Source organism: Passer domesticus, chromosome 3 (assembly GCF_036417665.1).
Source record: "Passer domesticus isolate bPasDom1 chromosome 3, bPasDom1.hap1, whole genome shotgun sequence".
Lineage (NCBI taxonomy): Eukaryota > Metazoa > Chordata > Aves > Passeriformes > Passeridae > Passer > Passer domesticus.
The window spans coordinates 85,908,993-86,051,382 of NC_087476.1; the positions used below are offsets into that span (position 1 = coordinate 85,908,993).

Genomic DNA, 142,390 nt, shown 5'->3' on the forward strand with positions numbered 1-142,390 from the left:
TTGTAAATCAGAACTCCCCACAACTGAACGAGCATAGGGATACACAATTATTTGTGTCTCAGAATTCCTGCAGTAGGTGGATGCCCTTGGTTACCTCCACAGGCTGCGCTGCCCATGTGCACTTGGTCAGGATGTTCTCTGAGTTGATAGAGGGGAAGAGGTGAAACCCAGTGACAGTTCTTGATGGCTCATTTCAAACATGTCACTCAGTAACTCTGTCATATTTACCTGGAATTCTCTCCAGAAAGTGTTTTCTTACCAAGATTCTTTCTTTCAGCAGGAGACAGAAGAGATTGTGGAAACTGCAGGGAGATTTTGTATCTGCCTTGCCAGTAGAAAGGCTTTTCCATTAATAGTTACAGCATGGAGGTTATTAAAGCTGTGTTGCCGAAAGCAAATGGTTTGAATTTTAATGTGTGGCTTTGAGTTCAACATTTTCCCCTTTCTCTGTTCATTAATTTCCTCTTATATTCCTAAGCATATACCGTGTATTACAGTACTTTTCACAGGAATTCATGTAGTCCGATGTTAAGTTTTATGTGGATTCTTTTTCCAGTCAATTTATTAATACTTAAAAGTTTCTGCAGTTTGAAATACAGGAGCAAGAAAGTCCTTAGTCAGGCTGACTAAATCTAGTGATACATGGTTTAAATTTAACAAACCTGACAAGAATGACTTCTCTTTCTTGGTCCACTCTTGATTAGAATAATCCTATTCTGATTTTTCTGCAAATGCTTTCTGCCACAGTGGTCTACCTGTGAAGTTTGCACAAACTTAATCTTAGGTTTCTGTGATTGTGATGACCCCCGAGGTATTAGAAAGTCTCCTTTTTCCCAACCCCACAACCGAAGAAGAAGTTGAGATTCGTCGGTTCTGCTTTTCAAGGTTGTTTCTTTTTTCTTACCTTTAAATTCTTTCTCTGACCTGCTGAGATCTGTTATGCAGGTCTGGTTGTGGCACACACTGCCTGCCTTTGGGGTGGTGTTAACATTTTATACTAAGAATTACATGTACTTTACTTACAATAATTTTCCAATACCTATCACCTATGTTAGACAGTCTGTCTCTACTCTAAACCAATCAGAAGTGTCACCATCACAGCAGAAGATGGAGGGCAAGAAGGAGAAGAAGGATAGGACATGCCCAGATTCCTCCATCTTGCCTCTTGAACCCCCATTCTAAAACCCCAAAATTCTACTTTTTCACCCTGTGACAAATTAACTATCATTCTACTCAAACTCTTGTGGCTTGTAAATCTTCAAAGATGGTAATTTTTTCCATGAGCTAAAATCAAAGGCACAGGTGTTTTTGACTCCGTGCCAAGGTCTCTGAGCCCCTTGCCAGGGTCTTGAATCACAGAGGGCAGCCAGAGGAATGTCCTGGGTCCTGACAACTTCGTACCATACCTAACATACCACACACTGATTGCTGTATACCTGTATGAAAACCATGGTTTTCTGCTGTTTTTATCCAAAAAGGCTGCATCTGGGCATGCAAAAGCTCCTTTGTGGGTACAGAAAAATGTAACCTTTGGAAAAAGCTGATGGGCTGATACTATGCAATGTAGTCTGAATTGTATTGATAAAATTTGTATCATTTGAACAAAATAAAATAGCTAACTTTACAAATCATCAAGGGTTTTAAATACTGGTGATAATCCCTTTAGACACCACCAGTAACTATTAAAAGAAGCAGAAAAAATAGCAATATGCTAGCTTTGTTGCTTGAGTAGTGATTGCATTCCTTTTAATGCATCCTTAAAGTAAATTAATCAATCATATTAAAATTTTTTAAAAAAGGAAAGAAAAAACTTTAACTTCTTAAGGAATTAAGTGGTTGCAATTCAAACTATCCCAAACCAGAGATACAGACTCCAACTGTGAACTATGGAAACAAGAAAGCTTTAATTTTGAGCATAAAACCAAGTTAATTTGTGAGGTTGCACCAAACACAGTTCTGTACCATTCAGCTTGCAATATGGTCTACCACCTTACAAAGAAAACCTGTAGCCCCTTTTAATTGATCTCCTCAGACTGGCTTGATTCAGCTAATATATTATTCACTTAAAATAATCCTAGCATGGGTGGCAGATTTTGATAGACTAGTTAGTGTATGCAACAGCTATACACTGAGTTTGGTAAGAACCAAGTCTGGGAGATACATCACCTGTATCCTGTTTGCCAGCCTGTCAAACCAAACAAGACAAAAATAGTAAAGGTCCATGTTTTATTCCACAGATTCACAACTTCATGACTGAGCTCTCCAGACAAACGGTTCACATCAACCTCAGTTTTGTCATTAAATGTGGCTACAGGAAGACTAATTTGGTGGTCTTTGTGAGTACCACAACTCCTGTATTTGTGGCTGTCTCCATTTTTAATACTCATATTTTCCTGTGTGGAGATTTCTTGTCACACTCGTGATTTTTTCTAGACATCCACAGCTAAAGCTCCTGTTTCCTGCTGCAGTCCTGATCTGCAGATGCTGCTTGTGTCCCATCATTCAGATGTTGTTTGCACAGGGCACTGCTGTTATGGTTTTACAGTGGACTGTCATGATTTATCCCTGCTTGGCAGCTGAGCACCACACAGCCACTTACTCATTTCCTAGCCCTGGGGGCGAGAATCAGAAAGGTAAAAACACTGGTGGGTTGAGATAAAAGCAGTTTAACTAAATTAAACCAAACCAAACAAAAACCAAACCAAACAAACAAAAAAAACCCAACCACAAACAAGAGGGAGAAAAAAACTTCGAAACCCAAGAAAAACAACAAACTGATGCCCAGCCAGTTTCTGAGCCCCTGCCAACCTCCATCCCCATGGTTTGACAGCTGAGCATAGCATCATATGCTGTGGGAAATCCCTCTGGTCACTGGGGGTCAGTTGCCCCACTGTGTCCCCCCACAGCCTCCTGTGCACCCCCAGCCCACTGGGGCATGCTGGCAGGGCAGATTGCAGAGGAGAGAAGCCCTTGGTTCACATTTCCAGCTGTCTAAGGCCTCACTATCCACCTCATGGCCCTTTCCCCACAGCCATGAGCAGGCAACTGATGGACACAGCTTTGGCCAGCAGTGGCTCTGTCTTGGGGCTGGCTGAAAAGGGCTCTGGCCAACATGAAGGCAGCTGCTGCTCACAGAAGCTGCCCCTGCAACCTTCCCACAACAAATCCTTGCCATGGAAACCCAGCCCAGGACACCAGAGAAACCCCACAGATGTTGAGAGTTTTTTGCAGGACAATGGACATGTACAACATATGCACAATCCACCCTTCAGAGAAACTGAGTAAAGCCACTATGCCCTTGAAGGACATGAAAGAAGAACACACTCAGAAGCAGACAGTTCAGGATGCAAAGGCAGACAAGAAAACTGCAGCGAAACACTTGAAGAAGAAAGACTACGTAAAATTAACTGAAAAATTAAAATGCATATGTAAAAGGATTTAACCAATCATGTATTACCTTGAGGTGTGAACAATAGAAAACAGTATAAATATAACTTGCTTTTTGTAATAAATTGGCTGCACTTGATCATATTGATCATGGCATGATGTCCCATTAATGATCCTCCACACACAGAGATGTACACAGCATCTTCTTCCCAAAGGGCAGATGCCCTAGAGAGGCTGCCAGGCCAGGGACAGAGCAGCTGCTAGGACACATGGTAAGAAACCGTCTGTGTTTGTCAGTGCTGCTGCTCCATGGCCTTGACAATGTCTTCAATGGAGGGATAGCTGCTCTCCTGGTCACAGAGCATGCATGGACTCCTGAATGCCCCCCCTGTCAGTAATTACAGAGATGTTTCACATGAAATGATGTAGAAGGTGTAACTTGTGACACACTTTCCATTTTAAAGCTGCAGTGCTGGTCCTAGGTGCACACTGCGCTAGGCAGCTGTGTGGAAAAACAGCATGAAAACACAAGCTCTGCTGCCCCTTTGTGGCCATCACTCCAGCAGGGTCCGGTGGGAATTGTTGATACATTCAAGAAGGCTCTGTTGGTGCTGTTATGCAGGTTTTGACAATGGGGAGAAGGTACTGACTAAGCGATGCTGGCAGAAACTGGGGAAGCACGGCAAGCAGATGAGAGGGTCCAGGTGTCACAAAGGACAAGGTCCCTGATCTTGAGATTTGAGAGCAACTCAACAAAGCAAGGGCAGCCTTACATTCCAGGGGCCATAAACACGGACATTGCAAACGAGTCCTTCTTTGAAAAAGCCAGACAGGAAGATTGGAAGCATGAAACAAAATTATTAAAGACCACCACATAGCTCTGAGAGACAGATGGGACTCCTGGAGACAGCAGCAGATGCATGTCTGGTTCAGACAGGGAAGACTGAGCCTGCTGTGCTAGTGAGGCTTCAGCCAGAATATCAGAGAAGTTATCCCCAAAAACCCCCTTGACATAGACCTTGGCAAGTACTGGGATTTTGCACAGCCATAAGAAATTCTGCCTAATTACTTTATTTTTTTCTTAACAAGCATTTGGAAAGCCCGTCTCCTCACTTCCTGCCTCGGGACTTAACATGCTTCATTGTAGCTACTACTTCCATAGGCACCCAATTCATGGATCTTCTTTATTTAAGTCTTCCTTTAAGCAAGGATTAAGTATTCTCTATAATAAAGTTGCATTAAATTGCAGAAAGTAGCAATCAAGACAGAGCCTCTTTCTTGCTACTGTATGTAAAATTTTAAATAATGAAACAAAACATGATATTTGAAGATGGTTTATTTTAAATGGTATTCTGAAATTCGTGGCTATATATAAATTTTCCAACTATGAAGGTTAAGGTTGCATGGTGACTGTCTTCACAAAGACTGCTCGGTCAGTGATCTGAGAGCTGATTCCATTGAAGTGGGATTACTCAGAGTACAGGATGGCTTCTGGACGCTTGTAATCCATGAAGGCACCAACACCAAAGGAGGGAGGCCTTCCTACATAAAAAGCTAATCAAGCGTACCCTGGGTTGCTATGGGACCTTTGCTGAATTTGAGAGCATCACCAGCAGGGAAAAGTCTGAGACAAGCCAAGGGTCACTGTGGAAAGGCCTTTACACTGCACTCACAACTTGGAGATAGACTGGAAAAGCCCCTGCAGTGTGTACCTTACTCACTGTGCTTTATTCCTCCCTCAGCTGGGCCAGTGACAGGGAAAAAACAGAAAAAGGGAAAAAAAAAAGCAGCTTATGCTAATATGGTAATTTAAGAGTGATCTTTAGAGACAGAAACTTTTTAGTGGCAAGTCATAGGCATGAATAGGATTTATGTTAATGCTGAAACTTCAGTTTAGATACCAGACACAGGGTGGGATGAAATGTTTTACCCCACAGCCAACAGACAGAAAGCCTTCACCTTTTGGAATTCCCATGGAAGACAGATGAGCTACTGCCTCTTCTCATGTTCCCCAATACTAAAGGCAGATATATCAGTTTGTTTTACACACAGACAATTAAAAACGCATTTTAGTAATGTTTCCCATTAAAACTTAACCCACAGCACAGTACTGAAATCAGTGCAACAAAATGACAGGAAGGAGTATTTACAAGCATATTGTACTGTACCAAATTTGCAAGACAAGAAAATTCTGAAGTGCAAAGTTGTCTCTATTCTACACAGACAGAGGGATCCATTTTCCTGCTTGTTGTATGAATGACTATCATTGTTACAGACACACCACGGCTCCATGCTGAGCATCCAAGTGCCCAAACACCATCCCTAGGCTGACAGGCAAAACTCCTCTACCAAATCCAGTGAGAGGCAGACATTAGCATCCAAGGGCCAGGTTTAGTCCCTCAGCTGCTGTACATGTGTCACATGCTGGATAGAGAGTAACTACTGAAAACTGAGGAACACGAAACATGGAGGAAGTGTATTTAAATACACAGAGGAAGGTATTTAAATAGAAATCCTACAAAGAGCTTAATGGTTTGGTTTACAGTAGATTAAAGACAACCACTGCTTTTCTTAAAACACAAAACAGAGGGCACAGCACTCCGTATTTTATTCAGCTGCAGTTCTGTCCTGCTTCAGATGGGGCACAAATTTTTAAAGATTATTTACACCAACATGATTTGCAGGCTTAGCCATGACAGCTTCTAAAACCAGAGAGAGGCCACAAAACCAGGCTCTTGCAGCATTAGAATATTAAAAAGTCACAACTCAAAAAACCTCACTCTTAAAAATTACTACAGGGAGCTATAAGAGAAGGAACATGGCTGCTGGGTTTCCAGATTCACTGAAACTCCCAGTTCATTCACTCATATTCTTAAGCATACTGGACAGTTAATCTATATCCTATTTACAGTAATTCCTGCTACTACCCAAGAAAACCAGAAGAGAAAACTGCTCATTGCCTCACAGCTCTCTCTCCTTTGCAAACTTAACAGTCTCCAGCTTATTTTTTGGCAAAACCATCCAATGTTTACCACAGGTTTTCAGCTACAAGTAAATAAAGTTTGTCTTGAAAAGCAATGCATGTTAAGTGAATTAATTTGTTCCATTATTCTATTTTTAAACTACTACATCATATTTACTGAAACAGCTATGGCACAAGAGGTTATACAGCTAGGCTTAAGTAATGCCATCATCTGACACAATTCACTTGGTTATGCCCCAAACTATTTACAGTGAACTTGATTCATACAAACAGCTCAGCTTGAGAAAGTGTCCAAAGAATTCCAAGTCCATAAAATAATCTTTCCTTCCAAGATGTTTGGGAATGACTTAGTCATGATTTGTTAATTTGATTTTAAGATGTTCCTCTACAGGAACCCACCCATGGGTAAAAGCTGTATTGGAAATGAGTCGCAGGACCTACAAGTACATTAGCAAATGAGGGTAAGTCTGTGCCACAGTTTGTAGCAGATAGAAGGGAAAATGAGGGGATGAGGGAAAATGGGGTCTAGTCTGAACAGAAAGAAAACTAATTCAGTTGAGATGTGTATATATTGACAAAGAATTCTGAAAAACAATGAGCAGCTAAAAAAATTGTGATTATGAAACTGAGTTAACTGTATCTTGATCCTTAAAGGGGGCAGGCTGAGAAAATGTTGATGACTACAGCTAGAATACATTTTTAGAATTAAAATCTCCACAGTCTACTCTGGCAAAACCTAAGCTGGTATTTTAACAATGCAAGAAGTCTAATGAGTCAGCTGATCAAGTTAGGAACAGATTTGAGTAACTCTTCATGAAACGTACACCAGGTCCCTGTGCAGCACCAGAAGAAATGGAGCCATTTCAGGTATGTATTCTTCTTGATACTCATTATCCTCTACGCTCCTGCAGAAGAGACACTTCTTCCAAAGAAATTCAGCTCACTTTACACTTAGTTTTATGCGCAGATCTGACAGGAAGAAAAATCCATCATGGGAAGCAAGGAGGTCTGCATTTGATCAACCCATAATCGCCAGCATTAAAAGTCTCTTTGCCTTTTGCATCAACAAATTTTGTAATTTGGTCCAGTATCTCAGGAAGAGTCTTGAGTTCCCTATTAACCTCCTTGGCAGCTTTTGTTTCACAGGCCTTCAAGGAGTTACACACCTGCTCTCTAAGCTAAGTGTCTCCAAGCCCCATTAAGGATTTTAGAAGCACTGAATCACAGCACAGTGTAAGGTGAACAAAGAGTACAAAATGAGGAATGTGTTTACAGTTTACATCGCAGGAAGTACATCTGCCATCATGTTCGCTGGAAGGCTGCTCAGTTTCTTTCTCAGGCCAAGAGAAGTGTAGCAACTGGTACCCAGGGATTGCAAGGCTCTCAAGTCAACACATGCATCATATGCCTTTGCATTTGCAACAAATCAGAAAGATGTTTTTGTTTTCCAGGGCGTTTTGCAGTGCTCAGCACTAAAGAATGCTGTCACATTTTCCACAGCAGGCAGAAATAGAATGGATTTTGTAGAACTTGCTGCTTCTTTCTTAGCCTTGACTGGGCTTGGTTTCTCACAAGTTTTCTTCAGAAAGACCTGATTTTAGTGCAATACTGCAAAACCTGAGAAGCAGCACTGTTTACACATAGGGCATAAAGAAAATCTAGAGCTTGGCTTCCCAGCTATGCTATCAGCTCTTCAACTTGTCTTTCCCTCCTGTTTTCCTGACAGCTTATTATAGACACCACCCATCTGGAAACACAGCAACTTCCAAATACGTTACCTTAGCATGACAGCTTCAGGAATTCCAGTGCAGGGGATTTGAACTGTCTGCAGCCTTCAAACTTAACAAAGCTTTGAAGATTCAAAAACTCTGAACGAATTGCACAGGGATGCTTTCCTTTAAAGCACTTCCATATTGCTTGCTGCATCATTTTCAGATACACTTTGATACTAAGGGATTTGGATTAAAGCACAAAGCTAAGGTACCTTATTACAAATTCTGATATAAAAACCCTCATCTATAGAGGAAAGAACAGAGACTAATAGTTTCAGAACATAAATTGTACTCCTGTTATGCAGAACTTGAAGTTTGCCAAGTTCTGTGCAAGTCCTGTGACATATCATAGGACTGTTACAAACCAAACCCAGATTTTCTTCCCTCACTACAAATAGGTGAATTCGAACACAACAGGGTTCTAAGCCTGAACGACAAAACTTGAATAAATATAACTGTTCATGCAAACTTCTGTTTGCAGAATTGGACATGATACAGCATATAAGGTAATGGAAAAACCCTCAAGCATTACAACCATTATACTTCCTTTGCTATTTGTGGGTAAAACTAAACCCACAAAAAGCAACTCCCTAGAGGCACAATAAGAACATTTAAGCCCACTCATTCTATGATATCCCATTGAAACCAAAAGTAAGTCAGATATAAATAATCTCCAAGAAATCCACCACAATCTAAAGCAAGATAGACACATATTAACAAAGATAAACTAAATTAGCCTTGTAAATGAAAAGAGGAGAATCAAAAAAGGAGATCAGAACAAAAGCCCCAGAGTCCTGTGAATAGAATTTCAAAGCAAATTCAAAGCACTTATGGCATTTAAGAAATCTGGCATCCACTGTCTTTTTGAGGCTTTATATTTGGTTCCTTCAGAGGTTTTACTTCTTCATCTGGTTTTGGTTTATCCTGCAAACAAGAATAAAAAAAAAACCAACTAACATTACATGTTATAATCTAAGTCCCCCCTTTTTTTCAAGGCTGAAAACTTTGAGTAAGCCCCAAGAAAGAGGGAAAAGACAACTGTTCTCTAAAGATGTTTCAGCATCTTTAAATGAATCCCTTTCTAAAAAATAATCTTTCTCTAGCACGCTGTAATGTTACAGGACTTGGTAAAAAATAAACTGATGTTCTAGATGCTGGCAGTGGGGCAGAGGTTAATTGACTTGCCCCTGGCACAACAGAAGGATGAGTTTAGGTGCTAGCCTTGTGTCTGCTTCCTGCACTGAGCTGGGGATTGTTATGGAAGAGTCAAACTAACTCTGTATGATACACAGAATAAAGCCAGAGGGAAAGAACAGCACATGGGATTATCTTACAGCATCCTCCTTTGGCCTCTTGGTGAGATCAAATGCTGCAACTGTTTCAGGAGTCCAATGTGCATTCAAAACAGGAAACTCAAAAGGAACAGGCTCTACTAAGCCATAGTTTGCTTTCAATTCCAGCTGGGGAGCTTCTGCTGGCACCTTCTGGAAATAGCTGGAACAAAATACAGAAACGTATTTAAAATATAGTGCACCATCGCTGCAAGTCTTGTTTACATTCTAAACAAAACAATCTAGGTTTTCACAGTGGCAAGCACTGCTGCTCTCTTCCATTTCATTAAGGCACTGCCTAACATGCATTCTGCCAGCAAGGTTCACAAGAAGAAAAGCAACTCCTTCCTAGTATTGTTATTTGTTCCCTAATTATGTGGCGGGCTTTCTCCTACTTAATAACCATTATTCCCAGTGCTTCAATGAGAAGAGCATCTTTTGTCCAAAAAAAGCTTTCAAAATACAAATGAGGATTTAAAGTACTTTCCAAAGATGAAGAGGACAGTTCTTTTCCTAAACAGTCCTAATGTGCCATAGTGGATGATGGTAACACAGCAGCCCCCCAACAGGGCAAAGCCTGATTCAGGTGTCCCTCCGCCCTTGGCAGGGCAGCAGGAACTCACACACTGACACACTCTGTGACACCTCCCGTGCTGCACAGAGCTCTCCCAAAACAGTCACTGCTTTCTCTTTCCAAGTTTTGTTCTAGAGGGACAAGGATGTGCTGAAATCTCCCTTTTTGGAAGGACATTAATGAACAGAAAGCCCTATTCACAATATTAACTATACTTGGATTGGTAAAGCTCCTAGCACTCTAAGCATGATCTTCACTGAAAGCAGCCCGGTGTTTTGACTTCCCTGCTTGCAAAGCAGAATCACCTACTGGTCTTCTCTACTTCCGCCTCTGTCCTCTTTTGCCTACTAGATCCAAGGAGACAGGAAGAGAGCATTAGAGCAACACAGCAACTTCTGCAGATTTTGTCCTGTGCAAAAGGAAAAGTAACCAGGTGGCTGAGGAATGAGGGAAGAAAATTGCTCAACCTCTCCAGATGTCAGTCCAGCCCCCCCTGCTGAACTGGAACAGGACACCGAGTGGGACAGCACTGACCCACTGCAAATCTGCCCAGAGAAAATTATAAAATTGCAAATTTATCTGTAAGTTACATGCCATGCCCCAAAGGAATATAACAACTGGAGAGTAAAATTTACCATCCCATCCTGAAATAAAGGCAAATGATGTAGCACTTCATGCAGAGTGCTGTACCAACCATGAATTACTTACATAAATCCATTCTCTCTCTGGCATTTTTCTAATGTGTTCTTAATCAAACTTCCTAATTTCCTAAAGAAAAGATGTCCAGAAGGTTTGGCAGTAGTCCCAGGCCCTTTGGTTTCTCCATATTCTTTGCACAATGTTTCAGCCTTGGCAAAAACTTTGCAAGAAAAAAAAAGGAAATAAAAATTATTTATGTGACCATCCTAAATCATGGTTCTGCTCCACAGTGCTTCATTCTTAGAAGACACCAGAATCCTTAGAAGACACCAGTCAGGCCTCTTCTTGGAAACAAAACCAAACCAGTTCAAAGACAGCCAAGATTTACTGCATCCAACAAGTGACTAGTAACAGGAAAAGACAGCTTTTTGGGTGGGAAGATGCAGAAAAGCATTCTTATATGTGGGGCAAAATGCAACAATAAGCCCAAGAACTGTGCCACATGGTAGGGAAAAACAGAGGCTATGAAGGTGTCCACACACAGCTGATGACCCACACCAAACAACAATAACTGATATGGAGTGGGAGAAAAAGCACTCTTCTCTGAACAGCCGAACAGTATTTGTTTTACTCCCAGAAATCCAACTTAGTTTGTTCTTAATAAATTTCTGATTTATTTTAAAAACTAATATTAAAGTTTCCACTTGGAAGATTTGAGCATTTTTATACATTGAAGTAAAGTTAGGCAGTGCAAGCCAATGGGGTACAAATAGCTTTGAAGAGAGAAGACTGGGAAGAAGACCTTGAACTACTGCAAACTTGCCTGAATATACCTTTCAAATGAATAGAACAGTTACTGAAATCTCTTTAAAAATAAACATGCAAGATCTAGATTTACTATTTAACCTCCAAAGCAGAAATGGCTGTACTACTCTTACATACAGACCAGAAAACAGGATGACCAGACCACTGGTTTTTATACTGTATATTACAGGCAGCTCAAAGTCAGTCTTTAAGCCAGGCTAAGAAGATTAAAATTTTCTGCAGAAATGTTATGAAAGACAGTATTTGGTAAGACCAAAAAAGAAAAAAAATACACCATCTATATTCAAAGGTGTGATGGATTTCCATCAGGTGACAGGTAAAATCTTTATGGGAGAGCAAATTAACACAGTACAGCAAAACAGAACAGGCATGGCATCATCAGACTCGGTACTCCAGTCTCAACCACACTTACATTTTTCTGATTCCTGCAGAGATCTGATCGCTTCCCCACATTTATCACTCACCAGCAAAGTCTGGCCATGGTAACAGTATGCCTGATGGAAGAGGACAAAATCATTACCAACATCCCTGGGCACTTCCTGCACCAATCCCCTTCTCCTCCCTACAGCAGTTGCAGCTCTTTAAAGCTGCCATTCCCTGCAGGTAGTTGACAGCTGAGGAATCCAAGTCAAAGCAGCATTCACTGAGCCATTAATGCAGTTCCACATGAACTCTGTGAACCAGAACCATGAACACTTAGTACGAACTGAGCTGTCTCAGCTCTAGCCAAGAGTAACTGAGCTGCACAAAGCTGTTTGACCTGAAGCACTGGCACACAGGCCAGTCCAAGCTCTCACTGTAGCAGTGTGCAGCATCAAGCCCCAGCACAGAAAGAGAATGAACCCCAGGCAAGTTTACAAAGCTAAGACCAAAAACTAAAACTACCTGAACACTCAAAAAATTAATCTGCGACAAACATCACTGAATCTAGAAGAGATGAGGTGTTCTGAGATATTTTGTCATAGTCCAATAACTTTTCCACCACCAAAAAGTCCCATTCCTTCATACCTGTGCTTGAAGGTGGTATTGTATTCCAGTGAGAAGTGAATTGCCTATTATCTATTAACTAGTAAACACAACAGGTAAAGGAACAATCCCATCAACTAATGCCCACCTTGCCCCCCTTCCTTCAGTGTCTGTTCTCACAGTACAAATCTATCTAAATCTATTACTGCCCAGTAGTAGAAATCACTCAAATTTAAAAAAAGAAGTACCACAACTCTGAGCCTCCCTCACCTCTCAAACCTGCTAAGGCAAGCAGATTTTAGCTACAGATTCAGCCTAAGAGAAAGATAATTATGTAAACTGCTTAGCTTGGGCCTTTTGTACAGTATAAAAAAAACAGATTACAGGCTGTGGCAGGCTACAAGACACAGCAAATTGAGCAGCTGAAGATCTCAAGGGAACTGCAGTACTTGCTAGGAGATCCATCAGGCAAATAGGGACAACTCTTGGAATGGTACCTTTTGGTACTTGATGCCGTTTCATTCAGGGCCTTCATAAAGATGCTCAGCTCTGAACTCTGCCTAGGATCAGACTGTGATGTAGATAACAGAGAGCACCATTATGCTCAACCTGAATGGCTTCAGTTAAAGATCTGTGATCACAACAAATCCACACTGCTGCAATTTCATTTGGCTCCCTAAAAACTGTTCAAATGTCACTGACACTGCACAATTCCTCTTCACAGTATGCAAAGAAAGTCAACGCAATACTTAGCCCCCATTCCCTATGCAGCCCTTGGCAGACAGACAACAAGCTGTCACCGCTGCCACCCAAAGTACTTACGTAGGCCATATAGAAACAGCTCTTCAAGTTTAAGTACTTCCTCCATTTACCTGCATAGGTTGGATCCAAACTGGATAATGTTTGATCTGTGAACACATATGTAAAGTTATTCTTAAGACATTTCTATAAAGAAAAACCCCAAACACATTAAAAGACCAGAATTCTTAAACTTAGCACTAGATCCTAACTCTAAAGTATCCAGAAACAAGGGACAAAAATTCCTCCATAAAAATACCAAAGATATGCAGCTATCATGCAGTTGTCCCTAGAATCCCTGAAACTGCTGTCCACTAAGTCTGGATGGCTAATTCTCTGAGTATGTTTAGGCAGCATTTCAAAGTTGTTCCTAGCTTTAAGTTCCAGTAATGACTCCCATACTTCTGCACTCCTCCCACTTGCCTCAGTAAGCCCAGAGACCATCTTACTCATCTGGAAGGTGGTACATAATGAACCCACTCCACTCTTCAAGCTCTGCATCATGATCTGCTTCCCAAAGGCAGCTGGAACACGCTCCACTGACATCAGGCCATTTGTCTGCTGCTAGTCTGTTTTCCTTCACTAATGTTTCCTACTATCAGCTACAAAACAAGATTCCCACAAAACCAAAAGGCCTTATCATAATACATGCTGATAACTGAAGTCTTAAATGTGCTAAATAGAAGCTAAATACACACTTCATATCCACCGAGAACAGCATTAATATTGCAATTTATGGGTAGGTGAAGTAGCTCTGCTGGCAAGAGAGCATAAATCAAGGATATAAATCACTAAGGATATAAAACAAGACACTCACCAGCTTTTTGGTAGAAGTTGGCTGTTTCATAAGCAAGAGCAGCTATTAGGCCTGGATTGTGTTTCAGCTCAATAGCCCGAGCAATTGTGACTGAAAAATAGTTCCACACCATGGTTAAGTTTAATTGAAATGTCCTATCACATCAAATCAGCAGAGGCATTTAGGGTTTTAAAACCCCTGCATGAACAGAAAATAGATGTTGTGCAGTCAAGCAAACAGCAGAATAAAGACAGATTGTTTCTTGGATAGAATGATTCCAATTTAATAGAAAAACTGAAGGAATATTAGCCTTAAGATTAGCTAATAAACAGAAGCTGCACATATTTTAAAGTAAAGGAACTAGGAATGCCTATTAGGCAAGCAAGGTGGTGAAAGGGTTGCATGAAAGGAAGAAATAGGAAAAAGGAGTAATGCCACACACAAGTTCTTCCAAAGTAAAAGACATTCTATATTACAATTTTAATATCAGACTGATTTTTGGCATTTTCCTTTTATAATTGTAACATAATTTTCTTTAAAAACAACCTGCCCCATTATGCCACAGTACTTCAGGAGAATAAAAAACCCATGGTCTTGCTGCCAAGCAGAATTCATGAGAGAGCAATGATGCACAAAGAGTCATTTCCCACACCCAACCACTGTATGTTTGAAGATACCTTCTTGAGCTTCAGCTTGACACTGTATGATGTAGGAGTCTATAAGTCGAGCTTCTAAATCTCTTCCCTTTTCCACGGGTGTAATCAATTTTGGAATGTGACTTTCCTAAATACAAAGCAAGTCTCAGAATTAGTTTAGGCCCAGTAACAGTGCAAAACAAGTGCCTCATTCCTAAATGGATGGGACACACTGAGTGAAGGTCCCAAGACAGCACATGTAGCACATGATATAGGCAGACAAACCACTCTTCCAGTGCCACTGGGAACGAGTTGCAGGGATTGAGTGATACCACAACATATCAATACCTTTCTGTTTCCTGCATCATTCAGGTGCTCTCAGGTATGTGTGTATAGCAAAGGCCTCTCTAAGACAAGAAGTCAAGTATTGGGAGATACCTTGAAGAACAGACAGCAAAGAAAGTCCTTCTACCTTCAGGTGTTTAAAAATCCCAGCTGCTATCTTCAGGCTGCGGTGAACACCTTTTGCTTCATCTTCTGTTATACTGAGAAAATAGAATGAATTGGTAAAATTATAGTTAGAAAGGGACTCTAAGTGTCATTTAGTGCCACCTCTTGCTTTGGGGCACCACATTTGGCAACAGCAGATCAGGTCAGTTATAGCTTTGTCTAGATGAATCTTAAATCCTTCAAGAATCAAGAGTCCATTAATTCCCTAAGTGACCTGTCCCACGCCTGTGCTACCCTCAGAGTAAAGGAGCTTCTTACAGTGTCCAATCATGAAATAATCACATAGAACTTGCTTGAAAGAAATGTAAGATCCTGTGATGACTCTCAAGTAAAAGGCAACCTCAGTGTTAGAAGCCAAGGATTTAGAGGTCTGTAGGGTTAAACGTCAGCAGAGCTCTGATGTTAAGAATCTCACTTTTCTACATGGACATTTAGAGGTAGACTGATGAAGGGTTTATTGACAACTGACACTTTCTCTGTATCACAGTCATGTAGTACTACTGCACTTGGTTAACAGAAGCAAGAAGGGATTGAAGTGCTTGTGTGTAAAGACCAACTGCCTCCTGGAACTCCTCTGCCTGAGCTGGACATTTCCTATAGCAGGCAACCCTCAGAACCTGCTTAAATCTTCGGTGGAGTATTGCTGCAGCAGAATTGTTAAGAAAAGAAAATCACTTACTCTTCTTTTCCAGCAAGTCTTGATGCATATTTTGTGTACCATAGAGCTACATTAAATCCCATGGAAATCAGTTCAAATACTGCATCCTGCTGGGCACTAAAGAAAGACAGACAAAAACCCCTGAAAAACTTAATGTGTTTGGTTTTGTTCTCACATCTCTCTCTGACAGTTCACGTAGCAAAAGTCAACACTTCTCTCCATAAAACATTTTTCATTTAAGATGTCAACAATTTCCAATTCCAAACCTCCTTCTTTGCTGAACTGCCTAAGGGAGACAGGAATTTTTTTACTTATTCCCTTTAAGAACACATAATTAGAATCTACCACATTCAGATGCCCACCCTTCCCTTTTGGGAACTTTTATTTTAAAACTGTAACTTGAGATTTGTTTAGCTGTGGCTGACATTTTTCCATCTCTTTTCTTTTTTTTTTCAATTGCACATTTTGTGGAAAGCCTTGCCCTGGAATGTCCACTTTAAAGTTGTACTGCTAAGTTAATAAGTCAGAATCTGTTACAACTCTCTCAAATTAATGTTACTGTAATTATTTATGTAACTGCAGACAAACAGCATGTGCAAATGGCAGGAAATTTCAAAAGCTAAAAACAGAGTCTTTCAAAAGACTGAACTTGCAATCACAAGCTCAGTTTAGCTTAGGAACTAGCAAACCTTTTAAAAAGAAAAACGTGGGAGTGGGAAGAGTAATGTTGGCACACGTAAAAGTGTGCATGACCGTGAGAAAATTAGAATAAAGTCCTAATCAACAGATTTTCTTCCATGGGGAATTAAAGCTTTGAGGAGGTCAAGCACTTCTAGCTAAAGCTTGACAAATTTGTAGGCATTATTATACAACTGGATTAACTCCAGTAGCAAGAGACAAGTGAATAATTCAGAAGGTTACAGATCTGTATTCCTCCTGGAAACAGAAGATTTGTTTGTTTGAACCAAGAGGACATGTACACGGAGCTTCAGATGACAAGAACAAAATCAGATCTTTAGCAACACTAGAATCTCCAAACACACAAAAGTTCCTGGTCAGGCAATAGTGCCAAATTAAGTTTTAAACTGCAGTGACCTTTGTTACCATGCTCAATTCACCAATACCCTCAAGGCTCTTCTTCATACTTCTCTAGCTAACTGCAGGTTCAGTTTGTAGATCAACTGAGACCCAATGGATCCTTCTATCATTATTGTGCATTCTCGCAGTTTATCATAAAGGCCAGTAGGCACACTTCAGAACACCTAACACAGTACAGCAGTTACCAAAAACACAGCAACCCTTTTTAGAAACTACTTTGTGTTCAAGACTTTGCTGCATTTCTGTTTCCCTTCAGGCCTGTGCATGTGTGTAACAGAGCAGCAGAGAGCAGCTGCATACCCTGCACCCAGAAAAGCACACGCACCTCGGGACTTGTCCTTGTAATGTGTCAGTCCACTTGAAATTCTGAATATATCTCAATTTACATTCTTGGGAAGAGTCATCCAGTGAAAGGATAAAACCTACGGAATAATAAAACAGGCAATCTCAAAGTAGGAAACAGAAATGAGTAATGAAGGAGATTGATCAACATGAATATAGATATAGGAATGTTTCTTGCTGAACCCCTCAAAACCCCATGTCACTTCCTGGGGTTTTTATTCCTCAGAAACTTGAGAACAAAATGTGGAAAAAACCAACTGGCTACTTGAGGAAACTGCTTGCCCAGCATGTTACCAACTCAATTCTGAGAATCTTGACTGCTCAAGGAAAACCTGGCGGATGTCTGCATGTCCCATACGGTGACAAGTTGGGAGTAGGACTTGTCCAGGTTGTTCAAGGTGAGCAAGTGGCTGTCTCTGCCACCATAGTGGCAACCAGGAAATTCCAGAAAAAGCTGCCTGGTCAACAGGGAGAAGGAAACGGGCTTCTAAGTATGGGCTCACCTAGTCATCACCTATCTCCAAGGCTACAGGAAATTGGCTCTTTAAGTCCTGTAGCCCAGAAAACAGCAGTTAGTGGGATGAAGCTCACGCTATGGGATGTTCAAATCCTAGCATATGCAGGCCCAGGAATGTTTTAGTGAGGCTGAAGAGGGGCCTTGGTCTGATCAGGTCTTACAGACTTTAAGAGGTCAAGAGCTTGCCATAGCAGCTACTGGGGCTATACCTGTCAGTGTGTCACATGTTTATAAAATCAGAAAATACCTGTTCCTTTCACATGCAGAACATTTTAGCGGCCAAGCATGATAATTTCCTGAAGAAAGTATCCAAATCTTGGCTGTTGGATGCGACATTAGCCTACACTCTTCCAGGAGCTCATTAAACCAATGTTTACTTCCCACAGACCGAAAGATCCCACTTTCCATGAATCAGCTGATTCCTGAAAACTCAGTCTTAAGAAACCTGGCCGAGCACTTGACTGCTAAGAGAGAGCTACCCAAATATTGGCAGAAGGAAGGTTTCAAAGGAATGTGTCAGCACAGCTGAACCATCTACTGAAAATGCAGACACCATGCTAATGAGCACCTACATATATACACATACCTAAGATAAGCAGCAGTAAAAGGTAAACTTGCAACAAGTCTATGGTCTAGTATTAGACAAACCAGTAGTTTACTCTGAATACTAAATGAAATAAACTAATTAATAGACTCAATGTATACTTAGGGAGCAACTCACCACTACCTAAAAGACAAATACACATTTTCTCCTCCAACAGGAAGCAGAATGAGGTTAAAGGCAGGAGCAAGGCTGCCAACACGTAGTACTGGCAGGGTCACAAAGGACACTGAAACTTGGAGAAAAGGCCTGCTGAGCAGCCAGCACTGGTATCAAGCACAGAACCCATGAAGATACTCTCCTTCCTAAGAAGTGCAAAGCTTCTTTACAGGAGATCAGCACAATTAACATTCTGAGAAGTGCCATTAAAATTGTACCGATACTTCTCTTGATGAATTAGTAATAGTGCTAATAAATCTCCCTACCTTGCAGAAGAGAGAAGTACAAGTCAGCTGCATTCTTCATAATTTCTGGATTACAACTTGAATCTGTAAACAGCTCCAATAGCCGTGTTCGAGACAACCGCAAGTCACTAAATGAAAGGAGAAAAAAAAAGAAAAAAATCCCCCTAAGAAATCCTATTAAAAACGTACTAATACAGAAAAATCTTCCTTTCTCCTCTGGATACATACGACTGGACACGCAGCAGTGGATAATCAGTACTCGATCTACTGTTCCAACACTAGCGAAAATAACTGTGCCTTTATCTACCAAGAGGTTGGGTGTACAGAGAGGAAGGGGAAGCAACAAGCAGGAACATTCTTCAACATTAGAATGGGATGATGACATGAAGAGATAAGAACAGATCTGCAAAATAGGCTGAGGTCCCTTTTCGTTACATTCCCATCCACAACAGAACAGTCAGACCCTATCCACTTATGAAAATTAAGCAATCTTCTGCAGAGGAATGCACAGTCATCAGAAAGACAATGAAGTGTTTAGTCTTTTGCCTCTCCATTTTTATAATTGACCTTACTGTGCATTCAGAGACTGGAGAATTCCTTCTCTGTAAGCAAATGTTCAGTATTAGCAGTGTCTTACTGCCTCTTTGCCTACACATCTCTAGTCATCTTCAGCTCAAAAACCGAAGAGCAACCCTTACTTTTAAGGATGTCCCCCAAACTGTAAGAGGCAGAGTGAAGCCAGTCCCAAGTACACTTACTTGCAAACCTTTGTTGCCGCTGGAGTGGTGGTTACCCCATAATAATTAAATGAAACGGGAGCTGTAGCCTTCAGAGGGTTGCGATGGAACCAGTGGGTCATTTTCTTCCTGCAGTGTTGTCTATGCCAAATCTAAGGAGTGGAAAGGAAAGAACAGCTGCAGGAACAGGTGCAACTGAGGTGCTGCCCATGTCCTGGTCCTCTGCTTGCAAAAAGATATTCCAAATGTAAACAAGTTATTTGAAATTTTTTTTTCCCCATTTGAAATGCCAAGCTTCCATATGCCTTGTGCTCATCATCCATGTGCTTTGTGTGAGAATTACACTCTCTTGAAATACAAATGCTTTCTGAGGCAACTATTTTAAGTTAGGCAAAAAGTTACCACCTACTTTGCTCTATGTGAGCACACACATTGCTAGGAAAAAAACCTCCACATTTGTTACCTCCTGCATAAGGATGAGCATACCTGTAAATTACATGAGAAATATCTCAGGATCACAGAATCAATTGGGTTGGAAAGACCCTAAGATTATTGAGCCCAACCTTTGTGAGAATACTACCATGTCAACTAGACCATGGCACTGAGTGACATGTCCAGCCCTTCCTTAAACACCTCTAGGGATGGAGGTGGGTGACTCCACCACCTCCCTGGGCAGCCCCTTCCAATGTTTAATAACCTCTCCTGTGAAGAAATCCTTCCTAATGCAAAACCAGAATTTCCCTTGGCACAGCCTGAGGCCACTTCATCTCATCCTGTCACTTGATACCTGGAAGAAGAGGCTGATCCCCAACTTGCCACCACCTCCTTTCAGGGAGTTGTAGGGAGTGATAAGGTAATCCCCGAGCCTCCTTCCTCCTTTCCAGGCTAAATCTCAATTCACTGAGAGCACTATACTGTGTCTGGTCCATCTGTGAATAGCTTGTATTTGGGAGCCTTTGGTATACATGAACCTGCAACCATAAACCCCGACTGAAAACGTGGATCTATTTAACCACAAACCCTGACTGAAAATGTAGATCTATTTACACAGGTGTATCAGACCTGGAATGTTGGGAGGGCAGAGATAAACCCCAGTCTCTCTCTTCTTTTGCTTCAATTTCAGCAGCCAAATATAACACAAGCATCGCAGTGAGTTTTACAACAGCAGTGCGGGGTGATGGAACATACTGGGCACATCCTGAACATGGGAGGGCCCTACTGGATAAAAGGTCACTATGAGACAGAAAAACTGAGAAGCAAGTGGTGTACTCTCCATTTCAAAGGTTTTCCAGACCTCACGGGACAAAGCCCCGAGCCCCTAGTGTGACCTCGGAGCTGTCTCTGCTCTGAGCAGGACGCTGGACCAGAAGCCCCCCACAGGGCCTCCATCATCCCGTGGTCCTTTTGGAATCACTTCAGTTCATCCCTATAAAAACACTCTGCAGCTTTGCTGAGAACAAAACAAACAAAACCAAAACAGACCCAAGGTCTGCCAGCACTGATTCTCCGGCACTACCCAGATCCCTCACACCGAGCAGGGGATTCGTTCATCGCGTCGGCACCTATCACACCGTGCTTACCGAGCCGGCACCTCTCGGGGCTTGTCCGTCAGGCTAGCGGCTGTCGCGCCGTGACCACCCACCTGCGCAGCGCTGCTGTCCCCGCGGTGTCGCAGCCCGGCCCGGAACGGTCCGGGGGATCCGCCCGCGGGATCTCGAGGCCGCGGGACTCCGGCCCGGCCCGGCTGCTCCCGGCGGTGGGTCACGCGCCCGCCGCCGCAGGCTGCGCCAGCCGAGAGCCGATGGCACCACCCCATCGCTGCCGATCGCATCGACCCCGCCACTCGCCCTCCTCCCCACCGGAGTCCCCGGGCCGCCGCCAACAACAGCCCCGCGGCCGTAGCGCGTCCCCCCGGGACAGCGGCCGCCGGCACGGCCGAGGCCCACAGTCCTCCCGCGGGAAAGACCCCCGAACGTCACCAACACCGGCAGGAACGGGCACGCCAGCAAACCAGCAACGGCACTTGCCCTCCCGAGGGGCGAGACCGCCTGCGGTGCTGCAGGGGGGGGGGGGCCGCCGGGACTTACCTGGGCACGGCCGGGAACGGAGGGAGGAGCGGAGCGACCCCGCCCGGGCCCCGCCCATGCGCACGTGACCGCCGCCATGACAGGTACCGGGGCGGAAGTGGCGCCCTCGCCTCGGTAGCGATGGCGCGCGCGGGTGCGGTCAGCGCCGCCTCCCCGGCTGGGCGGTGCAGGCGGGCGGGAGGCGCCGCCGCGCTCGGTGTCCCGGGGTTGGGCCGTGCCGGGCGGGGCCGTGCCGTGCCGTGCCGTGCCGTGCCCAGCCGAGTGGCTGTCTGGCGCGGTGGGTGCCCCGGCGCGGGGTGAGCATGGTGCCCTAGCGCTGGGGCTATGTCGGAGGCGGCCCGCAGCCTCCTGCAGCGCTGGGACGCCAGCTTCAGGAAGGGTACCGATTTCGACTCCTGGGGGCAGCTCGTGGAGGCGATCGACGAGTACCAGATGTGAGTGCGGGCCCGGCACGGCTCCGGAGTTCTGGGCGAGGCGCCGGGGTGAGGGACCGGCCCCGGCTGGGGCGGGGCAGGGCACGGCAGGGGGGCCCCGCAGGGCCCAGGCCGCGGCCCCCTCGCCCATGGGGCCCCGCTGGCTGCTCCGGCCCTTCCCCAAGATGCTGGGCCAGGGGCCGAGGAGTCCCCTCGTGGGGTGCCCCGCCGGGGTGCGAGGCGGGAGCCGGCTGTCCTGCTCTCTTGGGAGGGTGGCAGCGGCCGCCGTGGAGCTTGGAGCAACTTGGCATTGTGGAAGGTGTATCCCTGCCCATGGCAGTGGATGGAACAAGGTGTTCTTTAATGTCCCTTTCACCCAAACCAGGCCGTGATTTTGAGAGTGTGGGTTGCCAGAATGGTTGGTTGGTGGAGCCCCCGACGCACCACTGGACTGGGATGCCCTATCCTATCACCCTGTTGCCCTGGCACCATGCTTGTGGCAGCGGAGCAACCTGGCAAGTGGGCTGCCTAAGTATCAGCCTTAACCAAAAAACCCCACACAACCCATCAGAATGAAAAGGTGTCCAGCACATGTTGTGTCCCTGAGGGTATCAGGGTGGGAGAGTGGGGAACCTGGCAGCCCCAGTCAAGTTGGCTGGCACAGTGTGTGACCTCACCATCCATGAATCCTTTGGCAGCAGAGGAGTATTAGCTACAGGGCATTGATGATGGACTCCTTGGAAACACACCTGGTACCTTTAGTCAGATGTTCTTCCCTACTACTCCATTTGCCATGACAATGAAAGTTATTTCTTTGTGATTGCAGTATTTCAGGCGAGGCTTCTCATGGTGAATTTTCTGGAAGTTGACAAGAGGGTTCACACTTGTTTGCCAAGAGAAAGTCAGCTGAAGAGATGCTCCCTGAGGGATCTTTTAACAGCTTTCAGGACTGGTCAAGTTGGGTTCTAACCACGCTGGCTGCCAGTTCAGTTGTCATTCAGAGAAACTGGTCTGCTGGCCCCTTACCGGGTGGTCAGGAGAGGCTGTAATCTCATAATTTCATTCACTCACCAGGAAGGATAAAGTGTTACTTGTCACTGCAAGTTCAGTGATAGGCAGTTTGCTGATGACCTTTAGAGTAGGGCAGGCTGTTACTCTACAAAACTTGGCAGAGAGATGAAAAGAAGTTCTCTTCCAGATCTGTATCTCGGCAGAAAAAAAAAAATCATCAAGAAGTAAAATAAGATATTTTTACTAACTGCCCTTATGTGGATGTCTACAAGGAGTCCAGTACAATCCTAATTCTTTAAACTGTCTAAGCAGTCTGAGCAGTGAGTTTCATATAATGATATTTCTTTGGAATGAAAAGTCTTTGGGCTCTCCTTCTGAGCTCTCTTCATTGAGAAGTCAGGTGAGTAAACATTTGCAGACAGTTCAGTTTGAGAATTGAAGTGCCACTTCTGTTGCCTTCCTCACTCTGTTGCTTGTGTTGGACAAGAGCTGAGGTGATCTCCACACCCTGGGTCTGTTCTGACCTGGGAGCAGTGTGGTGTCATTGTAAGGAAGCTCCTCTTGGGTGGAAGCTGCTCTTATCAGTGAGTTTCTACTAAATACTTGTCAGTAGATGAGCTCTGTGGTCTGAGGAGTCAGTAGAAAGGACAGAGAAAATCAGGGGATTACAGGGAGATATTTTCTAGGGAGGAGCAAAACCTTTATCCTGTATCTTTAGCAGGTAAATAAATAAATTAATAACAATATCAAGCTGTAGGATACAAGTTGCAAAGAAGCAGCACAGGAAAAGATGCTGAGCTGTAATTGTGGAGAGACATTGCAGGATGGGTTTATAGTGTTGCCTTCTCAAAGGCACCCTGAGATGGGATGAAGAGGTGTGGTGCTGCTCTTGTCCAGGTGCTGTGAACACCAGCACAGTCTGTGCTGATCCACACAAGCATCTTGGAGAGAAGCTGCTTACACAGAGCTTGCTGATGCTGAGAAAGCTTGGATTTGGGAAAAATAGGAGTCTTGATGGCTGCTGATGTAAAAGCACAATTATGTACCTCTTGTGTCTATCTGTTCAGGTCTTCATGTTGCCCCTAGAAGTACAAGAAGCGTACTTGGTACAAAGACTAGCCCTCAGTCATTCGGGAATTCATGCAGGAATCCTTCGAGCTGTCAGCAGTGGCTTCCCTGTTAAATGTCCCCATCATCGAACTTGGTCTCATCTAACTTTGAACGAGCTTCAAGGGGAATGCCAGATGCATTTATTTGGCTTAGGGTGGATATTTTTTGTCTTAGTGACAAATGGAAAGAGTGTTGTGTTAGTGATGGTTGCAGAAATGTTAATGCTGTGATGCTGCCTGTTGTGGGTGGCATATTGCTGCTATGGTAATCTGTTTTCTTAAATCATTATAATGCTCTTTCTCTGTGTCCCATGTATCATAGGGCAGGGCAGTAGGTAAGGAGTGTACTTTTGAGTTCAAGTATGTTTATGCTTTTTGTCTTTTCTCAGCCCCAGTCTTTCTCCAATTTTGAAGTGGGACAATACTACCAAGTTGTGCAGTTACCTTATCCTGTTTGGTTGTGTTTTTCCTGGTAAGAGTTAAAAGCTACAGTGGCCTCAATCAATATGGGCATTTTTGAGAGCTGATTTTGAGGAAAAGTAAAGAAATTGAATTCTGATTTTTGTTCCTGTGGCTTTGACAACAATCTGTTCTGCTGGATGTATCTTGGTGTATATATTTTATAAGCGCCTCCTAAAGTTGTGCCAATACCCACAGCAGTGGCAGAGAGAAGCAGAGTCCCTTTCACAGTGCAAAATGGTGAGGTTCCAGGAAGTAGCCTATTGTGATGTCCCTGGGTTTCCCCTCCACCCCTGTCCTCCCTCTCCCTCTGCTTGTAAAAAACATTATCTACAGGGAATGGCAACAAGTGCCCAGAGGTTTTGCTTGTTTAATGTTCTCCTTCCTCCTGGGACAGAAACTTTACTCTACCCATAGCTTCCATCCAGCTTCTTTTCGCTCTCTCAAGCTGTTTGCTTACTGTTACTTTTCAAACCCCTTGGTATTCCTGCCTTGGTGATGACAAGGCATGAGGTTTGTGCTCCGCCTGTAATGCTGACAGGCACAAATGTGAGCGGATCCACCCCTAGGCCAAGCCGCCCTGTGCCTGGCTTCCAGTGCTGGGAGAGCATGTGCCATGGCTCAGGGTGCCCTCACCTGAGCTCCCTGGCATCTCCCTTGCCTCAGCCTCTCCCGGGAAATGTGTGTGGGATTGCACCACAGTGGGTCTTCACAGGGGCTGTGGTTTGTTATTATAAAAGAAAGGAATTGTGAGAGGAAAAAAGTCAGTGCTTGTAAAAGGGGCTGTTTGCTATAGTGACCCTCTTACCTGTTCTCCTTTCATAATGCATTAGTCTTTCTTGCCTAATGTAGTTGCATACTTTGTCCACCTTCTGGAGTTTTTTCTTAAGTATGAACTATCATGGCTATAGAAAACTTTGTTTCAAAAGACAAAAAACAAAGCAAAAACACAACAGCAAAACCAACCCAAACCTCTTGGAGCAGCAGTCTGTGAACCTTTTGGCTGACACATTTTCTGGAGCTGAGGTGTGTGTGTTTGTGTTGTGTTCCCACTTTGCAATTTTCTTTTCCCCCATCCAGATTAGCCAGGCACCTCCAGAAAGAGGCACAGTCTCAGCACAACAACTCGGAATTCACAGAAGATCAAAAGGTGAGTACTGCTGTTTGCTCAGACAAGAAGCTTGACTCATAGATGTTGATGTGTGTTATGTTTTTTATCTTGCAGGTCAGAGCCTTATGAGACCTTTTTTCCTCCCTCAATGTACACAAACAGCAACAGAGCCCAGCGTGGCTAAAACGATTGCTGTTGTTAGATGTGAGGGATGCTCTGCTGTGCTATTGAATGTCAGGCATGCTGGCCAGTGTCTTTCATAACCTGGATGTTTCTTTTTTTTTGGATTAATGTTTGATAACTTGCTTATTCAACATTGGCACAATTTATGCCATGAGTTCTGAATACAAAACATCTTGAACTACAGACATTGAGGGTGTGTGAGGGGGATGAAAGCTTAACATGTAACACAATTTATGCCGTGAGTTCTGAATACAAAACATCTTGAACTACAGACATTGAGGGTGTGTGAGGGGGATGAAAGCTTAACATGTAACACAATTTATGCCGTGAGTTCTGAATACAAAACATCTTGAACTACAGACATTGAGGGTGTGTGAGGGGGATGAAAGCTTAAAATGTAACACCTGACAGGGAAGGGTCCTGGGAGAATACACCCTAGCCACCTCTTAGAGTGTTATTTGTTTATAAACTTTCAAAATATTGAAATTACTTTACTCCTTCCTCTCTCCCCTCAGTTGAAAAGGTTGTTTCTTCTCTCAGCAACATACTACAGCAGTTCTGTGATGGGATTTAAGTGGACTCATGCACTCAAGCATTAACTGCAAAATAAAATCTTTTGAGATATGAGGCCCTACTAAATTTCCTTGTCTTCTAAAAGGCATGTTTTTCTTAGGAATAAAAAACTAGAGACATGTATTTCCAGATTTTCATGTCATAAAATCACTTCTTTTAGCAATGCTGTTACCTGAAAGTTGACATTTGCTAGCTCAGAGTCTCACCAATGGTAATAGGATGCAAGAGCAATGGGAGCTGTGCTTAGGAATGTAAGTCCTGAAAACAGGTGCTGGCTACAGAAATTCAAGATGAACTTGATGTGTATAAAGAAACTCAAAGAAATGCACCTTTACAAAGACTCTGAGAGAGTTTTGTAGCTGTTTCCTCTTTGTGTACCAATATGAAAAGCAAAGCATCTTCTGCTTACCTTCTGCAAAGATGATAAAGCTCATGATTGTATTAAACGGAGCCATAATTTTGGAGAAGAATTTGGTCCACTTTTCCTGATTTGTAAGCCATGAGAGCCTTGTTAATGTTGGACAGCTGTTTAGTCCTTGAATGCTTATGTTCTCCCTCCCTTGCTGGTAGCTTTCTCCATCATTTTCAGCTAGAGTAATCTTTACTGTGTGTTTCCCCTCTGTGGAGACTTTTGAAAATGTAATTAGTTCATGAAGGCGAAGCTATTAATCTCACTTCTGGAGACATCATCTCCTGTGAGTATGGGAACCAGAACCACACAGGGCTTTACCTCCAGATGTTCCCTGAGTCTTATGAAAAGGACCTTGGACCAGATTGTGGAAATGAATGAGGTCAGCCATGAGAGAAGGCCTGGGGGGCTCAGGAAGTGGAGATAACTGACCTCAGATGTTTCATGTACAAGTGCTGTCATGTCTTGCTTCAACAGTCTTCTGAAAAGAAAAAAGTAATGGGTGGTGGTTTTACATCCTAGCAGAGTGATACCCATTTCTAAAGCTGAAATAATTTATAAAAGAGGATGGCATTTTTATCACTTGCTGGTTTTTGCCAGTCATTATGTTGCTGATGCACTGAATCTTTGAGTGTTTATCAAATAGCAGTGCCTGTTTCATTAGCCACTTGCATAAACCAATTCCCCAACATTTTGTTGAAAGAGCACTTTATCTCCTCTGCCATGAGGAATGCTAGTGACAAAAAAAAAAGTAAAATCTTGCTATTGCTTAAAAAAGGACTTAAAACTCTGCACAGCAAAATCTCTGTTATAAAAGCTCCTTGCTGTGCTTGTGTTCCCATTTCTGCAGGAGCTCATCCAGTGTATCATCTAGTCGGTATGACTAATTACTATCATCACTATTATCATTCACATGGCATGTAGCTGGAGGGCTTGGTGCATACTGGGTTTGTAAGTGGTTTGATTAAATAGAAATGTATCTTATTTCCCCTTGCCCTTCTAAAAATCAGCTACAAATCAATAACTTTTGCTCAACTGTTCTCCTGCCAGTGCACCTACCAGCATGCTCTTTCCTCCTGGTTCCCAAAAACCTCTTAATCTGTTTCCCTAATATCTTGACTTTCTGAGGCTCTGTATGTTACACAAGGGCCACTTTTTGTTGTTGTTGTTTTGTCTGGGTTTTTTTGGTTTTTTTTTTTTTTTTTTTTTTTGTGTGTGTTTTTTTTTTTTTTTGTTTATCTGTAGAAGAATCTGTAAGTCTGTAACCTTCTGCATTTGCTCATCTGATGTCACTGGCCAAGGCTATGTGCAGAATTTTGTAGATTCGAAGGCCATGAAGGTGATTATGATTTCCATTTGCTTGATCTACCCTTATTGCAGGTTTTTTTTGTAGATTTTCAGTCAGCTGTTTTCCAGAGGACCCTACATACTGCTGAGAATTGTGAGGCTGTCATTTCTTACTTGACCTACCCTGTGGTGAAGGTGGATTTCAGCAGTGATTCCTCTGTAGCAAGGGGACGCTACATTCTGTGTTCAAAGACTAGGTTCAAATCCTCATCCCTATCTGTCTGTATGAACTTTTACCATATTTGGGTTTATTTCATGAATCACAGGTGGTGTTACAGTGCAGATATGGCCACATGAAAATTGGTGGTGTGTTACTTGCTAATGTAATCATACAATCTGTTAATCTAAGAACACTTGACAGATACCAGTTTCTTTCCTGGTCATACTGTGAGGCAGTTATAATTTATCTTCTAATGCATGTATTGTTTATGGTAAGAATTGAGGCTTTTAAATAGTCATATCTCCCATTTTTTCTCCTAAAGAATCACTTTTGAAACACTATATGCTACTTGCCTTGATAGAGCACACTATCTATTTTGTTGTTCACTCCTGTATTTTCAAATTGTGATGGGTTGTCATCTTACAACTATTACAGGACATAATTCTGTATTTTTCATTCTCTGTCTTGAGTAATTGACAGTGCTGTACTCTTCATTAGTGATTGTGAATGTTATTGAAGAATTTCTCTGCAGACCCTGTAGACAGCAAATCATTGTGTTTAGTCTCCTTTCAACAGCTATAAAGAGGCTGTGCAACAGTTTTATCACTGAGAGGCAGCATGTGTGGAATGAAGAGTTACAGCTCCTGGTGAATTTACCTCAGTCTTAACATTTTGAATACTGCTGTTCACTGTTTTACCTCCATTCTTTAAAAATCCCATCTTCATTCATGAGCAACTACTGTGTTTTGTGATGGGAATTGTTCCAGTTAGGTTTGGCTGTGGCTTTCAGTTTGCCTCCAGCTACAGTTACTCTCACCCAGTTCTCTGTGCAATAAATGTGACCTTTAAAGCCCTCTTCCAACCACAGTTGTTGCTTCTTGTGTAACTGTTTTTGTGCTAGGCTGAGTTTTCATCAGTGTTCGAAAATCTTGCTTTTGAAGCATGATAACTTGCTGAAATATGAGCACTGTTGAACAGTCTCAGTATGATTCATTAAACTGCTGGTTTTCTAACAGCCTAAACTCTGGTTAAAGCCAAGCTCTGCTCTGGCTCTGTGTTTGTGCAAACATCTTTGCCTGCATTACAGTTAGCACAGTCCTTACTCACGCAACTCCTCTGAAGAAACCTTGACTATGAGATCAACTGACTTTTCCCCATTCTAATCACAAGTTTATGTAAAATGGAATCTAAACTATTTTAAACTAGCTAAGTTAATTATGGCTTCAGTCTTTCTAATGAGATGCAGAATGTTTTCCCTGCTGCAAAAAGGAGCCTTTGCAGCAGGGATAGTTGCAGCTGAAAATGATAGCAGTGTTTAGCTGCATGTTTAACTTTTGGGTTGGGTGTGGTCCCTTAAAAAATAGTTATGAATAATGCCTGCTGGGAGCTTGCCATATTTCAATAGATTCCATATAAAACCTATTCTTTACTATTTTAAGACTCCCAAACTCTCTGAAGTTAATCTGTTTCTAGAGCCATTTTTGCCCTTCAGCTCCTAGGAGCCAGAGGACACACATTTTGTGTTACTCTTTGTTCTGTGAGGGGTTCCTAGTTTGGGCAGTTTTCAGAACACACAGTTATAAATCTGCAGAATAGGGAGTCGTGGAGTTGTTGAATTTATTGGTGAGTTGACACAGGAGATAGGGGTTGAGCAGTGCTTTTGAGATCTCCTTTATGGTGTGGGCTTAAAGAGAGACCAGGAGGGGCAGAGGCAGGTGAAAATCTGTTTGCATGTTCTGGTTCTGTGATGGGGCATAGAGTCTGTGTGCTGTGTGCTGGTACCCTGCAAACTTATAGCCCTCTTTCTGTTGTGCAAGTGGAGGAATTTTGATCTTACGCAGAATGGGCATGTTCTTTGCTCAGCAGTCAACACCCTAACCATTGGAACAGCTGGACTTTTGCAAATGCTGGAGCTGTAGTCAAACCTCAGAGATTCCCCTCCACTAGGGAACCTGTGGATTCCTTTCTTTTACACATTATTTCACACCTTTCTCTTTAAGAATCTACCTTTGCAGAAATAGTTTTCCAGATGTTCACAAATAGAAAAAGGAATTCCTTTTGTTATACTGCAGCTGATTAGATGGCTGTAGTGTGTTCTCATTCTAGGGACTGAGAATCTGCTTCTGCAGTACTACTTGGTGTCCTCCCACCCAGCCTGGCAGTACATGTAAACAAATCCACAACGCCCACATATGCAGTGTAGGTCTGAAAGTCTCAAAGTGGACTCAGGACTCTGTATGCTCTTTTCTATCTCCAAATACCTGTATTTTTTCAAGCTTTGCTGGAGATGCAGTCATGGGTCTCTGTTGTATTAGCAGAATTTATTTTGGGGAGGAGGGAGGTTGTTGACTGAACAATGTGTCCTGTGTTAATAGGCATCACTCGCTGCTTTTTGGGAAGGTGCTCAGAAGAACTAAAGTTTTTGAAAGACTGCCATACAATGGACAGTAATAAAAAATTATGAAGATATAAAGTCTGGCCTAGTGCCATATTGTAACAATGTCAAGGGGAGATGCCAGCTGGGAAGAAATGGCTTCAAGAACTTTGATGAGCCTGTGGTGGCAGACAAAAGTCAGATATCTGAGGCTTTTGCACACTCCAGCTGTTGGCTCTGCCCTTGATATACCTTGATATACCCTTGAGGTATTGATGTGTGACTGACTTACGATTCAGCTTCTGAACTCTTTCAACTTGCAGTGTGGCCTAAGGTGAACTGAAACTGCAGTCACTTAGTTGAAATTACTGGGGGCCTAGGAGCAGATTGAGAAGGATTTGTGACACCACTTTGCGGGACAGCCAGAACAGGTGATGGGAGAGGCATCTTCGAAAACAAGCGTAGTTTTTATCTGCTGTCACCAACCTCTTGGAGTCCAAAAAATATAACCCACCTTTTGGATTTGACTGTCACTGCATAGATTGCCAGGTGCCCATACTCTTGAAGTTCTTTGATGCTAGAATTGTGCTCTTGAAAATCTTTTCCTTGCCTTGCATCCAGTTTGTGGAGAAGCTGTTTTTATACTGCCTGATTTAAAAAGAGAGAATGAGTTACAAGTGTGTATTTCAACTTTAATCTTCCTTCTGGGGGGAAATTTAATTTGAAAGTAAACCTCTTTATAGCTTCATTGTTGCTGGTTTTCTTGCCCTATAAACGTTTCACAGAGTATTTTGAGTTTATATCTGGCACTTATTACTGCACATTGTCTGAGTTTTTCTTCACAAAAATAACAAACTTGTGATGGTCAGGAAAAATACAGTTGTATCCTCTTTGTGTCACTAATGGAAGTCTTAACTCCTCATTTCCACTGGTAGTAACAGAAACAAATGTGTCATGTTGGAGCATCTTACTTTGTGAGACATAAAAGCTTAAAACTGTCTTCAAAGCAAGACTCCTTGCAATGAGCTATTCTGAAGCCCTTCCCTCTCTTCTGCAGTTTTAAATGAAAATGAGAAATTACTTCACAGTTCTGCTCACAGATATTTTAGATTGCTGACAAGTTTGAATTCAGGCATATATTCCATTATTCACTCACAGTTTAAATCTCTTAAAATCACAAAAATAGAGAGTTAGAAAAATAGTCCACCTTTAGGCTTCCTCTCCCACCAAAACCCACAGGAGTGGGCTGTGTTTTTTTAAGGGCTGAGATACTGGGCAGCTCTAATGTCTGATGTGGGTGGACTTGGTCTGCTGAGGTTGGGAGCTGTAGGCCTGGCTCCTAAAAGGGCAAATCAGCACAAACCACTCAGGTTCTCAGGAGGTAATAGGCTGCTTGGCTTGGATTTTTTTTTTTTCAGTCTCCTGTCACCTGAGAGCAGTTGAGTTTATAAACAGTTTATGATGTGGTAAGCATTATTACAGTTTCTACAGAGTGAACCCCCATCTGTGTTGTTGGGCTGTGGAAGGGGAGTTAAGTGGCAGATGTATTTCACCTATTGTGCTTTCAGTAAATCCTGCTTGTCTATAAAAAAAAGCTTCTGATGCTCAGTGGTCTGGTACTGAACAGTAGACCTGAAACCTTTTCAAAAAAAAGGCAGCTGTTTGTGTTTACATTCTTTAAAAGTGTCAATCTGGACAAATACAGTTTCAGTACTAAATTATTTTTTTTCCATTTCAGAAAACCATAGCTAAAATTGCAACATGCTTGGAACTGAGGAGTGCAGCTTTACAGGTATAGCTCTTTTTCCTGACTTCATACTTTAGCAGCAAATAAAAGCTGTAGAGCTTTTTAAAACTTGTTTACTGTCTTCAGAAATACCCAAACTTCTGAAAATGAAGTGAACACTTGGAATTTCCAGGCCGTCATCGTGATGGCCCAGGTGACTGCCTTAAGAAAGGCTGCAAGTACTTATGTGAGCATGTGTTGGTGCTTGTACAGGAATTTAACTCCACATTTTGTGTCTTTGGTCTCTGCCTCATTTTCATCCTTCTGAACTGTTTTGTTTCTCTTCCTAACCTGTGTGCGAGGTTAAAAAGATCACCAGAATGACTCTTAGACTTACTCAGCTGCTTCATAATAGACCAGAAAGAAGAATGTGTGTGTATGTAAAATAAAAGTTACTTTTTAGCTGTCATGAAAACTGGCAGTGCTCTAGGAAAATGTGGGAAAACAATAATTTGTAAACTACTCTTTGGGCTTCCTTTCTGGATTGAAAGTAGATGTCATGGGAGTGGATATAGTTTTTTTCTCAATACATGCTTATCCCCAAAACAAAAACAAGTGAGAAAAATTTCCAAAAGACCACGGATGGGGAAGGGATAAATCAACGGCTGGGTTAGTGGATTACCTCTTTGCCAAGAAAGAGTGATGACAGGCAAATTTTGCATCAAGTTACTCCCAACAGCACTGCCAAGTACTTCATTTTGCTGGACAGGGTGCTGCCTGCAGTTGTCTGAAAGGCTGGGATACAGCATGCTGGACTCATGAGATGGGGGCTGACTAGTCTTGAGGCTGTGTAGAATTTGCAGAATTATTTGGTTACCTCCACCTGTCATTCTATTTTGATCTAACCTGGGGTGTTTGAAGAATGTTTCATTTGCTTAGAGTCACTGTGACTTTGAGGAGGACCTGCATGTTCCACTATGGAACAGCTTTGTGGGTCAGGTCACACCTGGGAGCAGCAGCAGAAGCTGCAGACATGTCATAACCTGCCAAGCCGGAGAGGTGATGTTACACAAGAACACTCTTCCTTGGTGTTGATTCCCCAGCAGTAAGTCAAGGGATTTTATAAGGTTGTGAAAGGGTACAAGAACTTCTTGCCCATTTCACTTTGGGGAGGTTATGATTTCTTAGCAGAGCTTAAAGCAGTGAGTGTGCTCACCTTTTGCCACTCTCCTAACACTAAGGATATAGCTGCTTTAGTATCCTTACACAGTCTTGCAGAAGGTCCCTATTCAGTCTTGGACAAAATCAAGAAAAAAAAATCTAATTGGACCTTAAATGTTGAAAACAATGGGCAATCTTAAGGGACGCCAAGGGTGCAATGACATAATAGGTAAGACCTGACCATCCAATCAGAAGAGAATGTCCAGTGTCAGTCCTCTTATTTCCACTTCTTTTTATGCCAGCTCTGCCACTTGTCTCACAATAAACTAATCTTACCAAACTGTTGGTGAGCTACCTCAGAATAAAAAATTAGGAACTTCTCTGTTGAATTAATAAGTCAGATAGGTTTACTGAGAATTGTACATGTATGTGCCACAGACAGAGGAGGAAACCATCATCAGAGCTGGAGAAAAGAAAGATGGGAATTCCTCTTCTATTTTCAGTGAGTTCTTAACTGAGTTTTGTCAAGCTCATCCTGTGAACTGTAATTTCTGCCAGTGTCACAATGTTGGATGCGTGTCTTGAAATGTGAATGTTCCTGTGTGCAGTAAGGAAGAATTTACAATGAGTTGCTTTAAAAATATTTATATTTCATTAGAGCTTGGAATATTGGACAAGTTAGTTCTTAATAACTGAGAAGTGACATAGTCTCTGCCTCACCTCTGAGCCTGCCTTTTGTTGGGGAGATTTTCTGGGGGGATGTAGCTTTGTAGTAACTTGGTGTGCTTGAGCAAAGGAAGCACCTTGCATGCTTATTCTGAGATGAGGGAGGTGCATATGAAGATCTGACTCTTTCTTTGTCCTGTCCTAGTCCACCCAGTCACAGGATGAGTTTAAGCTTGAGGATCTGAAGAAGTTGGAACCAAGTAAGTGGTATCTTTGTATTTTGAGTGCCATTTATCATGACAGCAGCAGGAATACTGATTAACCACACTGCGGTTCAACAGTGATGCTGGGTTTAGGTGCTTATTCCAAGTGTCTGTTACCACACAGAGAAAATCTGATGTGTATTAAGGAATGTAATGTGAGTAATTTAAAAGTACTGTAACACAAATGTTTCAGATAATAGATTAATCTTAATTTTCAAATAAGCAATTTGGGCACTGCTAATTTTTGCACAAAATAGTATTTTAAGCTATCAGTAGTACATTGTATAATTTACCTGCGCATTTCTTATTTGAACTGTATTTCACCACTTTGTGGTCTTCCTTCTTGCAGCATGAAATTTATTTTTTTCTTCTGAAAGTATTTAACTTGTGCTTATGGTAGCCAATCACCTATCACCTCCCACTGTAATGCTACCAGACCAGCGAAGGTGAGAGTCAAAATGAGGATGTGAGTCAGTCTTTTGAAGAGTTTTGTGTGATGTTTTTTTCCAGCTGATGTTGGGTCAGGTCTTGGTATGTCAATCCAGAAATAACTTTTTCATATAGGAAGTATCTATTTATCTGCTTAATTTTCCTTCCTGTAACAGTGGCTACTTTTTTCTCAAAGCATCCTTATGATTAGAGCTTCCACATCTAAGCAATATTATCCTGAATGTTAATGTTTCTGCAATTCTCAGGGAACAGGAAATGTGGAAGAGCTTCTTTCATGCTGACTGAAGTTGGTTTTATTTTGCTTATAACACAATTGTTTCATTAAGCAGCATGTTGGGGATAAATATGATAGGCAGGCAAGTGTTTCCCCTTCATAAGTAGGCTGAGCTTCTCTGCACAGGATCCTACAGGGGACCTTGTTAAGAGGTGGAGCATTCAGCTAAGCTTCCTAATATCTCTACCAAAACATAGAGTCCAAATGCTTTTGAACTGTTCCTTGAAAGTGCAAAGTGAAGGTGTGTTATGAAACTGCTGGGTCTTATGGGTGAAGACCATAACTCAGGAAAGGATTTAACTGTGTTGGAATATTTGGTCTTCCTCACTCTACATGTTGCATGTCTGGCCTCTGAATTCTGGCTTGGGATTTTTCTGTAGATTTTGCTGCTCGCTGTTTACAAAGTATTTAAAATGTTGTAATCATTGAATGACTGTGGATTTTAGACTCCATTGTGCAAATGGCCTGTGAATGACTGAGTGATGGAAGAGAGACAGGAATCTTGTCCAAAATTTCAATTATGGTGCAACAGTCCTGTTGCTTATCTTGCCCTCCATCACAGAATTGGTTTTTTGCTGTCAAAAAAACTGCTTAGCAGTGTGAAGTGAACTCAGCCCACACCTTATACAACAAGCAACTATATTAAAACTGAGGAAGAGTGTGTGGCCATCAGTTTTCAAATACACTGAGTTATTTTCCTTGGAGGAGAACAGGTGCTTCTACAACAACAATTGAAAATTGATGTTCCTAATGCTGCTGTCTTGGATAGTTCTGGCCTCTTTCTTTCTGAATTGTGCCTTTGTTTTGTGGTTTTTAAGTATGTCTTGAATAGAGTAAATCTTAATCAGGCCAATACCAGCCATTTCATAAAATGCACTGTGAAGTGTTTTAATTTGCATGTTGTCAGTTTTCTTTTGCATCCCACCAGAAGAAGCTAAAAAAATCTGGGCTGGCAATGTAAATAAGTGATTCCTTTGTTAGGTCAAGCCATTCAATTAGGGTGGAACAAAAACAGCTATTCATACAAAACAGCTATTCACACAATTTGGCTTGTTTTAATTACTTTTGTGCCTGAAGCTGTCAGAATGATTTTGGTGTTGTTATAACAACCAGGACCTTAGATTTCCTTTTTTCTTTTCCCTTAATCTTGTGCTGTTGAGTTGTAACTTTTTCTATTCGAGCTTGCATTTCATGCAGATTGGAAAGTGAAGCAGTTGGCTACTTCTGTTTGTTTATAGAATTTGTCACTGAATAGTTTGTTGTGGAATAATGCTACAGGTGGTTCCATACATACAAATAGCTCTTTTGAGTCTGTGCTGTGTGAAGTCATTGTTAACACACGGGATTTCAAATCCATTTCTTTGTGGAAGCTTATACCAGTGTTAGAATGCACAGTATAAATGGGTGGGCTGGGGCATCCCTTGTGCCTGAGTGATAAGACAAGTGGTTACTGGGTTGTACTGCGGAGCATGGTGTCTGAATTATTTTATGTTGTTTATTAAAAAAAAAAAAAAGTATAGGTATCAGAAAAAATCAATGTCACAGAAAATCTAAATGGACAGTAGTCTTTACCAGGTTAATATGTCCTGATCTTCTGGCTTATGTTGATAATTTCTTTTGAAAACTTTCAAGAAAGAGCCAACTGCTGATAAAATCAGACTATGAGGATGGTGAAGGGCCTGGAAGGATAGCCTTATGAGTAGTAGTTGACGTCACTTCATCTGTTCAGGCTGGAGTAGACTGCTGTTAAAACTTCCTCATGAGGGGCAGGCACTGATCTGTGCTCTGTGATCACAGTGACAGGACCTGAGGGAATGGCCTGAAGTTGTCAGGGGAGGTTTAGGTTGGAGATCAGGAAAAGGTGCTGTACCCAGAGGATGGTTGGGCACTGGAAGAGGATCCCTAGGGAAGTGGTCACAACACCCACCTGACAGAGTTTAAGAACTGTTGGGACAATGCTTTCAGGCTCGTGGTGTGATCCCTGGGGTGTTCTGTGCAGAGCCAGGAGCTGGACTGTGATGATCCTTGAGGGTCCGTTCCAACTCAGGAGATTCTATGATTCTATGCAAGTCAAAGTGAGACTGTCCAAAGTCACGAAAGAAAAGACAACTTCTGTGCAAGAGCCTGCCGAACACTATTTTAAAAAGATTTCTGTTGGAAATGCAGCACAGATGGAGGCCATGATGCTGTGATCCATTAGTTGAACTTGTGGAGAATTTTCTGGGAATCACGTTCTCAAGCAGCAACATTACAGAGGGGAAGGGCTTTTTTTCCCAGAGGTAATTGTGGTTTTGAAAATGAAACAGAGATCCAAAAAAGCCCAAACCAGTCTTTTAAAGCTTGGATGTTTTACACAGCATTACAAGGGAGATTGCTGTTTATATTAACCTAATTTGTTTTCCTGTGATCTGGTATTTTTATTTGAATCAACTGAAGCTCATACTTTTGGCAGATGCAAAGAGGATTTTCCTTTTCCTCCAAGTTTTATTGCTTAGCTTTTTCTCTGTGGCTTTGAATAAGTATTTCACCAGGCTGAGTGCGGTGGGCCTGTTGCTTATCCTGTTGATCTTTAAAGGAGCACTTAAATTGCTGTGTTACAACTTTGCAAAATTATTTGCCATTGGTGGTGAGACAAGAATTGAAAGCTGTTTAAAAACTTGAGCCACAGCTTTGTACAGCAAAAGGCAAGAGGCTCTGCTTCTGAACTGAATATTCAGCACCACATTTGTTCCTGGCAAGACAGGGGTGCTCAGCCTCGGGCAGCAGCAGCAGGATTTTAGGTGCTCTAGAACTGTTTGCCTCTTGCCTGGGCTCATGTCAGTAGAGCTCTTTGGGCCCTCTAGTGATGACTGAAATTAATTAGGAGGAGGGTTTTTTTGCTTGTAAGGGGACCTGATTAGTAGAAGAGAGGAGTCTAGCACTTGTGAACCTTTGGAAAGTGGGAAGAGAGCTACTGTGACGCCTGTCTCTTCTGTTTAATGTGCCTATGATCTGTAAGAGATCTCACTTCACTGAGGTTTTTCCTCCTTGGGTAGTTTCACTTTCTGTTTCTGATATGATGTATCTCTCTGAGAGCTGGGGAATTCTGAGAGTAATAAAAATCGCCTTCTTCTTCTGAACCTCAGCAGCACTGAGAGATGACTGACTGCTGTTGATCAGCTGCTTTTCTGGTAGGAAGTGGCTGTGATTCTTCAGATTCATGTTGAGATCTACATTACTGGTCACTCAGAGCAGAAGTCTTTGGAGAGAGAGACATGGTGTCAGTTTTTTCTCTCATCAAAGCTCTGAATGAAGGCACTTTAAACCTTTCTCTGTATTTATGTATTGTGACTGGCTGGGATCAGACAGTGGTTAACCTCTCATGTTGTAGCACAAAAATCAGAAAAAAATCAGTATGAGTAAAGACTGGAAAGACTTTTTGGTTTCTTTATAGTTTCCCAGTGGAATAATTTATTCTTAGAGCATTCAGATGGTGTCTAGTAAGCTAATGCAGGAGTCCAGGCTGGCTGATGGGAATGTGAAGGCAGACAGGAAAGCTCTCCTGCACTGGCTGAGTTGTAGTGTGCTCAGAGGGGCCTGGCAATGGCATTTAAGATAACTGGTATTTAACTACCTCTTGGTATTTGTGTAATCTGAATGTTGTTTGAAAAGAGTTTTGTTTTCATTCAGAAGTCTTAAGGGGAGAATTCCTCTGCTCTGAGAGTGCTTATGGTGAAGTGAAGCTCTCTGAGGGGAGTCAGGGGTTTTTAGCTCTACTCCCCCTACCAGTCTGGGATATTCATTGTCTGGTGGGAGAGTGCCTCTCCCTGCAGGTGTCCTCTTGTAAATTTTTAGGCCCTTTAACCATGATGAAATGCTTATTTCTTTCACATGTCTTTGGAAATTTCTCTTTCACTGGTAGTTGTGTTTGGAAATGGCAGCTAAAGTTGGAATTAATAAAGTGTGAGCAAATTTCCAATATAAACAGCAAAGCCATTCTGCATGAAATTCTGAAAGTATAGACGAAGTCTCTGGGGCTTGGTTCCCAGATGTACTTTATCTCTCCTGAATTTCACCAATCTGCCCAGACATATCAGGGCAGATAAAAAGAAAACACAAACAAAGGCATCACCACCACCAAACAAAACCCCCAAAACACATGACTGAAGAAGTAGAAAATCTCACCAAACCTTTGTGCTAGCAGCGCACTTGGTCTCCCATGGTGGCCGCCTGAATGTGCACCCACATGTGTCAGCTCAGGTAATCTCAGTCTGTTTGGAGCTGGTGCCAGTAATGCCACCACCCTGCTCTCAACAGCCACCAAAGATTGCTACCCTCACCCTAGGGGCTGTAGCTTTTTCTCATTAAGATTTTGGTTATTGCCAAATTTATCTTACCTGTCTGTGTGGTGTGTTAGTAGTAATCTTGTACTGCAGTTGCAGTTCACCTGTTTGAATGTTAGAGTGATATAGCTTTGATCATAGTTGTGCTGGTGCTTAAAATATAAGAGAAGAGGGGTGTTTTTTGTATGATCTTATTATTTTAAGATTATTAGCATTATTATTGTTATTATTATTATTTGTGTGTGAAGATGCTCTCAGAATGGACATAGCTGTGCAAAGTAGTAGTGCTGATTTATGAGTATGGATTTTTATTTTTTCTCTTCTCTGCAGTCTTAAAGAATATCCTCACTTACAATAAGGAGTTCCCCTTTGATGTTCAGCCTGTCCCACTCAGGTAAGAGAGAACTTCTTGCGCATCACTTCATGTAAAGATATGTACTTGAAAGGGAGTACAGTCTGGGCCTGGTGTGTCTCTGAAACACATTTCTAGAGCCATCTGCTTGCCAGACTGCTTTGTGTAAATGGAGTAATAAAAGAACTTTCAAACTCTGTTTGTCTAGGTACCACTAAAAATCAAGACTATACTTTTGGTGAAATCAGTACTTGTTGTGTCCCTACATCTCTCTGTAGTTTCCAGTGTCATCTCCTGGCTTTAGGCTCTGTGCTTTCTATTGGTCTGAGCTCCTGCAATCTCTGTCAAAGTCTGTAGGTAGTGGTAGAAGTTAAGTATGAAATGACATTAAAGAGTGTTGTCCATGCTCAGGTGCTGGCTTGTGAATTGGCAGATGGGTGATGAGTGAGTGTTGGTCTCATTTCTTCTTTCTTGTGTTTTACAGGAAGATTTTAGCACCTGGAGAAGAGGAACACTTGGAGTTTGAGGAGGATGATGAGGAAGGAGGAGCTGGAGCAGGGACTCCAAACTCTTTTCCTGCTAGAGTTCCAGGTAGGGGCACTAGCCTTGCCATGCCAGCCTCTGTAGCATCTCTGAGCTCTGGCTTTAAAAAGCTCCTTTTTCCACCTCTGATTTGAAAAGTTTGGGTGGGAAGCTACAGGCTCATGTAAACAAATCCTAAATGCTGTACTGGAAAACCACAAGGGTGGCCAGTGAATTTTTTTTCCAGCAAACAATATCTTACTGTGAAACAGTTATATAGAGAACCTGTGAAGGTGGTACCATCTACTTCAAATAATTAGCCTTTAATTCTGACTCAGACGTGATATTTTCATCCTGGTGCGCTTTAACTATGTGAAGCATTTCAAATGTGTTCAAATATAGACTGTGGCAATGTTTCTCCTGCAAGGAGCAGCACATCTTTCTAGAGATGTGAGAAGTTGTTGCTGCTTATTATTGTGTTGCATTGTTTGGTGAGACAGTGGCTTAGAGTGAAGGCAGGCTGTGAGAGAAGAAAGAGGGGAGTTTTGATTTTCATAGCTGAAGTCCTTGTCCATGTGAAAGCACTTTGTAGAACTGGATATACCAACAGATTCTAGAGAAGGTCTTCATGTAGTTTCAGGTTTTGTTAATTTAAATGTTGTAACAAAGGTTCTTTAGTGTTCCTGGTTCCTTTAGCTCCTGGTGTAATTTCTTTGCAGAAAAAACAAGTTTCTAGTTTCAGAGCTGTCTGGCAAACTTTGTATTTCAGGAATGAGATAAGTAAGGAAACCAGTACTGGAATAATGGTTAAAAGAGCTGGGGTGTTGCATTACTTATGCCTGGAGAAAACAAATGATACTCAGTTGTGATCCCAAGCACAGTGCTGAAATGTCCCCTGAAGGCTAACCTGATGTGGACATGCACAGTCTACAGCTGTTCATGCCAAGCTCCCAAAAAGGCTGTCTCGGTCCTTGTTATTCACCATGATAAATCATTTTATGGAGATGCCTTCTGACTGTCCCGAGTACAGCAGGAAGACTCAAACAAAAGCATTTTGCAGCTCTGGGGTGAGCCATATGAGTAAAGTGAACTTTCCCTATCTGAAACTGACAGAGTTGTGTTGCACTCTTTGCTTTGATGTGCCTTTAATCCATAGTGTGGACTGTACTGTCTAACTTACCATGGTCTTGTCTTCTCCATGCATGGCTTCATCGTTATCACGTTGCCCCATTCATCTAACCCAGGAGCCAACAAAGGTATGAGAACCTTTTAGTATGTACAGTAATTTCTGTGCTCACGTTCACGTAGCTGTGGTCTTCTTCATCCAGCTCTTAGTGCCAATCCTCACAAGACAATTTTTGGTAACAATCACACTACTGGGCCCCTATCTGTTGGTCTTCATTTGCCTTCAGTAAGTAGAAAAGGAAAGGTCATGTTTGTTGATTCAAACAGTTTTCTAGAGGTCCTGCTGTACTAATGAAGAGGTTCTGGGTTGTGGTGTAGCTAAGGGTGTAGCTGGATTTTATTTACTGGAATACACATTTTATGGGAAATCTTACACAAAGAGTATTTGTGTAATTAGACTTCTGTGCTGTGTGGAGCAATGAACTGACCAATGGCTTGCTGCCTCTAACAGCAAAGGTTTCCTACCTTTCTCCTGGTTATATATGACTTTATTCCAGTGCTGTGCTCTTCTATGAGGCATTTCCCTTTGTGAGCCCAGAAGGAGACTTAGCACTTTTTTCCCCTTTCTCTGAACTGGGATTTGGGAGTGGAGAGCCTGAATGCCTATGTCTTGGTGGCAGTGGGCGGCTGGGCTGGCTCACTGTCTGTCCCTGAAACCTACTTGGAGGAGGACACTTTTCATTTGCAGATGCTCCCATCCCTCTCTGGCAGAGATGCTCTGTGGTTGTGTCTGGTGTGGCTGCAGCTTTCTCCTGAAAGGCCTCAATGTGAGCCTTCTCAGGGGTCTAGGCCATGGTGGCTGACAGAGGGGGGGTGCCCAGCCCAGGAAAGCTGTACTATGGAGAGGGCACTGTCACCTACTCTGGCCGCAGAGGGTCCAGCACATGCCTGCCGGGGGCTGTGGCACATGTGAGGCAGGTTACAGTCAGCTGCTCTAGTCCACTGCTGACTTGGCTGTTCCTCTTGCTAGGGCAGGAAGGAAACAGTGTTCCTTGGATGCTCTCTGTCCTACTGTTCTCTTGTCTCCTGGAAGACTTTGGCCCTTCTGTCCCTTGCAACTCTGCAATTTCACACATTCTGGAAAGCATTCTTCAAGAACAGAATAATTTCTCTTAAGCCAGAATTTTTATAATAAACACCAGGCTGAGGCATCTTTCAGGTGATTTTTCTGTCAAGTGGGTGGAGTGATGGACAGGAAAGCTGAAGGCTGCAGTTATTCCTGGCTCTTGGGGGCCATGCTGCTTTTAGAAGACAACTGACCTATGATGGAGCAAAGGTTTGTGCCAAAGAGAAGACCGGCTTGCTTCTGCCTTCACTTAGATTGAAATAAGAACTCTATATTTGAACATCTCTTCAGGAAAGAAACAGAAAGATTAACTAGAGCATGAGCTGCTTTGCAAACATGAGGGCTCTCTACTAAGTTTGCTCTCTAACATTTCTCCCACTGCAGTCAGAAGCCTGTCCCATTGCTCAGAACACTGGGCTGAGCTCTGCTGTGCTGTGTTGAGAGGTGTGGACCCAGTGCTTTGGAGGCCCTGAGTCACCTCAAGACAGAAAATACAGAAACACACAGCATCTGAGATAGAAATTCAAGTCTTGCACGTGATTCTGAGAAGGGGATTGGATGCAGGAATGCTCATGAAATCTTGCTGAAGCTGAGCCTGTAGTTCTCAGAGCAGAATGCGAGGTCCCTCTTGCAAAGCCAGTCTCTCATAAGATGAAATCTTTGTGGTTCCACAGCTCCTCAAACAGATGACAGGAGAAAATTGTGTCAAGAAAACACCCATATTGGACCTGTGAAAGAAAATTATTACATTGTTTAGATCTCAAGCCTTAGGATAACTTCTTTTTTTTTGTTAGAAAACCAAAACTGTAACTCAAACTTGCTTATGAACCTGAGTATTTTCTATCCTGGTGCTTTTCTATCCTGGGCAGAGGGGCTTGAAGTGTGCCAGTTTTTGCTAAATTCAGCATGAAGTAACTTACTCCATGTTTGAAGACAGAATAGCATGACTTTTAGTGAGTTTGAGCAGTCTGGACAGCTGCACTGTCTTCTTCAGCACTGTGAGGATTCATTTATACTGACCACCAAGTTTTGATGCTAAAAGTTCTTAATGCAGAGCTGGGGAGTCCTTCCTTTAGGTAGACGGGAACTTGGGGGATGCAAACACTTACTTCCCCCCGCCACTTAAGTAGAGGCCAGTAGCACTTATGTTCTGTGTGATTTGCAATAATGCCATTTTTCTCCTTAATCTCGCACTCTAAATGTTCAATGTGGAGCCAAGTCATGTTCAGTGGGGTTGGACTCCTGATTAAGTGTCTAAACCTCCTGCAACTGCAGATTGAATCCAACCTCCCAAATTTAATCCTCAAAAATGCTATCAAGTGAATTCCATGAAGTGTTATTCTGCTTGAAGGCAAGAAATAATGCTTTAAACAGTCCTCCCCTCTATTTTTATGGCATTAGTTTTTTATCAGTTCATTTAACTTGAGGCAGCCCTGAGTTTTTTCTGGGGGACTTTGAAATCTATCAAAGGATGTTGTGTGTCTGTGCACAGACATTCCCATAGTGGTGTGTATTACTGGGATAGGTATCTTTGGAGTTTCAACCCCCTAAGAACAGCATCTTCCATGAGAGAAGATGGGAGAAGTGAGACCTCTGCTGTGAGATGACACCCAGGGTTAATAATATGCTTTACTCTTTCCAGGTACTTTATTGCCCAGGTTGCCATCTGAACCCGGGATGACATTACTCACCATCAACGTAGAGAAAATTGGTCTGAAAGATGCTGGGCAGTGCATTGATCCTTACATCACAGTCAGTGTAAAGGGTAATGATTTCTGTTCTGCCTCCTCAGTGCTGCTTTGGAGAGAGTGCATTTTCTGAAAGCTCTATTGACTTTTCAGCCTGCTGGGAAAAACATTTGTTGGCACTTCTGTTGTTGATGTAGGGCTTCTGCTTTAATCAAGGGCAGAAAAATCCTGTATTTGACAGCTACTGGGAGGTATCTGCAGGATACACTTCTCTCTGTGCACTCAGGGGTGGCTTGTCCATGCTGATTTACCCTACTTCTCCATCACAGCTTCTACAGCTGACTCCTAAGTACAGATCTACTTGGACTGTGTGTACTCCCCATGCTTATTGGTCTCTGGGCTTTCTGGAGGTGGGGAACCACAGCCCACTGACTCTATTCTTGCCCTCTCATTGAACTAATTTTGTAGTAATACAAATATAATCTTACCAGGGCTTGAGGTTTAGAGGGATGGGTATGAAGCTGAGAAGCAAAGCTTGCAAGTGAAATAAAATAAAAAATGTGTTAGCCTGGCTAGTGAAATGCTTCAGCCAAAGCCTGATGGGCTGAAAGGCTTCATAAATCTGGAAGAACCTCTCTCTGTCAGTCCAGGATAGGCAACATGAGGATTTCTCTGTTTCAGATGGTAACATAATTGGTATCTTTTGAGGCTAAGATTTTTGATATTCACATTCTTTCTAATGGGAGTATCTCTGTCCCCCATTTTGCACTTAGCAGGAAGCCTCTGTAGTCAAACCTGCTTGTGCTTGCCTTGTGTTCTGCTTTACTTCAGGTTCTCTTTACAATCTTTAAACGTAGGCAGGTGATTTTTTTTTTGTTTATCATGTAAAAATTGTAGCTGATCCTCTTGTTATTTTTAGTTGTGATAATGACCTTGTATGTGTCCTCTTGAGATGTGCTATTGGATACTAAATGTAGGATGAAACACTTGTTAGATGTATGATCAGTGCTTCTTCCACCAGACATCCTCTGGCAGGAGGAAGGTTCACAATATCAAATATCCCTTGGATACTTACCAGGGCTTGTGAAGCAAACATTCCTTGTTCCTTGCCACTGAAGTGTTTGTCTCATTGTACATTGCTAAAACTGCTCCTGTAGCTCGCATTTCCCTTCTGGAGCTAAAGGAGACACTCTATTGCTGGGCTTGCTTTCCCAGCAAGTCTCTGTTAACATAATGCTCCCTGTTTCCAAACTAATTTATTTATAAATGGTTGCTGCCAAGTAATGAGGTAGAAAATAGGATCAAACAGTGAGAGTGTGGGCAGGGTATAGCTGAGTCTGCTAATGTTGTCTTTTGATACTTTTATTTTCCAAAATTTTTGGTCAGGCAAAGTAAATCAGAGGACTCATTTTTCCACTGTTAGGAGTCTGAAGACACTTAGTAGCTGATTTCCTTGGTTTTAAACCAAGCTGCTCTTCTGCAGGTTTGGAGAGAGGTTTGTTCCTGATGCAGCACTGGCAATCCCAGCCCATGTCATGGATGAAGAGAATCACTGGTGCTCCAGGGCCTTAGCCTGAGCATCAAGCACAACATGTGCACTCCATATCTGTAATCTTGGCCGCATTGTTAGCAACTTCCTCTGCCAGAGGGAAAAGGATTGGGAATGAGAGGAAGGACAGGACAAACATACCCCTGGAAACAGCAGAACCTTAGTGAGAAACTATATTGGCTGTGCCAGAGCAGCAAAACATGGGGCTGGTGCTGAGAGCTGGAGTCCAGCCCACAGTCCTACAAATGCCTCTGTGGAAAACCCAAGAGGAATAATGTTTGTTGTGTCTAGGGACAAAGGCGGGCACACACAGGATGTATGAGCTGTCCCAGCTGTGCCCTGCAGACCCTGTGTGGAGGGCTGTCTTTGGTGTGTATCCCACTTGGGCTGGAGCTCTTCTGGAGTCCTGTGTGCACAGGGAATGGAATCTCTTGCTGACAGCAGAAAGAAAATGCACTCTTAAAAATAAAAAGAGGGATAACTACAATTTTTAATGTGAAATATTGCTGGAACTTTAGCTGTTTTCGTGTTGTACTCAGAAAGAAAATTAACTGATTGTGAAGGGGTATGATTGCTCCTTTTTTAGATTTTGTGGAAACATCCAGGTGTGGATTAACTTTTTGTGGCAGGATTAGGAGAGATTTATAAAACTCTTAAAGCTGAACCTTGAAGTCTGAGAAGCTTCTGCCATTCTCATGCTGTTTCTTTCCTGCAGATTTGAATGGGATAGATCTGACTCCTGTGCAGGATACTCCTGTGGCTTTGAGGAAGGAGGACACATACATCCATTTTAATGTGGACATTGAGATTCAGAAACACATTGAAAGACTAACAAAAGGTATGTGGTACCATGTCGGCAATGGAGAGAGATGGAGAAGACCGATTCGGTGATCAGAATCTGATTTTATTGTGGGATACAAATGCTTATATACTATTTCAGGGAGACTGGTAAGGTGTACTATAATTATTAGGGTAAAATCACATGCACAAACTTATGCATATAACATCTCCTGCTTGCAGAGTTTAATGGGATTTTCTTTTTCTGGTAAACATGTTTGATTTAATCATCTTGCAATCTAGGTCTAGTTTTCAAAGTTCTGTTTGCTTTTGCCAAGGCATCCTGTTATCAAATCTCTTATGTTAACCAGGTCCAAAGTCCATTATCTGTCTTGTGTCCCCCAACATTACAACAGTACCAGACACCCTAAACAGGGCCCAGGAGCTTTGGCAGCACAGACACTCGGCTGCTCCTGACCTGCTGCTGCAGGGCTCGAGATCCAGACAAGGATAAAAATAGACCTTTTCATCCTGTCCCTTTCAAACTGGTCATTAGGATGGCTTGCAGGCAAGGGAGAAATGAAAAGAGATAAAAACAGAGCATTCTGCTCTGCTACACAGGTATTGAGTTGCTTTATCACCTGCTTAGTCATTGGTACCTGGATATGAGCAATGGAGTGAAGAGTTTGAATTGTGGAGTGTGATGAGCATTGTAAGAACATGGTGTAGCCTTTGAGTAAATAACAGAAGTGTGGGAGATAATTCCCTTCAATTTAAGTAGAGCAACTTAATGGCAGGTAAGTTTTCAGATAACTCTTAGCCATAATTGCTAACTTTTCTATTAATTTTCCCTCCAGGTGCAGCTATTTTCTTTGAATTCAAACACTACAAGCCTAAGAAAAGGTTTACTAGCACCAAGTGCTTTGCTTTCATGGAGATGGATGAAATTAAACCTGGGGCAATTGTTATAGAACTGTAAGTAACTCACAGTTATGGATGACAATGACAGAGGAAATGAACCAGCCTTCAGTTACAATGTGTGACTTGTTGTATTAAGGAAAGTTTCATGGATTCATTAGATTTGCTTCCATAAGGAATATTTTATTTTCAATAAAGAGGGGAAGATAGAATGCTTTTAGGCAAGTAAGATGGTTAAGGCCTCTTCTCAGAAACTAGACCAGTTTCCAAATAAAGTACTGCCATTTGTAATTTAATTTTGTATGAATTTAATGAAAGTCTGTAGGGGAGATTTTAATTTGGAGCTTAGCCTGACTGTCAGATCGGCTACATTTAAAAAAATAATCAACTCCAGTCTTTTGGTACAAAACTTCTGCAAAGGAAAACTGATTTGAGGCATGAGATACCAATTTGCAATTAACTTTGTGAACATTTCAAAGCAGTATTGAGTGGTTATGGTGCGCATCCTCTCCTTGTTGAGTGGCTGAAGGTCTGAGGGAATGGGGTTTGTTTTTTTTATTCAAGAAGAAGGTGAATCTTGCAATTCTTGGAAGAGTGCTTAGTCTGTGGCAGCTGGAGTACTCCTGAAGTACTGCGTTACTGATACTGGGTCTCTCCTACAATCCAGAGTATTATGTTGGGAATCTCCTTACAAAAATATTACATTCACTTAGATATTGAAATCTTTCTTCTGTAAAAATAATAATCCAGAGAAAATACTGTTTCTTCCTGTAAGCCTACTCATTACTGTCGCTTACAGCAAGCCTTGTCAGATGTATTTAAAAGGTGAGGGTAATAAGATTTTACAGGATGAGTTTTCTAGTTTGCTTTCATCTTGCTGCACAGCCATTAGTGCTTGGATTAATGCAGTTTCTTGTGGTTACAGGTACAAAAAACCCACTGACTTTAAAAGGAAGAAATTGCAACTGTTGACCAAGAAACCACTTTACCTTCACCTCCATCAAACATTGCACAAGGAATGACCCCAGTTATGAGACCTCTGTGAACTGAACTACAAGTCCTGGTAGCTGTGTAGTAGCCTTAGGCTCTGAAGGGTGGGAAGATGACTCTGTTCATGCCAGTAGGTCACACAAGACCATCATCCACTGCACAGCACTACTTCAGGGGCAGGGACAAGCCCACCATCCAAGTGCAAGATTTTTTTCAGTAGCTTCCAGATACAGGTTTTTCCAAGAGCCCTGATATAGGTTGACTGCTTTTCCTAAATTTGCTGTTCGTCACTTTTTACCTTTAACAGTTCTCCGTTTGCCTCAAGCTCCCCCTGAGAATGGAGAGTGCCCCTTTGCCAAACCTGCAGCAATAAAAATGTGGCAGGCCTACTAACTGTTTACACTGCTGTGCTATTGTAGTTCCTCTCATCTGCATTTCAGAGTCCTCTGGAGTGGGCAGGGTGACAGAAGACTGGGAGAAGGACAAGGTGGCTTGAGGTACTGCAAGTGCTTTGAAATGAGGGAGCGGAGAATGCGGATCAGATGGGTGGGCACGAGTTCCTGTGGTCAGGTCAGGAGGAGGACAACTGCAGATGAGAACACTGAACTATGATTGAACAGCCTTGCCTGAGTTTTGAATGCATGTTATAATCTTTTCAGTCACTGTTACTCCCTAATAGAGCTATTCTTTTCTGTATCTTGTCACAGAGTGATTTGCAAAGGTGAGTGGGGGATAAAGAGGCCTTCTCCAGGGCTTTGTCCTGGTGGCAGTGGCTGTGTTGCCATTGCAGTGACAGCAGGACAGGCCCTCAGTGTCAATTTTCCAGAGCTTTATATAAAATAGGTCTGGCTAGCAGGCTGACCCACCTTTTACATGAAACTGCTGTTCTTATGGAAACTGATTGTATGCAGTTCTCTGCATATTTTGTGCAAGTCTGGAAATTTACTCAAAGAATTACCTTTTAATGTAAGTAGATAGGATTAACATTTATTTTCTGTATTTTTTATTTGGTGCATAATAAGCTGCAGGACATTGGCTTATTATGACACACTTGCATTCACCTTTTGACCTGAAAAAGGGAAAGAAGTAGAACCCAGTCAAATCTTTCATATATTTGTGTGGATATTTAATATGATACTTTATGGTTTGATAAACTTCTTGTATATCTAACTAGTGCCTGAATTATCTGCTATGCTAACTAAAGACCCAGCTCCCAAAATAGTATCAATTGTTTTAAACAGCCTGGATGCAGGTGAATCATCCATTCCTCTTTTCTGTCACCTCACCCCAAGATGTTACATCATGTGTTAAGGGAAGGGATGTTACTTTTCCTCATGCTGTTTGTCTGTCTCTATTTAGCTGTTGGGCATTTTTGGCTTTACCATATTGATTAGGATAAAAAGCTGGTTTTGAATGTCCTAATCTTCTTGCCTTTCTTCTGATATAACTAGGAATGACATTATTTAGGTGTTACAACAAAAGTCAGCAACACTTTGCCAAATTCCACTGCTGGTTGGAGGGGTAAAAGGGCAGTTGAATTGTCCCGTTTATGGATCTTTACAATATCCCACTGGTTTTAAAGCTGATGGATGATCATCAAGCTATCCCTGTGAGTTATGGAAACTCCTCTGAATGCAGCATTCTGGACACCAGACTAAAGAAGAACACCTACACTGCTAAAAGCCAAATACAAATCATCCTCTGAACTCTGCAAAAGGACGAAGCAAAGCATTAGTCTGTGGTTGCAAGTAATCTGAGCTTGGCCCATTTACCTGTCAGTGATCCCTGGCTAGCTCATGACTTGTTCTGACATAGGAATTGCAGGATCTAAAAGGTGGAAGGGCTGATTCTGGAATTCAGTCCAGCTGCCATCCAGGGTAAGCACTGCAGTTGCGTGTGTGTGTCCAAGGTGAATGCTGAAACTTGACTTTTAATCGTGGATATTCATCAATGTGTGTATCATCAGCCACCCTGCAAACTGAGATACTGTCCCTTGAAGTACAAATCTTTGCTTCTCCTGCTTACCTGGACCCTTCCCCAGCTTGTAGATGTCTGTATTAATGCCAATTATATGAAATGTCAACTTTGAAGTATTTTTGTTAAATACAGAAGTAGAACTTTGTATTTAACTGATTGTGAATTAATGTCTGTTGAGTGTGAAATACATTTTTAAAGTTGCTTCTATCCCTTGTCTTTTTTTCTGTGAACTGTCCCAGTGCCAGGACTGCTGCTGCACACACCACAGGCTTTGGGATTGTTTTATGCTTCAGTGATGTTCCAGCTTGTGTTTCACCTGAAATCTAAAACTTTACACTTGTACTGTAAGAATGTGACACCAAGATGGCAATTTTAATGGCTGCTTCTACTCTGGCAGTAAAGCTGTAATGGCCTCCCAGTAGGATTGTTAATATTCTGCATTGTTTTCTTTTTTTACTCCCTCAGGCTGCCTTTTGGACAGTGCACTTGTGAGAAACCTTACTCACCGAGACAGCCTGCAATTCCAAATGCTTGCACTAACACTTGAACTGCCAGTGTAGGGTGTGCTTTGAAAGTTGTTCAGTGGTGGTAGCTGCAGTAGATGTTTACCTACCTCCACTCTGCTTTACAGAAAGCTACTTTGCTTTCTGATGGAACTAAAAAAGGCTCTCCAAATCCAGCCTTCCTTTTAAAGAAGCTGAATTGCTCTTAACCCTGAAGATGAAAATCGGTTCTCAAACTTCACTTCATGCTGAGAGGTGCTCTTGAAAGCAGAAAGCAATTAGGGAAGTTCTAAGTTTCTCTAGTGGAGAGGCACTGTAGAAACACAGGTCAACTCCACAACCTCATTAAGGTTTCCAACTCTGGAAGCTGTATCCCTCATAGTCCTCATTACACGAAGCAAGTCCATATTCCGTCACAGTAAATCAGTGTGAGGCTAACATGGTCGTTACCCTGCAGCAGCATTAATCTGGCCTTGATTCAATTCTTGTTCTCAGAACTATAGCATTCTCTGTCACATTACTGAACCAATATACTTTCTGAACAAAACATGGCACTAAAACAAAGCGTCTGGGGTTTAGCAAAAGGAATTTTGCTTTTTATTATAACTTTCCTTTGAATACAGTGTCATTTGTGCTTCTGATCTCTGACCAGACATAATTTTTAAAAAACCCCAGAACGTCAGAGTCCTCATGTAAACCCCTGGTCTACAGTAACTGCAGCTCAATGATGTGATGGAGAAGGCAGGTTGGATAGCATTTTACTTAAAAATTATTTCCACAGGAAATGATTTGATATACATTTTTAACGAAATTAGTTCATTCGCCAACTGCTTACAAAGGCTACATTGAATTAAAACTCTCCTAACAGGTACTTCCTTCCTATTGCACTTTTAGAATAGGTTCAAGTCCATCACAGAAAGGTTCTTGCAACCCAAGTGGATGGATGAATTTGTGATCATAAATGCACATAAGACACCTGTAGCAACTGGATAAAAATTAATCCTGCAAAAGCTGAGATATACTGAAATGAGACCAGTGTCTTCAAATCAAGAGCCATTTCCTAGAGTTGTGCACACAGGAGCCGGGTCCGTAGGGCTGGCTGGGCGCTGCAGGTAGGGATCCTGCTCTGGGGATGTGCGTAGTCCTTGGGGCCAGCTGGTCTCAGTCCCTGGGCACCGGTGGAGGCAAGTCTCTGTTGGGAGAAGGAGCATAGTCCCTGGAAGCCTGCAGGGGTAGCCGGGGGTCTGGAGGATAATCCCTGGGGCCAGGAGGGGCAAGGGGGCGGAAGGGAAGATGCCCATGTGTGTAGCCTCTGGGATCAGGGGGAGGAGGGAGTGGGCCAGGAGGCAAACGTGGACTAGGTAAGAAATCTCTTCCAGCTGGAGGTAGCAAGGGAGGACCACAACCTAGGAGGAAAGGAAATCATGGAGTTAAATGAAATCTTGCTTTAATGTAAACAGAGAAGCACCTGATTAGTTCCTCAGTCATTTTCTGGAGTAGCTCTGGAATGGATCACTACCGCATGCAGGACTTCAAAGCCCATAAATTATTCTAGGGACTTTTGGCTGTATTTTAGAGTAAACAAGGAAAAATAGCTTGGCATTAAGGAGGCTTGAAAAAACTCAACCAGTCCAAGCTTACTGAGCCAGCTAAAGCCCATGAAACACAAGGAAGCCATGTGCTTAGGAAAAGCAGCTCTGGGTCCTGCAGTCAGGCTCCAGGAAGTGAAGTGTCAGCACAGGGCACTGCAGCCATACCTGGGTGCCCAGGGAGAGGCCGAGGCCCGAAGTGCCCCCGCAGAGGAGGAGGTGGCGGTCCTGGCGGTCCGTAGCGAATGGGTGGTGGTGGCGGAGGCCCCATCACTGGGGAGTTCATCAGAGGTGTCCCAGGGAAAGGAGAGGGGCCTTTGGCACCAGCGTTACCCTGGGCAAGATGAGGTAACACTTCAGTGAGTTACTGCAGCACTGACACTGCTGAACAATCCAACCACTCACCCAGAGGCAAGCAGGTACAAGGGGAAGAGGAAAGAAAGAAAAATGACCCAAATACACTCCAAACCACATTAACCAGGCAGAAAACAGGGACAGCTACTACACCATCATCATCCCAGAACACTGCTAGTACTACTCAAGAATGAGTAGTTTAGAGAGACAAGTTTGTTTAGATGAAGCTGTACTAAAAAAAGGTCAAGCCCTGTTGAGGTGTCCTTGGTGGACACTCCTTTGTTAAAGGACCTGGTACTTTGAATTATACATGGAATTGTGCTTAAACACCACAAGTAAGTCAGCTACTTAGGATTATTGTTGTAGTCACTCCAAAGTGTTTGCCTACAGTCCTTAACAAGAAACATCTTATTGCCTCAATCCCACAAAAACCAGAGAGCAACTGCTCATCATTAGAGAAGCCCTTTGAGACAGAGGGACCAGCCCTTGGTTAGTTCCACAGAGCAGTTGTTATTCAGCAGTTCAGAACACCAAGCCTGTAACTCCTCTCCGTTAAAGTAGCATCACCATGTCCAGCCTTGGAATACTCACTGCAGCTGGTTCCATGGAGGAAGGTGAATCTGTAGTTACACTGGGGGCTTCAGACTCTTTGGGAGAGGGTTGCTTTTGTTGTTTTTTTGAACAGCAAATAGGGATAGTGACAGGATACAGACAAGACAGAACATGATACAGTTAAAGAAGCAGGAGGAAGTACAGTGAATCATGTATTTAAAAGGCTTCCTGAAGGCTGGGGTGTTCTCAACTCACCACTCCATCAATTCCTGTGGAAGGGGAGGAGGTTCTTGGCTCACTTCTGATTAGGGATGCCATAGCAGGCCCAATATCTAAAAAGAGAGCCATGAATAAGTGTCCTACCATGCCAAGGGTAGGGAAGGTGGGCTTGAAATTGCCTTTTTGTTGCAGACCACACAACTTACCAGGAACAGACATCCTTCCAGGCAGATCTGGAGGCCTTCGTGGGGAAGGGAGGCCATCCACCATTGCACCTTAATGGAAATGAGAACCAGAGTCCCTAAACAATACAAGCCTGAGCTATTTCTATTAATAAAACCCTACCACCAACCACTCATTACTGTATTAATAAAACAGCTATCAATATCAACATTCCTAGAACCAATATCTGACCTTAGAGTTCCTGGTTTGTAGCCTAAGAGGCAGTTGTCAAAAAAGGGGAGTTTCACTGCTTACCAAATTCACCCCGTGCACCTTCCCTTCGAGGAGCAGAGAGGGGCCGGGCAGGGACATCATTCATCTGTGTGGGGGATGGATTTCCCCCACTCACAGGTGATGGGCCAGAAGAGCCATCTCTGCTTAAGGGCCCTGTGCCAATGAAATAAAACCACTTGATTTACTTTTCTACAATTTAGCACAGCCCTGTGTTTTTATGATGCATTGACTCCAAAGATTTTGGGAGAACCAGCAGCATTTACCTCGTCGCGGTGGGATCTGGTGGTCAGGCCTGCCTGGAGTTGGCTTTACAATGACTGGTCTTTGAAGCATGATGATTTTTTGGTTTACCTCTATTAATCTGATTTTGGAAAATAAAGGTCTCTTATTATTATTCAAACAACACATGTGAGTTGTATCTATTATAATGTAACAAGGCAAACTGCATTGTAAAATGTTACAGCTTTCTCCAAGAAATGTTATTTTAGCCATCAAAATACTTTAACAGTAGTTAAAATTAGTAATTTAAAAATGCACTACACATTCTGAGCTTCTCCCTCAGGCAACTCCCAGCATGTTCAAAGAGCAATAGAGAGGGTCTGTTCTGTACTTACTTCTGTCTCAGGTTGGCTGCTTCTCTTTTCTCTTCAGCCAGAGCTCTCTCAGCAGAGCGGGCAATGAGCTGGTAGGGAAAATTTCGTCAACTTCATTAATGGCACCAATGTGACATCAAATATAAACTGTTGGCATCAGAAAAGAACAAACACTCTTACCCAGTTGTCATGTGCCTTTTTCTCATGAGCAGCAATCTGAGAAGGAAAGAAGCCATTTAGTTTTTATCCAACTACCAGTATTTCCAATAACTCACCACAGAGCACTAGAATAATGCAGAAAAAGATGACACAACAGCCAGCAAGCAAGAAGTTTACCTGGTTTTTGTAAGATCGCTCTGTTTTTTGCAATTCTTCTTCCATATCTTGGATCCTTTGCCTGTACAAAACGAAAGAGAGGGGAAAGGAAAGACGTTTGAATAAATTTTCCTCAATAGCTGAAATAAATAGAAAATCATCATCTTCAGAAATTCAAGTTACTTGTAAACTTTCACTTCCTCGATGGCCAGCATGGCTTTTTCATCTGCAGCACACAATTTCTGCTCCTTCTCCTGACGCTCGTACTCTTCCTGGGTTAGTTTTCTGCATAGGGGAAAAAAAATGCACCATATAATCCAGCATTTTCCATCTATTACAACTCAAAATCAATGTATTTCCCTGCCAATGACGGCAATATCAAAATCTACAATAATGTGTGAAATCACAGAGACAAAAAAAGAGATTTTTTACAAAGAGAGACAGAAATCCTGTCTCTTGAAACCAACAGACAAACCCTTTGTGTATAAAACCTTAAAATTACAGAGTTGACTAGAAAGATTCTGACAGATCTTCAGAAGCTGACAAAACTATCAATTGCAGACAGTTCATCCCTTCTGATCCTGTAGTTTTCCTAGCAATGCCACAGACTGCAATCCAGATTTACAAAGGTACAAACAAGGAAATCCACTGGACTGACACCAACCTCGAGAAACGAAGAAATGGATGTGTGGTGAGAAGGGGCAAATTTAGGGCCCAGGTGACAAACGCATTCAATAGTTATTAACCATGTGGGAAGCTTTTTCCAAGTTTTCTCCATACCAATTCACTGCACAATCAATTTCCAGAGTATTTTTATAACCTCATGGTTCTTTTTTTTTTTATTTTTGATATTTTTCTAGAAGTATTTAAGAGGTCTATAGTGTATTCCTAACTTACAAGAGCTATCCCACAAAATTGGAAACATTTAACTAATAGCGAGTTAACTATTGCTAATAGCCAGTTCAACATAATCCATTTCATTGGACAAAAGTCAAAGCAGTTTTCCAGAAAAAAAATTTGCAAGTTCTTCATCCTCATTAAGAAGTACTAACAGACAGTGTAACAGTCTCATGTATGTTTTGGAAGGAACAGAAATTCTTCATAGAGGTCAAGATGAAGTTTTCCCTGAAAGGTGGGTTACCTTCCACCTTTCTATTCTAAGTTTATTACACATGGATCCATGGAAGTTGCAAGGTCAGGCAGTTTCATTACAGCCTCATTTCCAACTATGTGCTTCCCCCAACCAACACACTTAAACCATAGGAACTTCAACTGCTTCTCCATCATAATTTCAGCTTTTCTACAGAATTTAGCTGAGAATGTCCCTGAATCCTATTCTCAATTTTTACCCACAAAACTGAGATGGTATTACAGACATTTCAGTAAGTAAATAAATTAATGAGGAATGAAGACATACAGAGCAGAGCCTCACCACTGGCAATTCATTCCTCTCAACTGCCATCACCAATTCAGCCTTCATTTAGCCCATTGAGAATGCAAGAAGCTCACAAGGCTGAAATACTAAAGTTTCTACATTATGAGAATTAGACTCACTGAAAAGAAATCAGAGTAACACAAAGAAATCTTAATGGTCCCTATGTTCTCCTTGACACTTCTGCATGATGTAACAGAACAACCACAGAATTTGCAGACCAAGCCACCCATCCACCCTCTCCAGATGTTTAAAAGTAGAAGGCAATATAGTGTGTGCACTATATTGCACAGTCTAAAAAGAATTTTTAGAATTTCTGGAATGGTTGCAAAAGTGAAGAAAGGATACCAGCTTCAACTGTATTGAAAAGGTTGCCATCACTCATTCCAACCACAACTTCCAAGTTCTTTGATTCTTCTGAGCAAAAAGCATTTGGGCAGTGCCCATGATACAACAGACAGAGTAAGGAAAGGCTTACTTCTGGAGTGCCATCTCCTTCTGCTGGTACAGTTCACCAAGTATCTCCACTTTCTGCTGAAGAGTTTTGCATTCATTTTCCAGTTGAGTTTTGGCTGACTGCAGTGAACAGGAATCATGTTCCAATGTTTTTATCTTCTCTGTTGGAGAAGCAGTTGCAGTAAGAACCATGATGGCTACTTACATACTCTGTTTCTTTTTAAGCCACCAACAGCACTTCATCGTAAGCAGTTATTTTGCTAAACCTACCTTCCAGCTCATGTCTTGCTGTTACTTCATCATTCAGTTTGCATTGCAGAAGATTTCTGTCTTCTTCAACTATGGACAACATTGTTTTGACCTGAAAAAAGGAGCAGGGAGTTTATGATTGTAGGAATAGCAGCAATGTGACTGCAATAATTAGATACTTGTGCAACATACCCTGGAGACATCCATCATCTGCTTAATCTGAGTCCTCATCTTCTCACTTTCAATATCTAAAAGAGGAAAATATCTTTGTTTTCCCTGTTTTTTAATCATGAGCAAGTATGTGGACCACTGTTAAAAGTAACACTCCCTACACGTTAATCCCTACATACTTACATGGTCAAAAGAAAAAAAATAACAAAAACATCAAGAAGTGGGAATTTCCAGCCCACACATACTTTAAGTAGAAAAAAAGGGAAAAAAAAAAGGAACCAAAAAGGATTTCAAAACCAAAGATGCAGCAAATACATGTGCAACATCACAAATGACAAATTGTCTGAATAGCTTTGAAAACATCTATTTTGGTCTTTCAGACTTAAAAAATGTGATTATCTAAATTATTTATCTGGAGGCAAGCAGAAAGCTCATTAAAAATTCATCTCCAAGATAAATGTACCAGAACAACAAAGTTGAGACTCTCAGCTTTAGGAATGCTCTTAATTACCAACCTTTATACACAGTCTTTACAACTGTATCACAACACTCATGGATTACCTAAAAGTTAACCTAAAAGCAATTATTGACCTTGTAGCCAGTTCCTCCCTTCAGTTAGGGACATTTTGTTTTTGAGGATTCAAGCTGGTATCTCTATATGCATGGATTCCTCTTGTTCCCTCTCTAACATGCCATGAGCAGAGCACCATGTGATCCTCAGGTGGGATAACTGTACCTGGCAACTCTCCATTGGCCAGATCATCCTCTGGGCTCCACTCAGGCCCTCTGTCATCCTTCTTGCCCTCTGAATCCATGTCCAGATGCTTCAACTGCATAATGCAATTGGTTAAAACCTAGTAAAGAAATCAAAGGTTCAATTGCCCTGCATTTTTGTGAGGTATGACAGAGTATTTTATGATGCATAATATTGAAAGCAAGCTGATTACAGAGAACTTACTTCAATTTCATTTTCTTTGTAGGCAAGTGTCTCTTCTATGTCCTTCTGAGATTTCTGATACAGTTGAATCTGCTCATGGAGCTCAGAATGCCTCTCACTCCAACCTTCAGCTTCTTTTAGCAGCTGTATGAAGTACCAAGGCAAGATGATTATTTGCTGTATTTTTAGTGCATGGTGTATGTAATTAAAGTCTACTTTACCACCAGCTCTGGTGATAAAGGGTAAACCCATGGTGATCAGTTACCACAGATAAAGGGTAAACTTCAGTTATCAGGCTCATTGCTGTTCCACTGGCAGAACTGGATGCTGGCAATCTTTCTGTAGTTCATTATTAGGTGGCTTTACAAATTTGACATTTTCTCAGCTAACATCCCAACACCAAAATGCTCACACACCTCAAAATATGAGGAAATTAATTGCAGTCCAGAGGTAACCAAAACACATGCCTTAAAAAGTCACATACTTCACATATAAAGAAAGAAAACAGATATTTACAATTATTTGGAAAAAAAAACGTCTTGACATTCCAGGGCTAAAACTCCTCCCCGTTACCTTTGCTTTCTGAAATACTTTCCGGCAATTCTTCACAGTTACCTCCCTGAGCCCGGATCCCAAGTGGCAATATCTCCATCATGCCTTGACTATCACCTCAGCACAGACTTTCTGTGACTTTGCTAACAAAAACTGCATCAGGTGAACTGGCAAAGCCTTCATAAGAGAGATATGGCTCAGCTGCACAAACAGCCTGTGCAAGCAGGCACAAAGTATTTGAATTTCATCGTGGTAATAGAAAACATGGAATTCTGCCATGTTAAGAAAACAGAGACATGCTGAAGCTACACTCAAAAAAACCAGGAATAAAAGCCAGATATTTTGTTTAAAAGACAAGGTTGCCTGGCCTGGGCATAACTTACCTGCTCCTTGCTCTTTTTCAGTCTAGCATTCTCTTCCTGCACATGATGAAGCTCAGATTTCACCTTTTCTTCACTCAGTTTCGCTTCATTAAGGGCTATCTGCACCTACACACAAAACAAAAAGGAACAAGAAAACAAAGTCAAACTACAGTGGAGCAACAGCTACAAAAAACTGGTTAAATGGAAAAGAAAAAGGTACATATGCACAAACAACCTGCAACCTGCCAAGCCAGCATTTTCTATTCCATAGATAAGAATTTTCCTGGTACAAAAACTTGTGACTGTTGAGGGGGTGTAAATAATTCTTTACCTCTGAAAGCTCTGCAGAATGCATAGTGATAGCTTCCTCAAGCTTCTCCAAGGACTTCTGGGTTTCAGAGAGCTAAGAAAAAGATGAGCAGTGACTTAAGTGTTATCCTGGCATAAACCTCAGCCTGAAGTAATTATTTAACCTGTGTCTTCTGGAAGCATAAAAGCAAAGTCAAAACACAAACAAACTTCTATTTCAAGCATCCATTTGCTGGCAGCAACATAGCACTACCTTATCAACAAGGTAAGGAATAGAAACACTCAGCATATTCAAATCAACTTCTACCCCTGACTCCACCTGTCTGTGGCCAGGAAGTTCCCTGTACACCTGTGCAGCCCACAACGAGAGGAACTGCTATCATTAGCAGCAACCTTTGACCAAAACAAGGCTAAAGACCTTGTTGATACAGAAAATCGGGCTTTAAAATGAAGAAAGAGAAAACAAGTATCTCTGGACAACAAGAAAGAGGGGCAGTTCAGAGATCTTCACACTTACTGTAGAACTAAATGCCGCTCTGAGTACAAGAAAATGTCTCTTCCCAAACTGAAGCCTTCAGCTTATATTGCCAAGGAACTTCCTGGCTCCAGCTAGGAAGTATCAGACTAGCCCATGACTTGAATGCACCTGTTTGTATGTGAAAGCACATAACCACACAAGCCTATCAAGGTCTTAAAAAAAACAAAAAAAACAAAAACACCACTACAGAACCCCAAACAAAATAAATCAACAGACTAATCCTTTGATCATGGGATAAACCTAAAATTTCATTTAATCTCTCTTTTTTGAGGTAGATCACCTTGTTTGTTCTACCTCTATCTAACCCATCAGGTCATGACTAGCTTTTAGGACATGTCAGACTAATGACAATGTAAGACACAAGTGTAATTGTTCTAACCTTTTTCTGTTTCTTCTCATTCTTTTTTCTCTCTGTTTCAAGCATGGTGTGCAGATTTTTCACTTTGTTATCCAGCTGCTGATTTGCTTCTTCCAATTCTTTTACAGTGCCCTTAAAAAAAAAAAAGGTGCAAAAGGCCAACCTAAAGCAAACTATTTTTATTTGTATTGCTACTTTTAGTACAGAGACAGTTAACTTTCTCTTACCTTAAGTCCTGCAGTTTCATCTGAGAGAATGTCTTTTTGTTCTTGGGTCACTTTCACAGATTCCTTTGCTTCTTTTATCTAAACACAGAAACAACCACACAGAACTGAGGAAATTGTCAACATAATATACAGTATTAATAGAAAACAAAAATATGTTAGCTATTGTATTGACTATGTAATTAAAGCAATAATAGAAAATTAAGAAACAAAGGACAACTTAGAGCAGTACCTTTTGATCATATTCTGACAACTTTTCTAGGATTTCTGTTTTTTCTTGCAGAAGGTTTTTAATCTTTTCAGCAAGTTGTTTTTCAGTCACTAGGAGGAAAAAGAAAGCTTACAGTAACTATACTTCATACACTGGGGAAAAAAACCAGCTATCATTGCTACCACTTCAAGGACCACTTTCAAGTAATGACTAAAGCATAAATCAGGAGAGTATTAATTCCTTGGCAGTCAACCCTTTCTGCATTTCCAGCTTTCACTTGAAGTTAGAAGTGAAAACAAGACAGTAAAGCTGACACAAAGCTCCTGCATCCACTTCACAGAAGCTGCTCCCAGAACCCAGAGCAGAGGTGCTGGCTACACACACCTCAGGTGTGTTCAGAGGAAGAGTTGACAGTGAGGATCTCAGTGCAGTCTCAGACACTCAGGGAGATGCCACACCTTCCCTAACAACCACCTTTCTGCTCTATTGAAGCTGAATATTGAAGTTTCATCAGCGACAGCAAGAGGATAAAAGCTCTGAAAGATCTGCTGGGAACAGAACAGAGACAGACAGCTGGGAGACAGCACCAGTAGGTCTTAAGGAGCTGCTCTGCTTAGATCTCAACAAGGCTGGGACCAAGCAGCAGCCTTCAGGCATGCATTTGCTTCTTATCCTAAACAAGCCACCAACCTACCCTCAGGATTCAATGAAAACTATTAAAATACTTTTATTATTTTATTGCAAGTTATTTAAATAACACCCAATTGTTGTTTTTCAAGTCCTAAGCCGCCTTGGTCTGGATCTGACTGCCTCAAGCACTATTTGCCTCACAGCAAACTCTGCAGCACAACAAGGAGCACTGGCTGCTCAAATTGCATCCTACTGAGTGCAATGGCAACTGCTACTCCTCCTTTCCCTCCCACATGAGGGCTCCTGAGACAATGAATTCCAGGCCTTTCCCACTCTGGGAAAAGAGAGACAGCAAGTGGCTGCCAAGGCTGAAGATAGCTCTCAGCAGTTTAAGGGAAGCAGCAGTCCCTGCATTAGCTTGGGCTCCCAATTTTACTACTATCATTAAATGAAGATAATAGATTTTTATTCTTGGGACTCCAAATGTAATCTATGTTTTAAAGCATTTTTGTCACTGTTAGTATTCCTCTATTTTGGAGAAAGATTTGAAAAACAATGTGGCCTGTATCATACTTGAAGAATATCTATTTGTTCTGATCTTTAGTAGTTCCTATACAGCATCAAAGAGAAGAGTATTTGGGTGGTGGAATTAAATCCATGTTCCTTGATTTTTTAGGGAAGGCTGCTAAATAATTATTTTCTGCACCACCAGTAACAATGTTCTTCCTGCACTACAGAAATCACCTCAGAGATCTAAGATGGGCTTTTTTCAGCTCATTAATTCTGCGCTGTGCAGAAGGAAACTGCAGTATAACCACAATGAAACTAGAGAGAAATGACTGGTAAGTAAAATGTGAGGGAGGAAAAGACAGAGTTCCTATGAAGACAATTCTTTCAATTTGCATTTTTTATTCAATTATGAATTCCAGCAATCACCCTACTTTGATTTTTTTTTTCTATTCAGTACACTTTAATTTTATAAACCTGAAGCCAGAGAAAAACTCATGTAAAAAGTGATGTGCTGGACACAGGAATGCCTGCATATTTAGATCTACATCTAAGAGTGTCTCTTTGCAACTGCACAGCAACCAGTTTCAGGCTCCCCTCAATCCAAAAAACAAAAGGAAGCAGCTCCTGCTTTCTGAGAGAAACAGCAAGCAAAGGTAGACCCACTGCTGGTCAGAAAACAAAAACAAACTCTGCCCCATGAACCAGTGGTTCACATTTATGTTGAGCAAAGTGGATCTTTTCCTTGCCCTTTATTTCACAGGTGCAAGTTGCATTGTTTCTCCTGATTAAAGCATTATCAAAGACAAAATTTAAACCCTCAAATTCAACTAAGTATCAACTGGTCAAGCTTACACTGTAACCTTGGACTGAGCATTCTCCTTGAAAGGGAGTGAAAATGGATACTTGGTCCTCTGAAACAGTATAAATATTCAAAACTAATGCCTAAGCATCAACTACACTGAAAAGTAGAGAGAAACTTACCTTGATACATTCTACTCTTTACCTATAGAAAAGAACAAACAAATAAGAAGATTAGGCATAAAAAGTGCTAAGTGAAAAATGTTATTAATATTCCCTATGGAAAAGAGTGCCCACTTCCATGCAGGTTAAAGCAGCATATGGAAAACATATCTATCACTGCCAATGAGTGTTGAGTAACACTACAAACAAGCTTAAGCTGCTTTCTAATAAAAGCTCCCAGGCTAAAGCCCTGCCCCAAAGTCTTTAGTCACTCGCTAAAGGATCGTGGGTAACTGCCCACAGCTAATTTGAAGAAAATGAAGCCATTTGTGTGTTGTTTGTATCAAACCACAGCCACAAACTTGCAAGCAGGAAAAAAAACCCTTGCATCCCAGCTTTATGCCTTCTAAAGCAGTATGTTTACGTGACAGGTGGTTGTTTTGAAATTAACCCCATAAAAGATGACTTTCAGAAGCTTTTTTACCGTGTTATATTAATACTTGTTTTTGCATTTGAAACTGACCCAGTGTACTCAATACCAAAACTAAGCAAGGGAAAAAAATCTATCAATATTGTTACAGAAAAAAAATGTAGTTTTAGTTTATTTTTGTCAGACAAATATGAAGCATTCCACAAATTTCTAGAGCATATCATGACTAAACTGGACAGCTGAAAAATAAATTTGCCTATTTGATTCTCATCTCTCAGCTCCCAAGGAAAAGCACAGCTACAGTTGAGAACTGGTGATAGACTTTCTGTTGCACAGAAAATTATCCATGTAGGAATGAGGACAAATGGAAGAGGCTCTCCAATCACAATTAATATAATGTTTTTAGGTTTTTAAATGCAGTACCTGCAAGCAGATGGACAACATGAAGTGGGGAGGATTAACTGTTTGTTTTGGATATAGCCAGCAACACGTTTAAGCACATGGAAGACTTCTCATTTCAAAGATATGCTGACCTTTTCCTCAGCATTCTTTACTTACATCATACTCCTCTATGCTGCTTTTGAAATTACCTCTTACTAAGCAATCTTCAATTACCAGCTTATAGAAAATGCTTCTTAGTACTGCAACTTACTTTAGCTATTCAGCCCAACATTTAGCTCCCATTAATGCTCTAAACAGAGAAAGTAAAAACACAAAAGACTACATATTGCTTTGACTTCAGTAATGCTGAAACAGTTGAACCATACAAAGAACCGTTCAGTTAGTGAAACATCAGAGGCTTGCAAGCATGAAGTATACTCACTGAAAGGCAGGTTCTCCAGAAAAATATAGCAAGTGTGACAATTCCTACTAAGGCAGTTATAATAACAGGCTCCCATGGAAGTCCATGAAAATCAGGCCCAGGACGCATTTCCTCAGGCAGCGTGGCAACCAACTGCAAACCGACAGCAGTGACAGCTATGAGTGTGTTTTCATTAAACAGTGGGGTAAAACAAGCAGTCTGATAGGTGCCTTTATTCCCCTCATAAAACCAGAGAACATCTGGAGGTTTCTTGCAATTTTTCTGCAAACTGAAAACCGAAAATGAAGAAAACCACAGAGCAGCCTGGTGGTCATATTTCAGTGCAAAACTCCCGAGTGCACTCAGGAGGACACCTGACAGTGGCAGTCTGCTGGCAAAGAAGAGCCACACCAAAATGAGTACACACTGATGTACACAATTTGCATTACATAGCACTGTTACATAGCACAGTTATTTGACCTGTTTACAAATAAAGCTATAAGGATGGAAAACCATAGAAAAAAACCCCAGTTTTACATCTGGATGTCTGTACCAATCCAGTGCGAATGGCTCAGATCTTCTCCCAGCTGCTGCCCCTGTCAGAGGGTCGACATATGCCATAAGTCTCCTCTTCTACCTGGAGATCAGAGAGCACCTGGGGAAGGTGCAAATGCTTGGTACAGGTTGAAGGGGCTCATAGTGACATGGCACGGCGCTCAGGGAACAAACTGCGCGAGCCACACGGAAGCCGCTGCCTTCTCCTTTCCTTTCCTCCAACTTACCCTCTCTCTCCCTACCTTCTCCACAGCCGGCAGACGAAGGGGGACAGAAAGGAGGGCGCACACTTGCCCCTGCAGAGCCTGGCCGGGGGACGAGCTCTCCCCGCCATCCGGAAGAGACAGGCAGCGATCCCTGATGCCAGCGGGAGCCTCCCCCGGATTGCCCCACATTACGGGCCGGAGGCACGGAATGCCAGCCGCCCTCACGGCGGGGTACGCCGGGGTGACCCCCTCAGAGACCAGCCTCGCTTGGGGGAGGTGTGTCACTGCCCGGGTCGGGCCGCTGAAACTCCTCCGCCGCTCCTCACGGCCAGCCCTCCGCCCGCCGCCGTTTCCCTGCCCTAACCTGCAACAGCTTCCGCCGCCCCGAGGGCTCCTCCACCGGCCACCCACTGCCGCCCGCGGTATCCATGGCGGCTCGGGAGCGCCAGGCACACGTCAGCCCTTCCTCCCTCAGGGCCCGCCCGCCGCGCACCGCCCCTCGCGGCCTCCCCGCCCCCGCCCACGTCACACGGCGCGCGCCGCCGCCACTCACCCGCCGCAGCAGCTCCCGCGCCTCGCCCAGGGCCCCCCGCCAGGCGGCGCCCGCACCGGCACCTGTGGGGCGAGAGGGGAGCGGCGTCACCTCACGGGGCCACACGGCAGCCGCCTCGGCCACCGCGCTGAAGGACGGCCCCCGGTGCGCCGGGGCTCTGGGGAAAGAGGCAGCGAGCCCTTGGGAAGTGCGCTGATAGTCCACACCCAGCTACTCCAGCCGTGAATCAGAGCAGCACACACTCTTCAGTTCTTAACCGCGAATCCTTCCGATTAGTTCCCAGCAGTGTTCAGAGAATCAAAGAGTATTCTAACTAAGTTGGAAGGGACTGTAAAGTCCAACACCTGGCCCTACACAGGAGATCCCCAAGAATGACAGCATGTCAAACACTCCTGAACTCTGACAGTACTCTAAGTGTGGCAAAAGCTTTAAACCATCTCCAGCTCTGCCTTGGCCTGAATACTGGCCTCTCCTCTTGCTCCTTCTTCTGCCATATCTGAGCCAGCAGATTCCACAGCCACCCGCCCAGCCTGTTGTCACACCACGGAACAGCAGCTGTGACCAGCCATTCTACCATCATCCACCTTGTTACTTTCCAACACTTCTACCAGCTCTCCTAAGAACTCCTGCCAAGCAGCATTTTACCACATTTAACGAAAAAATGGAAAATGTCTAAAATACAGCTGAACACCTGACTGCTTAACCAGTAAGTTATCCACTAGCCATTTAAAATGCCTTAATTTTATTGGCATTCATCCTAGAGCTACCTTCAGATCTTAGAAGCTGCTCAAAAGCACTTGGCCCTGGAGATGGTACAGCACCTCAGCAATGTACAAAAACTAAACAAAAATGTGCCTGAATTTTTCCTAATTTCCTAAATGCTCAGTGGAGACTGAATTATTAAGCATAATCAGAAGTGAAGGCATAACAGCAAACAGAGAGTAGCACTGAGAATACAGTCAAAGATTGTTTCATACCAAAACAGAGCCAGGAAAGATGATAGTAACAGGATCCCTCCTTGGTATAATGATGAGACAGCACTCTAGCTCCAGAGGGATAAGGCCTCAGCCAGAGGGAGCCAAACATATCTCCTACTCCAACACACAGAGAAATGATTGAGCTGCTTGAGGGGAAAGCTGCATACCACCTTTCCTGGAAAGTAATATGGCCCAGAGACATGGGCTAAAAAAGAGGGCACATAATTCTGTGGGCCATGCTGTCTATAGAAAGTGACCTTTAGGCTGTCAATCCCTGGAAAGAGGATGAAACCTGGGCTGATGGTGTGATTCCAGGGATTTCTGCTCTTTCCCCACTACCATCGTGACACACAGTCCATCTGTCCTGAGACACAGTCCAAAGAGCTCTGACTCTGACACTCACAAGAGCACTTTCCTTTTTCCTACATTGCAAAACCATAGTAGAAAAACTGCTGTGCTAAATTAGCAATACAGTACTGCCCCTAGAGGGACTGTCACCAATCAGGGAAAGCCATGAGGATTACTGCAACATAAAATGAAAGTATCAGTGAAAACTCCTGCTATATGCCTAAAAATCCATTAAACCATGTGCGCCTTCAAGAGCAAAAGAACAAAATAAGCCAATTTCAAATGGTTACCTTCAGCAATGTGTTTGCTGGCACTCTCTCCTGAATCAACTGACGCAAAGGAAGTATCTTCCAGGAGTGATCCTCTTCCACTATCATACCTTTCTTCAGCTTCTCCATTATCTGAGTAGTTGACCTCTTCATGCTCAGGTGGAACATTGACAGCCCTCTTCTCCCCCTCCTCTATAGGCTGCTCTGGCCTCTTATCTTCAATGAGCTGCTGAAATTCCCGATTGCCCTCATCAATGGAATTCGGGTTTCTGCCATATGGTATTCCAGAAACACTGTCATATTCAGCCTCTTTTGCACCATCTGTGACAGACAAGGAGATATGAATTAAGCACTGAGCTAATAAGTATTACTTACTCACACCTACCTTCAGGGAAATGCTGCATGTCACCAAGCTTTCTTGACACTTTTTAAATATTTCAGTTTGTGTATTGCTTCCAGTATATTCTCAATCAACTTTCAGTAACACGTAATTAAATGTCTGTATGCACGATATCAACCACTGACCTTGCAGTGAAACACTGCAAAGTGAAATATTTGCATCATTCGTGACCTTATCAGAAATCGCATACTTAACATGTACTACTGTAAGAGGAGCCTGGCTAAAAGTGTATCTTAACATCTTGCACACTAATAGAAAACCCAGTAATTATGCAAAAGACTCTACCTCTGGTTCTTGACCAATCAAAACATCTGTTTGTTCGGTATTGCTACTTATGCACTCCTTTATGAATATGGGCAAAAATATGATTATAAGGACATCTGAGACTTTAGGTGCCTGGATTTAGTACCTGGACTTTGCATTAATTCCCAGATCTCTCACAATCAGTTGATAATTAGTTCAGAGGAAAAAAAAGCCCTTCAGAAAATTCTGCAGATTAGTATATGTGAATCCCTGTTTCTTAAGGAGGTACAGACTTGTCCTGAGTGGCTCCTTATGACCATATACATGCATGGATCTCACTTATCTTATGCAGAACTTGGTCCATAAGAACAGGTGTGCTGAACTCAGTATCCTCCCTTAGGATTTGTCCCTGAGCCACTCTCATCACAATGCTAAAAATATTCACTAAAAATAAGAAAAATCCCAGGTTATTGCACAAGATCTCTTTCAATTCTACTTGCTCACCCTCTTAAAGCTTCTCTGTGTTAGTGTTGCTTGGGACAGGGTTTTACTTCCATTTCATCTGTTTATTAACTGGTTTAACATCCTACCTTGAATGTGCAGCTGGTCATCTCCCTGTTCTGGAGGAGAAGCAAGTAGGACACTCTCACCAGCAGATGAATATTTACTTCTTAATGAATATATTAACTCTTGGATATCATCCATCAGTGCACTTTCCTCATCATACAAATCCATCTCCCTCACAACCTCCTCCTTATTTTCTGCCACCCTGGAATCCAGAACTTTTCCTACAACATCCATAATACTCGATTCTGAAAACTCCAGTATCTCATCCAGAGCTTTCTCTATATCTTCATTATTCTGGCTCGCCTTCCGAGCAAGCTCCATCTCCACCTTCATGTCGTGGAACATGGCTTCAACCCTAAGCACATGTTGGAGCCCAAGGTACTTCTGTAGGCGCATCACGTGCTTTTCATCCAGGAACTCTTTCATTATTGAGAGCCGCTGCACAGACTCACTGAAGTCTGTTACCATGTCACTGGTGGCTTCTGAGCTGTCTGCAGGGCTGGGGACATATGCAGATTGCTGGTGGTCATTTCTTGTTTGCTCTAAATTTTGCACCTCTTTTGAGTCTCTCTGTGAAATGCCCTCTAGGAGATGATCTTTCCTTTGGTCAAAGTCATTGCTGTCTTCTGTGTGAGGAGATTGGAAATTATGTTCTTCCACAGCTGATGGTTCCTCATGTTCAGAAGACTCCTCATCAGCTTCTGTGACATGTTGCATCTCGTCCAATTCAGCATCTTTTCTCACTGATACGTCAACTACTTTGTTCCCAATCTCGCTTGCATTTTGCATGCTGATTGTTTTATCCTCCTTAGGAAATGAGTTTGTTTCCTCTTCTGTTTTGTAAGTAGGATTTGGGGTTCCTGAAACAGCTTTACTGAGTCCTTCTAATTCAGGATTTGTATTTTCACCACCTAGTGTATTACCCTGGGCATTTGCAGCCCTTGCTTGTGACAACTTTGCACTTGCTGCATTCTCATCTTCCAGTAGCCCATCATCCGCTTCTTTCAGGTCAGGGTCATCTTCAGCATCTGGCTCTTCAGATTGCAATTCTGCTCTTTGTGTTGTTTCTTTAGCCAAGTCTTTGCCAAGATTTCTGTCTGATCCCACATCCTCAGGATGAGCAGTTCCTTGATGAGTAAGATTATCTGTATTAGTGTTCTGTGTGATGCTTTTTAATTTTTCTTCAGGGGAACTTTTCTCAGTGCTTTCTTTAAACACTGGCATCTTGCCAGGATTTCTTGAAAGTTTTTCATTCATATCTGCCTCTGAATACTCAGTTTCATTTTCCCATGGCCTAGGTTGCTCAACACCTCCACTATAGCTTGGCTCTCCTTCCTCTGCAGGGGTTTCTTTCAGGTTTCTCTTTTTTATTTCCAGTTCTTTGTTAGAAGAGGCGGGATTTTTATTTTCATGATCAGTTTTCTCTGCTTGTTTTAAATCTTCATGTTTGAGAAGTTCTTTCTCCACAACAGGCATTCCACGCTCCACTTTCTGTCTCAAAAGGTCAATATCTCCTAGGTCACCTTGAGATGCATTTTTTACTTCTTCCACTAGTTTGGCTAGAACATTAACTGGAGGTTTGTTCTCAGCTTCTCCCTTCTCCATTGTTTTCTCCCATGGTCTTTTGTGCTTTAAATCACTTTCCAAGGACTCCTCCGAGGTATCATCCTCAAACTGTTTCTCACTTTTCTCTATTGGAGCAAGTGGAACTCTTTCAGGACTTTTGATGATATCATCATCAGATGGTACTGAAGCATCTTCCTTGTTTTTAAGTAATGATTTGGACTCCAGAGCACTGTCTGGACTAGGCAAAGGAGGATCAGGCACTGCTGTACCTTTCAGTGCTGCAGAATGTGACTCTGTTCCATCAGTTATCTGCTCCTCCAACTGTTCAGTTCTGTTGGCTTTTTCTTTTAAACCCAGATCACCTGTACCCACAGGTTCCTTTCCAAGGAGTTCTTTGGAGAGATCCTCAGGTTGAGTTGTTGCTGGTGCTTCTCTTTTACTAATTAGCACCACCTCCTCCTGTTTCTCTTCTGTTTGTTCAGATTCAAACCTGTCTACACTTACACTGTCACCAGAGTTCCTGCTCTTACTGAAGGCATCCTTAAGACCTAATGCATCTGAATCACGTTCCTCTCCATTGTCTCTTTGGTTATTTAGCTTTGTAGCACCCTTTGCATCTTTATCGGGTTCATGATTTTGTGACTTAACGTCATCATTTCCATCATCTTCTAAATCCACAGGGGATGTAATTTCATCTTCTGCTGTAAAAGACAGCAAAGGGATTTCTGCAGATTGATCTGCAAACTCTGGCTCCTCCTCTTCATTGTGAGGATTAATGCTCAAATCTTCATTTAAATCATCTTCCAGTGAAGTAACAAGGCGAGTCACTTCATCATCTGATACAACAGCATCAGCAGTTGAGCCAAATTTTGTTTTTAAGTTCACAGAGAGTTCTCTGTTTAAAAGTGTATAGGCATTGACTTCATTCTCTTGGTCAAGTTGGCTGGTTTCACCCTGAGGAATACTAGTGTTTTTGGTATTTTCACTTTCTAGCCCTTTTAGTTTTCCATGTAGCATTCCTTTCAAGTGCTCATGTGCAATTTGATCTCCCCGAGAGCCTTCTTTGTGACTATTGACACTGGAGTCTCCCCCAGTATTTTCAGTTCCTTCTGTAAGAGAATTGTCAACTTTGTCTGACAAGACAAGTTTTTCCTTTTCTTCTTCAGCGCTTTGCTCAAGATTGTCTGTCTCCAAAGCACCAAAGGACTTTCCTCTATCAGTCTGTTCAACCTCCTTATCCTTCTCAATTCCTTCAGCTGGTTTTGTCCCTGGATCAGTTTCCCCTTCATTTGCTACTGTCTCTTGCAATGACTTCAGAAGTTCATCCACATTATAATTATCAAAGTCATCCCTTCCTCCATCAAAGCAAACAAAGTCTGTTTCCTGAAATGAAAAACAACATGTAGTCAAAAAATATTATTTTATTTATAGCAGTGATGAGACCAAAAACATTTGCCTACTTACAGAGAGATGCAACAGCAAAGTTATGTTAATCACACAGAATTAACCCCTTGAGTCCTTAACCAAAGCTCTCTTTAAAATCAGTGGAGGTTTTGCCCAAGGACTCATAAAAAAACCTAAATAAAGAGGTTTTGCAGGAACAAACTGTAAGGCAGCAATGGAGGTGGCAGTATTACACTGCACTCATCACCATATGTACTGAATTAAGAACAAGTCTATTACTGAACGCCAGTGAACAGAAGAAAACAAATGTTGCTAAGGTTGAGCATCACAACCTCTGTTAACTCGTGTCCCCTTAAAGGACCAAGTCCTCCAAGCAGGAGCTCCCTGTCATGCAGTTGCTGAAAAATAAATAGAAGCAGTGTGAGACACAATTTCATAGAACCATAGAATGGCCTTGGGTGGCCATTCTTGAAAGGGGTTTAAAGGTCATCAAGGTTCAATCCCCTGCCCTGGGTAGGGGCACCTTCCACTAGACCAGGTAGCTCAGAACCCCATCCATCCTGTCCGTGAACACTTCCAGGGATGGGGCATCCACAACTTCTCTGGGCAACTTCTTTCAGTACCTCCAAATAATTTCTTCCTAATATCTAACCTAAACCTGCTCTCCTTCAGTTTGAAGCCATTCCCCCTTGTCCTGTCACTACATGCTCTTATAAAAAGTCCCTCTCCATCTTTCTTGTAGGCTCCCTTCAGGTACTGGAAGGCTGCAATTAGGTCTCTCTGGAGCCTTCTCTTTTTCAGGCTAAACAATCCCACATCTCTCAGCCCTTCCTCATAGGAAAGGTGGTTCATCCTTCAAATCACCTTGGTGGCCTACTCTGGACTCATTCCAAGAGGCTGATGTCCCTCCTGTGCTGGAGGACCCCAGAGCTGGATGCAGCACTGCAGGTGGGGTCTCACCAGGGCAGAGCAGAGGGGCAGAATACCATCCCTTGCCCTGCTGACCGAGCTGCCTTGGATGCAGCCCAGGATTTGCTTGGCTTTCTGTGCTGCAAGCATGCCTAAAGCTACAGCCTCAAAAAGACTTTAGTGACACAACTCTGGAGTTGCTGCAATTACTGCATGAAAGCCAGTCATGTGTAAAAGGGCTGCAGGACCAATTCCACAATCAAAGGGCTGAGTGTACCCAGTTTTGTTTCTGACAGTACTTGGAAAGTTTGTGAAAAGAAGCCATTTTGATTACACACCAGAAAGCCTATGCACAAGCCAGCTAGCAGGATGTACAGAGTTCAATCCAAACAGATCCCTTTAGAAGAAAACCGTAACATTTGAGAAATGTCAACACCCACATTTTGGGCTGATGTTTTCACATCCACCCACATACAGAGCTGCACAAACATTCCACCCCCCTACATACATGTGCACCTCTACAAGTATGTAGCTGCTTACTAACAAAAAGTTACTGAAGAAAAAACCAGGACAAGTAAGACTTACATCTGTTGGTAATTCTAGCTCCTCATTGGAATAGTTATGATTTATTTCAAGTAAATCCTTTGGAAAATATCCAAAATCACTTCCAACCTGCAAAAAACAACCAAATACAAATGAAAACCAGCAAAGGTTAAGAAATTATATGACTATGTAAAAAATTGCAGACACTAGTAGCAAATATGTTGAACTGACTCTCAAGTATTCTAAATGAAGTTTAACACAGTGAATAAAAGACCAGTGATGCTTTGTTTATGCCAAAGCTTTCACTGAGGTTTTACATTTCACAACAGCCTTGTGAAACTAGTTTAAGTTTTACTGTTCATGTTTTAAAGCTTGAATTATAACAAATTAATAGGAGAGTGTGGGAACTCAGTACATCACACCGGATGTCCAGAGCTACTGAGACAACCCTTGGGGGGGCTCGGAGGTCCTGGAATGTTGCCAAAAGTACCTGGTGGCTTGACTTTGATCCTTCTAAAGAAATGACACCTGAATGTGAGGAAATGAGAGAATTTCAAGTTTGAATGGTGAGGGGATAATATTCACTAGATAAAACTTAAATTATAATGCACTGTACAGGGTGGTTTTATATGTTGTACAGGGGGGTTTGGAATTCTGTACATGGGGGTCGGGAGTCCCAGGATGGAGGGATTTGGGCGTGCCCTGTCCTTCTTTCTTCTCCTTGGCATCCATGTTCAGGATGATGTTGGCATGTGTGGATTGGTTCATAGTGAAGGTGCACTTGCCAACAAGGGCAAAAAGTATTGGAAATAGAAGGTAAATATCTAATATGTAGTTTTCACTATAAAAGAGACAACCGCCCCGTGGGCGAGAGAGAGTGCCCTTGGTTGTCTTGCTGATCAGACCTCGGCTGGACAGACAGAAAAACTTTGTAGATAAGGAACAATAAACTCAACTGAAGATCGAAAAGCAAGAGTTCAGACTCCTTCTTCGAAAGCGCGGCCTGTCCAGAACCACCTTTTCCCATGCTGGGGCAGAGACAAGTAACAGCCAACCCCGGCAGGAGAGCTGGGAATAAATCCCAGGCCTTCCGACTCAATTGCTTTAACTATTGTGCAGGCACCAGAGGTACCACACACACCTCAAGGATTTTCTCAAGTAGCAAGTAGAAGAGGATCGTTGACTAATAAGATTTACATCCATGCACAATATTATAGCCCAAAATACGTTCACCTTGTAACTTACGGAAAAAAATTCTTAAAGCGGATTGTAGAGAAATGCAAAATTGCATAATTTTAAAATGCAGAATTAATAATTTAAAAACCTGTGTGGAAAATATACCCCCCTCTCCTCTGCAAATGCATTGTTTCTCTTCAGTGCTTGACACAAGCAAAAAATCAGTCACAGAATGGTGATTTTCAATGTGCTAAAGTAAGGCAAACAGTGGAAGACAAGAATCTCTCTTATCACTCACTAGATATGATCTACACACAGTAATGCTCACACTTAAGAGTGCTGACAACAGCTGTCAAGAAGCCAGTATTAATAGCATGCAATCACTACACTGATTAGATAGTTGAGGCAATTAGAGTCTGGTGGAAACACATAGAAAGGTACAAAGTTCCTAGACAACCAAAATATCTGGGGGAAAAAAATAAAGTTGGTCATTTCCTCAATCATTTGTTACAGGAAAAAGATGACAATTGCCAATTTTCTTGAAGAGTTTGTGTGGGGAGAACACTCAGCTGAAGTTCAAACTAAAAAAGAAACTTGGTATGGGATATTAGGGATACACAGATATATTGTTACACTGATAGCACTGGAACAGGTTAACCTTGCCTGAATCTTTCTAGATTTACAATGGTATTAAAACAAAAAAAATATTAAATTAGTATCTAGTAAATAATATAATAATAATTTTTGGAGGTGCTCGTTTTGATTTGCAAGTGAAGAACAAAGTGATACATTACAGGACTTCCTTTTTAAACTACTTCTCATTCAGATCTTATCTTCCATAGTTGATATCTCTGAATTTAGTTACACATGTATTAAGAAACCCCAAACTGTTCCCTCTCCACCTTTTGTAAACAGATATTGCTCTCTTACTGAAAACAGATAATGTATGTATGATTATTATTAGGAATTATGTTTATTATTGGCAATTACCAATGGGAATGGGAAATTCATTTAGACAAGTCAAATCAAAAGCTTGTCTTTGTGTAGTACACTAGAGTTTAATTGTAAATAGGCTTATTGCTCTCTCTAAACTTCAACTCCAGTTTTTAATGATCTTTCTGAAAACATAAGTTAGAGCTTCAAAGCCTCCTTACAGACTAATCTCTGTGACAACCATTATAATCAGGCATCACAATTTGAAACTCCTTTATTGCAATCCAAGCTGCTGACCATACAAGTCATCTGCAGTGACCCAGTTTGCCACTTCTGTGGTTTAGAAGCCATATGGGATCTGCCTGCCCAAAATTTCATCTGCTTCTCTCCTTACAAGTACTCTCTTGTAAGAGGAAAAAAATGCCTCATTGTGCAAATAAAGGAAACATTCATTTTCTACAGACATGACAGAGGAAAGGCACTATCAATGCCAAGTGTATAAGGGAGAAATATCCACTCTCTTCCCAGCTAAAAAGTTGTGCATGGACAAGACACATGGCTGTGTGTATATCATCTGGCCCCCCTCGTGTCCACGTGCCACAGGCAGCTGCTGCAGATTCACTGACCAAGAAGCCACACTCTCACATCATGTATCAGAAAACAGACAGCTGGGGAAGATGATGTTCAATTTTTTAAAATCTTAAAGCCCATATCCCTAAAGCACAGGCATCACAGGTAACTAAAACTTCAGAACACAGGGCAAAGAAGAGCTGGTTTGCACCTGCTGAGCATTGGCAGTGTTAAAAAAACACAGTATTGCCCTGACCCTCTGGGTCCTCCAGAAATATTGTCTTCCTGTTCTACTTAATTTTATCCATCCTGTCTTCTTTTCTACTAACCTATGTACAAGTTTTGAAAACAAACAAAACAAAACAAAAAACCAACAATACAAAGAAGCCACAATCTGCAGTTAAGTTCATTTCTTGTAATATGAGGCCAGAAATGGTTTTCTCAACCTTGAATCAAAGGTATTAAATTCAACCCTTTGCCATAAGATAAAATAACAACCTTAAAGTGTCTTTGACAAAATGCTTTGTGAAAAAGCAGCAAGTTTTACTTGGAAAGATCTGACATACTTCTGGAGTTTTGGACCCTGCTAAAGTGAGGGCAGAATACAGGAAAAATGCACAGGACATACAACAACTTGATGGCGTAAGCAACACAAGATTGATGCTGAAGAGGAGACTGATTTACAGCAGAACACTGTGCAGAGGACAACGAGAGTACATGATATGCTCTATCTTTTGGCTTTGAGGGAAAAAAAAAAATCAAGCATTTTTCCCATAACTGATGTATTAATGAAATTCATAACATAAAATGACTATTAAATAATTGTCATAGAGTATTTTCCAAGCATTTGGCTTTGCTTTACTATTGAGGTTTAGAGAGCTCTGCTAAAAACTACAGGCCATATAATGCATAGAATACATATTACAGCTGGGTTCCAGAATTTTTTCACATGCAAAATACCCAGTGAACATAGTGTGTGCTCTGTAAGCAATTTAGTATTAAAGACTGGCACCACAAAATAATAATAAAGGAGCTACTTTGTCAAAGTACAACATGTTTACTGGCACAGGGAAAGAAAAAAATCAACAATAGCTTGAAAAGGGTGAAGTGAATTAGAAAAGCAAATGCAAATAAAGCCTAGTCCCATCTGCTACAGAAAGGCTCCTTTTCTTATCAGATCATCTCCCTTCAGGTCAGAAATACTATTGTATTTCTCATGGCTTCTTCAAATTGATTTTGGAATTAGAATCTGTATTTACAACTTGTTTGAAATAAGCCCCAGGTTGCATTAGTTGAAGCTTCTTATACACACATTTCCCTGACCTCTGCTCACACCTGACAATCAGGACTCCAGTTTGCCTTTGATTTCATAGCTTCTATTCTGCCCTAATAATCCTCCCCCGCAAAAAAAACTTTGGGGAATGGAAAAAGGCAGCAGGGTACATGGATGGGATCAAATAATGCACACAAAGCCCACGTGAAGTCACGCAGTGAGATCCTAAAAGGGCCAAGGCAGAAGGTAGCATGGCTTCAATTGGAATTCTTTTGATGGCAGACCTCACTGGGTAGCCTGGTTTTAATTAGCAAGCAGCAGCTTCCTGCTGGCTCCAAGACTTCACACAGCAGGCATGGCTGGCCTGCATAAATCAAACTGCCCAACCAAACCTGGCATGGGAAATCAGGCTGCCCAGCCAAATTTGACACAGGAAGTCACGAAACAGGAAAGACCCCAGTCCTACCTGTGAGTCACGGACAGGGGCAGCTGGGCCAGTGCCCTACTCAAAATGCAAAGGCAGGCCCCTCTGACTCTGCTGCAGTGCTTCCATGCTGGTTGTTGTAGCGTTATGATTAATGCAGCAACAGTCAATCCAAGAGGGATAAAAGAAATAAAGATTATAGCTACCAACCAAAAGGAATCAGTCTGGCAGCACTGCCCTAAAAGGAGCACTGAAAATCATGTAACACAGTTGAAAAATGACAACAAATAAAATGGAGCTTGGCAATTCTTTCCGACCTGCCAGCTGCAGCTTTTAGTTTAAACTCAAAGCAAACATCCTTTTAACTTGGAGACACACCTAACTGTTGCATGAGCTGCCTATCAGTGAATAATTAAACTGAATATTAACTCAACAATTACCTTAACCTGCTGTCTGATCTTGCAGCCTACATTACACCTTGTTAGAGGATGCAAAATTGGCCCCACACTGCTACTCTGCATCTTGAGAACTGGCAGCCCTGAAAACCTGTACCAACTAATTACCCAGATTATTTATGGTACAGTACATGTCAGAAGGGAATTACCACGAGAGAATTATTAACTCTTCTTTAACCATGTGCTGCAGCTTTTCTGTTCACTTCTGTATCATTCTAATTGGATGCAGCTCTTACTGAGAGCTTGGCTGTGCACACCGAGCCTGAAGTGGTTACAGAAAGTGATACATCCTGATTTTCACTAAACCTCTACCCCCACAGTCAATACCCAGGTGTGGTGTCAAGCAGCCAAGACTACTGTCAAAATTGTTTATCCTTTGTAGAAAACTAGAATAAGAAAAGAGGTTGAAGTAAGCAATTTAGACACTAAAAAGGACGTAGGGGAAACATGGGGAGGAAGTAACAGGGACTAGGTCTAAGCAACCTCTGTATTACCAACATTTTCAAGGGAAGCCCACAGAAACTGCTCTTCCTCCATGGTATCTCAGTCCTGCCTCTGCCAGGAAAATAAGGTGCTTATGAAAGTCAAGAGGAGCGTTCTACAAAGTAACTGCAAGTATGGGGATGTTCTTTACCCATTAGCAGAAGCCTCTCAGATTGTCCAAGGACGCTGACTACTCTGCAAGCTACAGCAGAGCTAAGAGAGACAGACCTTTTAGAAATCAAATTTACCCTAATCCTTTCTAGTTTTACTACTTATTTTTCCTCCAACTCTGCATGCAGCTTAGATAAAAAGGGGAAGAAGGCAGATGAATATTAGGAAGGATGAGAAGCATAATTAAAACATGCATATGCAGTGATCTTTAGCAGGATTACAGAGTGCAGGATGAGACCACGTCATTGGAAAATACAAGCACAGGCTTAAGCCTCCCTAAATGGGAAGGGAGGCTCAGCTTCCAGGTGACCCTGTAGCACCACTGACAGTGCTGCAATAGGAGGTTTTCAACACAAAGGCAGTTTTCTAACAGTTTTTAGACACATTAGTGTTGCCTATTTTTCACAGCACTCAGGTTTGATCAAACGTCATCCCATTTCCCACTGGCCTCATGATAAACCAGCATTCACTGCATTTAGCCATGTTCAAAACTCCAAGCATTCTCTTACAATGTAAAAGGAATGAAAACAGATTACCAAGAAGAGCACACTGAAGAAATGCTCTACAGTACTTACGCTTCCAGCCCAAAGCTCAGTGGATTCTCCTATTAGTTTATAATACACATACACTGCTTCTCCCTTCTTAAAATTTACAAAGCGACAGTCTGGACCTTTAAAATCCTGCATGGCCTTCCCTCGGCACATTAACACTGTCCAAAGAAAACAAAGAGAAGAGTATGACTTTTAAAATAATTTACATGAAAAGTGTATTTGCCAACTGGCAGTAAACAGGACCTTGCATGCTCCACTTTGCTATTTTCTAGATTGGGTCAAGAGATAAAGTAAATTGAAAGTCCAACTAAGAAATCAATAAATTAATAAAAATATAACTAAATTGAAAGTATAACTAAGAAATTTTTAGCTATAATTAACACAAACAAGCCAAGTTATAACTAAATTTTTTTAAAAGGCAAGTTATAGCTAAAAACGTAAAGAAGCATGCTAGTAAAGACAAGTGTTTGACAAAGCACTGGAGAACTACACTTCAGGGGTAAGCTATGAAGCTAATTATTAATGTTAAATCAGAAAGATGACATCTGTGTCCTAGCAAACCGGTCCTGGAATTATCCCAGAGAACATCCACGGGTTTATCACGAGAGGGCTCTGCAGTGGAGGGAGAAAACGAAACACGGAGCTGCGGGGATGGGAAAACTTGGCTGAGTAGAGGGACGGGGCACGTGAGCGTCGCGTTCCCGTTTCCCCGATCCTCCCCAATTTCTGCGCACGAGCCGGCGGAAGGAGGGGGCTTAGGGAAGAGCCTCCGGCAGGCATCTTCGCCCACAACTCCATGGCCGGGGCCGTGCCCGCTGCCCCCACTCACTGCTGCACTCGAGGTCGGCGCAGCGCTTGCGCTCGGCGAAGCGGCGGCCCAGGTCGGGCGCGGCGGCGGCGGCACAGCACGAGCCCGGAGGCGGCGGCAGCGACAGCAGCAGCAGCAGCAGGGCGAGCAGCAGCCGGGGCTCCGGCGGCGCAGCTGCGGCCATGTCGGCGAGCGCCGCGGAGGGAGGCAGCCGGGCCGAGAAGGAGGGAGCAGACACGTCAGCAGCGCCGGCGGGAGGGCGATGTGGCGGGGGAGGGACAAGCCCGGCCCCGCCGCCGCCACGGAAGGAGGGCAACGCACGAACTCTCCTTCACGCCCTGCCGGCGGCAGGATCCCGAGGAGGCAGCGCCCCTGGCCGCTGCACCGAGCAGGAGGCCGGCTACTTTTCCTGCTTCGCAGGCCAGAAAAGAAGGAAGGTCCTGCCCCTTATTTGTGCGGGTTTTTCCAGGTGAGGATCGCTGGAGTAACAAGAACTTACAGAAAGGTTGTAGCTGCCTCCCTGTAAGGACGCGACAGATGCGAACAAGCACTTGGCTGCTCTCCCTCCTGCTCCGTCGAGCAGTTCTTATCTCTGCTGGGGAGGAGCAACCGCCACTTTCCCGTTGACCTCCGAGAGTTTGAGGTTACACCTGCGGTGTAGCGGGCGGAGGAGCTCATTCAGCCGTGACCCAGCACTGGGGAAAGTGCTGGGTTTTACAGCGAGTAGCCGAAAGCGCAGGATTCCCCAACAGGCCTATCACTGTCCTTTTGTAGCTGCAGCTTCCACTTGCTGATACATTTTAAGTGTTGAGTGTTTGCAAGCCAAAATATGTGCTGCTCACAAGTGTGCCTGCACTTACCATTGCCTTCACGTTCATCACCTTAACATTGCCTTAGAGATCTAAAATGGCAAAATGACAGCAGAAGTTACAATGCAGATGAACAAAACTTCTCTTATTCAGACCCATGTTATTTGTTCAGCACAGTAGCCTGAGTAGACAGAGAATAAAAGATGCAGGTAAGAAAGGACAGATGACATAAGAGAATCCTCTTGCTGGTAAATCAAATTACTACATTTTTTGTATTTTTTTTCTATTTTCCAGAGCAAATTCTGAAGCTGCTCCCAAAATAAATAGGCACTCACACAACTGATAGTCAAGGTGAATAATTAATTTTTTTGGTGCTTGTCAAAGCAGCTGAGGGTTTTTTCCAAGCACTTTTAAAGAACCCTTTTAAATGCTACATCTCAAGACTTAGCAATCACTGTTGCTAATTGCATGTGTTCCTCTTGCATCCTCATGCCTATTGATTTTCGCTCCAGACTCATTTCCACAGTCTCATTCTACAAGGCCTTAGATCCAGGCTTAGTTACTGCTGTGTAATCTCTGAAAAATACATGTTTCATTTTTCAGCCCCCACCTAGAGCAGTTTAATATTTTAATCACATTATGAAAAAGTGTCAAGGTAGAAACAGGTGTTGGTACCTCCTTGCCCAGCATCCTACGGACACCTTGGCATTTCTTACGGTCCTGTGTATCCCCAGGACCCACATACTACAGGAATGCAATGATTCATTCATCCAGTGCTCATGTGTTTTCTCCAGGCCTAGCGCAGTATAGCGGCTGTAGCTCTCCTGCAATTGTGTTGACATTCTTGTTTCACATCTTAGAGAATGAGGTGATACCTATTTGTCATCACTGATGTTGGCTGATTAAAAGCTCTAAGAAAGCCTAACTCAGAAAAGAAGAAGAAGTTTTGAAATCTACAAGTTTGTCACAACTTACAATATGGAAATAAATTCAATCAAGACACATTTTAGGATAATTGTATGAGTGAAAGATAAACATTCTTTCCTCAACTTTTAACATTTCCTCTTGTGTAATGCCCACGGAATTAGGTCCAATTTCTTGTGAAGAAAGAGCTGTTTGGTCATTTTCCATCAATACAATTTATCAAGCTTATCTTTATAAAAGACCAAGATAAAAGGTAATAAAAGGTGTCTGTGGTTGTAAAAACAAGAGCAAGAAAGGGAAATGTGAAGACAAACAAAATCACATACTTCTTGTATAAGTCACTGCCTTTATTGTACAATAATGAGCAGCTTGCAGTTGATACGTATACACAAGTTTACCACTGCAACTGTCAAGTATTTCCTACAATTTCAAGTATTTCAGGGTAATAAGGTAACCACTTATTAACATACCTAGCTTTCCTCAATGTGTGAAAGAAAAGAAAAATACTTCACTTAGTTCAATTAAGATATTTCAGGCAAAATTTCTTTCCAGTTTTCAACCCCAGTCTTGGAAGTATGTATTCAGCTATAAGTGTAGTTCCACTGTATACGAGGTATCTAATATTCACCTACTCTTACAAAGCAGTTCTCCTATCTCTTCTGCACTAAAATATCTACTAAAGTAGTGGATACCCATTAACAAGATCAGCTGGCTAAGTTTCCTGAGGATCAGGAAACATTCACTGTGGCAGTTTCTGGGGTCCCCACTGTTGGGAGGAAATTGATGAATCTGACTCCATGTTTTTGGAAGGCTAATTTATTATTTTATGTTCTATAATATTGTAATAAAGAATGCTATACTAAACTATACTAAAGAAAGATAGAGAAAGGATACAGACAGAAGGTTACAAAGAATGATAGTGAAAACTTGAGACTCCTTCCAGAGTCTGGACACAGCCTGACCGTGATTGGTCATTAAGTTAAAACAATTCACATGAAACCAATAAAACATGCACCTGTTGGTAAACAATGTCTAAACCACATTCCAAAGCAACAAAACACAGGAAAAGTAAATCAGTTAATTATTGTTTTCATTTTTCTCTGAGGCTTCTCAGCGTCCCAGGAGAATAATCCTGGGCAAAGAGTTTTTTCAGGGAATATAACTGTGACAACTCACTTATGTATGACACAGGAAAATAAAAATAACAAGCCAAAAGTAAGTGTTCTTGCATGCAAATGTGAGAACTTTTACCAAAAAATGGGGGATAAGTTGGATTCTGAAATTAGAATACTGAGCTAACAGAAGATCAGGAGTGTTGTAGGAACTGACATCAAACTTGGGGAACACCAGTGATCAGAGAGGCACTCACACAAGGTACAAATTATAAAGGACAGTCAAATAAAATGGCACTGATAAAGATGTGGTGTTACATAGCAATTTATTGTCAGCAATCAAGTTACTTATCCATTAATAACAACACTTATGAACTGAAATGCTGGCCTTTATTGGAAGAACACAGGGTTAAAAATAAATAAAATGCAAAGGGTGACTTCTGTTTTCCCCACATTGATTTATTAAATACCATATTAAATTATGATATTGAGGTTTAAGTGTTTAAATGCTGCACACAACTATTCTGCCTTGCACTATTCCCAACACTGCTTATTGATCACAGCTGAACCAAGACAGTCCATCACAGGAACTTTTAATCTGAGCCAGTTTATTATTTACTCACTCTCCTATGCCAGGGCAGTTCTGAAAAAAACCCAAACAAAACAAAACAAAAAACAAAACAAAAACAAACCAAAAAACCCACAAACAAACAAACAAAAAAAACCCCACCCAAAACAACTCAGTAAGATCTTACGCAGTAAACTGGACTTTGTACACATCAAAACCGTTCAGGGCAAACTCAATTCCAAAGTGGTTTAAAGAAACGAAGTTCCAGCACAGATTTGTATAAACCAGCTGCTGTGGCTAAGGCAGATGGATTCCCAAAATCTGTGCGGGAGCACAGGCAACATCATTGCTCTACAACGCACAGGATTTTGATTCTGAATCTCTTCCTTCTGTAGAACGTAATGAGTTACAAAGGAACAGGAAAATAGCAATGCAGCTAATGGAAAGAGTAACAGGAGAAGCTCACTAATTTATCACTGGAGTAACCAGGGCATTATCCACGGTTCTAGTCATTCTCTGACTGCTGTACATCTAGAAATAAACACCTCTGCTACACCGCTGCACACACCCAGCTACGCCCCATGCTCCACCTCATCCCTCATGCTTCACCCTTGGCCCGCATCTCTCATTTCCCCATACGCAAGGAGAAGCAGGGAAACGCCACGCAGGCACCGCGCAGCCCCGCCCCTCACGGCGCAGGGGCCGCTCCCGCCCTGCGCTTCCGGGGACGTCGCGCCTGCCAGGAACTCCCGCCCCTGCTGCCTGCGGGGACGTGCCGGCCTGAGGGCGCGGCCCGGCCGCTGCCTGCCCGGCCCCTGCTGAGTTCCCGCGTTCGGCTCGGCCGGCACCTCCCGCCCCTGTGAGCTGCAAGGTGAGGTCGGAGCCCGGCTGCCCCCGGCGCCATGGACAGCTTCCTGGAAGAGGATGAGGAAGCGCCGGCAGTGGTAGTGAGGGGGAAGAGAAGGAGAAGCCCCGCCTCTCAGGCGGTCTTGCAGCCGCCCCTGCACCTGCCCTTCCTGCCGCCGCAGCCGGGTAAGGGCGGAGCGCTTGGTATGTTCTCTTTGTGAACTCCTTCGTGCTACCCTGGGAATGGTGGCAGAGTTTCAGCTTCTATCCGCCTAATGTTAGCGCCGGGAAATAGGTTCCAAATAACCGTGGTTATTTGGTGAGCGGGCGGCGTGCCCTTGCAGGCAGCAGGGCCCATGGTATCATTGGGAAGAGCACTGCCAGCAAGTCGAGGGAGGTGATCGTTCCGCTCTACTCAGCCCTGGTAAGGCACATCTGGAGTGTTGTGCCCATTTCTGGGCTCCTCGAAACAGGAGAAACATGGAGCTCCTGGAGAGCATCCTGCAGAGGGCACCAAGGATGATTCGAGGTCTGGAGCATCTCTTATGAGGAGAGACTTAGGGAGCTGGGCCTCTTTAGTGTGGAGAAGACTGAGAGGGGATTTCATTAATGCATGTAAATATCTCAAAGACAGGTACTAAGGGCATGATGCCAGACTTTTCGGTAGTGCCCAGCAGTAGAACATGGTGCAGTGGCCATAAACTAAAGCACAAGAAGTTTCACCTCAGCATGAAGGAGATCTTTACATTGAGGGTGGCAGAGCACGGGAACAGCTGCCCATTGAGTTTGTGGAGTCTCCCTCTCTGGAGACTTTTTCAGATCCCAGCTGGACACCTTCCTGTGTCACCTTCTCCAGGTGACTCTGCCCTGGCAGCTGGTTGGACAGGATAATCTCCAGAGGTCCCTTCTAACTCTAATGGTTCTGTGATTACCTGACTTAGCCATTGTTTGAGTTATTGCTCTGCCTACGGCATCCAGGTAGGAGGTGTCTTGGTGAGCTTTTCATGTGCCTTGTAGGTGGCTTTTTACGGATGAGCATTCTTGTGGGGTCATACAGCTGTGAGCTTTAAACACACTTCATGGAAATGAAGTTTCAGTTTCGTGCTGGTTTCAGTATAAATTGAACTACTGTTGATGTAAAAAGGCCACAGGGCCTCTTTGCAGCCTTGTACTCAAATGAGAATAATTCTATATGTTTATCTTTGTGGGAATTGTTTAGCCTTTGGTACTGGAACAGTCTTATTTGTTTGTGTGCATGCAAATCTGCAGCATCATGGCATCACAAACTTAGGTGATGACTAATAAGTGAAGAGAGTAGTTCCCAAAATATGACAAAATATACTGTGAAGTTATCAAAGCACCACGCTCCCTGATTCTAGTAGGGTAATAGTGTGACATAATTGGCTATTCACTGTTTCAAGTGAATGGAAATTTCAAGCACAGATGTGCTGCTTATGGAAAATGTAATTCCATATCACATTTCCAGCTTGTCCCATAGTCTTGCTTCCCTGTTTATCTTTAAAACCACAGAGCTTAAGATGACTCTTTATAGTGTCCATACAAGAAGGATGCTGAAATGGAGAGTATGTGGCTATCTGAATAAGGGCTGTTACTGCTGTGGGATCAGTTGATTTTTTTTTGTTTGGTTGTTGTTTTTTTTTTTTGGTGGTGTTTTTTTTTTATTTGTTTTGGGGTTTTTTGTTGTGGTTGGTTTTTTTGTTTTTTTTTTTTTCTTATTTAGTATCTTCCAATGAACACAAGTTAAACTTCAAGAAGAGCAAGGAAACGTGTTTAAGTTACATTCAGGATGCCTTGCTCCAAAAGCAGTGGAAAAGGGCTGCAGAATTCCTGACCTGCTATGTTGAGTCACTAGAGAAGGACTATTCCAGAGAACACATTGGTCCGTCAGAGGTAAGCCCATGTTCCCTGAGTTCTTTTGCAGTTGAAAAAATACTCGAAAAGCAGCATATACTTAATTAGCTAATTACAGGCTTGATTTTTTTTTAAATAGATCCTTGACACAACAGAAGAAGACTTGGCTTGCTATAACTTCACTCTATCAGCAGTGTATCTATGAAAAGTCAAAGTAGTCCTCTAAAATGGGAAAGCAGTAACTGTGTTTGGTTCTGGCATGTCATCATTCAGAATCTGTTTGCAAGTTGGTGTCTTATTTATGTTGTTACCAGCTTTTGCAGTAGCTGCAAAACTCCTTGCAGGTGTTGAGATGGAAGCAGGTGGAAGGAAAAGGATCAGAGCTTTTAAATAAATGGAGTACTTGAGTATGGCTAGCTTGCAGACCTTGGAAACAAGTGCATGTAGTTGGGGAGCTATATCAAATTGGAAATAATCTTGGCTATTAAGTTCAAATAGTTGTGTATACCTGGTATCTTAGTGGGGGTCATATCAAAGAGGAACATAACTTTTCAGTGAGACAAGGAGGAACCCTCTGGCATGCAGTTTTCATAAACTCTTCTGGAGTTCTGCATTTATAATGAGCAATTCTGAACCACTGAATGACTCTAAAAGGCCTGCTGGATGAGTAGGTAGGTTAGATTATTAGCAGTAGATAATGCTTTGTAGTATTTTTTATTTGCAGCTCAAATGTACGTTTTTCATGTTCTACAGTAACTATAAGTTTAGTAAGACTGTATGTGATGTCTGTTGCCATTTTTGTACTAAAGTTGGTTTTGATTTTCTTTCTCCCTATTAACAGATGATTTGGAGAATAGGGACTGAAATATTGTGGCATCATTCCCAAAGCAGCATGAAAGAATTCAACTGTTTCATGGAACAGATGAAAACTTTAGGAGTAAAAAGGTACTTGAAGGTGAGTGTACTTAAAGCAGCCCTGATGATTTTTCACATTTATCTGAACACTTACTTGAATATTAACTTCCAGATCTCTTTTGCAATGTACTACTGACATTAGTGTCAAAAAAACTCAAACCCAACATTTGAATTATCAGTTGCATGATATTCAATGGTCCTTTTATACCTAACCTCATCTCATTTGGTCTGCATGTTTGATCACAGATGTATGTTCTCAGTCCTTAGACGTGCTTAAAAACCCTTTTATCTTTTAATTTGAATTTGAAATGGTCAAATTCATTTTCATGCACGTCCCAATGACATATAAATACAGGCAATTACTTGCCAAGTTTTATTTCCAGTCTTTAATTTGACCACTGTGCTGCTGACTAAACATTTGTACTTAAATTTTGCCTCATTACCCTCTCACTTTTTGAGTAATCTGATTATAAAACTGTATGTTGTGCACACCCGTGTTACACAGCTGTGGACTTTTTTAAATGGATTTTTTCTTCTGGTGGCTCATTCAAACCTATATTGTTGATTTCCTTGGCTGTTGTGCACTTGGGATAGTGCTTCTGTCTTTTATCCTGTTTTTAAAGGTCTTCAAAAGAAGTTCCATACAAGGGTTTTCTGGAGCTAACTGAAGGTTTAGGCTTTTATCTTATGGTGCCAAATCAACATGGTAGTGTGGAAGGACATCCCTCTTTCAGGTGCTCTGAAAAATAAGTAAAGGCAGCCCAGCTGGGTTTCCTCAGGTCATTTTTAGATCTTCTGAAATAGGTACAGCACATGTTAAAGACAAGCAGGTTTTTGAGGTAACACAAATAATTTAAATTCTTCATTACATGTCTTGGCAATATTTTTTATACATGTCAGTAAGTCTCCTCTTTCTCTGCACATATGTGTAGAACTTTGCTGTATTGCTGAAAATCTCTGCATTTGAGTGTGGAACCCTGTGTTTTGGACTGTTTGGGTTGCAGATCTGCTTGGAGCATGTCTTCCATCTCCTCTGTAATGGACAAATAGATGAAGCCTATCAGAACCTGTCCCTGGCAGAAAGCTGGAGGTTTGGAGAGCAAACAGCTATTCAGGATAAGGAAATGAAGCTGATTCAGGCTTACAGGGGACTCTTAGACTACTGTAGCTGGTCTAAGCAGAAGAAAATCCTGTTAGAGCATGGTAAGTGTTTCTTGGATTGAGCTGTAGCTTCAACTTGCTCATGCAGGTGCCGTGGTTTGCAATGACACCTTTTCCTTTACCATACTTCAGTGTGTAATGGTGTGGCTGGTACAGAATTCTGTATTAGCAATTATAGTAGTGCCAAAATAGCACTTTCTGAAGTGCCCTGAAATGCTGTTCTGAAACTGTTTCTCCCCATGTCCAGCCAGCATCACCTTAAATAATCATCAAAGGAATTCATTCCCTTAAAGCAGTGGTTTAATAGGTGTGCAAGTGCTTGATTGCTGCTGGAATATTGAGTGATAGCAAAGCCCTCAACACTTGTGTTTGAATTTCGGTTTCCTTAAAGATGTGGAAGTTGCTACATGTGTCACATCTGGTCCTATATATATCTACTGGCAGTGTTTTATTACTTGCACTAGATCTCATTCTCTGGAAACCAGATGTTGAATTTGGCTTATGGACCTTGTGCTGGTAGCATCTTCTCTTGACATCCTACTCATTGTGCTCCATAAGTTGAAATTGATTATAAATTTGAATGAGGAACAGTGAAAACTTCTTGTTTCAGTACTGAGGAGTCTTTTCTTAAAAGCTCTCTGACTGGAGTCCTTGCTTAGCAAAATGTGATCATCCCTAAGATGCAGCACTTCAAGATCCCTGTGCTTGGCAGAGTTAATAAATTTGTGACCTTCCTTTGTGTTTTGGTAGGTGAGGATGGATTTGCAGAATTAACTATTGAGCAGGAAATGCATGGTTACTTCCGGAAGGCAGCAGTGAACTTGAAGGAAATTATTAAAATACCTGGAGTCTGGGATGTCTTTGTGAAATGCTATGTGGATGTAAGGGCATGTATTACAGATGGCTTTCTTTTATGTTTCCTTGTCTAATTTTCATTAAGATACCCATATGCAGATTATTATCGGTGTGTGTGAGTGAAAACAAAGTATTTCAAAAGCAACACATTTGTATGTGCATGTCATGGGCTTTGATGTAGAGCACAGTGTACTCCTGGTAGAGCTGCAGAGCCTGAGCACAGTACAAAAAGAACTTTTATCTGTTCATTGTCAAGAAAAAGAACTAGACAAACATATTTACATATTTTGTTTTTGTGGGACTCCAAAAATTGGAACATAGCTGCTTTAGTTCAAATTCCTGAAAACACTTTGATTTTTGGCAGGGCAGTGTTTTCTCTGGATACATGAAATGTTAGAGATGCCAAATATGCAGCCCTCTGTGTTTTGGTTTGGCTTTTTTAAATATCTGCTTAGAATTTGTAATTAAGAATTAGTAATTTTAATGCGATCTTTTACTTCTTGTGGACACTGATAAATTCTGACTTCTCTAAACGTGTGTCTCAGTTTGGAAAGACAAGTCTGCTAAGGAAGGCAAGAGCCTCCCCTGAAATGGAAATGTAAACTCCCTCTCTCTGAATTGTTATAAATTTGAAATTAAGGGGGGTTCTCAAGCAAAGATACGGGAGCAGGAATAACAGTTCCTTATTAGGGAAGAAAATAAAATAAACAATGCAGTAAATCAAAACAACACTGACAGAGTCAGAATACAACCTGACACCCTGTGGGTCAGGGTGTTGGTAGTAGTCCAATTGGAATTGTGACTGCAGTTCTCCTGGACTAGCAGATGTGGTTGTGTTGGAGCAGTGATCCTGTAGAAGGGTATAGTCTTCTTCTTCTGATCTAGTGGAAGAGGCAGCTATTCCTCTGGGAATCCAGTGAAAAGGCTGTTCTGCTGTCCCAGAATCTCAGATTATATCTAGTTAGGAATGCTTGGCTCCTCCCTCTGGGTGGAGCATCTCACAATGGGATGCTGTAATTTTATCAGCCATGCAGTGACATTCAATGGCCCATTAACAGATGATATCTCTCTGGAGGGAGGATGGGTTGTGGAAGAGATAAGGAAAACTGCCTAATTAACAGAAGATAACTGCCCTACCTCTAACAGATGGTAAATAGAATACACATTGCTTGGCAATCTAGGACAGCACATCTTAAGAATTTTCCTTGGTGCTGGCATATGCCAAGTTCTGTCTCTAGAGATAGGGCAGGTGCCTTCAGCATCTCTTTCCAGTGAGCAAGGGATGATAATCCTTTGACAATTAAGTAGATATTAAGGCATTTTCTCCCTGAGTAGCTTCTGTGTGTGAATTCTTGTCTCTCTGTACTGAGAGTAGCCAGTAAAATTAAGATGGGCAAGCATCTAATTATCAAATATACATTATCTAATACACTGCACTCTTATATACAGACTGTGCTGCTGGATGGATCTGTGGCAGTCCAGAATTAGTTGTAAGAGTTTGGTTGCCTGTATCTGACAAACTAATGACAGACTTAACTTCCAGTTGCTGGAGTTCTATGGAGACCACAATGAGGCCCGCCAAGTGTTAAATGAATATGCCTACAACTCAAAGTTCCCTGCTAACCCCAATGCCCATGTCTACCTCTATCAGTTCCTCAAGAGGCAGGGTGAATCAAAGAAATCCCTCATATCTGCACTGAAGGTAGGTATCCCTTAGGAGATACAGTCTGTGTCAGTCACGGGGTGGTCTGACAGCTTGCTTGAGTTCTGTAACATTATTTATCCTATTGTATTCTTTGTGGGAAATAGTGGGTTACAGGGAAGTTAGTGGGAGGGAACAGAATCCTTTACTGTCCTTGAATTCCAGTTCTTGTTTTGCCTTTAACTGGTACACCATATCACTTAAAGGCAGTAAGCAAGCTCAGAGAACATGTCCATGTGGTTCCAGAAGTCTGTATCAGCAGACTTGTGCATATCATGCATTGATTTCTTTTACAGTTTGATCTTTACAATATTGTACAAATTATTAAATACCTTCTCTTTAACGTATTGATCCTGTCTAACAATTGATTTCTTTGCTTGTTTTCAATGCGCTATGCATTAAAGCTAAAAGTTAATATCTGCTGGCTGTTGGCAGACAAGACCTTGTTGGGTTAAGCTTTTACATTCCTGCTTTCCTTGCCCTTGGTATTCCTTGCAAACCATGCTCTGCCACTTGATGGCACTAATGTGCTTTTGTTAGTGCAAGTGTTGTTTAAAAACAGGTTTGTAAGGCTGTTGTGTTTGTTTTAGACTTTGATACTGTAGCAGATTTGCATGAAATTCTCCTCTGCATTTTAGCAGTGGCTTTAGACATGAGTCTCTTAAAAAACAGAGATAAATCATAGAAATTGTTTGATAAGTCCAGAAATAGATCCAATGCACAGAGCAGTAGACAGGGGAGCTAGAACTGTCCTAAGGAGAAAGTTACATTGCCTTCAAAAAAGGGGACACTGGATATGGATTTGGGCTGCTCCTTCAGAATGTTGTATTTGCCACATGCAGTGTTTGTCAGCAGCCATCAAGGTATTTCATCTGTGGTGTCACAGAGCAGTGTCACAAATGTGCAAAATGGACCTAGAGATCCATTCTTTGTAACAAAGTTATAAAGATTGCTTAATTTTCTGAACTAAAAGCACCTGAAGCTCTGAAACCTGTGCTTTTCTTGGTCAGATAGAAGTCTTCAAAAGTTTTCACATTAAAATAACCTATCTGGGCTTTGTCTTTTTATTTTTCAGATCTTGCATGATATTGTTCCTTCTCATGAACTAATGATAGATTTTAATACCATGCTTCAAAAATCAAGTAAGTCTTTACCTTTGTTCATTTCATTTATGCTAATTTCAGAAAACTATTCCGGATTATCCTACCGCCTTCTTTCTGCTTTTGAAAGTAGTTTTGTTTTTTAAGAAATAATCCCAAAAACCTAACTCAAATGCCAACTTTTCAATCACCATAACCTCTTAGATGGATGTATGAGCAGTCACTTACAAATTTGTGTAAACAAATGCCTTTTTTATTTTAAAGCAAGCAGTTGTAATGCACAGGCAGGATCTCAAAAACAGCTTAATTTTTTTTAGGCACCCTACTCTGAATTCCAAGGTCTTCATTCGATTTTTGGGACCTTTGTTTTATTTTTTCTTTCCTTTCTTGGAATGTATCTATTCTTTAGTTCATTGTTAATGATCAAACAACAAAAATTTCCTTCTCTTTAAGGGAGCATTATCTTCAAGCTGGTAGAAAAGTCTTCTGATCTGAAGACTATTTTTTTTCCATGCTGATCAATTGTATTCCAAGCTGTCTGTCTTCTTGTGGCTTGGTATGTCCCAGCAGGTCAACAGATTGGTGAAATGTACATGAATAAAGATTGTTCTCTCTTCTGATATGATGAGGGTTAATGGCTTCAAACTGACAGGGAGAGGTTTAGAAGAGATTTTGGGAATAAATTCTTGATTGTCAGGGTGGTGAGGCACTGGCACAAGTTGCCCAGGGCAGCTGTGGATGCCCCATCCACAGTGTTGAAGGAAGTGTTCAAGGCCAGGATGGCTGGAGCATCTCTAGCAGAAGGTGTCCCTGCCCATGGCAGGGGGTTGTAACGTGATGATTTTTAAGGTCTTCTCCAACCCAAACCATGATTCTTCTTTCATAACTAATGAGAACAACCTGGAGATTTTAAAGAAATTTATACCAATAAACATAACTTATGTTTAAAGTAGCAGAATTATTGGGGGGGGTGGGCGGGCAGAGTGAAGAACTGTATTTCACTTGTGCATTACTAATGAGTTCATCCTGATCTGTGTAATTCATTAATCAGCCTCATATTTTTCCAGAGAAAAGAAAAAAACATCAACTGGGCCTAGAAGTTATTTTTGCAGCCTTGGATTATGCTGGCTGGAAAGAAAATGCAAAAGCATGGAGCTGTTTGGCAAGACAGGTGAAACAAATTGTAATGTAAGTAGCTCTGATGCAGTGTGTTGAAACTGCAGCGGCTACTGCTGACCTCTTGGTCTCTGACTCGCCCGGCTGCACAGGCCAGCACCGCCGGCAGCAGTGAGGGGGGAAGGGCACTCTCCCGCTAGGAGACTTCCTAGGGAGAGTATTTAAGGCGGAATGCCTTCAGAAGGGCGAGAAACCCCCAGAGCCGTGAGGAGAGAAGCTGGACTGCGTCCCGCAGGAGAAAAGGCTTGGACCGCATCGACAGGGAAAAAGGAGGTGTTTATTGATAGTGCATCGGGCGCGGACAAAAAAGCTTGCTCGGCAAGGTCTTATAACTAGAACACAGCGACCAATCTAAATTTTTGAGAGCAGGGAATAACGCGTAACAAACAGCTCGGATGTCCAGTGTAAATAAATTAGGGGTTGAACCCTGACCTCTAATCCAATCATTCAATGTCCAGGACAGAATGTTCTGGATGAGTGGGCAAGGACCCTGAATAACAGACAGGCAGTTAGGGAGGAATTTAGGAAAGATAAAAGTGTAACTGACGGGACAATTCAGAAGAGGGAGAGAGAGAGAGCCCGGGCAAAACCATAAACAGGAATGGGGGGTACAGGAATAAACCAACTTAAAACTAATGCACCCCAACAGAAACAAATGTGTCAAGTCTCCACCTTTGGACAGTGGATCTCTGTGCTCTATATTTGCCTTCATTTTTGCCTTTCATGCACAACTTCAGAATATCTTGAAATATACTGGGCATTTTGGTCACTGTACGGGAATGTCACTTCCCTGTTGTAGATAGCTTTATAGAATCCTAGAATAGTTTGGGTAGAAAGGGATCTGAAAGATCACTTTGTTCCAGCCCCTCTGCCATGGGCAGGGGCACCTCCCACTAGAGCAGTGTAGTGGGCTGACCATGGCTGGATGCCAGACACCCACCAAAGGTGCTCTATGCCTGCACTCTGCAACTGGATGTGGAGAGAAAACATACTTGCTCATGGGTTGTGAGAAGGACAGGGAGAGACCACTCACCAAATACTGTACTGGGCAAAACAGACACAGGGCCTCACCATCAGAGTGAAAATTTTCTTCCTAATATCTAATCTAAACCTGTTGTTTGTGAGTTTAAAGCCATTCCTGACCCAGGGCCTCACCATCAGTGAATAATTTTCTTGGGGTTTTCTCTGGTTGAGATGATCCCAAGGTGTGTTAAAATGTCTTTTTTCCCCAACCCAGCTGTCAAAGAATAGATCAGGAGTCTTTGGCTGTCGTTCTCGAGGTCGTTTATTATTTCTTATCTAAAACATTTTCTGTCTGGCCTGCCAAGGTCTGTTCTGCAGGTCGGTCCGAGGAACACTCCCCACCCACGGGGCTGGTGGTGTCTTTTATACTACAAACCACGTATTTGATATTTACAGTTTATTTTCCAATACCTATCACCTATGTTAGACAGTGACTTTCTACTCTGCACCAATCCCAAAATGCCACCATCAGCAAGAAGATGGAGGCTAGGAAGAAGAAGAAAGGACAGGACAACGCCCAAATCCCTCCATCCTGTCCCCCTAGACTCCTATAGTAAAATTCTTCAAAATTTCACCTTTCGCCCTGTGACAACTACTGTTATGCTACTTAAACTTTTGTGACTTGTAATTCTTCATATGAAGTTGGTAATTTGCTCCATGGGTTGAGATCGAATTCCCAAGTGTCTTTGGCTTTCTGGCAGGCTCTCTGACCCCCCTGCCAGGGCTTTGAGCCATCCAGAGGGATGTCCTGGGTTCTGACATAATTTCTTCCTAATATTTAATCTAAACCTGTCCTTTTCCAGTTTAAAGCTGTTCCTCCTTGTCCTGTCTCTACCTTCCCTTGCAAAAACTCCCTCTTCGTGTTTCTTGCAGGTTCCCTTGAGGGGCTGGAAGGAGTTTGTGTTGCTGAAATGCTTGGTCTAAGGGCGTTATTGCCTAACAGTAATAACTGTTTGGGATGAATTAGTCTTTGAGTATGCCTAGAGTAACACAAACCTTTCCTAAGGACAAACCAACCCCTTCATACTACTCATTTGTTGACAAACCTGGAGAAACTTCCATATTGCTATCGACAGACTGGCACACAAGTGAAAGGCTTGCTTCATTTCACACCATAATCTGTGCTATTGCCAAGACTTAATAAGACTGCTAGAGTTCACTTCCAGCCTCACAAGTGTTGCTAGGGATTAAAAAAGAATTGCTAATTTTATATAAAAATGCTTTTATTAGTGTTTTAGGTTTGGTATAAAGTCAGTGTGTGTTTCTGTTTCTCTGGGGGTGCCTCCCAGTGAGCCCCGGCCAGCCCCGGGTCGGCAGGAGCCGACAGCGGTGGGGTGGGGGGGACACTCTCTGGTGCCCCGAGGGTACTGAGGGCAGCTGGGCTAGTGCCTTTGCATCAGAAGAGACACGGGAGATGTCGGCAGAGGATAAAAGGCCAACTCTCAGCAGGGGGCCTGTCAAAGGTTTATTCCGAGCTCCCGAGGGAGCCCCACACCTCAGTGATGCCCACACCTCAGTGATGCGCCTTGCTCAGAGTCAAACAAAAGGAATCTCAAGGTTACATTTAAAGGGGGGGGAGGAAACCAAAGGTAGATACATTTGCTGACCAATAAAAGACCCTCCAGGGATGCAGCCTTAGGGATGGACATTTGGGATAGCATATAAAATAATACTTGGGGGGCTGACCCCTGGCCTCGGACTAATCACTCGACAACTTGGACCGAAAGTTCTAGATAGAGGAAATAGGATGCTGAGTGGCTGACAGAGAGCCAGGGCGGGGATTTGGGAATGATCTCAACACAGGAGAATGATTACACAGGTAGAGGAAGGGGGTACAAAAAGGGGTACATCATTTGGGAAAGTAAGGGGATACAAAACCAAAACTATTACAAAGTATAAATGCACACTACAAGAAGTGTGTCTATGTTGGCAATTTAGGAGATTTTTAACAAGCTTATTATAACATTCACTGCCTTCTAATAATCTTTCCATTACATTTTAACCTCTTTGTAACTTGTTTAACTTTTTTCCAGCTCTGAGACGCATCTTGACTGGATCAAGCAAGAGTGGAATTCCAGGAAGGACTGGTGGCCAGCCTTCCATTTTAGCCATTACTTGGCAAAAAGGAATTGGCAGGGAAATAAAAGCCTTTCATATGAAAAAGCTCTGGTGGCTGGAATCCTACTGGGAAAGGGTATAATTTTTTTTTCTTTTCACTACATGTCTGTAGCTAGAAATAATGTCTGTTTGTAGCCCTAATGACATGGTATGCAGCCGATCTGCTGCCTGGAAGAAATGCAGTCTCTTTTAAAAAAGGTTATTGTATTTGGAGCTGAACATGAAAGGTATTTAAGTTGGTTTGATACTTAACAGTAAGGCAACTGGTCTTATCATGGTTTAGAATTCAGTTTTATCTAGCCTTGTTGAGCAGCCACAATACTATTTGTGTTGTGTTGTTCACACCATAACTCCAAAAATGCACAGCACCCTCCTTAGGGAATATTGTGAGGACTGCAGGGAGTTTGCTTGCTGGATGCCAGCCTGGGCAGTGTCTCAGCAATATTGGGTGTCAGCTGGTCATTAAGGACCATGAGGATGTTTTAATGCAGGGAAAAAAAGGGAGAGTCTGAATGAAAAACATCATCAGTTTGGTAAGAAGGTGAAAATCATTACCTCTTTACTAGCATTATTTGAAATGCTGCCAAAACAAGGGGAGGATCAGGCCAAGAATCAGCTGCTAAATTCAGAATAGGAATATGATGTGGAGACAATGGCTTGTACACTGGTTTGGACTTCTGGTTGGTGGGCAACATGTTCATTGTCACCTTTCTGTAACTTTTTCTTCTGCACTTCATAGAACAATTTCTCATGTTGGAAGCTCATTGGATATTTTTTGTTTTGCTTTCAGTGGGACCAAATATCTCCATTTTATTTCCAGATGGCAAAAGAAAAGCCTTCCAGTTCAGATTTTCTTGAATGTAGTTTCAGTACTTACTGGTCTCAATGTGAGCCTCTGTTTTCATTATCCAGCATAATAAATTAATGTATATCAATGCTGCTTTACACTCTTGAAATTTTACTTTCTGATCTAATTTGCAGAGCAAAAATGAAAGAGAAAAAAGTATTATGCAAGATAAGCATTTAGATACATGTAGAATGTTTGCTGGGCTAAATGAGGATAAATTATATAATGCTGCAGTTATGTCTCTAATGAGCACGTCTTGGATTTTAATACCTTTAATTACTGAAAAGTTTCTTAGCTGTTTGCATATTATTTAAAGAATGAAAGCATTTTGTATTTGCTTGTATCAAACAACTTAGTGTTGTTTTTTATTTCTTTCCTCAGATTGCAAATACTTTAAATATGTATTGCACCAAGGCTGCAAAGCTCAGCTGAAAAGGTTTTGGATGCTGAAGAAGTTTGTGACCAGGCACAATCCCGTCTACCTGAGAATATCTGGTCGTTCAGATTCCTCTGTTCAACCTTGATGAGAAGGTGTCCCTAAGGTTCTTGGTACTTTTTTCTCTCTGTAAAACTGACTTTTGTGTTGGTGGTACTCCAAAACCCTATTGACTCAGTACTAGACTTTTTTTAAAATATATTTATGTAAAATCACTTTGGTTTGCCTTTATTTTATAATAAATTGAATATAAATCAAGTGATAATGTCAAAGAATTTCTGTAATGTTACTCTAATATTTGTGTGAAATACAACAAACAGTGTTGATTTCAAATACATCTTGAAAGAGCAGAGGCACAGAAATACTGAGAAATTCTCTACCTGCTGGAAGAGACCTTTTTTTTTGCAGTCATGCCCATGAGTTGAAATATCCAGTGTTGCTGTGTTTGGAAAGTAAATGTTGATGTGTTATCACAAATCAGAATTCCAGTTTGCTTGAAAACAACAACAAAATTATTTCTAAATACTACTTCTGTTTTAATGCCATATCTGTAGAATTCTGGAGGTGAAGTGCTTGAACCCCCCTCAGTGATTTTGGTCTGGGTTCACATGGGTCTTGTGAGAAATGCCTTAAGACATGTCTTAAACATTAAGTGAAATACTTGCTGTAACTATGTTTTGTTAAAGGCAATTACTCATAATTTCCAACCCTAGTGCTTGTTTAGTTCTGACTACCTAAGAATGCTGCTTCCTAACTGTGTAATAGTCAGGGGGTATTAGGTTGCGTGTGGGGATGAGGGGCAAGGAGACAGAGACACAACTCACCCCTGATAATCATGTGGCACAGAGGAAGTTTATTTTCCCAGGCTACCCTTTAAAAAGACTTTTGAAAGACCCGGTCTGGATATTCTCATTGGTCTGAACTCCATGCCCCCTCAGGATCTGGCCAGTGAAATGCTTGCAGCTTCATAAGAGATCTGACTGGGAGAAGCCCCTGTTAGTTAATCCCGGGGCTTGGTAGCAAGCTCCTATGTGACATTCTCTCTTAAATAAAATTTGTAATTTGTTTTCTTTTACCCATCTGCAAGGGCCCTTTACAAATGGGACAACAAAAGACAGCATGACCAAATTGGCACGGAAGCTGCAGCATTTCTGTTCAGTATCTGTTGAGGGAGAACTCAGGCCACAGGCACAATGCTTATATGTTACAACTTAGAAAAAACAAAACCCGTTCAACTTTTAACCCATTTAACCCTTACAGAAAAGCCCAACTATTAAAGACAACTTGTAACCCATTTATCCCTCGAAGAGCCCAACACCCAGAAAACGATCTGTAAACAGAAAAACAGTTTGTAAACAGGAAAATACTTTGTAAACAATTCAAGTCCTTACATTGACTGTCTGTTGTATCGTGCTTTTTGTTTTATTAGTAGGTTTATGGTTTGATTTGTGTTTTGGTGGTGTTCATTGGTGCTGTTTTCCTTTTGTTTCCGCCTTTTCCCAGTTATTTCGTCAACTAGTTTCTATTTCTCCAAACTTTACCCGTTTATTGAAACCGCTTTTCCTCCCTTGGAATCATATTGGTTCACTGCTGTTATCTCCGCCTAGAATTTTTACTCCCAACTCTCCTGATTTGTTGAAAGTTGTGCCTACCCCTGACCTTCCCCCACATATAAGTCTTTGTTTGCCCCTTGATCGGGGCCCCAGGAGAGGAAAAGGGGAAGTTTACCCTTTATTTTATCAAATAAAGTTTCCCTGGGACCCGTGTGTTTTATATTGCGCCAAAACAATTGACAACTGGGATTCAACGGAGCGCCAGGGGGAACCTGCTGCCCCTCCTCTCTTGTCATCAGCTAGCTGGGGAAATAAAAGCGGCAACTGTCCATGAGGTAGGTGGTCATTTGTGATCCATTGTTCTGTTGAAGAGACTTCAGAATGCTGTCCAGTGTCCTTTACCTTGGATTTCATAGGAATATTGTACTGTTATATGACCTGTTGTAAAACATAAGAACATGACGCCGCCCAAAACTCAAAAAGGGGGGGTGTACCTTCACCCCAACCTTTTTTCCCCCTTTTTTCTTTGTATAATAAGTAGAAATAGAAATAAAACATGCATTTCCTAACGGTATTAATAAGGTAGGGGATTGCTAAAAGGTCTCTTTTTCACTATGAGCAAACTTGGAGGGCTACTTCAGACGAAGCCTTGATGGCTGTCTCAAAAGAAAAAGGGTTAGTCTTTTTGCACAAAATCTTTACCAGCCAGGTTCATAGGTTGATCAGCTAATGACTTGGTTGGCAGAGATTCCCAGCATAAAAACAAGTTTGTATTAATATCCAGTGCAAAACAACAAATTTTTTTAACATGACTTACAGTGTAAGCAATACTCTCTTCTTGCCTTGTTAGAAGTTAGAAATTTTATTAGTAATTTATTATTTGACTTTCAATTTTTTTAGAATGATGACAAGCGGCAAAACTTCAGTTGAAGAACTTTGCAACTGAAATTTGCCTATGATAAATTAATTTTGCTATGGGTATCTCAGTGGACACCTCCTGGGTCTTAGCCATCCTTCTTGAAATACTATGACAATAATTAGTAGGAGTATTAAAATATACATAATAATGTATACACTAATGCTTCCCTGATACACAGCATTAATAGTCTGAGGCAGAAATATAACACCTTACTGATCATGGGCTTGCTAATTTGGTTCTAACAAATGAAAACACGCATAATAAATATTGTACCATGAGTTCTAATGCTTATTTTACAAACAGTTGTACCTTATAATAACTTTTGTATGACAACCTTTCAGTGTCTATTAGAGTTTTTGTGACATGAAAACCTTGATTTATCAGGGGCTAATGTGGTTGTTATACTTGTAAGGAAGGAAACTTGGTGACTGTTTGCCTCCTTGCCATCCATTTGCTAGCAGCACCTAGCTTCTCACTTGTCTGGGTGACTGTGTCTTGATCTCATCTGCTGTGAGACATGCAACCCGAGTGTTCGACTCCATCTCTTTGGGCAGACTTGACCATCTCTGCCCCTGTGGTACCACACCCCCGCCTGTCTCCCTGCACTGCCTTTTTCCGAGCGGCACCTTTGTAAAGGCCTCTCCCACACTTTGCTTCTGAGTTTTGCAGCCTTCTTTGGAGGCAGGCTCGGTGGGGGGGCTGCTCCCTCCAGAGGTGTGACTGTGTTCCACAGAGGCTGGAGCAGGGACAGGCCCACTCCCTCTGGAGGTGTGGCCAGGCTCCACGGAGGCCTGGCTGTGTTCCTCGGAGACTCTATCAGGGGTGCGGCCCTTCCCGTGAGGTCGGCTAGACGGTGGGTGCTGCCTGGCTGGCCCCACCAACCACTGCGCGGAGTAATGGCCGCGGGGTTTCTCCCGGTCCCAGGAGGGGTTGGAGTGCCCGCATGGCACGGCCCCTCCCCAGGGGGGCAGAAGCATCCACCACGTGGTCTGCTCTCCCCCAGCAGGGCGGCAGGGTAGACTGAAGTGACTGCATAGGGATTATTGCTGTCTGGGGAGGGCTCAGGGCATCTCGGAGAAGCCGGGCTATGGTGGCTGCCATCTCTCCACGTGGTTGGATTTCGCAATCCATCCCGCCAGCTCCCTGGATAATGCTGGCATCTGCCGAGGTCCCCCCACTCCCCGTAGAAACAATCCCTCTTTTTTGAAAGAAGAAAATCAGTACCTTCATCACGGAGTTTTCTGGTCCTGATATCCAAGATCCCATAGTCTCAGTTGCGATTTTAGTCCACAAAAGAGGTTTTTAAACCCTCACAGCACTTTTTGCTGTCTGCTGAGGGATTTTTTTTTTACCACTGTCTAACCAGTGAGTCCTGGATTTTCACTGAAAGTCCAGTTTTTATACCATTCTAGCTTTCATGCCGTTCCCAGCTCTCAGGCTGTATTATTCCAGGCTTTTATGCCTAAACATTCTGGCTATTATGCTTGATAATCTGTCTCTGAACACTGTACCGGCTTTTTGCTGTCTGTCTCCTTTGCTCTGTGCCAAGCAATGGCTGAGTCCCAATCACTTTCGAGGCCACCACGTGCAGCTTCATAAGAGATCTGACTGGGAGAAGACCCTGTCAAGTTGGCTTGGTAGCAATCTCATATATGATATCCTGTAACAGGCGAGTTGTGATGGAGATTTTCAACTGGATTTGAACTATTTTAATTTAGATTGTGAAGTTTCAAAATGTTCTTCCCCAGCATCCCATAAGGTGTACCCCAGCTGAAATGAATACGGCAGGAGATCTTTCTCCTTTTTAATGTTTTTATTAAAAAGAATCAGCTCAGGTGGGGAGAAATCGATGGGTCGCGCCCACGCCACCTGTGCTCCCAGGAGTGGCACGGAGGAGGAGGAGGATGATGCAGCTGTGTCCGCTGGTCTGCAGGCAGAGCTGGGGATTCTGTCCTCATGGGAGAGTAGGAAATTCCGCTTTTTCGGTCTAACATTCCAGGTCCTCTTTCTAGTTAAGAACTTTTCAGGTTAGGGTGAGAAGTAAAAGGATCTTAGCAGATACTGGGATACTTAGCAGATAAGTTCCTCATCCTTAGACATCACTTAGGTCTCTTAATTCCTTGTTTTTAGGGTTTTTTTCCTGGAACATTACAAAATCTGGTGAAATGCATTCTCATCTGCATACTAGCTCTGATGTCACTCCGCCCCTGCTACCTTCCGGGGTCTGGTGTCACCCCAGACAAGCATCTGGGGTGACATCAAGGGGGACAATGGCTAATTACCAACCATTAACAGGTAATTGAAGAAGAACTCTTAACAATAGGTGGCTGCAACATGCAGGTAACTTTCAACAGCAACTGGCTTAACTCTGCAACCTTAAAAAAAATTGACAACTTTTTATTCATAACACCAGCCCTGGGAAGCAACCCCTTCTTAGGTGAAAGAGATGATCCAGACTTGCTCCCAATTGTCTCCAACTGGAGTTCATGCTTAAACATGGGCCTAAACCTGTTCTGGGACAGCCCTGGCAGGCAACCAGGTGTCTCTTCCCTTCCAGACACATGGTGTCCCTTTCCTGGAGTCTTTAATTGGGCTTCTTGCCTGCTGTTGTGCCCCTCTTCTTCCCTGGATTTGCAAAGATGGACTTTGATGGTCTGGTGAATCTCCTGTGATGCCCCTGAAAGCATCCCAGCAGGGTGTTACTTGGGCTTCTCCCTTCCATTATCTTCCTGTGTTCCTTTGTGGCTGTTATAGGTAAAAATAAAAATTGACCTAATCGTAATAAAAATAAAAGCAAAGAAAATTTATTTGCAACCATATTACAGCCTTGACAGCCACCAAAAAAATGACAGCGCAGATTCCGGGATACAGGCTGGGTGGACGTAGATTCGGACTCTATCGCACCGCACCCCCTTCGTCCACACTTGCTGCTTGGCAGGGACAGTTCTTATACTCTTTTTTCTTGCCTGCGGCTGAGTCCCTTTGTCTCTTTTCTAAGTTTATCATGTTCGTGTTGGTTCTTTTCTTTACTTGAGGCTGTACAAAACCCCATCCGGGAAGGGATTGATGTTCCTTCTCTGATTCCCGGAATCCTGTATTCATGTGGCAGGTGCTGATGGCCCTGGTTATCTGGGATATGTATCTTCATGGGCCATCATCACCGGGTGTCCTCGGGTACATGCCATTGCAGCAGAGTTTCCTTCGTATGTTAATGCCGTGTTTCTCCCTTGTCAGGCAGCTGTGGTCTCCTCATCCTAGGATTACACCTTGGCCTCCCACCTTTAATACTATATTTAATACATATATCTATATTTCATAGGCACGAATTTCTATCATATCCTTAACAGTGGCTATGCATAGGAGCTTTTAACCCAAGTATAAACCCAAGTATAAAAGCTGAATGCTGGAAGCCCTGGTGCTTGGTGAGAACTCCCACATAATTTTCTTTTGTTCCCTCAGCTTCCTATGGGAGATGTATGTGCCTTGCAGCACATGAGACTCTATTGAGGAAGAAATGTGAAACAAAGAATCAGAGATTGGGGTGGAGATAAGGAGAGTGAGAGGATAAAGAGGAGCTTGATGTCTGAAAAATCTGCTAATCCATTGTGCTCCCAGCTTTCTCCTGTGACCTCTGGAAGCAGGTTTGCTGTGGGGGATAATGTCCTCTCCAGGTGCTAGAACTATAATGCTGCCGTCAGCAAGTACAAGAGCTGAGTCACAGCTTTTGTGTGACTGTGCCAAGTATTGCTCTTCCATGTCCTGGAAGAAACTGACATCACAGTACTTGGACCTGAGACAAACCAGCAGATCACAAATCCAGAACAAATATCTGTGTGTACTGTGTTTTCTAGCCTGGGTGTTGTACTTTGTTAGGAATATTAGTAATTTGTGGAGATAAATAGTATGTAAAAATATATATGTGAACTGGGGAGAGAAAAAGGGGGGGGGGGGGAAATCCCTTCATTCCCTTTTAGGTTAAAAAAAAATCCAACAGGATGACGAGATCACAAAGCCGCAGCAGATGGACATCTCAGTATTTGCATCCGAAAAGGACCCCAGCTGCACCAGGGAGGAACATTCATCAGCACCTATGCCCAAAGACACCAGGTGCTGATGGCCCAGACAAGATGCCTATCTGTGGGGATCAGAACCATCAAACACATTGAATCTGAATGCCAGATTCCGGGAACCAGAGGAATGGACCATTCCACCCCCGGACGAGGCTTCGTCCAGGGAAAGAAACCACCTTGAATATGAAGAACTCAAAAGGAAACAAAGACTTTCTGCCGCAGGCCAAATAAACTGTATAAAAACTGCTACCTTGCAAGCAGTAAGGGTGGACGGGGAAGTCTTAGGCACCAGGTGGTCCATTCTTCACGTTCACCCGTATCACTTCCCGAGGGTGGTACGCTGGCCGTTTTGGTGGTAGCTGTCGAGACTGTTTTTATAGTCGCAGAATAAATTTTATTTTTCATATTTTTATTAAAATTGGCTAATTCGCATTTTTTTATTTATAACATACTTTGAATTTGATTGGAATGGTCATCTTTTTTGATGAAAATTTGCTTTGAATTCTGTGCTCCAGATTTGGTTTTCCTATCAATTTTCCTCCCCTTCCTGTGGGCAAAGCTTCTGTGAGGATTTTTTTAAAAAAATCATGCATGAAAGAAAGAACTCCCTTTCCACAATCAAAATTATCTTGTCCTGCTTATGGAAGAGCAAATCTAGGGAAGTGTCATCCTCCAGCACAGGCTGAGTACAATGTGTACAAACACCTGCATCCCTAGCTGATGGGAAGGGCTTGCTCAAGCATTATTCACCAGAGGGGAAAGTGTGCAAAGGTTTCATGCATTTTAAAACAGTTTAATGTCAAGTGGGATCAAACCCACAAAAATTAATTGGCTGAAGTAGAGGATTACCACAGAATACTACAGTCAACTTGAGGTTGTGCTGGTGCCTTAAATGAATTTTTCCTCCTTCACTCCTTCTGAATTTCTTCTTATTTTAACCCTGAATGTACACCTGGATTTGTGGGTAACAGCAATATCTATGAAGTCACTTGTTCCTATGTTTAATTGCTGCCTTAACTTGACTGTATTTTATGACCCCTGTTCAGTCTTTATGAAACCAGGCCCCAGTCTGGTGCACTGCAAAAGCTGAGAAAAATGGTAGTTAATCCACAGCAGGAATTTTGCAGTGCTTTGGGTAAGGTGCATCACTGGAATCTGGGCATATATAGTGACATCTGCTAGCAATAAAGGTTTATGGAAACGTTGCCCAGTGAGGATGATTGTAAGAGACACCTGCTCACTTAAAAAATTTTAAGAGGTTTATTAAACCTTAACAAAAATGCAACAAAAGAACTAAATAAAGAAAAACTTGCAGTGCTGGGAACTGCCTGTGCAGTTGCCTACCACATGGCCAGTTCGTTTTCAAGATGGATGCTCATCTGGGGGTTGCATCAGCCAACCCTGGCCCCTCCCAAAGCCTGTCAGTCAGCTCTTTTTTGCTGTTTATTGGTGGAGTCTGCTTTCTTGTAACTTGATTGGAGGGTCAGGTGTTGCCATGCCCCACCCACTTAGCAACAAGCTTTTCCATTCCCAAATGCCCCATGCAGGGGACACATGCGCAAACCTTCTTTTTACCTGTCCTAGACCACCCTGGCTGTCTGATGGTCACAGTATAGGGGGGAAAAGGGAACCATGGGGAGAACAGAGGACCTCTAAACTACAATAACATAACTATACATCAATAAAGCTTCTCTTAATAGTCACATAATATTCATCTCTTAATTGCGAGAGCCAATCATCTCATTTTCCATTTATAATGATGGTGATTTTCCCATAATGAAGGAGAGAATTACAGATCTGTCTTTATCCTCTGCTTAGAGCTGCAAGGTGCTGAATTACAAATTCTACAGAATCAAATGATAGGCAAATTACCGAGAGAGTGTTTGGATCTCTGGACAGGAGGGAGGATGTTTTTTCATTGTGTTCCTGCTGAGCGTGCTCCAAACGCTGTGCTTGTCAAAGTAAAACAAAATTTCCCAGATAGTGGTTTCACACAGCTGCTGCAAGGTCCCAAGGCTGCACTGTGTTTTCATCAGTGCTATCTCCCCACTGCTCATCTGGCAGGTGGAAAGTGTGTAGGGAGGAAATACCAAAGCCTCTTTTCTGCCTGAGCTCCCCTGCATCCGTGGAATCACTTGCCTTTTTAGCAACTGTTAGTCACGCCAAGCTGCACTCACTGCATGCCAAAACACAAAGCAGCCATAACACATGCTTAGTCTTTCTAAAACCATACAAAACTCTTGTAGTTAATATTACCTGAGCTCTAAAATGTTACCTATGTACCAAAATGTTTCCACTCTTTTTGGATACTGGCAAGATTCTGGCATCTCCTTGGGGTGGAGGATACACCTTTTCAGCACTAGGGCTAAAAAAAGTAGCAGCAGAGTTCTCTGTTATTTTACAGTTGGTAAACCAGCAAAAGATGTGTTATAGATTCTAACAGAAAAAGTAGTGTTGATGTTGTAAGCATTTTTCTACATGATTCAGGTAGAAAAAAAACACTATAAAATTACTATTGTTTCTTTGTTTCCTCATTCTGCATGGTATAATGTAATTTTGCATTTGTTCTATGTGCATTTTGTAGGAAAAAAAGCCTCCAAATCACCCATATTTTTTACAGCTTTTCAAAGTTTTAAGCTATTACTCTTTACCTGTTTTTTAGAGTAAGATTGCTGTTGAATCTTTGAGAAGGAGTTGTGATATAGGGGTCTCCTCGAGCCAGGTCTCATAAGCTCTTGGAGATCTATTTCATACCCAAGGCAGCTCAGCTACCTTAGAAGGCATAAAATATCAGCAGGATGGTTTCTATGGTAGGGTTGGAAACAAGAAGTTTTAATAAAAGGCAAAATAACAAAGCTCTTTACCGAGAGCTAAAAGAAAAACTGAGCCAGGTGCAAGAGGTACTTGCTTCTGGTAAAATACATCACAGAAGTGATTAGTTTCTTTGCTCTCTTTTTTTTTTTTTTTTTTTTTTTTTTCCCTAGTAAATTGCTCAAGTGGGACTTTTTGGCATCTATCCAATTGGCTATCCTTAAGTTTGAAGTGAAGTTCCCCAGGTCCTATGAGGTGTCTTTTTCGCTAATTGAGGAAAGAAACTTCTGGGCTTTTTCCCTTTTTAAGGAGACAAAGGATAGTTTTGTCACTCTGTCAACAGGGGGCGCATTCCTACGGAGTTGTGACTGTGATATGTGTTGCTCTCCCTGCTCAAGTTGGTAACAACCACAGAAATGAGACAGGGTTCTCCGGCAGATACTATTTGCCTGTTGAATTGGTGAAAAGAGCAAAGATCTACCAAATGGTTTTCCTTTAGTGAAGTCACTTTGCTGAATCACCATTGCTGCTGAACTCAAATGGAAGGGATGGAATTCCATTCTGCCACTGTAGCCATGATATTTTATGAAAAATCCTTTCCTAGGATTTTTCCCGTCCTGAGGAGCAGAGAACCTCAGGAAAGAAATGTAAACAATAACTATCTGTGGAATGCAACAGGTGCATCTTCCATTGGTCCATGTGGATTGTTTTCAATTAGTGACCAATCACTGCCACCTGTGCCAAGGCTGAGAGCAGTCAGAAGATTTTGTTATGCATTCTATTCTATTCTATTCTATTCTATTCTATTCTGTTCTATTCTTGTTTTTTGTAGCCTTCTGATGTGTCTTCTCTCTCTGCTCTTTTAGTATAGTTTTAATGTAGTATTTTAATATAATATATAACATAATAAATCAGCCTTCTGAGAAAAATGGAGTCAAGCCTCGTGTCCTCACACATGGAAGGATCACCACAAGACTGCCACCTCCACAGCATCCTCATAGTTTGGAATAAAACAAATTTTAAGTGGTGTAGGTGCTTATTGATAAACCTGAATAGTATCTGCTCTGATCTAGTAAAGACAGCATTTTCCGCACATTTTGGGGGGAGATCATGTGTGGTAACAAAGCAGCTCATTTAGTCAGGTGCTCCTTCAGTGCCAAAACCCAGCAAAAGCCAGACAGCCTTGCTGGTAATGAGGGGGTTTCTGAGTGTTACCCAGAGGAAGCTGGGTTCGCTGGCCCTGCAGAGCCCAAGGAAGAGGCCATGGAGGTCACCTACCCTGGCAGTGCAGCTCTGTGTCTCTTCATGGTTAGGAGATTATTCAGGGATATGTTCTGGATCATGGATTTCCTGCTGGCACTCTAAAGCAGATACATTTCTCTCAAAAACTAACAGGTTAGAAGAGCCATGTAAAGCTATTCAGCCGTGCTGATATACCTCAGTCTGCATCTGGCAAGATCTGGTCTATTTTAGCGACCTACACTTGTTCTAAGCACTTAGAGGTTTAGAGTCTGACCTTCAGCTGAGTTGAATTTAGCTTAAAAACGGAGTATGAAACTCTGGCAACTGTAATATTCTTAAAGAGGTGTAGTGTGAGTTAATACCCCAGTTCTTGCATTCCTCCCCCTGTGCTCCTGTCTCCTCAGGACAGGTCTGGAGATCGAAACCACCTAAAAAAGGCACAGGAGAGCTATCTGCCTCCTGCCACCTTCAGTTCTCTCCTGGCCCCTTTCCAGGCTAGTACTGGCCATACTAGCTTGGGCTCTAACCCAACCCTTTTTTCTACATTCCTTTACCCTAAACTTCCATGCACACCTATTAGACAAGTTGGCACTGGCTACATGGCTGGATTTCCCAGTTTGAATGCTGTGGCACGTGGTTTACCCACCTTGGCACACAACACAGTGTTTGGGATCCTCCCTTCCCATCCTCTCCTCTACCTCCGACCATCACCCCCGCGGCAGGCGCTGACTCCGTGCCCACCCTCCTCGCGGTGCTGAGCTACCTCGCTGCACACCCTGTTCCCACAGGGCCAGTCCCTCCCGCAGCGACTACCGTAGCTGCAGAGCCAGCCTCATCTCCTGATGCGTGGTCTTCGCCCATGCTGACACCTCCCCCCTCCCATTTCTCTCCTCCAGTTCCTCTAATCACCCATCCTGTCTCCCATTCACCTGTTAATGAAGCTGCCCCCGCCTCTCAAATTTTCTCACTCCCCAGCCCCATCCCCTCTGCGGGGGGTGTGGGGGGAGGGGGTGTGCGCGTTCTCTGTCCCGCTCCGCGCCCCTGCCTGCCTTTGCTCTGTGTCCTCCTCTGTAAGATCGTGTCTCGACGGACTCTTTGGGTCCACTCCAACTAGCTATGGACCCTATCCCACATGATCTTACATGGATGAAGGCAAAAGACGAGAAGCGCTCTTCTCCATGTGGGAACGAATGTCCTCAGTTTATTGACTTGAGAACCACCACATGGAAAAACCTGCATTGGGAAGAGCCCTAGGGCGCATGGAGGGAGACTTTTATACCTGGGGGAAATGGGTGTGGAGGAAGAGGTTCACAGACAATGGGATACCACTAAGGAGGGCTGAGGGGAGGGACTGACCAGGGAATAGTCCACCGGGGGGTCTTGGGCAGAGGGGTGGGTGAGGGAGAGACCATGTGATGGAAGAGGGGAATAACGAACCATATGATATAACACAAACTATTCAGTGCAATATAAAGACTACTCAGTACAAATCTCAAATCACCCAGTGCAAAACAACAACTAAATAAACTATTTACTGGCAATAAAACACTCCTTGCTTCCGGCCTGCACCCAATCCTCCCGTCCCTCCAGAGCCAAGCTCCACTCCACCTATGCCTGGCTCGGCTCCCGTGCTGTCTGTCTCAGATGCTGTGGGTCCTGCAGCTGCCGCGGCTAGGCTGGGTCTTCCTCCCGTGCCGGCACCCTGCCCCCACTCCTCTCTGGTCACTCCCAGTTCCCACGCTGGAAACGAGAGTGACCCTGATCAAAACACACCCATTGTGGATATCAGTAACCCCTCTCCATCAATAACCTCAGAGAGAGTGTATGCTTCAATATCTACAGGCGTAAGCATCAAGCGGTACATCAAATAGCCAAATACAGCACCCAAAGACCCTTCTCTTAAGCCTCTCAGACAGCAAAAAAACCAGGCTCGGGTGGCGTGGAAGAAGAAAAAAGACTGTGTCCCTCCACTACTTCATAAGTGTATAAGACTCCTTGTTCTATATGTGTGAATTTCATGTAAAGATATATACCAATGTTCAATTGCTCAAACACACACAAGTCTTAAAAAAAACCCCCATAGCTTCTTTTATAGCTATTTCTTGTCAGTTATTAAGAATGCTTTCAGTTTTCAAAATTATATTATAATCTAACAGCACAACTGTGCCTCCTTTTTATAAGGATATGTTATGGATGGATAATGAGATGATTGGCTCTCGCAGTTAAGGGATAACTATTGTGTGACTATTAAGAAAAGCTTTACTGATGTATAGTTATGTTAAAAAGAATGCGTGCAGATGTGTCCCTTGCATGGAGCAGTTGGGAATGGAAAAGCTTGTTGCTAAAGGGGTGGGGCATGGCAACACCTGATCTCCAGTCATGTTACAAGAAAGCAGACTCCACTGATAAATGGCAAAGAAGAGCTGACTGACAGACTTTGGGAGGGGCCAGGGCTGGCTGATGCAACCCCTAGGGGTATAAAAGACTGAGCATCCATCTTGAAGATGAACTGGCCACGCGGTATCTGTGAGAGCAGTTTCCAGCGCTGTGAATTTTTCCTTATATAGTCCTTTTGTTGTATTTTTGCCAAGGTTTATTAAACCTTAATAACCCCTTAATAAAACTGTTAAGTGTCTGCAGAGGTCCAATGGGGATGTCTTCATAGTAAGAAAAACAGGGGAGTTGTGGAATCCTCTGACTCTTCCCCCTCAGGGAAACCCCCACGGCCTTGCCTTGGAAGAATATATCATAGAGTTTTCCTTACTTATGCTGCTAGAGGGGACTCAGCCCATGGTGCTCAGCAGCACTACTGCCAATCTACACTAGATTGCCTCCCCCATTGGCCAGTTGACACTGCCCACCCAATTATTCATCCCTCATTCCCCCTACAGGTTGCTGCCCTTTGCCCACCCCTGTGCCCTCAGGTCACTGGTCACTGACCCCATTCTTAAGTCATGCAGACCAGATGGTTTGGTCTTTCAACTCTGGTCCCTTTGGCATGGTGGATGCAATAAACCTTCACTGGAATATATAATGTAAAGACCCTTCCTGTCTTTCCTCTGCTGAGCTATCTGTGGCATGTATGTGTGCATGGACTTGAAATGGCTGATCTTATGGCCTTACTCTGAGCAGCTTCTGAAGGGGATGTTTCAAAGAAGTTTGCAGCGTTTCTACCACCCGGCCACGCTGCAACAGGGAATGGTGTGGTTCTGCCAGCTGGGACTGGGGCCAGGCTGCAAGAACACACGTGGGGGACTTGGCTCCCCTTTGCAAGGCTGGAGAGTTTCAATTTGGGAAGAGGGACCGGTTCCTTACAGATGTGATGTGGAAACAACAGAAACCAGGTCATTCTGTGCTGCTTTCTGGTAGCCAAATGGCAGCAATGAAAAGTGAGAAACCTCCTACACCATCCAAAAGCTGCAAGGTATCCTTACAAGTGATACCTATTTGATACCTATTCTGGCCAAAAGCCCCTGGGTGTTGCTGTGAGAAAGAGAACAACTTTGGAATCAGGGTCTGTAGTCTTCATATTAGATATACTGGAAAGGCTGCTACTTGCACAAAAAAACCCCAACCAACCAACCAAATAAACAAACAAAAAAACCCCCCACCAATGCTTTCTGTTTAAAGAAGCTAACTTGTTTAATGAGGCAGAAAAGTTACTAATGTAGTCGTTACATTCCTGGACTGTGCATGTACTTACCCTCTTCCATCTCTGTCAAATAAAAGTTCTGAATAGATTGTTTTTGGGCTGCTGGCATGGAAACCAGTAAAATAATATTTCTGTAGAATGTAACCTCTTCTGCTTTAACTTCTGCAACTTTGTGCTGATTAAAATAGAGGTGGAATCTTAATGGAAACATTTTACAGAAGTTCTGGCCCAGAATGTTCACAAGATGAGTTTAAATTTAGGTACAAATTCAAACACAATGCTTGATTTTCAGAATTTATCCTATATTTTACACAGCTAAACACTTAAAGCTATTTGAAGGAACATAATTTTAGATCTGTAACACATAAAAATGTTGCCTGCAGTATTTTTTCCTGATGATCAGAGATAGAGTCAATGATATCTAGGAATTGCATGAGATGGTATTTACTTATTTGAATCAGTTTTAAATCTCACCTATAGTCTTCTTCAGTAATACTATGCTTGTATCAGATTAATTTAGCCTGTATATGTAATCAATGTACATCTTTAGCAGCTACAGCTTCTTCTGGCAGCATTTCACTTGCTTTTTTTAACCTGGCTCCTATTGCCTTCACCTGATACTCCGTCATTTTTCTTCTGTGGGAAAGTGAGTCTTATCCATCTTCTCAATGTCACTTGTGATAGTTCCAGAACTCTGTCAGATTTTTTCCCTGCTCTGATCACCTCCCCCTTGGACTGCTCAGTGCCACCTTACTGAGTGTAAAATCCACAGCCTCCATACTTGTACTTCTGTTGGGAAGGATGTATGTGCAGCTGACTATGCTTTGATAAAGGAAACTACTACTGATGTCAAAGTCCATTTTGGCCATATTCTGTGACTTTCTACTGCTGCACTTCATAGGTGACTGTTTAAGTTGTCTGCATTGCTAATTTTTCATTTTATTAACCACTTTGCTCCCCTTGAGGTGTCTTGGCTTCTCCTGGATGAGTGTCCACAGCCACATCTTTAGTTTCCTTTACTTTCTAGGAATATTCTCTGTATGCTGCACGTCTCTATGATGCAGAAAACCTACAGACCCCTCTGAGAAGCCTTTCAGGACTTTGTATTGACTACTGCTCCGAGTTTCACCTCCACTGCTTCTCTGCCATCCACCTGCTGACCAGTGACAAGCACATCCAGGAGTGCTGTGAGACAAACAGGAACCACTTCTGCCACCTCCTGCAGTTCCAGGATGAGAATTACTGCTTCCCCCAGGTGCTGCAGAACTTGGCCCTGAGCCGTAGCCTAGGCTCAGTGCTGGAGAATCGTGGAGGCTGTCTCCAGCTGTGCCTGGCTGAGGTTGCCAGTGGCCTGAGAAACCTAGTGCTGATGGCCCACGCTGCTGACCGGACCCACTACACCTTCATAGCTGAGCAGCTGGGCCTCGTCTGGGTTTCCCTACCCAATGGTAGCCAGCTGGAGTTGCCATTCCTGGATATTCAGAGCATAGTGCTGGCGACCCTGTGGCCGGGGGATAAGAGGGGCTTCCTGGGGATGGCTTTCCACCCCAAGCACAAGGACAATGGGAAGTTTTATATCTGTTACTCATACATGGCTAAGACATGGCTAAGAACTGAATGGAAAAGATCAGATGCAGTGAATTTAAGGTTTTGGCATCTGATGCCAACAAAGCTGACCCAAGCTCTGAAAGGTAAAGTTCATGTTGAATGCTACTGTATGCCATGATGAGAAATTGTTTTTCTCTGTCCCTGTTCAACCCCCAATATCAACACAGGCTGGGGACTGAGAGCAGCCCTGCCAAGAGAGACTTGAGGGTGCTGGTGGGTGAGAGACTGGACATAATCCAGCAATGTGAGCTTGCAGATGAGAAAACCAAACATGTCCTGGGCTGCATCCAAAGATTTGTGGCCAGCAGATCAAGGGAAGGGATTCTGCCCCTCTGCTCCACTTTCAGGAGGTCCCACCTGCAGTGCTACATCCAACTCTGGGGTCCCCAGCACAGGTCACAGATCTGTTGGAGAATACAGTGGAGGCCACCAAGATGATCAGAGGGATGAAGCACCTCTCCTATGAGGACAGGCTGAGAGAATTGGGAGTGTTCAGCCTAGGAAAGAGAATGACTTGAGGTGACCTCATGAAAGAGAGAGTAGGAGTAGGGGGGGAAAGGAAAGGAGCCTCTGGAGTCAAAGATCAAATCTTCATAGAAGTGTGATTGATGCTCATTTATTGCTAATCTAAGGGTACATTTATATCATAAAGCAGGGTTCACATGACACAGGGATGCATCCAATTGGTTAACAAAGCACTGTGTGTAAAACAAAGAGTATTTCTTAACATATCTTGGTCATGTAGCTTAGCTTGGCATCATTATCAGAACATCTTGCTACTGATATTCTTCTCACATCCTCAGACCATCCTTTTCCCCTTGGGTACAGCTGGGAAACTTTCCCAAGGGCAGTGTTCTCTTCTGCTAGCAGGCACGTACACAGAGTGTCAGCAAGCATGCCTCTAAATTCACAGAATGTCTTTTGTTTGCATACAGGGTTGTGCACATAGGCTACAGTGTCTGCCCAAAGCACTCTCTAACAGTGACCTCATTACACTCTTCCAGTACCTGAAGGGAGCCTACAAGAAAGATGGACAGAGACCATTTACAAGAGCATGTAGTGACAGGACAAGGGGGAAAGATTTAGATTAGATATTATGAAGAGGGTGTGGAGGCACTGGCAAAGGTTGCCCATAGGAGTTGTGGATGCCCCCTCCCTGGAAGTGTTCAAGGCCAGGATAGATGGAGCTCTGAGAAATGTGGTCTAGTGGAATTTGTACACTGCCCATGGCAAGGGTTTGGAACTTGATGATTTTTAAGGTCTTCTCCAATTCAAGCTGGTCTATGATCCTATTATTCTTTCCACTGGCAGAACCTGTACATTCCCAGTCATTCTGGTTCAGGTGTGTGACTGGCCTGCTATGAAACTACCAGAATCAGGTTGGCTCAAGGTCACACAGAAAACCAAAATGGATTGAAAAGACTCAAGAATAAGGTTGTCTTCTTTCTCTGTAGCAGGCACAAGGCCTGCAAGGCCCTGGAGGTCAGAAGCCTGAGCTAGGAAATACCAAAGTCAGCATGACTAAGGGTTTAGAAGACCCTCTCTTCCGCCTTTCGGACCCTGTTATCTCTCTGTAGATCCATAGGCCACTTTTTCCCCTGACCCTTACTATTGGACAGTTTTCAATCCCCCTATAAGGTATAAAAACCCCTAGCTCTGCCCGGTTCGGCAGAGGAGAGCTGTCCCTGGACCCTTCGCGGAGACCCCAATAAAAGAACCCTGCGGAATCCACACAGCGCTGCTCTCTCTCTCTCTGCGTCTGCTGCGGCTATACCCAGGGTGACGGCCCCAGGCATGCTAAAAGAGCTGAAATCACTAAAGAGCTGAACTGCAAATCACTATAGCCGCCTGAGCTGCCTGAACCCCCCGCTGGGCGATCCTGGACCCTCGTTGAGCTATCCTGGACAACCGGCCTCCCCGCTGGGCTTCTGCCCCGGGGGGCCATAGCTGACGTCCGAACATAGCCGACGCCCGAACAGCGGGGGGCCCCTGGGCCAACATCTGAACCGCCGTGATAGCCTGGCCGCGGAACTGAATGCCGGACCTGGCATTTCAGAGGAGCAGCATTTCTTCGTGAAATTGTCACTGCCTCCGCTCGCCAGAGATCCTGGAAGGAGAAGCTCTTCGTTTTAGCAGGACTCTTCTGGACAGGAGGTCAGCCGACCCGCACCCCGACATCTGGGCACGCGAGTGTCCGTGGAGGCTGACGAGCAGACGACCCCCAGCAGAACTTTGACCCACAATAGGCTGAAAAAGTGTAAGTTTAACACAGCCTCTCTTGCGCGCAAAAATATTTTTCCTTGGGTCCTTTTTTTTTGGGTTTTTTTCTTTTTTTTTCTCTTTTTTCTGCTGGCGGGAACTGAAACATGGGATCAAAGCTTAGTAAACGATCCCAGAACGAGAGAGATTTATATTCCCTAATCCTAGAAATCCTATCTTCTAACAACTTTTCTTTTTCTAAAGGTAACCTTTCAAAAACTAACCTGAAACGTTTTATAAAATGGATTCTCTGCCACTTCCCAGATACTAATACACAGACTATTACCTTAGACTCCTTTTGGGATACAATTGGGACCACGATATATCAGTTTCAAACTAACCAAGACTTTTCTGTAAACCGGTTTTTACCTATGTTTCACGCTATAACTAAAGCTGTAGAAAAAACTAACAAAAAGATTTTAGCCTCAGGGCTAACTTCTGTCGAACAAAACGAAAAGTTCTTATCTCACTTAACAGAAGCGCCTATTTCAAATGCTAATGGAGGAGATAACAGCCCCTCCACCCTGGAATCCAGCACTCCGCTGGGTCCTAGGGTCCCGCCATCTGCGCCGCAACCCCCCGACCCCAGGGCGCCCACGGCCCCTGCTCACCCCCTCTTCCCCCCCGCCTTCCCCTCGGGAGCCACATCCTGCGCGCCTCCTTGCTCTGCGTTATCTCCGAGAGCATCTGCGCCAGTTCCCGCCGGGACTGACCCAAACCCCACCCCTCCCCCTGCTCCCCCCGACCCTACTGGGGCCACCCCCACCCCCCTTGCCGTCCCTCCTGTCCCTGCCGCGTCCGCCCCCACTCCCTCCCCCGCCCTCGCCCCCCCCGCTACCATCGCGTCTTTCCCTGCCCCCGGCACCGTCCCTGCTGCAGCAGGGGATCAGCCCCCCTGGGTACCCGCGCCCCCCCCCACCACCGCGCTTTTGCCTGCCGCCGGAATTGTACCCGCCGCACCCTCCCTCAGTCCCGCCGCCTCCTACATCCCGCACACCCCCTGCCCCCATACCCTCGCTGCGCAACCCCATACCCACGCTCCGCAGCCCCCGGTCGGGACCCCCCAGACTTCCCTCAGTTCTGCCCCCCCTCCCCACGCCCCCCAGTCCTGTGCATGCTGTATCACGCATTGCACGGCCACTCCGGCAATGCTGTCTCGCTGTAGCCACGTACTGCCATGTGCTGCCTTATACCCGGTCCAGCCACATGCCCCTCTGCCAAATGCAGCTCCAGCCAGCCATAAGAAACATAAGGCAAGGTCTGATAGCTCTCACTTCTCGTCATCTGATGACAGCAGTGACAGCGATTCTGATTTGGAAATAGAATATGTAGATCCTTGGGCAAAAATAAAAATGGAAGCCACACAGGCAGGGGACTGGCAGTTAGCTCAGAGAATTACTGCCTTTCCAGTAGAATATAAGAAGGGAAAAAAAGGAGGTGCCACTAATAGAAAGACATGGGAACCTATTACAAATAAAGAACTTGTGCAATTAAGAAATACAGCCACAGAACATGGTAGAAGTTCACATATTTTTAGAAATTTCCTAGAAGCTACGTTCTCAGCACATGTTCTGGTACCCCACGATATTAAAAATATTGCCCAGTGCCTCCTTTCTCCCGCCGAGTACATGCTTTGGGAAAGGCATTGGAAAAAGCAATTAAAAACATTATCAGATAACTATGCTGCAGATGCTGATAAGCCAAATTTTACACTCGAACAGCTGGCTGGTGAAGGGGATTTGCAGAAACCCTCTGACCAAGCTGATACTTTACCTAAGGCAACATTACAAGATGTGGCTATAGCAGCAAAAACCTCCTTACTTCTCACCCCTGATGATTCTACCCCTACCCAACATTTTTCTACTATCAAACAAGGAATAGATGAAAGCTTTATCAAATTTGTGGATAGAATTAAGGATGCTCTGGAAAAACAGATAGAGAGCACAGAGGCAAGAAAAGAACTGTTGTGTAAACTTGCCATGAGTAATGCGAATGAAAAATGTAAAACAATTCTGAGAGCCTTACCCTTGGACACAGAACCTACCATAGAGCAAATGCTGGAAAGCTGCACACGCCACCTGTCCACTGAAGACACAGTGGCCCAAGCAGTTACTAAGGGTGTTGCAGAAGGAGTTTCTAGTGCATATGCAGTAATAGCTTCTAAAGATCAGGTCCGCCGCTACCATTGCGGAGACTTTGGACATTTTATAAAGGACTGTCCAGAGAGGTCACCTCCCAGGTACCCTCGCAATTTCTACCAAAGGCCCCAGAATCAGCAGTACTATCAGCCGCGTCCGGGAAACTTCCATCGGAGCGTGGTGGGGCCCCACGCAAGGACACCAAATCAAAGGCCACCCAGACCCAGTCACGCACCATCCCAGGAGATTCCAGACCACATGAGGAGGATCCAACACACGGAGCAATACCAAAGGGAACGCGCCGTCAGCTGGTAACTGCACTGTCCATTGACTTTAAAAATGACAATGTTTATCGTGTTCCCACAGGCAAACGTGGGCCAAAAGGAGGTCCTTCTAACATCCTAATTATAGGTGATTCTCTCCATAGCCCAAGGGAAATATTTGTTGTTCCAGAAGTACAAACAGTGCACCCGGGACAAGAAATCTTTGTCCAGGTGTACTGCACAGACTTACCATATTTTCTTCCAAAGGGTACCCCATTTGCACAAGCCTTTCTACTCCCTAAGAATCACAGGGAACAGCTTCCTCTCAACCCCACAGCAATGTGGATACAAGTTGTGGGACCGAGTAAGCCTGTCATCGAGTGCGGTCTTACCTGCAGAGGAGAGAAGTTCCACCTACCAGGGATGCTGGACACCGGTGCAGACGTGAGCATCATCGCCCGCTCAGAATGGCCAGCACACTGGGAGCTACAACCTGTGGCAGGCATGATCACAGGGATCGGTGGAGCTACAGTTTCCATGCGGAGCAAGAACAACATCCTCGTCGAAGGGCCTGAAGGCAAGTTGGCAACCATCCGCCCATTTGTGGTAAGGGCCCCCATCACCTTGTATGGACGGGACATTTTATGTCAGTGGGGAGCCTCCCTACGTATTCCCAGTCCGGATTTCTAATTGGGGCCACTGAGGAGCGCGCACTGCCAGACACTCCTCGTCTCACCTGGAAATGCCATGACCCGATCTGGATCGAGCAGTGGCCCCTCTCTAAAGTCAAACTGCGCGCACTACATGCCCTTGTGGATGAACAGCTCGCCAAAGGCCACATCGTAGAGACCACCAGCCCTTGGAATTCTCCAGTCTTTGTACTACAAAAGCCTGGAACGGACAGGTGGAGGCTCCTCCACGATCTTCGCAAAATCAACGAGGTCATCGAGGACATGGGTCCCCTCCAGCCTGGCCTGCCCTCACCATCGATGCTGCCTAGAGACTGGACACTTGCTATCATTGATATTAAAGACTGTTTCTTCAGCATCCCGCTGCATCCCCAGGACGCTCCACGGTTTGCCTTCTCCGTCCCCTCTCTTAACAGAGAGGCTCCACTCAAGAGATATCATTGGTGTTTTCTTCCACAAGGACTAAAGTGCAGTCCAAGTATATGCCAGTGGTATGTTGCTCACATCCTGTCTCCTGTTCGGAACCTATTCCCAGGTGCGATCATCCATCACTATATGGACGATATTCTGGTCTGTGCACCAGAAAAAACGTACTTGGACAAAGCAGTTAAAAAGACTATTGAAACCATAGAACAGGCAGGATTTGAGATCCGTGAGGACAAAATACAGTACACCAACCCATGGACTTACCTTGGACTCCAGATCCGGGAACGGACCATCGTACCCCAGCAGCTCACCATCCGAGACGACCCAAAAACCCTGAGAGACTTACACAGTCTGTGCGGATCCATCAACTGGGTACGTCCACTGCTAGGAATTACAACAGAGGACCTCGCTCCACTGTTCAGCCTTCTCCGGGGCAAGGAGAATCTGGACTCTCCATGCACTCTAACACCAGAGGCCCGAGATGCCATCACCAAGGTCCAGGAAGCCCTGTCTTCACGCAAAGCCCATCGCTTCGAGCCCAGCCTGCCTTTCCAGTTCGTCATTCTGGGAAAAGCACCTAGGTTCTATGGACTGATTTTCCAATGGGACACTCAACTTCGAGACCCTTTACTAATCCTGGAGTGGATCTTTACAAATAACCAACCCACAAAAACCATTACCACCTTCCAAGAAATTATGGCACATTTAATAAAAAAGGCTAGAACTCGCCTCCGTTCCCTTGCAGGGTGTGAGTTCACATGCATATATTTGCCAATGACCACTGGGGACCTGGAGCATTTGCTCCAGACCAATGAGAGTCTCCAGTATGCCTTAGACAGCTATACAGGCCAAATTTCAGTGCATATCCCAAAACATAAGCTTTTTAATCGTGATGTGACATTTCATCTGACTCCAAAATTAGTCCAAAGTAGGACACCTCTCAAAGCTCTAACCGTCTTTACAGATGGCTCAGGGTCATCCCACAAGTCGGTAATGACATGGAGGGACCCTAAAACCCAAAATTGGGAATCTGACATAAAAATAGTGGAGGGATCTCCACAGATTGCGGAATTAGCAGCTGTTGTCAGAGCCTTTGAGAAATTCAAAGACGAACCTTTTAATCTGGTCACAGATTCAGCTTATGTTGCTGGCATAGCTATGAGAGCAGAACATGCTCTTCTCAAAGAGGTTTCCAATCCAAAGTTATACCAATTGATTTCTACATTAACACGCTTAATTTCCCACAGAAAACAACCTTACTATATAATGCATGTGAGGTCACACACTGACCTCCCAGGTTTCATTGCAGAAGGGAACAGGAAAGCAGACACCTTAGCCATGGCAATAGAGACTGCTAATGTCCCTAACATCTTTGCCCAGGCAAAGTTGTCACACTCATTTTTTCATCAAAATGTGCCTGCCCTTATCAGAATGTTCAAGCTTTCAAAAGATCAGGCAAAAGCTATTGTTGCCACATGCCCGAACTGTCAAAACTACCAGATACCATCTGTGGGGACGGGAGTCAATCCCCGAGGTTTAAACAGCTGCCAGCTGTGGCAGACAGATGTAACCCACTTTGCACCTTTTGGAAGGTCAAAGCACGTGCATGTATCGGTTGATACATTCTCAGGAGCAGTATTTGCATCAACACATACAGGAGAAACTGCGCAGCACACCATAAAACATTTTCTCCTCGCATTTGCAACCCTGGGAGTACCAAAGGAGATCAAAACAGACAATGGACCTGCCTATACCTCTCGTAAGTTGAAAGAGTTCTTCAGTGAGTGGGGAATACAACACAAGACAGGTATACCTGCAAACCCCACAGGACAATCCATCGTGGAAAGGACACACCAAACTCTCAAAAGAGTCCTCAATCAGCAACAGAGAGGAACAAAAATCACCTCTCCAGTTGAAAGACTTTGCAAGGCTCTCTATGTCATCAACTTCCTGAACTGTACAACATCAGAGCCTGATCCACCAATACTTCGCCACTTTGCAAATACCACCCAAGCAAAGCTCACAGAGAAACCACCTGTGCTGGTGAAGGACCCAGAAACACATAAAGTCTCTGGACCTTTCGAACTCATCACGTGGGGAAGAGGATACGCGTGTGTTCTGCTACCATCTGGTCCAAGATGGTACCCAGGGAAAAACATAAAACCATACCTAGGCACTGCAAATACCACTTCCACAAGCAGTGACAAGAATCCTCCTGAGTCAAACACAAGACCTCCTCAAAACCAGACCAGCTCGGCCTGGAGACGAAGACGTCGCCAAACGTCCACAAGTGGAAGAGACGACTGTCCCATCACACAGCAGCAGACAAACCAGAAAGCTGAACAACATTCTGTGGCATCAAGCCCTAGACCAGGCACAGCCTGAAAACAAACTGTTCTTTGAATTAGATGTTATTACCCTTTTTACCCTAAAAACCCTATTATCCCTTTTATCTACCCTTACCAAAAGCCTCTAACCTTTTACCCACTCCCCCACCCTTAGTACCATAGAAAAAAAAACAAAAAAAACCAGTAAAAAACTAAAAATAAAGGGGGGAGGTGGAAGGAACAGAGGAAAGGAACAAGAAAGGAACCCTAACCCTCCCTTCCTACCATAAAAATAACAAGTTTTGCTTATATTCCCTATCAGAAGCCCCATTCCTGCCCAAAGATGAAAAATATCTCCATTGGTGCTGTCCTCACTGCTGCCTGGATGTTCCTCACCATGCCGTGTGCCGTCGGTTGGATCGGCCCACAGCCGACCCATAATGTCTGGGTAACCTTAGCAAGAACATTAAAACAGGATAACATGTGCTTATCCATGGGGAGCGTTGATAACCCACTTTCCACATGTCTAGTAGGAATTCCTTTCGTAGCCGATGATTGGCCCGCCTATAATTCAGAGCTTCTCCGCACCACAGGTAAGCGACCCCACCAGGTAGAAACTTGGGACGAGTGGACAAAAATACTGCCCAATGCTCTTGAGGAACCTCAAGAATTGGATCTGTTGGGGTCCTCTAAGGCCACCTTCTGTGTCAAATTTTACTTTAGACGTCCAAGGAATAATTTGCCTGAAATTGACCTAAACAAAAACACATACCGAAAAGACATATCACCAATTAACAAAGCCTACAACCCTCACGATTGGTGTAATTACACTGCTCGTGTGATCTCTGTGTCCTCTCTCCACCCCAAAATTCTACCCAAGGGAACGTTTCTCATCTGTGGTGACAGAGTATGGGCTGGAATCCCCTCACGACTCCAGGGAGGTCCCTGTACCCTAGGAAAACTTTCCACCCTTACTCCAAATATCACCTTGTTGCACGATTGGAAAAAAGAGAGCGAGTTAAAACGCCACAAAAGGTCCTACACAGCATTTGATGAAAATTGCGATCCCAAATTATACGATTGGAACAAACCTAAAAAGATAGCGGTCTCTATATTCCTACCATGGGTAGCTGCAGCTAAGGCCCTGGGTGACATAAATCACCTTGGGTGCTGGCTCAGTAAGCAAGCTAACGCTACTTCTGCTGCCCTGAGCGATCTCTTAAAGGAAGAAGAAACCACAAGACACGCTTCACTCCAAAATCGAGCAGCGATTGACTTCCTGCTGCTTGCCCACGGACATGGCTGCGAGGACTTCGAAGGGATGTGCTGCTTCAATCTCTCTTCACGCTCGGAATCCATCCACGCCAACATCCAGAAACTGAAGGGACTTGTGAAGGACTTAAAAGTAGAACAGACCCCAGACTGGGTCAATGATCTCTTCGGTCAATGGGGACTAACGGGATGGGCTGCATCTTTGGTTAAGGGAATCTTGTGGATTTTTCTTGTAATTGTCATCGTGTTACTTATGTTCTCATGCCTTGTCCATTGTTTTAAGAGAACCATAGGGAACGCCTTTTTTCTAAATACAGAAAGTGGAGTTGTAGCAGGCACAAGGCCTGCAAGGCCCTGGAGGTCAGAAGCCTGAGCTAGGAAATACCAAAGTCAGCATGACTAAGGGTTTAGAAGACCCTCTCTTCTGCCTTTCGGACCCTGTTATCTCTCTGTAGATCCATAGGCCACTTTTTCCCCTGACCCTTACTATTGGACAGTTTTCAATCCCCCTATAAGGTATAAAAACCCCTAGCTCTGCCCGGTTCGGCAGAGGAGAGCTGTCCCTGGACCCTTCGCGGAGACCCCAATAAAAGAACCCTGCGGAATCCACACAGCGCTGCTCTCTCTCTCTCTGCGTCTGCTGCGGCTATACCCAGGGTGACGGCCCCAGGCATGCTAAAAGAGCTGAAATCACTAAAGAGCTGAACTGCAAATCACTATAGCCGCCTGAGCTGCCTGAACCCCCCGCTGGGCGATCCTGGACCCTCGTTGAGCTATCCTGGACAACCGGCCTCCCCGCTGGGCTTCTGCCCCGGGGGGCCATATTTCTCCATCTTGTACTCTTGTCTTCTAAAGAGCAGTAACAGCCTTTAATCTATTATGAAATTAACATCTGCCCTATGAGGTTTGTACTGTAGAAGAGGATGTCTCACTACAGTACTGTACACTTATTTATCAGTCGTGTGTGCACCTGCCCTGTGTACACCTGTATGCACCTGCTCAGATAAAAGCTTAAGCTAGTTCTTACTTTTTTTTTTTTAATTATTTTTAAGGATTCTCCTGTAGCTTGAAGAACCAGCTGCAAATCACAATGATGGGCAGCTGCTTTTGGTGTGGATGGCTATTTGTATGTGTTCACAGGGGATGGAGGGAAAGCTGGAGACCGTTTTGGAAAACTTGGGAATGCTCAGAAGAAATAAGTAGGAGCGCAGATGAAAGCTTTGAGCTTGTTCACTGAGGTACAAGGTTTGGAAAGGCGAAAATGTGGAAGAATAGAGTAAGAGTGCTTCCTGAAAATGCTCATGCATCTGCAAGTCTGTCCAAAGCAGTATTTCAAAAATGAAAATTTGACATGTTTAAAGTCGTTTAGAGAAAAAGTTGTTTAGAGAAAAGAGTTTCCTGGCTTAAGCGGGTTGCAAGACATACCAGCCTCTGGTTTACTTCTTTTAGGCAGATAACTTTTCCTTTGAAAATGGGCAAGGAGAAGAAGGTAATTTTTGTGTTTTCAGATGGCTCTCATGCTGTGGTTTCTTTTTCTGCCTTCTCTTTAGGAGCACTTTGTCGGGGAAAGTGTTGAGGATTGATGTGGATGGAAGAAGCCCTGATGGAAAGCCTTACTGCATCCCTCCTGATAATCCATTAGTGTCTGATCCCAAAGCCTGCCCGGAGGTTTATTCCTATGGGGTTAGGAATATGTGGTGTTGTGCAGTGGACAGAGGGGACCCTATCACAAAAAAAGGAAGAGGGAGAATATTCTGTGGGGATGTCAGGTAGAACAGGTTTGAGGAAACTGACCTCATTGTTAAAGGAGGGATCTATGGCTGGAGAGCAAAGGAGGAGTTTGAATGCTACGACATCTTGTATTTGCAGGGTTCCCAGACAAATGAAGGAATGATGAATCTGACTCCATGTTCTTAGAAGATTTATTTATTATTTTATGATATTATATTATATTAAAGAATACTAAACTAAAACTATACTAAACTATACTTAAGAATACAGAAAGGATACAGACAGAAGGCTAAAAGAATACTAATGAAAAACTCATGACTCTCTCCAGAGCCTTGACACAGCTGGCCGTAATTGGCCAATAAGTAAAAACAATTCACATGCAACCAATGAAACAATCACCTGTTGGTAAACAATGTCCAAACCACATTCCAAAGCAGCAAAACACAGGAGAAGCAAATCAGATAATTATTATTTTCATTTTTCTCTGAGGTTTCTCAGCTTCCCAGGAGAGAAATCCTGGTGAAGGGATTTTTCCAGAAAATATGACGGTGACAACACCACAAAGCTTTGCCACAACCCCTCCACGGGTAAGGAAAAACTTTCTTGTAGAAGATTACTATGTGTGTATATTTAGTGGACTGTAGCACTGTTTTTCCAGTGAAGCTAAATAATCCAGTATTGTATATTAAATGGAATTTGTCTGCTTTTTAAGATCAGGAATCCCTTCTCCCCAGCCCTGCTGTGTTGCTATGGAATGATACTTGGCTTATCCTGAGACATACCATATCCTGCCACACACTGTACCGGACAAGGTGTTTAAATTCAAAGCCTGTGTCTTTTGTGGACAAATTTCCCAGTAAAGCCAGGAGGACAATGGATTTGATTTAAGTAGAAAGTGATACTGTATTTTCTCCGGAAGCTCTGAGCCATGACTGTGGCTAAGGACAGAGGACAAGACTGATGCTGAGACCCTGAAACAAACCCTGTGGCAGATGTAGTGTGTCCCAGCCAGCAAAGTGCTGCAGGAGAATTCCCAGAAGCCGTGCTCTGTGTCTGACTGTGGGTGTGATGGACAAAACTCACTTGTTGCCTTTGAAAAATAGAAATTGGTGGTCTTTGCAAAACTCTTGGCAAAAGCATGGTAGAAGAACTGAGTATTATTATAAAGTTCCTTGGGTGAAGACACCTGGTCTCAAGGTCATGCAGATGTTCCTGGAACACTTGGATGAGCAGACAAGCATAGAGTATGTATTACTGCCATTAAAGCAGGGAAAAAAGTGAGGACAAGAATAAAATTCAGTGGAATCTGATAATTCAATATAAGAAAGGGCTGAATTCAATTTTAACATTGCCAGAGGCAGAGTCTTTATTTACAAGTCTCATGACATAAAATAGCAAGAGCACACTCATTTATGCTCTGTGTTGTGTCAGTGAACCCATGAAGATGTTGAGCTCACTTGCAGTTTTGATCTTTTTCCCTTCTCTAAAAATACTGGAATTAGTAAAGATGATCCCTGCTAAAGTGATTGGTACAGTCACATATAAGTAAGACAACACTTGCTGCAGGCTGATGCCTTCCTGCATTGCTTCTTGATGTAGAGAATCTTGGTTTTTTTTTCTTATGGAAGCTCATCATGACTAAGCCTTGATAAGCAACTACACAGAGATGTCCGTAAAGCCCCTGGGTCAGTTCTGTCCCAGAGTAAACTGCTGAATTACCACTGCAATTTTGCTAAAGTTAAACTGTATTTGTCCTTCTGGTAATTTTTGTACCTGTCAGTATCATTGAGCAACTACTTTTTGATGTTCTCTGAAAGTAAACATTCTTACTTTGTATTTCTGTGTGTTTGACAGATGACATTCTGCCAATATTTGCATATGGTCGCAGTGTGGGCAAGTAAGTTACTGGAGGCTTTGTCTACAGGGGATGTGAATCACCCAACTTGAATGGCCTTTATATTTTTGGTGATTTCTGTGAGCTCCCCAAGTGTGGAGACGCAAGGCTTGACTCCATTTTCAGAAGGCTGGTTTATTATATTATGATATATATTATATTAAAATACTACATTAAAACTATACTAAAAGAATAGAGAGAAAAGATTGATCAAAAGGCTTGAAAGAACAGGAGTAGAACGAATAACAAAATCTTGTGACTCTCAAGAGTCCGATGCAGCTACATCTATGTTTGGCTCTTAATTAGAAACATCTACCAATCACAGATGCACCTGTTGCATTCCACAGCAGCAGATAGCTATTGTTTACATTTCTTTCCTGAGGCCCTCAGCTCCTCAGGAGGGAAAAATCCTAGCAAAGGATTTTTCATAAAATATCATAGCTACAGATTTCATGAGCGAGTGAGTCTGTTTCCTCTGCAACTCCTATTCTGTACCCACATTTTCCATGTCTAGGCAAGTAAGTATATTGTAGCATCCCGAAACCTTTTGAGCTGGAGTAGATGAGAAACTTGGATATAGAGTAAGTTCTGTTTGACTATTACAACAACATTTTTGCTGGAATCTAAACTTCCTCCATTTCAGAATCCTTAGTATAAGTTTGCTTTTGTTCAGATCTGTTTCTCCAAAATCCAGCCAACAGTCACAGTCTTCACTGACTGCTTTTTTTGTTTCAGTAATGCATGATTTTGACAGGAACTAGTTTTGATGATGGAGACATAAAACACAGGGGTTTTTTTTTGTGTAGTTGACTTATGGCTTTACAAGAAGGTGAGAAGACAAATAAGTGGAAGAAGCAGGATATCTGCATTGGCAGCACAGCAGCTTGTGCTTTCCCTGGAATGATCAATTCCTAGAGCAAATAATTTCATCATCTCGTTTGCTGAGGATGAAGCAGGTAGGTATCATGCTGGCCACACCTTCAATAGAAACCATACAGTCTGTTCTCTACTGTAGGGAAAATGTGGAATATCTTGTGACTCCTGAGGGGTGCCTATAGAGTAGGCAGTGCAGAGAGGTTTGTGACTGGCTCAGCATGGCAGGTGGGTCAGGGAGGTCTCCTGCCCTGTGAAGCTGTTGCAGATCAGGTTGATGGAGAGCTCAGGAAACTGAACCTTATGTGAAACTTTCCTTTTGTTGTTGGTCTTTTGTACGCTTTCACTAATCAAAAGACCATATCAATGCAGTTCACTTTTTCATTATACCATCTCATCCTCACTTCAGTTCTTAGAGCTTTTCTGAACTTCTCCTGCTTCCTTAGTATAAATTCCTCAGTCTTATTCACAACAATCCACAATTCACACTGTGGATCATAGACCAGGACTTTATTTGGGGATAAGGAAAGCCACTCATTTAAAAGTTTAGTGTGAAGTCCTCAGCACATGGGACACTACTAAGGTCACAAGAACCAGATCTCTCACCAAGGTGGAAGTACCAATGAACACTGTTTGCTCTTCTACAGCCTCCTGACAGAGCTATGTAATACAAAAAGAAGCTGCAAGTTTTTGGAAAGTACAATATATTCTGTCAGAGCTGCATGGACATGCAGGCTTTGCTGTGAAATGTGGAGTGAGTGAATGTGAAATGTCTCTTCTTCTGGTGGCCTTTTAGAAACCAACATGATATTATGTAGTTTGAAAGACAACAACAGCTTTGCCTCTTGCAAGATACTCTAATTTCCCTTTTCCCTGGATATTGTTCTAGTGAGTGCTGAAGGGAAGGCACAAGAACCATTTGTCTTCCACAGTTACCAGACAGAAATGAGAAGCTTGTCTCCCACAGATTAGCCAGTGTAGCTCTTGCTGAATTTTTCCCTTTTTGGTATGATTATGAAATGGAAAATATATTTCTTGTGTGGTCTTCCACTCTATTTGTAGTTTCTGGCTGCTTCTTTGGTACAAGCAAGTTTTAAGAAATATGTATTTATACAGAGGAAAGCAACCTTTTGAGAGCCACAGAGGTGAGGTAATGAAGGTGCTGCTTGAAAGAGTGCTGCTGATTCTGTGTGGAACCCTGTTGCAGTCAGGAGGTCATTTGGTGTTTCTGGGAGCCCACTGGCACAGGGCAGGGTGAGAACAAAGCCATTTCTTGGACATAAGGCATGGCTGAGGGGGTAACAGGAAGAGTTTCCTTTTCTGACTACATGAATTACTGAAAAGCCAGGAAAGAGGGAAATGGAGAACTGGGATCCAGCTTGGGCACTTGAATCTAAGACCAGTTTTCTTTTTTGACTTCCATTTAGGTGAACTGTATTTTATGTCTATTTATTATCTCAGTGCCTATACACCATGTGGATTGCTCTACAGGCTCATTGATCCTGCAAGGTTTGTAATTAAAGATGAATTTCCATGCCAAATTCTTCTGTAATCACCACTCTCCAGCTATCACAGTAAAAGAATGCCAAGTACTACTGATACAGTATCACTGACATCTGCATCCAGTCCTTGGGTTTTGTTTACACACTGCACCTCTGGTGCAACTTTAATCAGTTTGAGTGAATTTGTTCCTCACTCATCATATCTGTGCACAGAGAAATAAGAAATAGAGTTCAAATTCCTTGAAGATCTGGGAGAGTTAAGGATTAAAAGAAAGTTTCCTTGGTTGCATATCTGAATTACAGCTAAGCAATGTCTTAAAAAGGACAGTCCATACCCTTTAGGGTCATTATCTTAAATATCTATGATGCACATTAATATAAATAATAAATGGTTATAAATAAAAATGCATATTAGCCAATTTTAATAAAAATATGAAAAATAAAATTTATTTCGCGACCGTAAAAACAGTCTCGACAGCCACCACCAAAACGGACAGCGTATCACCCCCGGGAAGTGATGCGGGTGAACGTGAACGTGAGGAAAGGACCAACTGGCACCTAGACCTCCCCGTCCACACCAACTGCTTCAAGGTAGCAGTTCTTATACAGTTTATTTTGCCCGCGGCAGGAAGTCTTTGTTTCCTTTTGAGTTCTTCATATTCAAGTTGGTTTCTTTCTCTGGACAAAGCCTCCTCCAGGAGTAGAATGATCCATTTCCCTGGTTCCCAGAATCTGGCATTCAAATTCAAGGTGTTGATGGTCCTGGTCTCCTCAGATAGGCATCTTGTCTGGGCCATCAGCACCTGGCGTCTTTGGGCATAGGTGCTGTTGAACTCTTATCCTGGGTGCAGCTGGAGTCCCCTTTTGGATGCAAATGCCGTGATGACCATCTGCCAGGTTTTGTGGTTTTGTGGTTATCTTGCCTAGATTTCCCAACCTGAAGGAAAAAGGGATTCTTCCCCCCCCTCCACAGTTTATTTCATACACATATATATTTTATACAACGTTTATTTCCACGAATTACTAACTATATTCCTAACATAAATAAATAGCACTCCACAGTTTTCTTCACGAAGATGAGAGAAACCTGGTGGTTCATGCAGTGCTCAAATAATAACTGGAGCCTGAACCTGAGTTTTTCCAAGCAAAATGTTTTTCCCCATCAAGCAGTTATCCCTGCTAAAGTCTGTTTTTGCAACAATAAGCACACTTAAGTTTTTTTTTTGCCTCCCTAGCTTTCCCATTTTGCTAAAAAACATTAAATGAGTTTCAAATCACTGTAAAGTAGATAGAGTACAAATGTGTTTGTGTTTTTGCAGAGATCTTGGACATTCACAAACTGAAGAAAAGCAATGTTTTCTTGAGAAGTTAGATCCAAAGCTAGGTAGTTAACTCAAACTATGTACCAAGGTGATGGGAACAGAACTTGAATCTTTTACTGCTCGAGGAGATTTCTGCCTTGTTAGAGATATAGTTAGTAATTCATGCAGATAGAGTTATATAAAAGGAATATGTATAAAAGCATCTCTAATTTATTGTAAGCAGACAGAAAACAAAGTGGCACCTTTTCTTGCTGGTAATTTGGAACTAAATGGACATACAACCATAATAAAACAGACTTGTAGCTTTTAGAAGGGAGAAGACTATGATTTTTTACAATATATTTAAAACAAACCTACTGTACCTAAGGGAAAGGAGAGGGAGGAATTTTTATCCTCAGGATGGCAAAACTACGGCAGATGGACAAAGAGGCACCGCAACACTTACATGCGAAGGAAACCCGGCTGCACAGGAGATGGGCATTCACTAAAGCATGTGCCCAGTGACGCCCAAGAGATGATGGCCCGGACAAGATACCTATCTGAGATAACCAGAGCCATCAACACCTACCATCTGAATGCCAGATTCCGGGGAATCGGGGAAGTGCATTAATCAATTCCTGGACGAAGGCTTTGTGCAACCCAGACCGAAGAAAGAAACCAACTTCAATATGAAGAACTCAGAAAGAAACAAAGGGACTCTGCTGCGGGCAAATTAAAGAGTATAAGAGCCACTGCCTCGGAGCAGCCGGGATGGATGAGGGGGATTTGGTGCGATAGAGGCCATTTTTCACGGTCCCCTGCTTACCTCCCGGGAGTGTTATGCTGTCCGTTTGATCGTTGGATGTTGGGACTGTATTACGGTCGCAAAATAAATTTTTTATATTTTTATTATAATTTGGCATATTTTCATTTTTACTTATAACATGCCTTTAACAGCTTATTATCTGCCAGAAAATGCATTAACTGTGAGGGACCAAAATGTAACATTTTCAACTAAAATATATGTGTATATGTTTGTGTGTGTGTGTGTGTGTGTGTGTGTGTGATCTTGCATAAACATCAAGAGCTTGAGCAGAATGTATTTATCAAAACAAATATATCTGTTGTCTGTTTGCCACTCCTTAATGTGCCATGAAGACCCTGTGGTTTTGAAGCTTTGTGTCCGTCACTGCTGGAACAGGACCAGGCATATTACTGCATGGGTGACGCCTGATGAAGGGGAGAGAAAATGATGCATCTGACTCCATCATCAGAAGGCTAAAGAATTACTTTATTATTCTATACTATATACATTGCATCTAAAGTGAATCTGCCTTGCACTCACCCTTGCTCCCAACTTCACAGAACTGCACTCATCTCTATTCTCTCTCGTGACTGTCTCGTGACTGTCTGCAGACAGTCCTGACACAGACACACTCTTGGCCCTGATAGGCCAAGAGAACAAAACATCATCACTTTGGGTAAACAATCTCACATTCTACTTTAGCACAGCAAGCAAGACAAGAATTATGTTTTTCCTTCTTCTCTGCTTGTCTCACAGCTTCTCTCTGTTCAGAGGGCATGTGAATACCACACAGGCACTTACTGCCCTGGCTCTTAAAATGTCTTCCTGCACTTTCCGGTTCCCCTTCTTTGCCTTAGCCCGCCTGGGGCTGTCAGCTCTGCCCTGGTCTGTTTACACTTTGCAAGCGTGCCCAGGCTGTGCAGAGCTACTCGGAGCCTGAACAGGCTCTGGAGCATAGTCCTGACACATCCAGCTCTTGGAGTGACTCTGGTCTCCTTATGAACCTTTCTCCTTTGATTTTACTGCTGTTTATAGGACTTTTCCTGGGGATAGCTGGGTTCTCTGATGGGCTCAGTCCCAGGCAGTGAATCCAGCATTCCCTGCCTCCTACCCACATGGCAGGAAGTGTGCTGGTACGGACAGCAAGCCACACAAACTGCTTCCAAAACATTGCCAGGGCCACTGTCATGTGGCCGATGGCAACTCAGATTTCCCGAGGAACCCGCCAGGAAAGCTGATGGCAGCAGTGCCGTTCGTCCCAAGTTTGGCTTGCATCTGGAGCAGTACTCTTGGAGACAGCAGGGTGGCACCAAATTCCTTCTGTCCTGAGCAGAGAGAAAACGAGTTAGAATGTAATTTTAAAATCAGAGAGGAGAGAGATGAAGGGAAAAAAACCCCACAACCCACCAGAAATCCCCACAAGTAATACCTGCAACCCTGCTTTAGTAACCTTTTTCAAAAAATTGAAATGGTGTAGAGGAAGTGCTTGGTTCTTGCCACTGTCTGAAGGAGAATGCTAATCGCAAGAAAATATTATGCCTTAGGTCATGCTTTGTTTTGCTTGGTGCTGTTAAGCATGCCAAATTGGAAGAACCTGCTCTTATTTGTCCTACAGCAGTTCCCTTGGTGGGTAACAGAGAATACAGGTGTGTTGTGGTTCTTTGTACCTCTCTTCCTGTCACTTAATGTGCAACATCTTTACCTCAGGGAAAATGTGTTTGATTGGTTTTTGTTTTGGTGCTTTTGTACTGTGGGAAGTTGTCAGGGGACAGAGGAGAGGAACACAGACACATTTCTTTGCAGTTGTGGCTCCCTCCCTCTGTGCCTGTTCCTCTTCTTTGTCACCCCTCTTGCTGCAGCACTGTTGTATCCAAAGAAAATCCCAGTGAAGGTCACATTCACCAGCTGCTGTTGGGACAGGGATTTTATGGCTTTCCAGCTCTGTGTCAGCCTCTTGAATTCCACCTGTGCTGTACTCCAGGTGCCTAAAGTGCTTTCATGCCTCTTCCACCAGAGGCAAATGAGAACAGGGAATTGGTGTGTGTCTGCGGAATAAATAAACTTCCCTAACAATCTCTCAGATACCTGCATCTGCCTTTCTGTTTCCCAAGGTGAGCTCCACCAGGGAAGTGTAAATACAAGCCTGTTCCACTGAAAACAAAAAACAAGCGAATACCATTTCTTGCATGAGCAAGTAAGTTTTTGAGCTTTGATTTTAATGAGAAGCAAAACATAAACTTACAAGCATGTGATTGAAACTTCAGGAGTGTTAACAACTACAGTACTGAGCAGGAGCAATCCTGAAATTTGGTTATCTCATTTAATGTGATAATCAGACACAACTTCTGCTGTCTGCCTTTGCTTAACCCCAGTCCCTGATTTTTTTTTCCCCCCCTAAGTCCTTTTTCCAAGCAGCCTTCTGTCTTAAAGTCCCATGCAGCTGGGGCAGGAGTTACATCTTGAGTAGAAACCAGTGTTTGTCAAGATGATATTATTTTTTCTGGTATTTCCAGATATTAGTGTATTATGAACAATTCATATTGTTAAGTCTACTGGAGAAGTGTGCAAGGTTTTATCACATTCTGTCTGGAAGTAATTTTCCTTAAATACACATTCATAATTTCTAAAATCAGTAATTTTATTTCCAGGAAAAACAAGGGTCTTTTGATAGAAGAAGAGAGGTTTATAGTATGCATTTCTTCTTTCATAATTTCAGCTGTTTTTCTTGACTATAGGTCTAATAAGTCATATCTCTGAATTAGCCTTTTGCCTTAAAGCAGGAAGGCTGAACCATGTTAATTACTTTCCTCAGAGACTGTCCTTGAGCTTCTAAACAAATCTTCAACAACCATGCCTCCAAAAAAATCTTCTACCTTCACAGCAGCCACCCCAAGAGTTTCTTCTAAGAAAGCAAAAAAGACCCCATCCACCAAAATAAAAGCATCAACAGCGAAACAAACTCCATCTGGTAAAGAGGGACAGAGAGTCAAAGCTGAGGCTAAACCTCACAAGGGAAAGAAGACTGGACACAACTCCAGAACTGCACCAGCACCACCATTGCCAAAAAAGAAGAGTTCCCACCTAGCCAGAATCAAGGAGGTTCTTCCAAAGAAGGCAGCACTAGCTAAGGGAAAAGTGGAGAAGGAAAACAGCTTTTGAAGCTAAATGATGTCCCAGAAAAAGCAAGTAGCCTATAAAATGGTGAACAAAAGTGCTGAATAGTGACCAAATAAAAGAGATTTTGGCTGACTTGTTAGGGGTGCTCCCAGGTGTGCCCCTAATGGCAGTGTTAGCAGTCTCTACATATGTTCTATTAAACATATTGAACTTTAACAGCTTCCAAATCCTGCTGTGATGTCCTTTTCTAAGTGGTTATGATAGCCTGTGGTGGGCATTCTCGTAAGATTTGGCTGTGTACGACTGTCTAATAAATCTGACTCTAAATTTCAGAACTTTAATCTTCTACTGAAGAATATGGAATAGACATGTCAATTACCCCACCTTTATTTTTTTTTTTCTTTGTTTTTGTCCTTTAGCTGAAATGCAGGAAAAAGTGTGTTTCAGGAGTAGTTGTCTTTCAGACAATGAAATTAGATTTTATTTTTTGAAGGTGCTCAGAGGACTGGAGCACTTCTCCTATGAGAGAATCGGGGTTGTTCAGCCTGGAAAAGAGAAGGCTCCAGGGGAATGTTATAGCAGCCTTGTAGTCCCTGAAGGAGGCCCACAAGAGAGCTGGAGATGGACTTTTTACAAGGGCAGGTAGTGACAGGACAAGGGGGAAAGGCTTCAAACTGACAGAGGGGACGTTTAGATTAAATATTAGGAAGAAAATATTCACTATGAGGGCAGTGAGGCACTGGCAAAGGTTGCCCAGAGAAGCTGGGGATGTCCCATCCTTGAAAGTGTTCAAAGCCAGGTTGGATGATGCTCTGAGCAACCTGGTCTAGTGGAAGGTGTCCCTGCCCATGGCATGGGCTTGGAATGTGATGATCTTTCAAGTCCCTTCCAGCCTAAGTTATTCTATGAATATTTTTTCAAGGTACGGCTCACCTGCAGAATTCATAGGGTCCAGTAAGGGCTGGAAATGTCCAGCACCTCTGAAACACCAACACAAAGCACTGGATGCCAAGCAAACCCCCCAAGACCCCGCGTTAGAGCCGAGACATGGGCTGGAGCCATCCTGCGACTCCAGATCCCACGCGGTGGAAGCGGCGCCGTAACAATCTCGCTGTTCAGATCCAGGGAAATGATTGATTGGGGAAGCGGAGCCGGGATCGCCCTTGCGCTCCTGGCCACGGAAACAGCCGAGCCCATGTCGTCAGTTTGTAGCTCCGACACTTCATTCGTCTCCCACCGCTGCCCTCTGCAGGTGCCGTGCCGGGATGCAAAAGGCGACCCCCGCGGCCCGCTCTTTCCGGAATCCCCCAGCTCTCCCCAGGGGAGAGACAATATTTAAAAAGAAAAAAAAAACTAAGCACGAAAACTCACTGAGGCCCCAGCGAGGATCGAACTCGCGACCCCTGGTTTACAAGACCAGTGCTCTAACCACTGAGCTATGGAGCCACGCATGGGTTTTTGTGCTGCCGATAGCTCCTGTCCCTGTGCGGGGCAGCCTCCCTGGCGGTGCCGTGGGGTCCCTGACCTCAGCTGGGGCTGGGCCCGGGGCAGCCCCTTGGAGCCCTCTGTGGGCGCCGTACCTGCAGCACCCCAGGCCTGAGCTGGGCCTCTGGACGTCCTCCGGGAAAAAGCTGCCCTTGGCGGGGGAGGGAATCTAGCTTCCGGGCCACCTCCGCAGCGTTACCCGAAGATGACGGGGAGCCCTTCCCGTGTTGATGAAAGGGCGATCGCATCTGCCGCGGATTGAGCGTGGACGTGCCTTGGAGAGGGGAGTTTCGGTGGCACAGGGGAGAATTGCTCCGAGGAGTGACTCCCGCTTCTCCCGGGCATCCCCCACACTGAGAGGGAGGGAGCAGCCGCTGCCTGAGTCAAGGTTTTGGGAGGTAAGACTGCACACCTGGTTTTGTGCGGAGTGGGGAGACAGTCACTTTAAGCAGATGATAGCTCCGTGTTGTAATTCTCCTCTGTCTTGTAATTCCTTTTGTGAAATCACTGTTGCACAAAAAGTGGTTTAACTCTTGAAAATATAAACCACATGTCTCGTTTGACTGGGGTATGAACCTGACAGCAAGACAGGAAGTGTGAAGCCTTAATTTTTTTTGATTTTTACTATCGAAGTTTGAAGCCATTTGAGGATTTATCTCTTTTTCTTTGCATAAAAGAACCAGTCTGTCACATACTCCATGTGACGGCTTAGGTGAAGGTGAGAAGGTGAGCTGTGCAGAGGAAGTGGAGAGACTGTGGAATTATAAATCCAGCAGCTCTGCTGTACACCAGTCACGTTCTACAAAAGCAGACATGATTTGCTGGGTGCAAGCATCAAGCTGTGTGTAACCAAAAGTACAGCTCCTTGAAATGAGAATAGACAGAAAAAGCTTTATTACGCAGCTAAAGACCTTTCATCCATCCCACACTCCACAAATCATGAACTAGGTCAATTTCCTCTTTTTTTTTTTTTTTTTTTTTTTTTTTTTTTTTTTTTTTTTTTTTTCCCTTGAGTTTTATTTCACCTTCTCTTTAGAAATGGATATGTCCTCTGTGGACAAACTATATCAGTTCTGGTGAACTCTGTGTTGTTGTTTATGTAAGGCACTAAAATTACTTTGAAATATCTGCTTTTGACCTCTAATGTGGCAGCTGATTAATGAAGTTTCACATTTCTTTGGATGCTTTTTTCCCCCCTTTCCTTTGAAGATAGTGCCTCCTCAGAGGGAATACAGCTCTTCCAAAGAGGGCTAAAATGTCTGTAGTGAGTGTTCTGCTAATGCCTCAGGGAACTGGAGTATAAACATAGATTGTTTTATAACCTTCAAGTAGGCAAAAGCAGAACTGTCTTACACTTCTCATGCTATAACACAAGCCTACCTTCATCAGCCTAACACAGCTGAGCAGCAGGGTAAGATGTATTCTGAGAGGAGAACAGTGTTGAAATAAGTTTTCTGTGATAACATGGCTACCTGCCACTACTGAGCTTTTAAACTTGGGTGCAGATCTGTAACTGTTGTGATTGCCCTTCTTCCAGATGCCTTTTTCTGCCTGCTGAGAGCTCCCTACAAGGTAGGCTGCACTTGAAGGGCTGTGTCAGAGAGTGTTTCTTAGTCAGCCTGGGTGGGATTCAGGAGGTGTGGTGGTGGTACTATGCTATCAGTAATCTCCTTGGCTTCTCTTTGTAATGAAAATGAGGAAATTAGACACTTCTGGGATGTAATTCATCTCACCTGAAGGTAAACCTCTACAAAAGTCACCTAAGTCCTGGTCTAGAGCTGCCTGTTCCTCATTGGCTGTGAAGAGAGTCAATGCAGCCTTCACAGGAACTTCCCCAGCCTCCTCATTATAAATGGTATTTTAGTGGAAATACCACAGCAGGTTATTTCTTCCAATTTGTAAAATCTTTTTTTAGCTCATGTTTTGTATCCAATGTTTCAAAGTGGATAATTTCTGTGGAACATAAAGAGCAATTATTTTTCTAAGGATTGATTGGGTCAAAACTGCAGAACTACATCTAAAGAAGACTCTATGATTCTTTCTGCAGCTAGACCCACACCTATGTGAGAATTAAGCATTTAAGCAATAAAATGCGTCTAGTCTGTTGTTCATGACTGTTGAAAGCCACTAGGTGGAACCTAAGGACTGCATCAAAAGATTAGGGAAATAATTTTAACAGACTTCAAATGCTGAAAAGCGTGAATTTTTACCCTGCAAGTTTTTAAGAAAGATCTGTAGGATGACTAATCTTTAAAGGTGTGCCAGACATCTAAAGATGGACATTTATATATGCTCTATAAAGTTTCTTCTCTAGGCCCAGACCGAGCACCAAGCTAGAAAATAGAGTGGTTAGTGTAAGAATAGATCTTGCTCAGTGTGGAGCAAGGCTGTTCTTAAAAACGGATTTATTTATTCCTGATTAGCTCCCTGACTGTCCCTAACAGCCCCACTGGACAAGTCAGTGTTTCACCTTGTGTATAGCTGGTGTCAGCCCACAGGTGTCACCTGTGCTGCTGTGAGTTTTTGCCCGTCTCGTTAAGCACGGTGAGCTAATCCCAAGCATATTCCATGATCTTACTGCCATATCTTACATTCAGGGGAAACTAAAGGAATGACTCTTCAGACAGCTGGTCCAAAGAAATTCATGCAAATCCTTGGAAATTTTCTTGCACTGCTGTATTTCCTTTTCCTAACTCCTTTGCCTGGATTTCCACACAGCTCCCTGCTGTGTTCAGTTTCACTGGTGTTTCACAGGGTTTGGTTCTTTGCTGCACAAAGCAGCTTTGGGCTGCAATAGTATAAAATAAATAGCAGCCAGTGTTTCCTCTGCAGACCTGGTGTGCCTCCCAACAGGTTGTCAAGGCTTGCCCACCTTTGTCCTCCACACATCTGACTCTGTGTCCTGAGGGAAGGTTGGTGCACCTGGGATTACGTAAGCAGAGGTACAGATCAGCAAAACTGGCATGCTTGCCTTTCCTTGTTAACCTCTGGGAGAAAGGAATTGCAGCACAGCTTCAGTCTTCATGTAAAATGGGACATTCTGTGGGTTTTAATTGTTCGACAGGTTCAGCATTGTTGGTTTTCTTTCTTAAAGAAACTGTAGTAATCTAAAGGTGTCTGAGTTTAATGCAATTCATTTTAGTTGGCAAATGCTGGTGGATTACTTTGTCTTGTGCAAATACAAGGGGTTTTTTTAATAAAATATTATCAAAATCAGGGAAACAGTTCCTGCTGATTTTGGGTGGCTTTTGGAGTCAGTCCATGGGGTATTTTAGGCATGTAATAATCTCAACATTTGGTTGAAGCCTGCCTTGTTTTCTGAATGTGAACCTTTCCAAGTCCTGTTTGACTGAGACGTGCCTCAGGAAGTGTCATGTGGTTTTGCAGTTTTGACCCAATCAAGCCTTAGAAAAATCATTGCTTTTCACATTATACAGGAATGATCCACTTGTATTTGAAACATTGGATGCAAATAATGAATTAGAATGAGATTTTAAAAACAGAAGCAATAACTTGCTGTGGTATTTCCACTAACAATTACGATGTATGACAGAGGCCGGGGAAGTTGCTGTGGAGGCTCTATCCAAGTTTTAGATTGTGCATTGCTTGCACCTCTACTTCAAAGTAGCATGAGAGATCCTGGTGTGCACCCTTCCTTTTCCCTGAAACTCTGCTTTCCATGGGAAAGAAGTTGAAACATGCAACAGATATGGTGCCCTTTCAAAAGTAGTTTGGCAGGCTCAATACTCTTTTTTTGGACAAACATCCATTACCACATAAGAAAAAAAATCTTCCCTTTTAACTGCATTTTTGTGTGGCTTTGAAGAGAGAAAGGGATTGATGTTTCTGTGGAAATTCTGTGGAAGTTTGTTTTGTTCCTCAAAAAGGTGACAGAGCACACAAGGGAAATGTAAAGACAGTCAGAATCCCCTCATCTCTATTTGCTCGTAGCCCTGGTCATGTAATGGGTGTCCATTCATGGCATTCATGTTGTTGTGTCTGTTGCTGGTATTTGAGCATCAGTAGTTTTCTGTGGAGAGGCATCACTCTCAGGTCTTATTCCAGGGTAGTAGTTTTGTCTCTGTGTCATTGTACTCTCCAGTGAACAAGTGTCTGTGTTATTCTCCTGTGCAGTCAGTTCAGAATATCCTGCCCCATTTCCAAGTGCCTGGGAAGAGCCATGCCCTGAGCTCAGGTGTTCAGAGAACTGCCCTCACCACCCTGAGATGGGCAGCTGGAGAAATTACTGGAAACCAGGTTTTTAATCCCCCTGGTAGGGTTGGACACCAAAAGGGAATGGGAATTTATAGCTTCCCTTCTCTGTTTTTAGGGATAAGCTGGATGGACTTGCAGGCCCTGTCTCCATACAGGCCTGTCAATGGTTCTGTGGACAAAATTTGTTGCTCAGTAGCTCTGCCCTTCTCTCCCAGGAGAACACATTCATCTTCCTGCTTACTGGGCTGGACCAACACATGCCACAGAACAAACTGAATAGAAAAAATGTGATTCTGCTCCCAACCTTATTCTAGTAATTGGTAGAAGGCCCTGCTCCCAGGGTTGCTATTGTGAAGCTTTTCTGAGCACAGTTTAGAAAGATTTTGGAGGCCAGGTTTTGAGTTATCAGCTCTTCTTTGATACTATTTCCAGTAGCTTCCCATTGAGCATGGAAAATTTCTCCAAGAGTTTTAGGCAGTATTACTCTTTCAAAGTATGCTTTGACTGACAAAGTATTGTTAGGTTTTCAAAGCGGTAACTGAGGATTTCCAAGTCCCTTCTTTGCTTCTGAAGGACCAAATTGTCTGCATACCCTTGAACATCCTTTCTTCTAAGTAACGGACTCACAGTTCAGCTTTGTGATTGGATTTGTGACTCTTTTGCCATTTTTCCTGGTTTTGATTGGTTTGGAAATCCTGAGGACACAGCCTTCCTGAGGGTAGTGTCTGTTTTCTTTGGCTTTCCCAAATTTAACACATGACGCAGTGCTGAATGAGAAGGGAATGGCTAAAAATGTTTTGAATCTTGAGGATTTGGATTAAGCTTTGTGTAAAGCAGTTGGTTTGAGGTTTGTCTCTGCTGAATTAGCTCACTATATAGTAGGGTATGGTTGTGTTCAAGGGTCCCAGGACGAGGGAAGAGATGAGAATCTTGAGAATGACTTTATATTGCTATACTAAAACTATACTAAAAGGAATACAGAGAAAGGATACATCAGAAAGCTAGAAAGGACAGGAATGGAATGATAAAATCTTGTGACTGCTCAAGGCCTTGACATAGGTGGCTGTGATTGGTCATCTGTAGCCATGATATTTTATGAAAAATCCTTTCCTAGGATTTTTCCCGTGCTGAGGAGCTGAGAGCCTCAGGAAAGAAATGTAAACAATAACTATCTGCTGCTGTGGAATGCAACAGGTGCATCTTCCATTGGTCCATGTGGATTGTTTTCAATTAGTGACCAATCACTGCCACCTGTGCCAAGGCTGTGAGCAGTCACAAGATTTTGTTGTTCTATTCTATTCTATTCTATTCTATTCTATTCTATTCTATTCTATTCTATTCTATTCTATTCTATTCTATTCTATTCTATTCTATTCTATTCTATCTTTGTAGCCTTCTGATCATCTTCTCTCTCTGTTCTTTTAGTATAGTTTTAATGTAGTATTTTAATATAATATATAACATAATAAATCAGACTTCTGAGAAAAATGGAGTCAAGCCTCGTGTCCCCACACTTGGATGGTCGGCCTCAACAGTCATCAAGTGAAAACAATCCACATGGACCAACAGAAGATGCACCTGTTGCATTCCACAACAGCAGATAGTTATTGTTTACATTTCTTTCCTGAGGCTCCTCAGCTTCTCAGGAGAAAATCCTGGCAAAAGGATTTTTCAGAAAATATCATGGCCACAATAGGACACTTCTGTCTATCACGGAGGTCCCAATGCAGGCTCAGGCAGGTGATCCCACATCCTTCAGTGCAGGCATCCAGTCTTCACTTGTCCTGGGTTGACTATATGATGCTTTTATCCCCAATCATCTTGTTCTGTTTATATTGAATAATAAGTTTTACACCTTTAAGACTCTCTTCCAGAGAGTGAAGAGGGGAGGGAAGAAGCGCGCCGTTTGTTTTCAGACTGCACTCACTCCTCTACATTCCTCCTCCTGGACTGTGTTGTCTGCAGATGGACAGACAGCAGGACAGAGCTCTTTTTCCCCTTTTTTTTTTTTTGCTTTTAGTTAGTTTTAGGTAGCTGAGGCAAAGAAGTTCCCTGGACTGTGATTTTCTTTTTCCTTGGACCTGTTCAAGCCTGCTCTGGACTGAACACCCAGAAGAGCACCGGCAGCTCCACCTGTGGCCCCCCTGGCCGGGCCTGGGCCGTGGCGTTTCCAGCACCGCAGGGACTGATCAGAGACTGAGTGAGCCGAGCTGCAGCCGGGGAGGGGACTGTTCTGAGTTTGCCATTTTTCTTCTTGGGGCAGCAAGAAGTTTTATTGTTTAATATTGTTTGAGTTCTATTGTTTAATAAACAGGTTTTTTTCCACTTTTTTCTCCAAGGAGATATTTTCTCCCGAACCGGTTGTGGGAGGAAGGGGCAATTGAATCTGCTTTTGTAGAGAAGCCCCCTTGGGGGTTATCTCCCAAACTTGCCCTAAACCAGGACATCACTCTAATGGCTTTCACAAATCCCCTCAAGCAGAATTCTCAAGCTGACTCCATGATCTAATGTGTCCAAAAGCTCCACTGGGAATCTCAGAGGGGATTGATGTGATTACATCACATCTGCATGGGGGGACAAATTTTTCTTGAGTGTAATTCATAAACTGGAATGATGGACTGCTGCAATCAAAGTCCAAGGGAGCCTCTCCATAGAGCATCAATATCAGCAGCTGCTCTTCATACATGACAGGTCTGATATAAGCTTATACATGCCTGATAATCCTTCTCCTAACTAAACTTTAATTTCAGGATGCCTCAACCTGCCAGAGGGTAAAGAAGGGAGCTTAAGCATCTTAATTCACTTAGGTGACTGATCCATTAATGCTCCTAGAGTTAGGCTTCTCCTGATCTACTTTGGCATTATGTGAGCATCCTACATACAGAGGACCCAGCTCCGGTGACCTTTCTACTGATGTAACCTTAGGCAAAAACTTACTGAGAATTGCACTAACCTTTTGCTTAATCGTGGCTTTTCTTTTGGT

General features: G+C 43.0%; 5 protein-coding genes and 1 non-coding gene across 14 annotated transcripts; 3 read left to right on the forward strand and 3 right to left on the reverse strand.

The window, feature by feature from the left end:
- Positions 1 to 544: 544 nt before the first annotated feature.
- BROX (BRO1 domain and CAAX motif containing) lies at positions 545 to 21,769 on the reverse strand. Of its 5 annotated transcripts, none has more exons than XM_064414101.1 (13): positions 21,661 to 21,769; positions 19,595 to 19,725; positions 18,858 to 18,964; positions 17,298 to 17,394; positions 15,896 to 15,991; positions 15,179 to 15,251; positions 14,749 to 14,854; positions 14,093 to 14,182; positions 13,300 to 13,385; positions 11,924 to 12,005; positions 10,756 to 10,906; positions 9,477 to 9,636; positions 545 to 9,066 (listed from the first exon to the last, which is right to left on the reverse strand). In XM_064414101.1, the coding sequence occupies exons 1-13, from the start codon at positions 21,736 to 21,738 to the stop codon at positions 8,980 to 8,982; spliced, it is 1,344 nt and encodes a 447-aa protein (XP_064270171.1). In that variant the 5' UTR covers positions 21,739 to 21,769; the 3' UTR covers positions 545 to 8,979. The 5 variants fall into 5 exon arrangements, with proteins under 5 accessions (XP_064270171.1, XP_064270169.1, XP_064270173.1 ...); XM_064414099.1 differs by lacking the exon at positions 21,661 to 21,769 and adding an exon at positions 21,216 to 21,573; XM_064414103.1 differs by lacking the exon at positions 21,661 to 21,769 and adding an exon at positions 21,154 to 21,345.
- Positions 21,770 to 21,840: 71 nt separating this feature from the next.
- Positions 21,841 to 50,902, forward strand: AIDA (axin interactor, dorsalization associated). Of its 3 annotated transcripts, XM_064414108.1 has the most exons (11): positions 21,841 to 22,094; positions 25,733 to 25,802; positions 32,548 to 32,601; positions 34,568 to 34,622; positions 40,002 to 40,065; positions 40,508 to 40,614; positions 41,790 to 41,801; positions 44,439 to 44,561; positions 46,749 to 46,871; positions 47,668 to 47,785; positions 48,654 to 50,902. In XM_064414108.1, exons 1-11 carry the CDS (start codon positions 21,985 to 21,987, stop codon positions 48,748 to 48,750), a joined length of 933 nt encoding a protein of 310 aa, XP_064270178.1. In that variant the 5' UTR covers positions 21,841 to 21,984; the 3' UTR covers positions 48,751 to 50,902. The 3 variants fall into 3 exon arrangements, with proteins under 3 accessions (XP_064270178.1, XP_064270179.1, XP_064270181.1); XM_064414109.1 differs by lacking the exon at positions 41,790 to 41,801; XM_064414111.1 differs by lacking the exons at positions 41,790 to 41,801; positions 44,439 to 44,561.
- A 1,037-nt stretch (positions 50,903 to 51,939) lies between these two features.
- On the reverse strand, positions 51,940 to 80,028 carry MIA3 (MIA SH3 domain ER export factor 3). The gene is made up of 29 exons (XM_064415784.1): positions 79,813 to 80,028; positions 79,008 to 79,141; positions 72,990 to 73,076; positions 68,549 to 71,474; positions 67,337 to 67,636; positions 65,722 to 65,783; positions 65,205 to 65,603; positions 64,429 to 64,560; positions 63,197 to 63,218; positions 61,097 to 61,185; positions 60,868 to 60,945; positions 60,662 to 60,772; positions 59,767 to 59,838; positions 59,457 to 59,561; positions 58,543 to 58,665; positions 58,321 to 58,438; positions 57,606 to 57,661; positions 57,435 to 57,525; positions 57,187 to 57,325; positions 55,460 to 55,561; positions 55,298 to 55,358; positions 55,142 to 55,177; positions 54,983 to 55,050; positions 54,632 to 54,729; positions 54,390 to 54,521; positions 54,119 to 54,187; positions 53,949 to 54,025; positions 52,956 to 53,121; positions 51,940 to 52,604 (listed from the first exon to the last, which is right to left on the reverse strand). The coding sequence occupies exons 1-29, from the start codon at positions 79,973 to 79,975 to the stop codon at positions 52,360 to 52,362; spliced, it is 6,261 nt and encodes a 2,086-aa protein (XP_064271854.1). The 5' UTR covers positions 79,976 to 80,028; the 3' UTR covers positions 51,940 to 52,359.
- Positions 80,029 to 83,916: 3,888 nt separating this feature from the next.
- TAF1A (TATA-box binding protein associated factor, RNA polymerase I subunit A) lies at positions 83,917 to 98,645 on the forward strand. 3 transcript variants are annotated; one of them, XM_064414106.1, is made up of 10 exons: positions 83,917 to 84,236; positions 85,792 to 85,961; positions 86,764 to 86,877; positions 87,842 to 88,040; positions 88,749 to 88,879; positions 90,397 to 90,555; positions 91,631 to 91,697; positions 92,723 to 92,843; positions 95,888 to 96,048; positions 97,201 to 98,645. In XM_064414106.1, the coding sequence occupies exons 1-10, from the start codon at positions 84,107 to 84,109 to the stop codon at positions 97,341 to 97,343; spliced, it is 1,395 nt and encodes a 464-aa protein (XP_064270176.1). In that variant the 5' UTR covers positions 83,917 to 84,106; the 3' UTR covers positions 97,344 to 98,645. The 3 variants fall into 3 exon arrangements, with proteins under 3 accessions (XP_064270176.1, XP_064270177.1, XP_064270175.1); XM_064414105.1 differs by having other exon boundaries at positions 83,919 to 84,254; XM_064414107.1 differs by lacking the exon at positions 92,723 to 92,843 and having other exon boundaries at positions 83,917 to 84,254.
- Positions 98,646 to 111,223: 12,578 nt separating this feature from the next.
- HHIPL2 (HHIP like 2) lies at positions 111,224 to 124,401 on the forward strand. The gene is given in 6 exon segments (XM_064415785.1): positions 111,224 to 111,274; positions 112,530 to 113,120; positions 113,123 to 113,193; positions 123,537 to 123,586; positions 123,589 to 123,676; positions 124,032 to 124,401. Coding segments are annotated over 6 exon segments (1,221 nt in total).
- Positions 124,402 to 135,080: 10,679 nt separating this feature from the next.
- On the reverse strand, positions 135,081 to 135,153 carry TRNAT-UGU (transfer RNA threonine (anticodon UGU)). Its single transcript has one exon. It is a non-coding gene; the product is annotated as a tRNA-Thr (tRNA).
- Between the last annotated feature and the right edge of the window lie 7,237 nt (positions 135,154 to 142,390).

Bases quoted from the DNA above. Each gene is read 5' to 3' on its own strand.
- BROX (XM_064414099.1), bottom strand. From the start codon at position 21,404: ATGCGATCGGCAGCGATGGGGTGGTGCCATCGGCTCTCGGCTGGCGCA. The intron at 12,006-13,299 runs GTAAGTACTTTG...CTCTTCCATCAG, and splicing joins GCTGTTTCTATATGGCCTAC to GCATACTGTTACCATGGCCA. The intron at 9,067-9,476 runs GTAAGATAATCC...TCTTGTTTGCAG, and splicing joins AGAGGCCAAAGGAGGATGCT to GATAAACCAAAACCAGATGA.
- AIDA (XM_064414108.1), top strand. From the start codon at position 21,985: ATGTCGGAGGCGGCCCGCAGCCTCCTGCAGCGCTGGGACGCCAGCTTC. The intron at 44,562-46,748 runs GTAATGATTTCT...TCTTTCCTGCAG, and splicing joins CATCACAGTCAGTGTAAAGG to ATTTGAATGGGATAGATCTG. The intron at 46,872-47,667 runs GTATGTGGTACC...TTTTCCCTCCAG, and splicing joins CATTGAAAGACTAACAAAAG to GTGCAGCTATTTTCTTTGAA.
- MIA3 (XM_064415784.1), bottom strand. From the start codon at position 79,975: ATGGCCGCAGCTGCGCCGCCGGAGCCCCGGCTGCTGCTCGCCCTGCTG. The intron at 64,561-65,204 runs GTAGGGAGAGAG...GTCGGTTTGCAG, and splicing joins GTCTGCCGGCTGTGGAGAAG to TTGGTTGCCACGCTGCCTGA. The intron at 59,562-59,766 runs GTAAAGAATTAT...TTTTGTGTGTAG, and splicing joins ATTCTGCAGAGCTTTCAGAG to GTGCAGATAGCCCTTAATGA.
- TAF1A (XM_064414105.1), top strand. From the start codon at position 84,107: ATGGACAGCTTCCTGGAAGAGGATGAGGAAGCGCCGGCAGTGGTAGTG. The intron at 88,880-90,396 runs GTAAGGGCATGT...CTTAACTTCCAG, and splicing joins TTGTGAAATGCTATGTGGAT to TTGCTGGAGTTCTATGGAGA. The intron at 92,844-95,887 runs GTAAGTAGCTCT...ACTTTTTTCCAG, and splicing joins CAGGTGAAACAAATTGTAAT to CTCTGAGACGCATCTTGACT.